The sequence below is a fragment of the Neolamprologus multifasciatus genome, chromosome 13 (genome assembly GCF_963576455.1).
Source record: "Neolamprologus multifasciatus chromosome 13, fNeoMul1.2, whole genome shotgun sequence".
Taxonomy (NCBI): Eukaryota; Metazoa; Chordata; class Actinopteri; order Cichliformes; family Cichlidae; genus Neolamprologus; species Neolamprologus multifasciatus.
In genome coordinates this window covers 32,003,030-32,147,208 of record NC_140451.1, presented here as the reverse complement: position 1 = coordinate 32,147,208, position 144,179 = coordinate 32,003,030, and the positions used below count along the sequence as shown (strand labels likewise).

Here is a 144,179-nt window from a genome sequence, read left to right as displayed (position 1 = left end):
ACCAGTAACACCTCTTCATTTTGGCCTTCGAAATTCTGGCACTCAAAACTAATTTCAAATTTGCAAACGCAAATTTATCAGAGAACATTTTTATGCTACGGCTGAACAGAGCTACAAATGCATTCTTCATCCAACAGAAAATATTTCTGCAGGCCACGTGCTCACGCTGGGTGTTTATCTGCAAACCATCTGCTTAATTAGACAAATAAACGAATAGATTTGTGTTCGCCGTCTTGTTTTTACCATTGCACTTGTGAGCCAGCGGTTCCGGGGCTTCTAGCTCAGCACCTTCCCGAGGCCCTGCTCGGCCTGGATCTACACTTCTCTGAGCGGCATCCGTGGATTTCTTTCCTCCCACCAGTTCAGAGGAGCAGGTGTTCAGAAATGTGTCCTGCAGGAAGAAAGAAACAGTTTAGTGGGCGCATCCTGGAAGTCCTATTTAATGTAGAGGTAATAACCCCACACATGCACATGTATACATATACCTCTAACAACATATAGCGTCCCTTATGCATGTTATGCCTGCAGTAACACAGTGAGGTCCACAGGTTGTTGGAGAATTCTCCCTGTTGGAGTTTAAATCAAACACTTCAGGCGACTGCACAGAAAGTTGTGATGATTTAGAGCATTTAAAGAAACTCGAGGTCGCCCCCTGCAGCTGGAAACCACAAACTCGTTTTCAACACTCGAGGAAAAAACAAAGAAACAAAAACTATCGAGTTGTGTTCGATTTTCACTCATTTACAACAGACAACCACTGAGGCTACTTCGGTGCTTATGATCATCACAAATGTGCTTGAAACGTGATGAATTTGGGCTTTGAGCGACCCCATCGGGGCGTGCATGTTTTTCATTGAAACACTGAGCTGTACACGTGGTGATGAAAACAGACTGAACAAACAGAGCTGCAGGCAGGACGCAAACAAAGAGCCGGGCACATGGCACCGTGTAGCATTATTTGAGGTATTCAGCTGACAGATTTCGCAGGTCTTTCCTCCCCACTGCTGTCAGACTCCACAGCAAAGACTTTTGCAGCTGATCAAACCCTCACATGTGCAATAAGACTGCGATATGTGCAATTCTTCTTCTGACGAAGTTGTACTTTTGTATTTTCTTACTCAGTTGTATATAGCATTTGTATTTCTATTTTATTCTATTGTATATTTTATTCTATTGTATATAGTATTCTATTCTATTTTATTCTATTGTATATATGATTCTATTCTATTTTATTCTATTGTATATAGTATTCTATTCTATTTTATTCTATTGTATATAGTATTCTATTCTATTTTATTCTATTGTATATAGTATTCTATTCTATTCTATTCTATATAGTATTCTATTCTATTCTATTGTATATATGATTCTATTCTATTTTATTCTATTGTATATATGATTCTATTCTATTTTATTCTATTGTATATAGTATTTTATTTTATTGTATATAGTATTCTATTTTATTCTATTGTATATAGTATTCTATTCTATTTTATTCTATTGTATATAGTATTTTATTTTATTCTATTGTATATAGTATTCTATTTTATTCTATTGTATATAGTATTCTATTCTATTTTATTCTATTGTATATATTATTCTATTCTATTTTATTCTATTGTATATAGTATTCTATTCTATTTTATTCTATTGTATATAGTATTCTATTCTATTCTATTCTATATAGTATTCTATTCTATTCTATTGTATATATGATTCTATTCTATTTTATTCTATTGTATATATGATTCTATTCTATTTTATTCTATTGTATATAGTATTTTATTTTATTGTATATAGTATTCTATTTTATTCTATTGTATATAGTATTCTATTCTATTTTATTCTATTGTATATAGTATTTTATTTTATTCTATTGTATATAGTATTCTATTTTATTCTATTGTATATAGTATTCTATTCTATTTTATTCTATTGTATATATTATTCTATTCTATTTTATTCTATTGTATATATTATTCTATTCTATTTTATTCTATTGTATATAGTATTCTATTCTATTTTATTCTATTGTATATATTATTCTATTCTATTTTATTCTATTGTATATATTATTCTATTCTATTTTATTCTATTGTATATAGTATTTTATTTTATTGCATTGCATTCCAGTATTTTCTCATTTCTGCAACATAACTTTGTACTTTTACTGTAACAAAACAAATTTCCCACCTGTGGGACTAATAAAGGTCATCTTATCTTATCCACCTACTGTACCATCACTAATCATAGTCAAGTGACTCGTTTACTGTCGTGTAAGGACGACGGCCTCCTGTTTGGCCCACGCTGTTTGCATTAAGGGGGTGGAGCGCAGCGATGTATCTGTTATTTACCCACCTGTAGTCTGCGATTTCTTTTTATCTCATTTATGTTTAAATCAAAAGTGAATCAGCAGGCACAGAACAAACTGGTAAAGACAACAATAACTGAAGGACAATAAATGAAAGTTTGTGTTACCACAGCTTCTGCCTCTCGACTGGGTCCAGCAGCCATTCTGTTGATGAGATTCTTGAAAATCTCCAGCCTCCTCTCAGCTCGTTCCTCCAGGATTTCTCTCTCCCTGGCCAGACGCTCACTGAGCCGAACACAAACATGTTCGCGTGACTTTGAGTTCAGACGTCAAAATAACCCCCCCCCCCCCCCCCCCCCCCCGGATCATTGTTAGGACAGCTCTAAAAGGGTCTCACTTGTAATCGTTCTGCATCTCGGAGAAAAGCTCCGAGAACTCTCTGCCGATGTCCTCTCGGACTCGGGACTCCATGAGCAGACTTTCAGCTCTGGCTTTCTTCAGCTGCACCTGCAGCTGTTTTAACAGCACCGCCTGCCTCTGAGGAACAAAACAGCAAAACACAACATGAGCTTTTGTACTTTTTTACTTCTTTAGACAAAACCTTTTCACACAGTTCAATAATCCTCTGTGGAGACATGCTCATGACTTCTTATTGCATTTGACTGAAGAGCAGAATTCTCTTCAGTCGTCCACTGCAGACATGCACATGAGGTGTAATAGGATTAAACAGTCACTGTTCAAAAAAACCCTTATTTCTCTCATATTGGGCTTCCGTTCATTCACCTTTTGGTGTGATTGGCTGCCCCTCTCAGACAGAAGATCAGCTGAGATCAGAGCTGTCTGCCTTCAGACCTCTGCAACAAACCATTTAAAGGAGTCTGATGAGGTTTAGGTACAGACTGTCCAAGTTTCACAGTTAAATTAAAAATGAGAACTTTGTCAAATTATGAAGCAACGTTTTTGCAGAGCGTTCATATCCAAAAATGTTCCGTGTCCTTCTGCACGTGATAGACAAATTCATTTGAGGCTGCAGAGTCACGTCCGAGAGCAAGTACAGGCAAAGCGACTGAAGTCACCCCAAACTGCCATAAAACAGTCGCACACATGCACTCACACTGACTCACACTTCCACATCTTTCAACACACATAAAGCATCCTATGAATGTTCAAACATTCTGTTACCCACATGTTTCTCACAATTTCACACAGCACCACAAACACACACCTGTGTCACCACAGACTCTGATGTTATCTTTCCATTTTAGAAAAACACCTGCGGCTCAGTCAAACGCACACTGCAGACCACATGAGGAACAGAACTGGCTGATAAATCTGCACTGCACAGTTCAAACAGAGCGCTGCACTGCTTTCTTTTCTCTGATGGTAAAAATCAAGTTTTATGTCTCAGTTATCCATACTGACAGAAACACGTTGGTATCTTCTACCAGGACCTTTTCTTATCGGTTATGTCTACAAAGCTATGGGTGTAAAATCTTCACACAACTGTTCAGTACCCGCTCACACGTTTCATCCAAATCACTGTGGCCCTGAGGAAAAAAAGGCTGGTGTCCATCCCTGCTGTGGACTCAGGTAGGAGGCGTGAACATAAACTGTATAAAATGCATTCACACACATATGGGACACATCCCATTCTTAATCCACACCGTTTAATTTGATGTCGGCCCACTCTTTGCCACTATGAGAGTTCCAGCTCTTCTGGGAAGCTTATCCACAAGGTTTAGGAGTTTTTATGGGAAGTTTTGAGCATTCTCCCAGGAGTCAGACACTGATGTTGGACGAGAAGGTCTGGCTCGCAGTCTCCGATCAAACTCATCCCAAAGGTGTTCTGTTGGGTTGGGGTCAGGACTCTGCTCAGGGTCAGTCAAGTTCTTCCACAGCAAAACTCACTCATCCATGTCTTTTCTGGCTTTGAGCACCAATGCACAGTCGTTTTGGAAGAGGAAGGAGCCATCCCCAAACTGTTCCCACAAAGTTGGGAGCATGAAAATGTCCAGAATGACTGTGTATGCTGAAGCATTAAGAGTTCTTTCCACCCCCACACTGTAATCCCCTCTCCACCAAACTTTCCACTTGGCACGATGTAGTCAAACAAGTTCTGTTCTCCTGGCAACCACCAACACAGACTCGTCCATCGGACTGTTAGATGGAGAGTGGTGATTTGTCCAGTGGCGGCGTGCTTCACAGCACTGCATTGAGCTAATCTGAAGGCCACGTAAAGTTTGGAGGGCTGTAGTCACTAAATGCAGAAAGGGTGGCAACATCTGAGCACTTCCACAGCATGTCTTTATCCTGTCTTCCTTCTCTCACCCCAACCAATCACAGCAGATGGCCCCGCCCCTCCCTGAGCCTGGTTCTGCTGGAGGTTTCTTCCTGTTAAAAGGGAGTTTTTCCTTCCCACTGTCGCCAAAGTGCTGCTCATAGGGGGTCATATGATTGTTGGGTTTTTCCTTGAGGCGACTGTTGCTGTGATTTGGCGCTGTGTAAATAAAATGGAATTGAATTAAATCATGTAGCTCAGCAACTGCTGACTCCGCTCTGTGTCGCTTCCACTTTGCTATAACACCACTAACATCTGACTCTACCGTCTCACAGTGATTCGAACTCTGCAGAGCCCAGTGGTCTACTTTAGTCCCAGGGCTCGACGTTTGACCCCCCGGGTTTTTCCACAGTGAGGGAAGGTGATACTCTGCCACCAGTTTGGCTCCACCCACGCAGCACAGCTACACCTCTTGAGGGCAGCGAATGCTTCCAGATCATTGATGAAATAAAAATGTGCTCACCTGATGCGTCTTCTTACAGACGAGAATTTTATCTTCATCGTTATCACCGTCTTCTTCGGCTTCGGTCTGATCCGTGGTGTCCATCATCATGCTCTCCTCTTCCTCACACTCATCATCCTCATCCTCCTGGATAAAAACATTTCATGGAGATTTATGTGACAATAAGTCAAGCCACTTAAAGATGTAAACGACATGAAATACTTTGTAAACCACGGCGAGGAAGTGATCTCTTCGTCCTACCTGTACGTCCTCCAGACTGCTTTCAAAGCCCATCAGGGAGCTCGTCCTGGTGCTCCGGAGAGCTTTGCTCTCCGTGCTGTTCATGATGAAGGACACCTCACCGACAGACCTCTGTGGCATGAAGGGAACGGGTTTGGAGGACAGAACTACAACCTGAAAACACACAAGAAGAAAAAGGCAAACTAAATGTATGATGTTTAATAGATGTGAAAACATTTGGGAACTTTACCAAGTGCCATAATCTGACATGGTAGGTTAGATATATAATAGGTTACAGTGACACACAGAGGAATACAACGACTGCATGGTTCTCTTGTAGGGCTGCCACAAACGATTATTTTGATAGTCGACTAGTCACCAATTATTTTTGCAATTAGTCAACTAATCAGATCATCATCCATTGGACGTAAAACGTACAGCTTTTTGCACCAGCAGCATCTGCTCTTATATAACTATCATTAGCTTACAGCTTTAAGTGTTTAAGGTATGTGCTAACTAAAAATAAAGACAAGATGATAGTTTATTAAATTTTAATGAAATTTGCAGATTGTTTCGGTGAAGTTTAATGAACTCCTTGCTAGGGATGGGTATCGTTTAGGTTTTATCCGATACCGGTGCCAAACCGGTACTTTTGAAACGGTGCCGGTGCTTAAACGGTGCCCAAACCGGTGCTTAAAGAATGGAAAACACAAAATTGGTCCAAAAACCTCTCATGTTCAGCTGTTTTTTTGTAAAAAGATAACAATGTTAGTCTTTTCTGCAGGTATAGGGCATATATGGTATCACTCTGGGCTGGAAGCAGTGCTTAAACAATGGAAAAAACACAAACTTTGTCCAAAAACCTCTCATGTTTAGCTGTTTTCCACTTTTTCTTCGGTCATTTTAGCCTTTTTGGCCAGGGTGAAGGGAGTATCTGCCATCAAACAAGAAGACAGCCGCATGTAGCTATGATGGTGTTTGCTAGTTCACCTTACATGCATTAATTTAATAACGCGGTTAGCTTACTCAACGTAAATTACACACGAACAACATTAAGCTACTCACGCAGAGAAGAACGGCTGCTGCTGCCATCATCATTTCTGCTACACTGGCAGGGCTAGGTTCAGCGGATTTAAAGTGTGACCTCCTTTGACAGTATCAGCTTAAAGCACTTGTTGCAGCTGCTGAGTTTGCAACTTTTGCTGTGAAGTACAGCCAGACTTTTGACCGCTTTGCCTTGGGCATTTTTAATCTGTAGCTCTGCTCTAAAAGAACGTACGTACCTGGACCCGCCTACTATCCTCGAAACGTAAAATGATTGGCTAGAATCTAAAGTGTATCATTCCATACCAGTTGGTGGCGGTAATGCACCTTTCAGTTGTTAGCCAACCGCCAATAGAAATGTAAGGAAGAAGAAAGTGTATCACAGCTCAGGAAAAAAAAGCACCGAAATAAAGCACCGAAATGCACGCTGCTTTTCGGTCTGGTTACTACCGTTTATGTCAGAACCGGTGCCATGATGGCACCGGATACCGGTACCCATCCCTACTCCTTGCTATCTAAAATATAACGGGACACCAGAGTATATTCTCGAGCATCTCACACTTCTGATAATCAGCTGTCTGCTTGAGTTTATTCAGCTGTGTAAAAACTATAACTTTAATCTCAGCCAAACCGATTTACTCAGGAACAAATAAAATACAAAAAAAGCCAAACAATAACATTTTTAAGTTATCTAAGTGACTTATATATGTTTAACCTGAGTAGCGAAAGATGGCGGTGGGTTTGAAAACGCTTTGCCGGGAGTCCGCTGTTCTCACGGCTATAGTTAGCCTAGCCCCCGGCTAGCTATCGAGCTAGTGGGTAACAGACGTCTCCGAAAACGTCGGAGCGCTTTTGAAAATATGTGGTGTCTTGATAAACTGAGCAGATATTTGAGGTTTACACAGCTACATTCTCGCCTGAAAATATGTTAAACGTTTATTTTGTGACCCAGAAAGAACAATAAGAGTAATATTAAAACTTACTAGCTGCCGCCATTGTTGTAAACTGAGCTGGGCTGCGCTATGAATTCTGGGACACAGCTTCTTCTTCTTCGGGGTTTAACGGCAGCTGGCATCCTTGTACATGCAGTGCTGCCATCTTCTGTTTCAGTCCGTTATTACACTCTTAAATCCTACTACTTATTCCTGCGTCTTTTGTGATCTTACAAAGCTTCAAACGACCCGTCGACTATTAAATCAGTCGCCGACGATTCTGATAGTCGACGTAATCGTGACTAGTCGACTAATCATGGCAGCCCTACTCTCTTGCTGCACAGATTGTCCACGTGGAAGATTTTTAACCGTTCAGCCTGTGGACTGTACTTCTCCACTTCTGGGTGTGTGTGTTGGCACAGTTCCCAAACAGAGGGATGACTTGCAGACTTAATGCGCACGAACAAACACAATGAAACATGTATGAACCTTCTGCGCCACAGCAGAGAACTTGAGGACGTTGAGCGTCTCGTCGTACATGGAGGCGCACTGGTTGATGTTGATGATCATGCAGGCTTTACCCCGACCACAGAAGAAGCTCTGCAGGTAGTGGGTCAGCTTGCTTTCTCTGAAGGGAACGTGCTGCAGCAGCCTGAAGGAGGGAACAGTACAGAACAGCTTCACTGTGAAACAGTAATGCATTTTTATAACACATTCATCAGCATTAGCACTTGTGTTTGTGTCCACTACCAATGCATTGTTCACACTTCTTTAAGTAGTGGCCTCCAGCATTCTCCAGAGAAGTTATAGTAAGCATTAAACCAGACTGCAAGAAGATTTAAAATCAGGCTAAAACAAGACGGGTTGCGGATGTCTGCAGTAATTCTGTCATATTTAACCGTGCAGCAGACTGGATCATTAATCCTGCAACATTTGAAAAAGATCTTTAAAGGCATCTGATGCTTTTGTTTGTTACACTTTGAAAAAAACGCAGGTCCAAAGCAGCCAGTATCCTGGCTTCACTTTTCTGAGATAAACACATGCACCATCTGCATTTAAACGTTAGTTTACTTTACTCTCTGCTCCTCCCTTCACCCTCAGCAGCAGCTGCTCCTCTCTGAGCAAAAGTTCTGATCGAGCTTTCTTCCTGTTCACAGGGAGCGTTTCTTTCCCACTGTCACCAAGCGCTCCCTCACATGATTGTTGGGGTTTCCCCTCTAACATTGTAGGGATATTTAGCCCGTGGCATAAAGCGTGGTGATAGGTGTTGTGATTTATGATATAAATAAAACTCAACATCAACCAAAGACAGAAGGAAAGAAGGATGGATAAAACTCTCACTTGGCCTGCTGATTGTGTCTCAGAGCATTGATGCATTTCCCCAGAATGAGCAGCGACGTGTTGATGTTTCCTGCTTCTTTCAGACGCTCTCCTTTGTTGTGAGTCTTCGCACAACGCTCAGAGCCAGCCAGGTCGCACAGACACAACCTGAAGACACAAACAACACAGTCTATGCTAGCAGCCACAGCGGCATTTACACGTGTGCACAGTGGGCTTGTGTTGCTGGGTTTGTCTTCCAGTTGATTCTTTCTATGCCAGCCTTTTGCAAAAAACAGTGACATATGTAGTAACCACAGATGCACTGGAGGAAATGACAGCACTGACACGCAGTTACATTTTTAGGAAAGTGCATATCACCTTACTGCTCACCCTTCCCAGAAGGATTTGTTGTTACAACATACATATGATGTAGATTTGACGAAGACGCTTAAATCCCACCTCACACAGTTATTTTTAACTATCTGAGAACACATCAAACACTCGTTTATGTGCTCAAACACTGGTTTTACTCACTCGCTGACAGTTTGGACCCTCGGTGTCCCGACGTCCTCAATCCTCAAAATTCGAATGGAGAAAACGCTGTGGCTGCACGAAGGAGAATCACAGCACACATTTCAATGAAAAAAGAAAAAAGCAGAACAATTCCTCGGTAACAGATCCGCCCTCTCGTGCAGTTCATGGGGTGACGGCCAGAGCAGGCGTTGCCTCATATTAAATACATAATTGTAGTGAGGTCTGTAAAATCTCTTCTCACTAGTCTATATCGCCTGAGACTGACCGCTATGACTGACTTTGTCATGTTTAATGATGTCAGAACCTGATCGATCTCGTGCTGTTTAAAAGTCTGAAGTAGGGATGCAACGATACCAATTTTTTCAAACCGATACGATACCGATACTTGGATCTGAGTACTTGCCGATACAGAGTACAAAAAACGATACTTCTACCACACACACACACAAATACAATTAATTGGAAGACAGGTTTTATTATATTCTCTGCCGAAAAAAAATAAAATCTTAATAAAAATGACCACAAAAAAATTTCAAGTGAAAAATAAGCACTTCTGTTAAATTATTGCAGAGTCTCCACATTGTAGTTTTACAAAATATCACTGAACTATTGGCACTGTCTCGAGCTTTCAGAATAATAAATAAACACTTCTGTTTGGAATAAAATAAATACAAATTAGGTTTGAGAATAAAATAAACTTTTCAATTGTTGCAGAGTGTCCATATTGTAAACAAACAAACAAAATAATTATTATTAAATAAATAATAAATAAAATAATAATTGTCCCCCTAGTGGCCAATCTAAAAAACTACAACAGAAATGACAAGCCACCCTCTGATTAATGAAATAAGTTGGTATCGGTTAACTTTTACGAGTATGAGTACACACACATTTTACAGTATTGGCCCCGATACCAGTCTGTGGAAATTCGCTGCTGCAAACACATATGACACCGAGAAACGTTCAGTGCATGTTGCATGCAGGAAAACACTACAAATTCAAGTTCACTGGACAAAACTGATGATTCCTCATTTTAACTTTGCATTCAGTTCTGTCACTTTTGAAAAACCTTGTTGGTCAAAGGGCTGAAATGATGTCAGACAGACAGAGACTAAAGTATTAGTGCCGCCTCCTTAAATGACTCAACTGTTCACCACTGATGAAGCCTTTAGGCTACATCCACACGTGCACGGGGATTTTTGAAAACGAGATTTTTCCTTTTTAAAAAAAAAAAAAACTGTCCACACGTGCAGTTTAAAAAAATATATATATCTCCGTCCACATGTAAACGCTAAAAACGAAATGCTGGCCAATCAGAAGCCTGGAGGGAAACAGTAAACAGGGATTTGTACCCTCACAAAACCTTTTTCTGAACAGGCAGATAACTGTGTTACTTTTCAAGTGCCTTCATCATTTCAAATGTTAATAACTAAAGACAGTATTTTGGTTGGTGTAGACTCACATCTTAGAAATGAATAAAATGCTTACAGGACACATAAATGTAATAAAAAAAAATTATTTAAAACCGATGTCAGGATTTGGGTCGTGAGTGCGTCTGTGTTGAACGTAGAATCTGACACCTCTGCTTTTCTAAATGGAGGGACAGTAACTGTGTGTATGTAAGCGTGTAAAACTGCAGATGGTCAGATCAACAGCATCGGTATTTTGTCTCCATCTGCCACTGTAGAAATTTATGTCATTTAAACAATAATGTGGCATCAAAAACGACGCACACCTTTGACGTTTCCTCGTCCACACATAAACCACACAGTCCTGAGCACTGGGCTGCCAGGACTTTCCCCATATACAACACATTCATTCACATTCTTAGAGCACCTACTCAAAGAGTCTCAGTGCGGCTGGTCCACACCTGAGTGGGATTACTGCGTTCACACAAACGAACCAGAGTTCATTCCACACGTCCACACGTCCACGGGTGTTTTTCCATGCGTTTGGGCCTTTCGTCCACATATAAACGCCGTTTTAAATCACTGAAAACTGAGATTTTTTAAAACGTAGTTTTTGCGTTTATGTGTGGAAAACAGATTTATTCAAAGCTGTGCGCCACGTTATTGTTTACATGAGATGAATTCCTACAATGACAGAAATACTGCTGCTGCTTTCACACAGAGTCACTGTGCCTGTACTTGCTTCTATGCGCCATCTTTGTTCACGCTTCCCCTCCCAGGCTTCTACACTTCTGATTGGCCAACATTTCTACACGGTTATTTGGTCACCTGTTGCTTTGGCGTGTTCTTGACAGTCTTTGACTTCGTTTACATGCAGATGGAGACATATTTCCAAAACTGCACGTGTGACGGGATTTGTTGACATCCACCGTTTATAAAAACACGCGTGTACGTGTGGACGCAGCCTCAGCCTGGGTCTAAATGCTGCAGCCTGTCGTCCTCACCTCCTGCTGGACAGGTGATTGAGTCGAGTGGAGGAGAAGCTCTGGTTCTTCTTTCCCAACTTCATCACCGTGTACGCCTCCTCGGCACTGTTGACCTGAACCCAGCGCAGATCTAGATGGAAACACACAAACGAGTCACTGAGAAAGCTCTCCTACATCCTTATAAGAAAACTTACAATAAAGCTGACATTAAGTTCTGCTTTTACTTAAAATTTCAGATTTGACCTTTGACAAACGTGTTTCCCTTGACATCCTGCGAGAGGCGCAGTGCGGTCCTCCTCAGGGCCCCACCGGGCGCCACTTCCAGGAGGTCGTGAATGTTCTCGTTGTAAATTTCACAGAAAGAAACCCAAACAGAGAACTTGGTGTTAGCGTCCACCTCCAGTGAGATTTCATCCTCTGCATCGGTCCACAGCATGGAGGCGCCTGCAGCAGACACACACATTTACACACACACTGAACCATCCCCACTGCTTGATCTGTAATGTTTGTCATAACTTCAACATTAACATTAACAGCACAGACGTGTTCAGTGTTGCATGCGCTACATTAAAATGTAAAACTTGCCTTCAATGACAGTCCTGTTGGTCGAGTTCAACAGACTGATGTTGTTCTTTGCACTCTAAAGCAAAAATAATAAAATATTATAAATACATAAAAAACATGTGTGGCTGATAAGCAAGAGCAGACAGAAACCTTTAGAGAAGAGTTCACCACATGACTGAGATTCACCAAAGACTCGTCACAAGCTTTAAAATGGTTTACAGGATGCAACAGTAAAATAAAACCACTGTGCAATGCTTTCTTTGAGCTGTATATTAACACCCTGTTAGAGCCCTGCTGAGTCCTGCGTTCTTGTGCACCCGTTTGTTTTCTCGCTCTCTGCTCACGAGGATCTTTGAGTGTCCGTCTGCACCTGGCTCCTCACATCCTACTGTTTAAAAGGTTCCTCCGGCGACCGACAGAAACAGCATCTCAGTCGTGTCCTCAGCCTCCCAAGTGTTTGAAATCGGAGCTGTTCTCTGTTTCTTATGCAAAGATGTGACTTTCGTTAGGTCTAGTTTGGTTTGTACTGCACGTTTATTTGTCATCGGAGGGGTGGAGGAGATGAGGTTCAGCGCATGTCCCTTGTTTGTTTGTTATTCTGGCCTCACTTCCCCCTAATGTGATGAAACTGTGCAGCAGACACTGCTCTACAGAAGGTTTTTAATGGTCCTCTGATGATCACGTGCTGTGTGAGGCGTAGCTGATACGTTTCTATATTTGACTGCAAATATGTGTATGAAAATATTGCCGACAAGCTCCCAAAAAACAAAAACAAACAAACAAACAAACAAACAAAGGTAAAACACAGCTTCAATTCTTTAAAACACAACAGAACAACGTTCAAAACCTTCCAGACGATCATCGTGTCTCCCTCTAATCAGTGTCACCCCCCCAAAAATGGCCTTGCAACATTGTTACTTCTTCACTGTCAGGAAATACTTCCTACAACACGTTTATGACTGCAGTCACACACACACACACACACACACACACACACGCGCCGCATGTGAAGGACTCAAAATGTGGTTTCGGTGTCAGGGTTACAGGTTGTGGTTTGGTTTAGACATTCATTTTTGATGGTTAAGGTTAGGGAAAGTATTATGTTACTTAAGTGTCCCCACAAAGATATGAAAACACAGTGTGTGTCTCTGCTTACACACACACACATTACCTCTTTCAGCTGTCTGAGGAGGCTTCGTTTGAACAACGCTTCCTCCGTCTGCTGCTCCACTGTGAGCCTCGTGAACTCTCGGCAGCGATGCGGCTTGATGCTCATTCCAGGGAAAACCTTTTCATTGATGCTGCTGAAGATGACATCGAGAGACCTGGGCAGGATGCCGGCGTCAGAATCCGGACCTTGAGTGACACAAGCATGATGATGAACTGTGACACGTCGACAGTCGTGTTTTATTAACTTTCAGTCAGTTATTAAGATAAAATAAAAGTCATAAAAGTATAAAGTGTTAAATCGTGACGTGAGAATCACATCAAGGGAAGAGATGAGAATCAAGAACTGGTTCCCAGTAGTTCAATTCCTTGGAACTGGCGGTCTGCTCGCACTGTGATTGGCTGATTTCGTGGAGTAGTATAATGAATGGCTTTCGCCTGGGAGTAATTAAGTAACTTGCTGCATCACTTTAGCAAAAAGTATCCTGTGCAATACTTTAAGTAACAACTCCAACACTGATCACAACAAAGAGCACAAACAGGCGACCACACAGCATCAATGTCTTTGAAATCCTGCAAAGACAGTCCTGGTGGCGACTTTTAACGTGGTGAAAACAAAAATCGATAATGAATCAGAAACCAGCTAAATTCTTGGCTACGTCCACACGCACACGGGTGTTTTTGAAAACGGAGATTTTCCGTTTTCGTTTTAAAAAATAATCCCGTCCACACGTAAAGGCAGAAATGAAGGGAAACGCTGCTAGGAACACACCAAAGCAGCAGGTGGCGCTATATTACTAACCGTGCAGAAATGTTGGCCAATCAGAAGTCTAGAAGCCTCGGTGGGAAAAAGTAAACAAAGCTGGGGCATAGAAGCAGAACAGAGTTGTATGTGTGGAGGGACAGTAACTGTGTGTGTATATGTAAGCATTTAAACACTGCAGAGAAGACAATTAACAGTAACAGTATTGTAGAAATTCATTTCACCAAAACAATAACGTGGCGCACAGTGTGACGTCAAAAATGCGCACACCTTTGACGCTGCGTTTCCTCCGTTTTCTCGTCCACACGTAAATGCAAAAACTGCGTTTTCAAAAATATCCACCCTGGCCGGAGTTTTTAAAAATCTCAGTTTTTGACCAAAAACGCCGTTTACGTGTGGACGAAAGGTGCAAACGCATAGAAAAATCTGCGTTTTCAAAAATACCCGGGTACGTGTGGACGTAGCCCTTATCGATTCTCATCCCTAATCGAGGGAATGAATGTACAATTAATTTCTTACAGTAAAACCCATCATCAACCAGCCAGCCCACACAAGTTTGTTAGCCTTTACAATAAAAACTCAAAACACTGATTCTGATCTCACTTCTACAGGCTGCTCCACAAGCATGAGTATGAAAGCCATACAGGTTGTTTAATGAGATCAAATACCTCCAAAGGAAAAGCAAAGACATTATTTTTTTAAAAGGAAAACTCAGCGACTCTGTTGAATAGTCCTGGCAGTCGTATATAAAAGTGAAGCTAGCCAAAGTTTGAATTGCGACTTGCTAAGTAAAGCTAGTAAGCTTTAATTCTTGCACATCAATTTTAGATGAGTTAAACAGCTCAACTATTATTTCTTTCCATGTTAGAGTACAGAGTTCATCAAAACGACGAGATCCAGTGTTGAAGACAGCGGACTCACAATCATGTGTGTTTGTTGCTGTTACACCGATCCACCACAAGATGGCATCAGTCATACAAAACTGCAAAGCAACTTTCCTTGACATAAAGTGATGCACTTCAGGACATGAGGGACTGCCACATACCGAGGAATGTGAAGGTCTTCCCAGCATTTGTGACTCCGTAAGTGAAAACCAGAGAGTTTCTGCCTTCGAGAACATCTTTCACCAAATCCTTCACTGTGCCTGCGAACAGCTCCCTCTGTGTTGTCTCAGGGCCATACACCTGTCCAAGGAAGCAAAAGGCACATCTGTACTGAGGGTAAACTTATCGTCTCATATTTAAATATGAGGAATTCTCCAACATTCTGGCCTGAGACTGAGCAAAAAAGACAGGAAACGGATCATTTATTTCTGTGGACGTCGATGATAAAAACACTTTGTGACGCCAGGAAACACCAACCTGAGAGAACTGGAAGTGCTGTCCAGTCTGTGGAAAACCTTTGTCGGTGCTCAGTCTTGCTGAGAGGGACGAACTGGGAGGCTTGAGCAGAACTGTGTCAGGGAGCTCGATGCTAACGCAGTCCTGTTAGTGAATGAATAACAGGAGGAACACAGACGGGGGTTATTCTGGTTCAGTTTACATTCACTTAACATGATCAGCAGACGCATCAGCAGAACCTCATCATTCTGACACTGTGGAAGAAGTTCTCCACCACAAAACAAAGCCTGTTCTGTTTATTCGATGGCCTTTGAATTCAGTGTCTGCACTTTGAACACAAATTCAGTTCCAATCAACATCCAGCACATTAATTACTCTCACGTCCACGACATCATTCTTTTTTTACCTGAGACTCTCCACTGTTTGTCTCTGCTGAGGTGAAAGGTCGGACTCGGAGGTAGACCTGAAGGTGCTCTTTCTCCTCGGTGCAGGAATCCTGCAGGAAACGTCAGATTTCGGTGAAAAATCACAAAGTGAAAGATGAGATTTTTGGTGTTACGTTCAGTTTGCACAACAGGATGGATATGTAGGTGTTTATACATAAGGTTCCATTAACACTTCATTATTGGTTCATAATCAGTTTCCTCGGTGGGAAATCGGGGGCCTGCACATGTTTTTAACATCAGCAAAACAGTTTCATTACCTCCAAGTCTGAACCTGAGGCCTGCACCAACACCAAGGCTGAAAGGTTAACATGTTCATTTGTGCTGTAAACTTTTCAACAAATCTGTACAAATACCTCTGAAAGAGGAGAGAGTGGATGTCTCCCATCAGTCTGCAGCAAAGTTTAAAAGGAATTCAACTAAACTAGTTCGTCTGCATTCTGACAGCTTTGGTTTTAACGTTGTCTTTCTTCGGGCACATGTGGAACCAAGAGGCGGGGGATGGGACCAGTGAAAAGATGCTTGTTGATCAGGTGGTTTGATAAAAGACTCTTGGTGGCTTTTTAATTGCAATCACAGTAAAAAAGCGCTGCTCTCGTCCACTTTAGAAAACTTTATTCTCTAACTCCACCCGGCTTCAGCTACTCAACATCTCCGTCACTCCCTGCAGGTCTCTAAGAACCAAGACTGTGGCTTCAACATAATATACAGCAGTAACTTTAACGTTTAACACTGCTTCTGAATAACAGTGCTCCCTGTGTTAACAAATAACACACTGAATGACTGATGAACTGTTTTAGTCTAAATTTGGACACCAACATTAAATTATTATTTATTTGACAGCAAATATATATCAGCTCCTTTATTACTACTAATAACAAGTATCAGTATCAGTCCAGGAAAAGTTACATCAATGAAATCCTAGTTTTATTTGTGACATATTTAATAAATTATCTATTTTCAGTCAGTTATATTCAGTCACTTTAATTTTAAAACTGTGTATATGATGTATATTCTGTGTATTTATTATCTCACTCTTATTGCCTGTTTATGCCCCGTCTTTATCTTCAACATCATGCTGCTCTGTTGTATCTTAATTGCCCCTTGGGGATAAATAGTCTTTCTGACTGTTATTGTGATTTATATTTTTTATGTAGAAGGTTTTGACTGCATGGAGACATTTGGGGTGCCGTTATTAAAGAATTGTGGATAGAAATGTTTAGAAAATGGCCCAAAATAGGCTGAATCTGTACACATTTCTGTTTAATAGAGTGTGCTTGGACCGATTCTTAGGCACGAAACCCCCAGGTGTACAGCCAAGTGTGCGCATGCTGCTGTAAACACTTCATAATGCTTTAAACATAGTAGGTATCACGTTATTTCTGTCACACAGTCACCCGTATGGTCAACACAAGCGTTTATGTCAGCACTGTATAAAAGACCTGGTTTACCTGTGAGTCTGGTAAGGTGCCAACTTCCTGTTCCTGCTTGTCAGCCTTGTCAGGGCATGATTCCATCATCCTGCAACAACAACAACAAAATGAGAAAGCAACTGTAGATTTAAAAATTAACTGTCAAAACAGCCCACAGGGCTAAATGATCACACATACACAAACTCGCTGTCAAAAACACGACATTTATCCATTTAGTATGGTCAACAAGTTGGTGCAAATCCCGCCCGTCAAAAAGCAGGCGTTTCGGAGGGTCGCTGTGAATTCGGCAAACAAATAAATAAACAAAAGAAGTCAGTCAGCTTCGTTAGCCAACGACTGATTAGCTCATTGCTACGATTTAACTGCTAAGTTAGCCAGCTAACAACAATGGTTAGCACTGCAGGGGAAAACACCGTAACAATAGATTTGTGAGCGTTTTTGCCAAGTCACAGCCAAACGTCATCACTGTATCATCGATGTCTATTCCACACACTCGTGCACTTTTCATTGATGTATCACAAATTTCTGATTAGTGCCACTCTTCACTTGACAAGGAGCCGCACCTGTCAGTTAAGAATCACAACACTTCTTAACAAATGTCCGGTATCCTTTCCGAAACAGGAGTCGGACAGTAACCGTTACGTTGGGATACTACTCGACAAACATACTCACGTTGCTGTTATATCTGGAACATCGGGCGCTAAAACAGAAGAATATTCTTTTGTATGCTAACCAACGTAGAGCTAAACAAAATAAAAAGACGGCGCTCTGAGTTTGAAACGGACCAATCGGCTTCGACAAGAAACTGCACATGCGTGCTTTGTGTTGCGTTCAAATGTAAGGCGTACAGGCGGATATTAGAACTCGTAAATAAACCAGCGGAGATCTCTACAAAGCATCTGTTATCAGGCTGTTATCAACCAGTTATCACATGAGTGGTTATAATACAAAGTAAACAATTAAATTGTTAAATTAGCTTATCTAAACAAAACATTTAATTTATTTTAGAGTCAAAATACATCAAAATCTCGCTAGTTCAGGATTCGTTTTTCAGTTTTATTTGTCATATGCAAGTTAGCACAGGGTCAACATTGCAATGAAATGTGTTTGACAAGCAGCAGTCACTCAGCAGCATGGTACAGTAGGAGAAAATATAATAAAATAAAATAAAATAAAATATAAAAATAGTAAGGAGCTAAATATTAGAGAGACATGGTAAAAGAGAAAAGATGACTAAATATATATGTATCTATAAATATAAATATATGTACACTAGTGATTAAATAAGAAAAACTTGAAAAGAAATATGACAGGAGGGCAGATGGGATATTGCACAGGAATGAGCAGCAGAAAATTAAATGACGTGATGAAGAGTTAGTTTTTGGTAGATGGTAAAGAGAGGACAAAAAGTGAATTTAACCATCTGTTGTGCTTGGGCTTAGTGAAATACGGGATTCACGATGTTCATAATCTGTAAACAAAAACTCTATGTCACAAAAGGGACCTAGTTTTAAGAGACCTGTTAGTGGTCATAATGTTAGGCCTGATCAGTCTAAGTTTCACATGATTGTGTACCCCAACAGGAAATGAATCTCTTTGTAATGCTGAAAATCCAGAGTTTCAGGAAGTTTACGTACTAATCCTCAATTCTTGAGTCACTGTAAAAGGCCTAAAGCTGAATTTAATGCACTGATGAACCTTAGCCAAAACAACAACTTGACCATGAGTTGGTGCACCACATAAAATCATTGGCTGTATCCCAATTCAGGGGCCGCATCCTTCTGAGGCGGCATTTGAAGGCCACGGTGACACAATGAAGGGTGTCCCAAATCAAAGGCTGCTCCAATGTGTCCTTCATTTCCCTGAATTTGAAGGATGGGTCGGTCTATCCTTTGCGGCCCAACCTTTCCCAGAATTCATAGCGCGGCGGTGGGTGTGGATAATGCCCCCCCCCCCCCCAAAAAAAAAAAAAAAAAAAAAAAAACAACGAAAAAACGGTGGATGACTGAAGTGGGGCGTCCGAAGAGTAAACTTTTAAAAGTACTGAATATTATGTTTTCTGCAAATTTTTAATAACGAAGAACATTAAAACATGTCGGCAAACGTATGTGACATTAGTGATGTGACCTAAAAATAAATGTCCATGTTTGTTTCAGTTATGAAGCTTTGAGTATTTTGGATCAGTAGTACTTTTGTGTTTGTTGTATCATCTTGCTGTAATTGTTTATATGCAGGGCTACTCATAAGAGGTCCGCAGGTGCGCATTCGCTGTCAATAATAAAAGACGCACACCAGATAAGAAGTTGCAACGCGTGTTTGTGTACATAAGATTTTCTGGAGGACGAACATTTGCTCAGAACTCTTAAAGATGTCGAAGAAATAAGCTCCGTAAGCAATTACTTTGGTGTTCCTCCACCGCAAAAGAAGCGCGTCCTCTAGTCATTTTTCGGAATTTCCGGAAATACGCGCTTTTTTTGCAATTGCCATAGTCAGACAGTGCATAGTGTTCAGCTTTCTGCTATATTCCTACAATCATCTCTGTAACAATTAGAAGAATTTCACCTGATCATGCCATATATCCTTTCCATCAACTCGACCCGAGTTTTTCTGTTCAGTCTTTTCATGGATTTGATTCTTCTTTCATTCAAAAAGGCTCCATTAACAAGCTGCTCATATTAAACACTGTGTATTAAGAATGAAATGTGATTTAAGTTTATATGTGTGTGTGCGAGGAAATACTTTTGGCAATAAGCTGTAAATCTGTATCCACCATTAGTGATGAGTTGACTTGATGCAAAGCTAATGATCTTTTTAAAACAGCTGTTATGTTTTCACTATTTTGTTTCTTGAATGTTTTAATTGGTCTCCTCTGTTCACCAGAGTAAATGTGGCGCTTTCCCAACTTTTACTGCCATCAATATCCATGTAGAATTACAATCAGCTAAGATTATCCACCTGGAAGTGAAATATCAGGTGGTACTAATGGTTTTAGTGCTTTACACCAGCGGTCCCCAACCCCCGGGCCTCGGACCGGTACCGGTCGGGGGGTCGTTTGGTACCGGGCCGCAAGAGTTGAGGCTCTGGTGTGAAATGTATAGTTTTCAGGGTTTTTATCAGTTTTCAGCGTTATTTTGTTATCATTTTTATTGTTAACTCTGTTTTCCTGGGTCTTTTCACGTGTGTTATGAATAAATCTTCTTTTTTTCGGTACCGGTACCAGTTTTATTTTGTTGTATTTATATTGTCGGGCATAAACCGGTCCGTGGCGCAAAAAAGGTTGGAGACTGCTGATTTACACCAACACAAATGTACAAAATTCCTCTTCTGTGTTTTTTTCAGAAGTAGCACAGAAAAACAAACAAGTCTCTAAACCAAGAATTAAATAAAGCCATACTAGTTCAAAACAAGTCAAAAGCTAGATTATCAAAATGAATATACCTAACTACACTGAGACTGGCATAAACAGCTAACAAAAGCAGAATAAAATGTCAGCGTTCTAGTTAATGTAACAGTGTTTATTTGGTATCATTCCACTTGCCTAAAATTCCTTGGAGTCAGCATCACTGAGGATCTGTCCTGGACCCTTCACACAGGCACTGCTATCAGGAAAGCTCGCAGTGACTCTGCTTTCTGAAGTGGCTGAGGAAGTTTGGCATAAATGCTGACTCAAATTTCTACACGTGTGTGATCAAAGGTTTGCTGACGAGCTGCATTACAGTCTGCCAGCAGCTGAAAATCACTACAGAGGGTGGTGAAGGCAGCAGAACACATCACTGGCATGAGGCTTCCTGCCATTCGGGACATTTATCTCCAGCTGTGCCTCCGTAAAGCGCACAGCATCACCAAGGACCACAGCCACCCAGCACGCCAGCTGTTCTCCTTGTTACCATCTGGCAGTTACAGGAGTCTGTCTGCTCGGAGTACAAGACTCAAAAAAACCTCAACTACAACACCTGAACACCACACTTCACAGGATGCACACAGAAGCTGTCCTCCAGTTTCTCAAGTGGATTCTACACTCTGCACTGTTCACTTCATTTTTATAAGTATTTAAATGAAAATCAAAACCCTTACTCCGTGCAATACTGTACTAACTGCCATTTTAAATCTTGCACTGCTCAGTTTGTACTGCTGCTCACTCCTGCTACTTTATCTCATGTGCAATACGTTGCCCCCCCCCGTCAAAAGATGTCAACGGTCACACTTCTATTTTAAGATTTCTTAAGATTTCTTTATTTATATATATATATATTTATATATATTTAGTCTGTTAATATTTTACTGTACTATAAATACTAGACATTTCATTGCAATGTTGACCCAGTGCGAACTTTCATATGACAAATAAAACTGAAACTTGCCTCAAATGTCAGTGTGATGGGGAAACAGCGCCCCCTGTCTTGGTTTGATCCTGGCTGCAGTGATCGCTTCCAGTCGCTGTTGAAGATACGCAATAGGTGAGTTGTATTGTTCACACACAATGTGCATAAAACCTGTTTTATCACCTGACGAGTGCTTAGTGGGCACGTGGCTGACACCAGTTGGATTTAAAACTCTGGTAAAGCGGAATAGTAACAAGATGTCCTGCTGTAGCTGTGTGGGGCGGGGTGTGGAGCCATCTGTTGTTATGTTCCCATTCAGGAAATAAACTAATCAACCAGAGCAGTGACGGGTTTTGATATGGGCGACATGGGCCGTTGCCCAGGGCGGCATCGTGGGCGGATCATTCATGGGATTGCATGGGCACCGATCGGTTTTCCATCGCCCATTTGTGTGGAGTAAGGACGTCCTTCTTTTGCGAGATGTGGCTGCTGCTTACCGCACAGAGAGGAGAGGGGCGGGGCCGCTGGAGCAGCATCTAATAACTGGCTCGCAAAATACAACATTGCAAGCAGTGTCTCTTGCAATAGGAAATGAAGCACCAGGGGACACAGAAACATGGTTTTCTCCATCAAATGGCAATTTTCTAAAAGAAGTTGAACTCATAGCAAGGCTTGATCCCATAATGCAAGAGCACATTAACCGTGTCCAGAAAGGCACTTACAGTCACATCAGCTATCTCTGTCACCATGTACAAAACAAACTCATTGATTTGTTGAGTAGCAAGTTCACTTGAACAATGGTTGATGATACCAAGCTGGCAAAGTTTTTCTCCATAATTCTAGATTGCACTCAGGATATTAGCCAGACTGAGCAGGAGTCAGTTGTGATTTGGATTGTGTCGTCACAAGAGAAGCAAGATTTAGTATTCTGAAAATGAATCCTAGAACTCTCTTTGTTCCCTGTGGAGCTCATACATTCAATTTGGTTGTGGCTGATGTTGTGAAGGGATCTATTGATGCTGCAAGTTACTTTGGGATTTTCCACAAATTTTACAATTTGTTTTCAGCCTCCATCCTAAAAAATTGTGAATTGTGAATTATTTGGAGGTGACCTTTTTGTTGTGGTTGATGCTGTGGTGTCTACCGTCCAATAGAGATTTACCACATTGGAAAATTTGGGAGAGAAATTTGGAGTACTGACGAATTTCCAAATCTCTCAAATGATGAGTTCACAGAACAGTGTAAGGCCTTTAGCGCTGCTTTGCTTTTTCAGGGCCAATCAGACTTGGATGCCAGAGAGCTTGCACAGGAGCTTAAGAATTCCCAAATGTGTGGACTGCTCTGAGAATTGCAGTTACTCTACCTGTAAGTGTGGCTTCAGCAGAAGCTATGCTGCTTTGTTCACTGTGGCTTTGCGGGCTAATGTTTGTTGCGTTTGGTAGGTGCGCCTAAATTTTTTTTCTTTGGCGCACACACACAAAAGTTAGGAGCACCAGTGCAACCGTGGCAAAAAGTCTACTGCCCTGACAGTACTGTATCTCTATCTATATATGTGTTTCTCTGGTTAAATTCAGTTTGGTTATGACAACAGTGTTTACAATAAAATATGTTAATGTACAATCCTTAATATGTTATATGTGTGTATATGTGTTTGTGTTGGGGCGGGGGGGGGGGGGGGGGGGGTCTGGACCGCCCCTGGGTACTCGTGTTCTCGCTAGTCCTGACTTCTTAAGTTCACACGGAAGTCTGGACTTCCCGAGAATGCAGCTCGTTCCTTCTACAATTGGAATGGGGTGTACTTGATGACACCTCCGCTCCAGAGTTTTGTATTAGTAAAAATACAACACAAGGCAAAGTCGAGGAGTTTATTTGGGCCGAAACCTGTTGCACTAACATACAGGATGCAGATGTTTTTGCCAGCTGTTCGAAGTTTGTACAGATAATACTCACTCGTGTTTCAGCCACAAGTGTTTTGTGCTCGGCTGTTTCTTCCCTTTGACTACAGTTTATTTAAACACAGTAATATAACAAATCCAGCACAAATACAAAGCTAGTGCTCTGAAACAGAAATATAAAAAGCTCAAACAATTACAAAAGCATGAGCTAAAGTTCGATATCATACTTAAAAGCAAAAATTAAAGCAACAAACTTCCATCAGCTGCTGCAGATCTCCATTCAGCAATCACAGGTAGCAGAGTGTGTCAGACACACTGTGGCTGTGCTGAGCGTGGACGAGTGTGTTCATCTGACAGAGGTGTGTGTGTGTCTGGGAAGTGCTAGATGTATGCAGACTTTTTAAGTCCACTTTATATCATTTTATATAGGGCCTGCAAAAAAAAAAAGTGGTGTTATTTTTGGATTCCTTCACTATAATAAGTTATATAAGACCAAAAAAATGTAAAGGTTTCTTACACCTACCAAAACACAATATAGGAATAAAATGATTCATATATTGATGTTCATCTGTGAAAGACAAAGACTTTAGATGGTCTTTAAACACTTCATACTATCTGCCCTGTGTGCTCGATGCTCCATATGATCTTCCAGGACAATAACGTAACATGCTCCAGAGGCACCTACTTAAGTATTGACAAGGTCACAGTTCGAGTCTGTGAGGTAGTGTTTGTAATTTTGGTTTAAGCTATATTCTTTATAACTTGTATTTAAAATTTCCTAGTTTCTGTGCCTCCCCTGTGTTCCTGGTGAGGTTTTCAAAACCTCACGATGTAACTACAGCCCAGCCCATGCATCAGTTTATTAATGACCAGAGGTGTGGACTCGAGTCACATGACTTGGACTCAAGTCATTAATTTTATGACTTTAGACTTGACTTGAAAAAATGTTCTAAGACTTGTGACTTGACTTGGACTTTTACACCAATGACCTGGGACTTGAATTGGACTTGAACCGGTTTACTTGAAAAGACTTGATATTTCACCCCAAATATAAAATTTAACACACATATTATATAGAAAGTGTGCACCATTAATTCAATTCATTGATTCATTTATTCAAACCACACTCCGTACGTATGTGTGCGTGAGCTGTAGCACAGCCAATCAAATTAACCAGATTTTTAAAAAAATCAACAACAACAAAAAAACGCTCAAAAATGCTGCAAGGAATTATTTTTTTCAGGTACATAAACTATGAAGTAGTCAACAAAAAACCGAAATGCAATATGCAAAACATGCAAGCAGAGAATCACAGACAGATGGAACAACTTCCAACTTTGTCCGACAGTTGAAGTTGCATAAAGAATGGTGGGTGGTGCTTCTCTTTTGCTACGATGAGATCATGACTTCATCTAACTAGCAAATCTTGTCCAGGCTCCGTTGCTGATACAGTTTTTTTTAATGTGTGTGATATTTTTGTCATGCGATTTTAAAGCCGGCCCTACAAGCGCATCCAAGAATAACATGCAGCCTATCTCAGAACTGTCGGTGAAAATTATTCTTGGAGCTAAGTTTAATTGAGCTGCATTTTATAAAGGTGCAATTTCACAATTTGTGTATATTTTCTAAATTCACTATTTCGTCATGTGTTGAGAAAAACACAGATTTTAAAATTACATGGTCTAATATTTACATTTAGCATAACTGCAACATGCTTTTTTCATTTTTTTTTAAAGACTCTTAAGAACTTGAAATTCAAAGTTTCAGACTTGTGACTTTACTCGGACTTTTACACCAGTGACTTGAGACTCGACTCTGACTTGCCTGACATTACTTGAGACTTGACTTGTGACTTGAGGATAAAGACTTGAGACTTACTTGAGACTTGCAAAACAATGACTTGGTCCCACCTCTGTTAATGACTAACCTTATATTACAGTTGTTGTCCTGACTGAAGTTTGGTCCATTTACAGCATCATGCCATGCAATTGCATTGTCCCTAACTATCGGGAACCGTCACGTTAAATTTATCGAGTGAAAAAAAGTTAGTGTTCATCCTCCAGCTTCACTGTGTTCATTTTATGCAGACGGCGCTGTCTGCCGCCCTTGCAGTTTTAATGCCCAGTGAAACGAGTCCACCAGTGCTCCGTAGTGGCCGACACTGCTGGCGATAAGGAAAGGCTGCACTTCATAAAGGACTCATGCTTGGGAGATGTTTTCTGGTTGACTCCGGCCCCAAGAAGAGCCTTGGGAACTCTTGTGTCGTCTTTGCATACCTCAAAAATGGTATATTATCTAATCTTAAAAATGTTTGGGGGGATTTCCCGCGTACCACCAGAGAAAGCCAAAGTACCACTAGTGGTATGCGTACCACATTTTGAGAAACACTGCTCTAAGCGATCGGCGTGAGAAATGGGTAGAACAATTACCTTCTCTTCCACTAGAGGGCAGTACAAATACCTGCTCTAATGAAATGGGCCAACTGCTAGTAAAACAGAAGCTGTGAGACGGCGCAGAGCGTAATAGCAATAGATAAATATTTGAAAAGGAAAAGCAGTGCTCTGACCTGGAACCTGGAGAAATGCCCACCCAGACGAAGGCCCAGCATGATTATTTGTCAGAAGAAAGCAAAAAAGGTATTGTGGAGACAAACCGAGCCAATTCCGCCAAAACTGGTGCACGGAGAATTATCTAAATGCTTTTTGTGATATTTTTGTTTGGTGGTGTGCTGTGTGATTTTCTAATGTGAAATATGTGCTGTGGCTCCAAAAGGTGTCAAGTCTTTTTTAAACGCTGCTACACTTGCTCAGAGGGGGTCACATGATTGCAGGGGTTTGTTATTGTGGAGTCTTTACCTTACATTATAGTTGCTGTTATTTGGCGCTATATTAAAAAAAAATCAACCATTCTTTTGTTTCAAAATAACAACAATGTTGATCTGCTCACCATTTTAACACCTCCTGTTGCAAACAGGCAAGTCTTTTGGCCAAGAGAAGAGAGTGGGTGGATCTTTCTACAGCAGCTCCATCATACAGAAAGTCTGCTACAGATGGAGAACTTTAATGATATCTATGTCATCATGCTGATAAACATCTATGCCTGCCTTCCTTTTACCATGGCAGTGAGCTGTTGGGTGTGTTTTGAGGTACGTAAATGAAGACTTTTAATACTTTCTATGTCTCACTCCTGCTGAATGAATTCACTTTTACAGTCTAGTTTTATAAAATCTTTTCACTTTGGTCACTTTAAAAGTTAATTTTATGAGTTACAAGTTCATAAAGTTTAGTTCTGAATTCATCCGTCCATTTTTTTTTTCTGCTTCTGAAGTGGAAGCTTATCCCAGCTGTCACAGTGTGAGAGGTGGAGTGAAACCTGCACTGGTCACCAATCTGTCACTCTTTTTAATTTCATCAAACCATTTTGCAGCTTTTACACATTTTTCAGTTTATCGTCTAAATCACAGGATAAACCACAGACAGGATAAATAAACTCATTTGCTGTAACAAATCTCTTTAATTCAAAAAGGCATGTTTATTACTGCATCAATGTGACTTGTTGCATTAATATTTTCTGCAGGTACAAAAGGAGCAGGACCCCATCACCTACTACGCAAACCTGTTGTTCTCCAATCTAGTCCAGTGCAGCATCATGATCCCTTTATTCCTCCCACTACCTAGCGTTTTTCAGTATTCTGATCAAATTTTTCACTGTACTGTGATTGCTAGTATTAGCTTCAAGATGTGCATTGCTACTGAAAGGTACCTGTCTGTTTTTCTCTGTCTGTATTGCATTAAATCAAATTCTCAAGCGTCCCTCTAAAGATAAATGTCCTCCTATAATGATCAGAATGTCTGTTTGTTTTGTGTTGCAGGTGTTTGGTCATCACCCGTCCACAGTGGAACTGCATCAGACAAACTAAATGTTCTGTGCCGCTCTCTGTTCTGGTCTGGCTCCTGTCTATTATCACTGTACTTCTTGTTGAAGTGTTCCCTGTGTTTCCATTCACTTTGTTTCCTTTTTTTCCCCTTTTTTTCCCCTTCGTCCCTTCTTTCCTGTTCATCCTCACTTTGGTTTGGACACTCAAAGCTCTGCCTGCTGCCACCTCAGTGCCCACAGGAGAAAAACGAAGAATTGTTGGAACCTTAGTTCTCTTGTTAATTAATTATCATCTGACGTCCTTTCCCCTAGTCTTTATTGCTTTCAGACTGGTTTTACTAAGAATGACAGTTAATATTCCCCTATGTTTACTTCCGCTCAGTCCCTTGACGGATTTTATTTTGTTTTTTCTCATGCTGAAAGTCCCCATCAACAAGCTGCTTGTATCTCTGTCCTGCTGCAATATGGACAACACTGTAGGAGAGGTAGTTGCAGATACAACGCTGGAGCTACAAAACTGCAGCTACGGCACCGCAGCAGACGTAGCTGCACGGGGTGGCTGTAGCTCAGGTCAGCCAGTTGTTAGTGCTGCATAGTTTTCACAGTGGCTTTGGAGAGAAGTCTTCAAATAAACCAGGGACGGAAAACCACTATAGTTACTATATAATCCCAAAAGTATTTGTAGCCCAGCTAGAAAAAAAGAGCAGTGGGAAGTCATTTTTCAGTGTATGATGTAAACAATTTAGTTCTTTCTTTCTTTTTTGGTTTAAAGGAAGATGTGGACAAATAAGATTATCTGTTGTTGTATTACTTGGCCAATCAGCAATGAGCTCCCAGCTACCCTTGCTGTTGACCTTGATCACATGACTTTCTGTAGTTGCCAGTTCGTTCCTGTTCATACAAAGCGATGTGCTTGAGAAACTAATGTTACCAAAGTCGGATTGCTAAGAGTTGCAAGCGATTCCGCTGCAGTTTTTTTGGGGTCGTTCAGAATTTTATCATGTCATCGGTGAGTAAGAAAAGTGGGGAAAACCGAATTTGATAAGGAGAAAAGGGCAGACGTAACGGGACGGAAAGTCCGCTAGCAGCTAAGCTAATAGCTAAGCTAATAACTAAGCTAACAGCTAAGCTAATAGCTAAGCTAACAGCTAGAGCTCACGCTAGCAGAATTTAATGTGTTTATGTGTGTGAAATGGCTAGCGACTGTTCTTTGAGTTGTTTATAAGGTGCAAGTCTGCTGAGCTACAGTGTTAACTCTAGAAGCTGTGTTTTTGTGAACATTGTCAATTATTATGTCTATTTTTTATGTTTTATGGACAACAGATGGAAACTAGCCCTTGGCTATAATCTAGTATGTTTACATTCATGTATTTTTTTTTTTTACATCCATGTTCATTAATATGCACTGTCCTAAATACAATAAAAATTAAAAATAAAACCCTTCAGGTTCATTAAAATTATAGCTCACCTAAGAGGATATGATGCTGCAGTGATATATTTTGTTGTACAACAGAGCTAGTTGAATTAAGATAAAAAGTTACACTGATACTCATTGTTCATTACAAGTAAGTGTGGCTGTTTCACAATGGTGTATGTGACTGTATGGACCTGTGACCTGTTTATAGGTCAGGTTTTTTTGTTATCTGGTAAAAGGATGACTCGACAGACGGACCCAGTCTGAAGCAAGCCCATCGAGGAGCAGCGATTCCACAGTTCCAGTTAACTGGATGGCGAGCCAACCCAAAAGTGATTAGGATTTGCTGAGGTTTTATTGAAGCTTCAGATACCTGCAGGACTACGAACTTTCTTCCTTCATCGGAGTGGGGTAGGACAAACGTTAAACAAACTGAACGGCCCCCAACGGTCCATCAGTTACCAGACATCATTCACTCATACATTTGACTCAGAAAGCTGTATGCACGCACTTTTATTTAGTTTGTTATTTTGGGGGAAATATTTTGTATTTTATTTTATTGCTTTAATTACATTTGTTTGCAGCTGCTGTGTGTGAAATATAACAAATTTGTGAACAGTCTACTCTGGTGTGGTCCCTCCTTATTGGTGTTTATACCTTGGGCTCCTGCCGATCCTAGATTTTCTGATACTGGCGAGTGGGAATTTGGTCATTTTGATAATAAATCGTAAGTTGGGTTACATATTCGTCTGTCTTCACACACATATTGCATAACTCACTGTTACGTTGCACTTTTCTATTGCACTGTTGTGTCTGGTGTTGCACTGTCTTTGTTTTGTTTTGCAATTTTTGCAACTTTATGTAGTCTTGGGTTGCTTGTCTGTTATATGTCATATGTAGCACCATGGTCTTGGAGGAACGTTGTCTCACTTCACTGTGTACTGTACCACTGCACATGGTTGAAATGTCAATAAAGCCACTCGACTTGAAATGAACTTGATTGACATCCCATTCTTAATTCACACTGTCTGACCCCATTTGCTGGTATAAGAGCTTCAACTATTCTGAGAAGGCTTTCCACAAGGTTTAGGAGTGCAGGCCAGTCAAGATCTTCCACATCAGTCTTGCTCATCCATGTCTTCATGGACCTGGCTTTGTGCACTGGTGCACAGTCATGTTGGAACACAAAGTTGAGAGCATGAATTACCAGACGGAGGAGCGTAATTTGTCTCTCCAGAGAACGCGTCTGCACTGCTCAGTGGTGTCGTGTTTCACAGTAATGTATCAGAAGCATTACATTTCACTTGGCGTAACGCTTGTGTGCAGCTGCTTCGCCTCATTCCATGAAGCTCTCTAAGCACCGTTGCTAATCTGACGGCTTGAAGTTTTGGAGGACTGTAATTATTCTTTCAGAAATATTTGTACAGCAGTGTGCCTGACTCGGGGCTTGATCTTATGTTCCTGTGTAAGTTATTGGAACTCTTGAATTCAGTAATTTGGATGAGTGAGTGAATATAGTGAAAATATAGTGTATACTAGTAGAACAGTGGATGTGTGGCAAATGGTGCCAGCTAACTGCAGCTTACAAAGCTGATGTGTGGACTTATTTTGGATTCAGGACAAAAGAACGCAGTAAAGACTATGACAAGAGCAATGCAGTCTATAAAATCTGCACTGCCAGAGTCAAATATTTCAGTAACACAACAAATGTACGAACACGTGTCTAGACACTATAGCAACGTAGCGTCCAATGCTAATTTTAAAGCTAAACGAGGTGATCCCGTTTAATGGCCAATTGAAGAAGTTCGAAACTATGAGCAACTTCAACTCGTGCAACAAAAATAACGCAGTCAGTACTTGTTTTTATTTGCAAGGACATGCGCCCTTTAAGTGTTGTGGAGAATAAAGCATTTGTTAATAGGATTAAAATGCTGGAGCCGCGTTACACCGTTATCTTCTGACAACACATCACGGACATCGCTCTGACAAAGTTGAACCAAGAAGCCAAAGCGACAGTGCCGGACTCTCTCAGCTCGGCAGAGACAGTTGCTTTGACATGCGATGCTTGGACTTCGAGAGCCACTGAATCGTACGTAACTGTTACAGCACATCACATCACTGACCAGTGGAAAAACACATAGCACTACAAATGCAGAGAGCCATGGAGACAGAACAGACAGACATGATCAGGGACAATATTGGGAAACAGGACATTGACATTGAAACTAACATCATGAGGAACAAAGGATCGATGTTAGAATTCAGCAAATAAACTCAAATGCATGAAGAAATAATATTATACTCGACACTAAAAATACAGACAGATTATAAATCATCTCTTAAATCCAAAAAGAATAAACAATAAAGTCAACGCAAAACTCAGACTGCTGGGTCGAAGACCAAGTACCATCATCATATCATACATTTAGTTTTTTAATTAAAAAACAACAATTAAAATGCAAATGTTATCCAAATGATATGTTAGTGAAGCTACGACCATGTAAAGAAAGGTTTTTGGTCACTAGATGGAGACAAAGGGGTTGAAATGGCAACACGTTTTAAAGATAGGAAGTCAAACACTAATCAGAGACTACTTCATATCTGATGTAAAGAAGTCTTTATCAGTTTTTATCATTCATAATTGAAGTCATTTTTTTGCAAGCCTAACTGGACGGGTAGATACTCATGTCACATTAATGAATGCTGGAGTTTGACTGTAATACTTTAACTGTTGCAGTGTTTGCACAAAACAAGCTTGTTCTGCTTCTAAAGACTTTCTACAGATGTACAATTCTCCAGGTCTTTATACATCTTATTAATAAGAATGATTCAATTTCAACATTTTAACTATTAATATGACATAATGACATCAAATGAAAGATGAAGTCTTAATCTGACCTGTTTAATATGGACTATTATTAATATTAATATTGATTCCCATTCATTTCCCATGGCAGTCTGACCAGGAACACCACGTAAGGTTGATAAAAACACTCAAAATTCAGTGAAAGGTGGTGCTCATCACTTTTATATGTGTGCATAGTGTGGAGTGTTGAAGCAATCAGATGTAAAGCTCAATATTTATGACTCTTTTAAGTTGTAAATCGGTCAGATTTGCACAGGGTTGCCATTTGTAAACTGAATCATGCTGAAATTAACGGCAACATTTTTTCATATTTAACTCAAAAGTCATTTTTTTGAAAACAAAGGAGTTGGTGGTGGACTTCCGGAGATGCAGACCCACCACACTGACACCGGTGAACATCCAGGGAGTGGACCTACCTACCTGCTGAGGCGGCTGAGGTCATTTGGAGTACAGGGAGCGCTTTTAAAGACCTTCTATGACTCTGTGGTGGCATCTGTCATTTTTTACAGTGTTGTATGTTGGAGCAGCAGTTTATCTGCAGCTGAGAGGAAGAGGTTGGACAAACTCATCAGGAAGGCCAGCTCTGTTCTGGGATGCACCCTGGACCCAGTGCAGGTGGTGGGAGACAGAAGGACTCTGGCCAAAGTAACATCTCTGATGGACAGAGTCTCCCAGCCCATGCATGTAGATGTTGCTGAACTGCAGAGCTGCTTCAGTGACAGACTGCTGCATCCTCGATGCACGAAGGAGCGTTTCTGCAGGTCCTTCCTCCCTGCAGCTGTCAGACTGTACAATCAGAACTGCTCCCAACAAACAGATGTTTACATCTGCACTGTAACTGCAATAAGTTAATTAACCGATTCGCACTACAACCTGCTTTGCCTCTTACCTGTAGTTATTTTTATTTAATTTAATAACTGTACAGTTCTCTCTGTTTATAGTAACCATCGTCCTTAATGTAAATATGTAAGAAAAATTGTGTATGTTTCTGTTCCGTGTCCTGTGTACTGTTTGTTTGTATATTTGTCTTTTTGGCTGCTGTTACAACCAAATTTCCCCTTTTGGGACTATTAAAGGATTATTCTATTCTATTCTATTCTATTCTATTCTATTCTATTCTATTCTTTACAACATTTAGTAAAATATTTGTAAATTTTTATATTTAAAACACAATTAATGTTAAAATAAATAAATGTTAAATCTAAATATTATATTTAAATGTAAATGTTACAGGAAAATAAAAATGTAGCTAACATGCAAATTTATTTTTTATTGTACAGGTCAACAGAAATACCAAAATAAAAGGTTTATGAAAACCTCTGGTGCTAATGTGTGCCGATAGTGGTCAGATTGTGTCTGCTCTTCACTGACGGTCACTTCTGCCACCATGAGCTGCTTCACTTCTTGCCTGCCAGCTGTGCTGCGGGAATTGCGACGTGGAGACTGCAGCTGCTGAGGTTGCTCTACTGCTGAACATTTGATTAGCCGACAAAATGGCTCTTCTCATGTTTTTAGCTAAATGGATTTAACATTTAGATTTAAATATAATATTTAGATTTAACATTTAACGTTTAGATTTAATATTTAACATTTTGTTTTAAATATAAAAAGTTATAAATATTTTACTAAATGTTGTAAAAAATGACTCAAAAAAACATGTTTTTGTAAGGTTTTAAGTTAAATGTGGAAAAATGTTATAATTTCAGCATGATTCAGTTTACAAATGGTGCCCCACTGATTTGACCCGAACATGACAGGAAGGTTGAAGGTCATCATGTGAATGAAGAGTAAAAACCACAGTTATTACTTATTTTTCCATTTTCAATAAAAGCCTCAAAATGTGTGTTTAAATTTCACATCAATCACCCGTCTACTGCAGTGTGTGGAAACTGAATTTATAAATCCAAAATGAAGACAAAGAAAAATTGTTCAACCATTTCCTGTATGAGGAGAAATGATCAACAGTAACATCACAGGAAAACATTTGTGGTTGAAATATGGGTCACCGTGGTTACTGTGACACCTTTCAGCTTGTGGGTAAAGCTCACTGTTGTCAAGCAAAGACACACTTTTTGCTGGGAAACAACGGTAAAGGTTTAAATGCAAGTATTTCACATAAGCATAATGAGTTATGTTTAAAACATGAATAAATTATATCCCAGACTGTTTTTTCTCCAGAGCAGAAGATATTATTGTATTGTTGCAGTGCGATAATCAATCCTAATTTAATAACCCCCCAAATCACACCTGTCTTTCCTCAAACACTCATCCTGGACTTTGATTGTGGCTTTAATCTGATAGATAGTATTACGAGGTCAGAGGACAAAGAGATGCAGACGGCTATGACAGCTGATGCTGCTGACATGAGTCTGCAGCATCACTATCCTGAAGATGGGCAACAAACAGTTGATCTCAGACACTTTGCATTGTTTCTTCTTATTCTGTTGTTTTTTTGGCATTTATACAAATGTGAACAGCTTGGTGAAATAAAAAAGTAATAACCCATTGTGGATTAACCCCCCCCCAAAAAAAAACAAAAAACAAAAAAAAACTCCATCTTATCTACACTCAGATGTCAGTGTTGGGGATGTACATGGTGGTAAAGATGTCTTCTTACCATGTGCAACCTGAAAGTCACCACAGTTAATATACTGATTCTTGTTTCAGCCACAGATGTTTCCCGTGTGGTTACTGCTGCTTGTTTCTCAGCATGCAGGAACTGTTAGAGTAAACTACTTACATTTAAAACCTCACCATCACAGTCTACTGTGTGTGTGCTAAACAAATATGAACATTACACATAAATTCAGGGGTCAGTAATTATTAGGGTTCAACTATGGGTTTATGGAATATGTTAACTGACAAACTGACTTATTTTCACTTATATTACTGTGATGATCTATGTCAGTGAGGACACTCTAAGGAAATGTGACTATTTGAACTTAACTCTTGTCATCAACTTGTCCAGACACGTGTCACACTATTTTTCCTTAAGAGACACAATCATTAAATGCTCGTGCAACATGTTGGTTACATATCATGTGTACATTGCATTGCAGCTATAGTCTGTACTGACGTTTGCATCTGAGGTGAAGTTTTCACCTCAATTGACGTTTTCACAAGGTGAATAAACCTAATATGAGAGATCTTTGTTCACACACTAAACCAACTTCCTGTCTGAAACACCTGCACTACAGGCACAAGTTCTGAAAAGGGTAAAGGAAGTAATTATCAAGTTTTTACACAGAACTGAGTTGAATAAAGTCTGTTAAAATAAAAATGGCGATTATGCAGGGTCATTGTTTCCTGTTGTGCTGGAAGACATGGTACTGCTAAGGACTGGCTGCAGGAATCCCTAAAATAAAAGTGCCACTTATCAGAGATATGAAGTGAAATTAATACATTAATAACTAGAATTGAGTAGAATTTTAAAACAGGCACTGGCTAACAGATCAACCAAAGTATTTACCATAGTCTGCACAAATCTGAAGGGACTTTTGCAGCTCAAAATGCAGATTTAGGTTTAAAGTTAGTTACGTTAAGGAGCTCGGGGAAAAAAATGTGTCAATCAGATGTCCTCACTATGATGTAAAAACATGTGTATGTGTGTGTGTGTGTAAATAGGGTGGAGCATGTAGTGTACCACAGACAAGTTCCTTGTTTTCACTCTGAAAAATCAATTCATTAATCAATCAGTAAATACAGCATGTTTTTTATTTATTTTTAATTTTTTTGGTAAATGGACTGGTTCTTGTATAGTGTTTTTCTACTCTACTACTTAGAGACAAAGAGAGTTTTGAGATGTGAGGGATTTGTGACGTTTAGTGTGTTTGGAGTATAAAGTTAGTGTGTTGTGTGGTAGACAGAGATGGGCAAGTAACGCGTTACTGTAATCCGATTACTTTTTTCAAGTAACGAGTAAAGTAAGGGATTACTATACTAATTAGATCACCGTTACTTTCCCGTAGGAACGCTGCGTTACTGCGTTACTAAAACCGTGATTTTTGCGAGAATGTCTCATGACAGTGACGTAAGCGAGTGCGACGTTCGTGACAACAGCTGTGTGCAGATCAACAATGGATCATATATCGAGTGCAGAGAGAGTATGAGCGTGCAGCGTTTAAAGCGTGGAAGTACTGACCTTACTTTGAGTTTGATTCCATAAAAAGTGACAAAAACATTAGTGTCCGTTGTGCGTGGGAAGAAAACTTCTTTTTACAGTGAAAAAACCCTAAACTTCCAAGCAAGCACCGAGTAGCTACGACGTAATGGGAAACACACAGAGAAACTCGCGGATTCTTCCACTGACCGCTGCACACCTGCACCAGGGTAACCCTCCGCCTACCCCACTCCTGCTTTACAGGTGAAAATAGAGCAACAGGACCGCTAGTCTTTGACTTAATTTATTTTCTGCTGTGTTTTACTTGCATCTATTTGAAAGACTGAGTGTAAACACAAAAATATATATTTTATGTGCTGGAATGTGCAGAAAAAAGGTTTAAATGTTAAACAAATTTCTTCCAGTCAGTGAATGTTGCAGATAATTAAATGTTTGCTTGATGCATAAAGTTAAAAGATTAAAACTAATAAAACAAGTTTTAAAAAGAGACTTTTCCATTTGATTACATTTTGTATGATGGATTATGTAGAAAAAGTAGAATTGGGCTGAAAGATCTATCACTTTATCACCTATTCAGGTTGTAAATCGTGTTTTTAAAAAGTAACTAAGTAACTAAGTAATTAATTACTTTTGAAAATAAGTAATCAGTAAAGTAACGGGATTACTTTTTTGGGGAAGTAATCAGTAATTAGTTACTGATTACTTTTTTCAAGTAACTTGACCAACACTGGTGGTAGATAGTTTTGTTGTGTGTGTCAGAACAATGAGGTGATGACTGAATGTCAAAATTTCTGCCAAAAAGCTACCAAAGGCATATTTAACTATAAATACTGTCTCCAGGTAGAAAACAGGATGAGCGATAAGGCCCCTGTTGTCAGGCCTGCAGGTATCAGGCTGTTGTTCTCCTTTATCTCATAGTGGACAGAAATTATTTTTTGGAGTGGCACAAATAATTTGTGTGGCATCTTATTTGATGCAGAACAGCTGATTGTTCTGTAAATAGTTTGAAATGTTGATTTTAAAAAACGCCTTGGCTACATTTTTGGATAAATAGCTGCAAAAAACTTGTGTTAACGTACTACGCAGGTCATGAACAAGATTTCTTTTCATTTTCATTGTAAGTGGGCTAAAGGACTTGCTCAGACACATGAAAGATTAGAGGGGACATTGATCGTGGGTCTGGGTCATTTTGACAAAGGTACAAACAAAGGGCAAACTGAAGCAAAATTAACACAAACCTAAACTGGGAAATCAAAACAAACAATAAGAAAAATGTAGACAAGAAACTTGGAAACATGGCGTGGACAACAGACGACCTGACCATGACACACTGAAAACAGAGGACTTAAATACACAGGAGGTGATTAGGGGAAGTGGGAACACATGGAGGAACAGCTGACTGACATGAGCCTAATGACAGGACAAGGGAAGTGAAATTAAATACAATGAACAAAGAACACACGACTCCTTCAAAATAAAACAGGAAACATGAGACAGACATGATAATACAAACTTGATAACATAAGACACGCAGCATGAAACACAAAGGGAAACTTAAATACAGGAAGAAAACACAAGGAGTCTAATAACCGAATGAACTTCGCTAATCTAATGAACTTAAACATAAACATCCAAATAAACTAAAACTTAAAACGCTGGGTCAACAGACCCAGGAACATGATATGTTCATTTTTAAAACTACAACTAAATAGAGCTCCACTGAAATCTACTGACTATTCTGTTTATAGTGTGTTTGTGTGCCCATGCGTGAGGGGTGGGGTATATAAAGTACCACAATTTCCCCGTTCAGATCGAAAAGTTAGACTGCTGATTTTACAAACTATCTCAACAGGAAGCCGTCCTGAGGTGAGTCTCATTCACATTATCTTTAGTTTTAAGGAAACTGCATGCTCATGTGTACAAATTAGAATTATGAGACAGGAAGTTACACAAAGAAGTTTTACTGATTTCTTAATTAATTAATTAATTTTCAATTTTTTTTAAATGTTTAATGCGTTTATATGAATGACATGGATGTTGTATAAATGAAAATCCAATGGAAATGTCTGTATTAACTTTAATTAACTGAAAGACCCTGATGATGATGATGATAGATTCCAGTGTTGAATCTAATATATGTAACAATGTATATGGACATACAGTTACCTTTTTATCAGGTAAACATCAGTAATTAAATTAAATCCCTCTTTCACTAAAATCATATTATTGCTGAAATTACAGAAATGCTTTTCTGTTATCGTTTCAAAACTACCAAAGATCTGTGTGTGTGTGTGTGTGTGTGTGTGTGTGTGTGTGTGTGTGTAAATAAAAAAGGTTACGTTGGTTAGCTTATATCATGTTAACTGTTGGAAATAAGTTCCAGATACTGGTGTGTTTCATTCAGGTCACAATTTACATTAATGACAAATTGTAAATAAAGTACTGCAGGTCTTTGCTCTCCAACCATCATTTGAATGTTTTCAATTTTAAGGTGGTCAAAATACAAGATATTTGCTATTATATACAAAAATCAGTGTTTATTTACATAATTTATTTACACCAAAACAGTTTGTGTATTGGCGATACGCAGTGAGAGGTTTTCGTAGCAGTAATGCTGATTGGTTTTAAGTACCAAATTCTACATTCAAAAATAATTTTATATTGTCTGGGAGATGGAAATGAACATGTGCATTTCAATAAAATCATCCTTTTTCTGAAAAAATGTATTTGAGTTCTACCGAGTTGGCTTTGAAATGCGCTGTGATGCATTTAAGTTCAGCAAACGTTTTACCTTCAGCCTTGTTTTCATCTTTAATTTCAAACTGATATAAGAGCAATGTTAACATGCTGCATATTCAACAAACTGTTTTTCTTTATTGCAGAAAAGAGTGAACGAATTTATTTCTGCAGCTCCGTCACACAGAGAGAAACCAGAGATGGATTTTTTCACTTTTATGATTTTGAGTAACATCTTTGTCTTCCCGCTTTTGACCATAATTGTCATCTGTTGTGTGGTATGTAAATTTTGACTATCATTAATCACTTTATACCAGTCTGACTGTGAATGATATGAAGAGTCGCCTGAACACATTTGGAGTGCTGCAGAGATGAAAACATTTAATCATTATTTTGACTATTTTGATGATTTTGATCATTATTTTGATTTTAGATATGACATTCCTGTTGCTCTATAACTTACAATAAATAAAGAGGTGAACAAACACAGTATGTAGCCGTGTAGCAGGCAGGTTAAGACCCAAAATGCAGGACTAGTAAACTCAGAAACAGCTTAATAGCTGGTTTAATGAGAATCAAGGTGCAGAACAAGGAAAGTAGGCTGGACATAAATTAAGAACTCTTTCACTAGTAAATAACACAGAACTCACTGGATGCACAGCTCGAAGGAATGAGGGGGGATGAGACAAAGAGAGACGGAGACAGGAAACTAACACTGAGACAAACCTGATAAGGACAAAAGGGAAAATAAAACATGGAGACACGACTGACCTGAGGAACCACAAAGGGGAACAAAGAGAGACCAAATACAGATGAGACTAAAGGACAGACAGAGAAACACAAGGGATGTTAGAATAATAAAGGGTCTCAAGGAACAAAATGAAACCAGGAAAACACTAAAATAAGATACCAGACCTGGAAAAATAAAGAAGAATAGAGTAAAAAGAGTTGAAACTTAAAAACACAGAGTCAATGACCTGGGATAAACGATGTGGGGTTCATAGATAATTGGCAAACCTTCTGAGGGAAACCTGGTCTTGTTCAATTCAATTCAATTCAATTCAATTTTATTTATATAGCGCCAAATCACAACAAAAGTCGCCTCAAGGCGCTTCATAGATACAGAGAAAAACCCAACAATCATATGACCCCCTATGAGCAAGCACTTTGGCGACAGTGGGAAGGAAAAACTCCCTTTTAACAGGAAGAAACCTCCAGCAGAACCAGGCTCAGGGAGGGGCGGGGCCATCTGCTGCGACCGGTTGGGGTGAGAGAAGGAAGACAGGATAAAAGACATGCTGTGGAAGAGAGACAGAGGTTAATAACAGATATGATTCAATGCAGAGAGGTCTGTTAATACATAGTGAGTGAGAAAGGTGACTGGAAAGGAAAAACTCAATGCATCATGGGAATCCCCCGTTAAGGGGAGAAGGCATCCATCCCACTTTGGATGGAGCAGCTCTCATTTCTAGAAATATCGACAAATTTATTAAACCCCTCAAAATATGACCATCCAGAGTTGGGACCAGGAAGCAGAGTTGCAGTCTTACATGCCTCTCTGCGGCTTCTCTCCTCCTGTTACCCCCCCCCCCCCCCCCAAAAAAAAACCCCATCTCCGTAGAGACTGTGTCAGCTCCCAAACAGACAAAAAACAAACTAAAAACCAGCAATAAACAACTTAAACATAAAAAATGGAAAGAAAGAACAATACAGTATCCACATCTGAACCAAAGAGTAAAACAGTAAAATGTGGATTATTAAACATTAGGTCTCTCTCCTCCAAGTCTCTGTTAGTAAATGACTTAATAATTGATCAACAAATTGATTTACTCTGCTTTACAGAAACCTGATTGCAGCAGGATGATTATGTTAGTTTAAATGAATCAACTACCAGAAATCACGAAGCACAGGCCAAGAGGGAGGTCTGGCAGCAATTTTTCACACCAGCCTATTAATCAACAAAAGACCATCCATCCGTCCATTTTCTTCTGCTTATCCGGGGCCAGGTCACAGGGGCAGCAGCCCAAGCAGAGAAGCCCAGACCTCCCTCTCCCCAGCCACCTCCTCCAGCTTATCCGGGGGGAACACCAAGGCGTTCCCAGGCCAGCCGAGAGATATAATCTCTCCAGCGTGTCCTGGGTCTGCCCCGGGGCCTCCTCCTGGTGGGACATGTCCGGAAAACCTCGTCCAGGAGGTGCCCAGGGGCATCCTTGCCAGCCACCATTCGGAGGCATCTCATTTCCACCGCTTGTATTTGCGATCTCGTTCTTTTGGTCACTATCCACAGCTCGTGACGATATGTAAGGGTAGGGGCATAGATTGACCGGTAAATTGAGAGCTTCGCTTCTACACTCAGCTCTCTCTTCACCACAACAGACTGGTACAGCATCCGTACCACTGCAGCCGCTGCACCAATCCGTCTGTCGATCTCCCGCTCCCTTCTCCCATCACTTGTGAACAAGACCCCAAGATACTTAAACTTCTCTACTTGGGGCAGGGTCTTGTCCCCGACCCGGAGTGGGAACTCCACCCTTTTCTGGCTGAGGACCATGGCCTCAGAATTGCAGGTGCTGATTCTCATTCCCACCACTTCACACTTGGCTGAAAACCATTTCAAGGCGAGCTGGAGGCCTTAACCTCTTAAGCCCCAAGCCTACCTGATCTCCTGCTTTTTGCCCCTGTATCAGGGGGCGTTGGGGCTTAAGAGGTTAATCTGATGAAGCCAACAGGACCACATCATCTGCAAAAAGTAGAGATGAGATCCTGAGACCACCGAAGTGAAAGCCTTGCGCCACTTGTCTACGCCTAGAAATTTTGTCCATAAAAATTACGAACAGTATCGGTGACAAAGGGCAGCCCTGGCAGAGCCCATCACCCACCAGGAAGAAGTTTGACTTATTGTCAGCTATGCGGACCAAGCTCTTGCAACGGTCGTAGAAGGACTGAATGGCTGTAGCAATGGGCCAGCCAGCCCATACTCCCGGAGCACCCCCAAAGGACCCCCCGAGGGACACAGTCGAATGCCTTCTCCAAGTCCCCAATGCACATGTAGACTGGTTGGGCAAACTCCCATGCACCCTCGAGTATCCTCGAGAGGCTAAAGAGCTGGTCCAGTGTTCCGCGACCAGGACGAAAACCGCATTGTTCCTCCTGTATCCGAGGTTCGACTAACCCGACTCCTCTCCAGCACCCTGGCATAGACTTTCCCAGGGAGGCTGGGGAGTGTGATTCCCCTGTAGTTGGAACACACCCTCCGGTCCCCTTTCTTAAAGATGGGAACCATCTGCCAGTCCAGGGGTACTGCCGCTGGTCTCCACCAAACATTGCAGAGACGTGTCAACGTGTTTACATTATACATGCTTCCCTTAGGCAGTATCATTAGAAGACATAGCATACATTTACACTGCTATGCAGATGACACCCAGCTCTATCTGTCCATGAAGCCAGATAACACACACCAATGAGTTAAACTGCAGGAATGTCTTAAAGACATAAAGACCTGGTTGGCCGCCAACTTTCTGCTTCTTAATTCAGATAAAACTGAGGTCATTGTACTCGGCCCTGAAAATCTTAGAAATACGGAGTAATTTTTGACCAGTTCTGTCCTTCAACGCACATAAACAAATATGTAAAACTGCTTTCTTCCATTTGTGCAACATCTCTAAAGTTAGAAATATCCTGTCTCAGAGTGACGCTGAAAAACTAGTTCATGCATCTATTACTTCCAGGCTGGACGACTGTAATTCATTATTATCAGGATGTCCTAAAAACTCGCTGAAAAGCCTTCAGCTAATCCAAAATGCTGCAGCAAGAGTCCTGACAGGGACTAGAAAGAGAGAGCATATTTCTCCTGTTTTGGCTTCCCTTCATTGGCTTCCTGTTAAATCCAGAATTGAATTCAAAATTCTGCTCCTCACATACAAGGTCTTAAATAATCAGGCCCCATCTTATCTTAATGACCTTGTAGTACCATATCACCCTATTAGAGCACTTCGCTCTCGCTCTGCAGGCCTACTTGTTGTTCCTAGAGTATTTAAAAGTAGAATGGGAGGCAGAGCCTTCAGTTTTCAGGCCCCTCTTCTGTGGAACCAGCTTCCAGTTTGGATTCAGGAGACAGACACTATCTCTACTTTTGAGATTAGGCTTCAAACTTTCCTTTTCGCTAAAGCATATAGTTAGGGCTGGACCAGGTGACCCTGAATCCTCCCTTAGTTATGCTGCAATAGACGTAGGCTGCCGGGGATTCCCATGGTGCATACCTGTTAATAATCTCTGTCTCTCTTCCACAGCATGTCTTTATACTGTTTTCCTTCTGTCACCCCAACCGGTCGCAGCAGATGGCTGCCCCTCCCTGAGCCTTTTCTGCTAAAAGGGAGTTTTTCCTTCCCACTGTCGCCAAAGTGCTTGCTCATAGGGGGTCATATGATTGTTGGGTTTTTCTCTGTATCTTTTATTATACAATCTACTGTACAATATAAAGCGCGTTGAGGCGACTGCTGTTGTGATTTGGCGCCATATAAATAAAATTGAATTGAATTGAAAATAAACAGCAAGTCAAATGTACTTCATCACTAAAACCTTTGATATTAACATCACTGTTTTTTTTTGTTCAAAACTTGTTTGGGATAATCTGAGATGCTTCTCTTGTATTTTTTGACTTTTATAAATATTTCTGCAGGTGCGAAGAGATCGGGCCCAGATCATTTATTACACAAACCTCCTCATCTCCAACGTAATCCAGTTCTGTGCAAGAGTCTATTTGATGCTCAGACCAGAAATATGTTATTATGACATCGATGTTGCTTTTTACTTCATTAGTGTGATGGCCAATGTTTACTTCCAAATGTGCCTTGCTGCTGAAAGGTAACAGTGTTTATTACTGTGTTTTTGTGTACTTGCATATATCTGGATACATATTCTGTGATATTTAGAGAAATCGTTTTCTGTTGCAGATATTCCCTCATCGGCTGCCCACTGCTGGCCTGCATCAGACAAATAAAGCGTTCTCTGCTGGTCTCTGCTCTGGTCTGGGCCTTTTGCATTATCACTGTAGTTCCTGCCACAGTCTTTGAGCAGTTTATAATCCCCCCTATTTTTGCTCTGCTCCCTGCTCCTCTGTTCATCGTCTGCTTAGCTGGAACCATCAAAGCCCTGCGTGCTGCCACCTCAGTGCCCACAGAGGAAAAACGGAGAACTGTAGGAACTCTTGTTCTGTTGCTGTTTAACTACTGTCTGATTGTGATTCAAATATGGATTGTTTGGCGTTTCCTTTCTTGGAGCTGTAGGCCATCTCCCTTTCACTGCTGTTCCATAGAAACTGTGGTGATTAGTTTGTTTCTGCTACATCCTTTTTTGGACTTGATTCTGTCTGTTTTCATGCAGAGAGGTTGCATTGACAAGCTGCTGGCATGTCTGTGCTGCTGCAGGATGGACAGCACTGCAGCAGCTGTCAGCACCACATCAGTGTGACTGATGGTAGCACAGAGAGGTGGACGGATGTAGTCAGAGTTCATTGGAGAGAGGAAAATAGAGAAAATGGTTTGTGAGATTGCTGATGAATTAAAAAGAGAAAATAAACTTATAAATATTGTTATAAGTGTCAGCTGACAATAGACATTTAGATTCTGGTTTTTAAAATTGTTTATAATATTAATTTCTTTATATCAATATTACTTTGCTTTTATATTCAGATAATATTTTCAGTGATATTCAGTTTTTATTTCTGGACATGTTTGTGTGCCCTCACAATATTTTCTTTTCCGCTAATTTGCTGAGGAAAGGTGAATAAAGTTTTAATTGTTATGCATAAATAGTAATGTTGTACTGTGTAAAAGTCTACCAGTATGTGAATTTCATATAGTTTTCTTGTTTTCTCACAGGAAGAGAAATTATTGCTTTGGTTTTGTTTTGTTATGATTATTTGATATAGTTTGTGTTGACTCGTTTGTCATTCTTACAAAAGTAATAAATCAATAAAAGGTAAAAAAAAAAAAAGATTTTCTGTTCCAGTTTACATCATTAAGATCATGTGGAGTGAATTGTCATGTCATCAGTTAATGCCATAGTGTCTCATTTATAGAACGTATACTTTTATGGTGGTGTGTTCACATTTTTGCGGAAAGATGGACGGCCTGCCCAACCAATCAGAAAACAAAGGTTCCAGTGTGTTTTGACCAATGGGAATGCAGCCTGCTGCTGTATGTCCCACCTACCTGCTCTGTGTTCCTGCTACCTGTGTGTGTAGTTGTGTGCTGGCAGGAGAAAAAGAGTGATGTGCTGCTACATTTACTTCACGAGAGGCTGCTGCACATACGTTTGCTGGTTATTAGCGATCTTCCAGAAGTAAGGTTACACTTGAAGCACAACTTATGTTTATTTTTATTCATGTTGATACATCATATTACTCTCATTAAAAAAAAAAAGCCCCGCATGTTCCGACCGAGAGACGCCATACCATTGTCTTCGGCCGTGATGCACCAAGATTGGTGAGCACATGTTGTATGTCTCAGTTAGTTTTAGTCTGTTTTGCACTTTATAGTTGAAAAACTGAATTCACATGAATTAATGATTAATAATTGTTGTATATGCAATAACTTTACTTATTGATTAGTAGGTTTCATATTGTATTTGGAAAAGTGTTTTGAAAATTATTGAAGTTATGCATAGTTTGCATCAGAGAGATGTTTTATTTTTATACATTTGAGTATTTCAATTACAAATTGATGTCAAATATGATGTCACAAAATCCTAAATGGTGGATTATAGCTAGAACAGCATAATTAATATTTTACCATATTGATCATGATGGCTGCTTTCTGCCTCTGCATGTTCTCTTGGAGATGAAGCTGAGAAAGTTCTAGAGTCAGACGCTCGACTTGAAGCTTGTGATACACTGTCCTCGGAGGAAACCTCTGTTTCCTGAGATTCAACAGTCTTACTCAGAGTCAACAGTGTTACTCCAGAGGGTGCAGGACATGTTTTCTGGATACCAAAAGTACAATTAGCTTTAGCTTTATTTACAGCTCAGTATGCGTCTCTAATTATCATCTGTGGCTGAGCCAATCAAATGAAGTTATTTTAAAATGATCTTGAACAATATGCCATCTTCTGAAATGGGACTAGATCATAACAGCAATGTGTTCAGCAGACATCACCAAGATGGCGCGAGCTCGCGAGCTAAAACAAAGTGAGCAGCTGCTCGGTGGAGCAGAAATGTCCCCGAACTTCTCACAGACAGTTTGCTCATCAACAAAGACTGTAGAGCAGATAGTTTAGTTCAAACATACACAAAAACTTCTTACAGTCTGGCTACTGATCACAATCACATTCACTTCTCTTCACAATAAAACAGGATACTTGTAAAAATGAACCATATATAATACAAGTGCTCTTTCAGACTTATTTAACACATTGTGCTGCTTTTAAAAGGAATACCTTTTGTTTTCTAAATACTTTTAGGATTATTGTTTTTCACATTTTAACATTTCAACACATTTTAATATTTCAACACATTTTAATAAATAACAGTTTTAACTTGGTTACAAACAAATAAGTTGATTAGTCAAAATAAATGAACCAGTTAAAGAAAAACAGGAAATATAAAATCCCCCAAAACCCACATGTACTGAATAAATCAATATGCTAACACAGAATGAATTGTGTTTGATTATAAACAATCTATATTCGTATGTGTTATGTTAATAACAAAAATGTTGATATTTGTAAATAAAAAATACAGCATTTATTATGGTGTAAATCTGCTGCACCTGTCCTACACGAGCCCATAGAGGCCTAGATTGGAGGCTATGAGGTCAAAGACACTGAAACCCTCTTATACACAATCATCTTTCTTGCTCCAGTCACATCTTTCAGGTAGCATCACCTGTATAACGTGACGGTTTGATATGTGGTTTGGAATCTTTCTGAACTATTAAAAACAGCAAGATGGAGAGAGATAACTTCCTTAGCAGCACCGTTACTCTCCGTACCCCTCAACAACAACAAAATACTTCCTGTGTACAGCCCTCATGATACTGGCCACTCAGAAGCCAGGAAAACCTATACAAGGAAAAATGCAATAAAAACAACTAGGAAGAGTCAACACATACTGATTACTGCTTTAAACGTGCATCGTAAACATCCAGATGTGTAAACATGTAAATATCAAATTATGTAACCACCAAATGGGTACATAACTAGCTCCATAACCCTTGTAAGTACCTCTTTGTGCATCAAGTGACATATAAATTTACTTCACACCTGCATTTGTCTCCTCTGAACAACAGTTTCAGCCACAAGCAGACAACATTGCTGCTGCTCATCAGAATGTGGAGCAGATGTGGTGTCATGGTTAAGTGAACAATGGCAGTGGTACACTCTAATGTCCTGTAGATATCTAAAAGTAGATGGTTATCTATCATCAGTCAGCATCAGTAGTTTGTGCTTCTATGAAGGAAAATAACGCGTCCTGTATGACAGGGAGGAGTCAGGAGCATCAGACAAAACTGCAAAATCTGATGACCCAGAAAAGGTGTGTGTGTGTGTGTGTGTGTGTGTGTGTGTGTGTGTGTGTGTGTGTGAAGTGAAACGGTTTTGTTTTAGTATCATAAGCTCTGACAGAAACCACAAAGACGAGGTTATTTGCTACTTCAATGCAAATTTTTTACCAAGTAAAAAAGAAAAAACTACAGCAAACGCTGCACATTATGATTCAGACTTGTTAACAGCTCCCTGATCATATTTTCTTTCTAATAAAGTTTGACTGGCCTCCACTGTAGGTGGGCAGCCAGCTAACAATAGAGAATATTGGGTAGTCATTTCAGCTAAAGCACGTTTTAAAAGAAGAATGCACAGCGTTAGGACAGAGTTTTGTTGAACCTGAGCATAAAAGACAACTTGAGATAAGCTGCTGTTCTCACTCATTATCTATGACTCATTGTCCACAAGCTGGTTTTCAGTTTGTCACATTTATTTTACATGAAGAAGAAGAACATCAAGTTAATTCAACAGAGTTTTGTTTCATCCTCCTAATAAGTTGACGCACCATGATTTCATAATAATGTCAAACAGGTTTCAATAAACCATCAAATGCATTATTGTGTTTGTTCATAATGTATTTTGAATATGTTACAATCACCTGGTACCATCTGGAGATGCAGAGACAATGAACAGCACAGCTTGAGCTACAACTCATGTTTGAAATGCCTGATTAATGAGAGCATGAGAACACACACAGAGCTGCTCACTTCCTACAAACAGTAAAACTATTTGAAATCAGCACCAACAAAAATATATCAAAATGTACCAAATTATATATGACTGGATACAGTATTTATATTCAAGTCCTATTGTTTTCACACTAACTAAGACCTACCGTAGAACCAAGGCCGCCAGAGCTTACTTTATATTTTTACATGCTGTAGAGCCATTTTAGGGAGCATTTCAAGTTGCTATACATCAATACAACTGTTATAGCCCACATTTTAATATTATGTATGCATTAAGTCCATAGTAACGACATAAATTGTAAAAAAGTGCAATAAACTACAAAAAATTGAAAATCGTTTTTGTTTTGTTTTTACATATATTTCTACTTGGAGAAATTTAAAAGGTTCATCCCTCAAAACTTTAGATACAAAAAAGTTGCAAAAAGTAGTTTACAACAACACGAAATTTATTTTGAGTGTCTTCATAGTTTAATTTTTTAGATACACCAATTTTTATATACTGCAGAAAAAACGAAAAACAATCTTATGATGCAAATTTGCAAAGAAACAAACTTGTGGTGAGCCAGTAGAAGAGTTCAGCTGTTTGGAGAAGCAGCCGTTTACTCTCACACACTGAGATCTGTCAGTTAAAAAGTCTAAAATCCAACCAACGAGATTAAAATCAAGTTTAAACTGGTTAAGAAGTTTATCAACTAAAAGATGTGGCTGGATAGTATTAAAAGCTGAAGAAAAATCAATAAATAAGAGCCGAGCATGAGCTTTGGCGCCACAATGATGGCGATAGAGGAAGTTCAACAGAGTGACCACTGCATCATCAACACCTCTACGAGGCCTGTATGCAAATTGTAGTGGGTCGATACGCTTCTCTGCTTGCTGCAGGATCTCCTTCCTGACAGGTTTTTCAAAGGACTTCATCACTAAAGATGTTAGAGCGACAGGCCTGAAATCATTTAATGATGTAGGTTTTGTGGTCTTAGCGACTGGAGAAATAATAGATTTTTTCCATACCTCTGGAACCTTCTGTTGCTGAACAGATAAAACAAAGATGTAATAAAAAATATTGCATAATTGCTCAGCGCATGTTCGAAGCACCTGACCACATATATTATCAGGACCTGGACTCTGCGTCTAGTTTCTTTGACATTTGCGACCGCGCCCCTGTGAACCGTTAACCTGCTTATTGTCAGCATGAGTATTGATCACAGTCCTGAAAGATCATGTGTGAACAGCAGATGATGTGAAATGTTGATCACCTACCCGACTTATTGAGCTGTGCTAATACTTTGAAATTCTTCAGCTCACAATCTCAACATGTTAACCAGACCAGGCTTCACATGATAGATTTTCTATCTGCCTCTCACCACATAAAGCTCCTCAGCTGCACAGGGAAGTTCTTCAGAGGGCAAAGAAAGTCCTTTATGCATTAGCGTCTCCTGAAGTGTTGGAAAAATGTTAGTGTTATGCAAAAACACTGAGTTATGATATTATTTGACAGATTTTTAGCAGCAGGACAGCAGTTTGTGTTGTCCAGCAGACAGAGGCCCTCTCAACACTTCACAATTCTCTAAAATAAAAAGACAATTTTCCAGAGAAGGGAACTGTTCACTTTTAAAACTACAACTAAATAGAGCTCCACTGAAATCTACTGACTATTCTGTTTATAGTGTGTTTGTGTGCCCATGCGTGAGGGGTGGGGTATATAAAGTACCACAATTTCCCCGTTCAGATTCTGTCGAAACGTTAGACTGCTGATTTTACAAACTATCTCAACAGGAAGCCGTCCTGAGGTGAGTCTCATTCACATTATCTTTAGTTTTAAGGAAACTGCATGCTCATGTGCACAAATTAGAATTATGAGACAGGAAGTTACACAAAAAAGTTTTATTAATTTATTAATTTATTTATTTTCTAAATGTTTTTTAAATGTTTAATGCTTTTATATGAATGACATGGATGTTGTATAAATGAAAAGCCAATGGAAATGTCTGTATTAACTTTAATTAACTGAAAGACCCTGATGATGATGATAGATTCCAGTGTTGAATCTAATATGTGTAACAGTGTATATGGACATACAGTTAGCTTTTTATCAGGTAAACATCAGTAATTAAATTAAATCCCTTTTTCACTAAAATCATATTATTGCTGAAATTACAGAAATGCTTTTCTGTTATTGTTTCAAAACTATGAAAGATCTGTGTGTGAGTGTGTGTGTGTGTGTGTGTGGGGCAAGGTGTTTCTGCGCAGTGTACCAGGGGCACGGAGAAAAGTTGTCGTACCATAGGCACGAGGAGTGTGTGTGTGTGTAGAGCATGACACCAACTTCTAACTCTGCCTTACCACCCAAACATATTGAAATATATTCATATGTCATTCGAAAGTTGCATAAAATGTTTAGTCCAGTTTAAACTGTGTATTGTGGTGAAGTTTGCAGGTACGGCTGGCTCAGAGCAGACTGTGGTGATAATGGCCCAACAAGGCTATGTTTAGATGCTGATCAGTTTTATTCACCACATTTTACATTTGATACAAATTTTAGATTATCTGGGAGATTAAAATCAGCCTTGATTTCTGGTTTAACATGTGCTAATATCTTGAATATCTTAAATTATTATGTGACTTATTTCATAACAATTCTGTTCCCCACACTTCACTCTTACACCCAACCTTCTCCTGATGAATCCCATTTTATCCGCTGGTTTTGAGTTCAGATAAAACTAAGTTGAAGTTTGTGAGTCAGAAGTTTTTTTTTTACTACTTTTGAGAAAAGAACGAAGATTTTAAGAAAATCATCTTTTTCTGAAAAACCAGGCTGGCTTTGAAATGCGCTGTGATGCATTGTTAGGTTACATTTCTGATGCCAGAATATTGTTAAATAATTCAGTTCAGCAGAAGTTTCATCTTCAGCCTTCTTTTCATCTTTAATTTCAAACTGATATAAGAGCAATGTTAACATGCTGCATATTCAACAACTGTTTTTCTTTTTTGCAGAAAAGAATGAACGATTTTATTTCAGCAGCTCTGTCACACAGAGAGAAACCAGAGATGGAGTTTTTCATTTTGGTGTTTCTGTGTAGCCTCTATGTCTGCCTGCCTTTGACCATAGTCTTCGCCTGTTGTGTGGTATGTAAATGTTGAATTTTATTAATCACTTTTATATCAGTCTGACTGTGAATGATATGAAGAATCATGCAAAAACATTTGTAGTGCTGCAGAGAGGAAAACATTTAATCATTATTTTGACTTTGATTCATTTATATATGACATTTGTTTTGCTCTATAAGTCACAATAAATACAGACACAGACAAACAGAGTATGTAGCTGTGCAGCAGGCAGGCTAAGAACTCACTTTCACTCACTGGATGCACAGCTTGAAGGAATGAGGGGGATATGAGACAAAGAAAGACTGAGACAGGAAACTAACACTGAGACGAACCTGATGAGGATAAAAGGAAAACAAACATGGAGACACGACGGACTGAGGAACCCACGAAGGGGAACAAAAAGAGACCAAATACAGATGAAACTAAAGGACAGACATGGAAACACAAGGGAGGTTAGAATAATAAAGGCCCTCAAGCAACAAAATCAAACCAGGAAAAGATTAAACTAAGATACCAGACCTGGAAAAATAAAGAAAAATAGACTAAAAAGCTAAAAACACTGAGTCAGCGACGTGGGAACCATGAGATCAACAGCAAGTCAAATGTACTTCATCACTTAAACCTCTGATATTACCATCACTGTGTTTTTGTTCGAAACTTGTTTGAGATAATTTGAGATGCTTCTCTTGTATTTTTTTACTTTTATAAATATTTCTGCAGGTGCGACGAGATCAGGCGCAGACCATTTATTACACAAACCTCCTCATCTCCAACGTAATCCAGATCTGTGCAAAGATTGTTTGGATTGTAACAACAGAAATATGTCATGATGACATCACCAGACCAGGAGGATGGCATCATGACATAACAGCCATTGCTTTTTACTTCATCAGTGTGATGGCCAATGTTTACTTCCAAATGTGCCTTGCTGCTGAAAGGTAACAGTGTTTATTACTGTGTTTTTGTGTACTTGCATATATCTGGATACATATTCTGTGATATTTAGAGAAATCATCTGTTTTCTGTTGCAGATATTCCCTCATCGGCTGCCCACTGCTGGCCTGCATCAGACAAATAAAGCGTTCTCTGCTGGTCTCTGCTCTGGTCTGGGCCTTTTGCATTATCACTGTAGTTCCTGCCACAGTCTTTGAGAAGTTTATAATCCCCCCTATTTTTGCTCTGCTCCCTGCTCCTCTGTTCATCGTCTGCTTAGCTGGAACCATCAAAGCCCTGCGTGCTGCCACCTCAGTGCCCACAGAGGAAAAACGGAGAACTGTAGGAACTCTTGTTCTGTTGCTGTTTAACTACTGTCTGATGATGGTTCAAATATGGATTGTTTTGTGGTTATTTCCTTTGGTCCATGGGCCATTTCCCTTTCACTGCTGTTCCATAGAAACTGTGGTGTTTAGATTGTTTCCGCTCAGTCCTTTTTTGGACTTGATTCTGTTTGTTTTCATTTAGAAAATTTGCATTGACAAGCTGCTGGCATGTCTTTGCTGCAGGATGGACAGCACTGCAGCAGCTGTCAGCACCACATCAGTGTGACTGATGGTAGCACAGAGAGGTGGACGGATGTAGTCAGATTCATTGGAGAGAGGAAAATAGAGAAAATGGTTTGTGAGATTGCTGATAAATTAAAAAGAGAAAATTGTTTTTAAATATAGAGAGTAGATTCAGTTTCTGGTTTTTAAAAAAGTTTTTTTTTCAATTTTACCTTTTATATTTAGATAATATTTTCAGTGATGTCCTTTTCTTCTTTGTGTGCCTTCACAATATTCTCTTTTCTGCTAATCTGCTGAGGAAAGGTGAATAAAGTTTTAATTGTTATGCATAAATAGTAATGTTGTACTGTGTAAAAATCTACCAGTATGTGAATTATTGTTCATTTAGCTTTGTTTTGTACACACGGAGAGATAATTATTTTTATTGCTTTTTTTGGATTGTACGATGGAGTTTTATTGACTTATTTTTCATTTTTATAAAAATATTACATTCATAAAAGGTAAAAAATGATTTCCTGTTCCAGTTTACATCAATTGTCATTGTGTCTGATTTATAGAACGTGTCCTTTTGCATATAAAACATCTCACAGTGGTTACTGACCACAACCACATTCACTTCTATTCACAATAAAACACAATACTTACACAAAAGAATCATATATAATGCAAATAAAAGAATTTCTAAATACTTTAAACTTTTTTTAATTTACACTTTAACATTTATTTCATCATTTTAACATTTCAACACATTTTAATAAATGGCAGTTTTAACTTGGTTACAAACAAATAAGTAGATTAACTGAAACAAACCAGTTACAGAAAAACAGGAAATATAAAATCCCCCAAAACCCACATGTACTGAATAAATCAACAGGCTAACACAGAATAAATTATCTTTGTTTATAAACAATCTGTATTCATATGCATCATGTTAATAACAATAATGCTGATATTTATAAATAAAAAAGCACAACATTTATTAATGATGTAAATCTCCTGCACGTGTCATAGACGAGCCCATAGAGGCCTAGATTGGAGGCTCTGAGGTCAAAGACTGTCTTCTTGCTCCAGTCACATCCTCCAGGTAGCATCACCGGCATTTATGAAGCAGACTCAAACAAAGAAATATTAGACACTGAAACCATTTATACATAATCACCTTTGGCTTCTACAACGTTGCTGCTGTAGTGTCATGGTTGAGATATCTATGAACAATGGCAGTGGTACACTCTACTGTCATGGTCGCTGTAGATATCTAAAAGTAGATGGTTATCTATCATCAGTCAGCATCAGTAGTTCGTGCTTCTATGAACCAATGAGATTAAAGATTTGTAAAACAGTGAGAAGCTGGCAGCATCAGACAAAACTGCAAAATATGATGACCCAGAAAATGTCTGTGTGTGTGCATGCGTGCATCAATTGAAACTGTTTTGTTGTAGTATCATCAGCTCTTGACAGAAACCGCAAAGACAAAACGAAGTTGAAGCTGAACATAAAAGCAAACCTGAGATGAGCTGCTGTGACTTCTCACTGACGATCGATGATTCATTGTGTTTGTCAGATTGATTTTACACGAAGAAGAAGAACATAAAGAGGAATTTTCCTTCACTCTCCTTCATTCATGCCTTTTAGTTTTGTATACTACTACTGCATGTCGTTAACTTTTGTCTGCTTTCTGCTGTTGCTTGTGGTTCATTTTAAAATGTTCTCTCCTCATTTCCCCCTGACACTTAAAACTAGCTGCAGAAGATGGCTGTCCTTTGCAATAAGCTGTAATCATAAAAATACTTCCAAGCTGAAAATCTCAACATGTTAAACAACCATCTGCCCCTCACCTCACCACATAGTTCTCCTCACCTGCATGGAGAAGTTTTTCTCTGCCGTGCAAATTAATAAATCGATTAGCATCTCCTGAAGTTTTGCAAAATTTACATACAGTGTGTCTTCAGAAGTCCCCAAAACTATAACAAAATAGACATTTTCATATCGGTATATTGTTGCTGGTCCTCTAGCTTCAACACTGCTGACTAACACATCGTGCATGATTAGCTGAGATACTGGGGGAGTGCTTCTTGTTCAGATTTGGAGATTTTCTCTTCATATCTGTCTGAATGATTTGCTCCATCTCCAAAACATCCAGACATCACTTTTAAAAGTGCAAATTAAATTCTTCTCAGTATTTAGACACCTCCCTGTCATATTCACCCCCAGACTGTTGAGGTGAGCGCTGCACTGCATGCTGTGGAGAGTCAGGGGAAATTGTGGTGCTCACGGCCTGATGACAGGATTTAGCAGGTGGCAAAGGTCAAAACAGGCTATCTTGAATTGTTTTAGTGTTAGAATATTTTTAATAATATTACAATATTTTAATTTTTATATTTTAATTTTATGATATTACATGACTAGAAGTCACAAGTGGAGTTTTAGATCAACTGTTTCATATAATATTTTATATATTCTATGTAAGATTAAAATGCACACATACATTTTCAGGCTTTTATCAAAAACATAGATTTTCATTTTGTTCACATTGAAGAATGTCCCTACTTTTCAGATTGCAGTGAACATACAAAACTTCTTTCTCTGGAACCTCTGCACGCTCATAGTCACAGTTTTAGGTTCCCTGACACATTTAAATTTGACTGAGCATCAAAGCAAAATGACTGTAAATATAAGTGAAGCATCTATACTCATTTCCACCACCAACGTATCCCTATCACTCGCTGAGGCGAGCACTGTACACCACTGTGCTGTTACAGTCACTGCAGCATTGTAGCTGTAGCTTTTTATCTGCTGCTACTTCTCCACCAGTGTAGCAGCACAGAGACAACAGCTGATTGTCGATGGGGTCTTTCCACATCAGAAAAACCAAAATCACATCCATGAAAGGATTGAATAGAAATATATTCATGCGGATTAGAAAGACAGGAATATAACCAGAAAAATAAAGTGAAATTGGTACAATATAAAAAATGATCGGAGGAAGGAACATCAGACAATGATTAACTAACAACAGAACTAAGGTTCCTACAATTCTCTGTTTTTCTTCAGTGGGCACTGAGGTGGCAGCAGGCAGAGTTTTGAGGGTCCAAACCAAAGTGAAGACGAACAGGAAAAAAGGGACGAGGGCAAAAAAAATAAGCACAGAGAAAATCATATAGAAGAATACAACAAGAGGTACAGTGATAATAGACAGGAGCCAGACCAGAACAGAGAGCAACACAGAACCTTTAGTTTGTCTGATGCAGTTCCACTGTGGACGGGTGATGACCAAACACCTGCAACACAAGACAGACATACGGGTCAATACAGGAGGACATTTATCTTCAGAGGGACGCTTGAGAATATGATTTAATGCAATACAGACAGAGAAAGACAGACAGGTACCTTTCAGTAGCAATGCACATCTTGAAGTCAAGATTAGCAAACACAGCACAGGAAAAAATTCCCTCAGAAATATAATCATAGAGAGCTAGTTCAGGGTTGAAGTGGAAAATCAAAAAGATGATCATCATGCTGAACTGGATCAGATTGGAGATAAGGAGGTTTGTGTAGTAGGTGATGGAGACCTGCTCCCTTCGTACCTGCAGAAAATATTAATGCAACAAGTCACATTGATGCAGTAATGAACATGCCTTTTTGAATTAAAGAGATTTGTTACAGCAAATGAGTTTATTTATCCTGTCTGTGGTTTATCCTGTGATTTAGACGAAAAACTGAAATATATGTAAAAGCTGCAAAATGGTCTGACGGATTTATTTATTAATTAATTAATTAACACATTAATGCAGTAATACAAATGACATTCAGAACTAAACATTTAAATGTTTACAGAAAATGATGTAGAGAGCTAGTTTTTTAATAACAACTGTATTAAGTGTCCAGAAAGTATTTTTAGTGTGATTTAGAAAAATAAGAAACTCAAAAATGTGTAAAAGCTGCAAAATGGTCTGATGGAATTAAAAAGAGTGACAGATTGGTGACCAGTGCAGGTTTCACTCCACCTCTCACCCTGTGACAAGGATAAGCTTCAACTTCAGAAGCAGAAAAAAATGGACGGATGAATTCAGAACTAAACTTAATGAACTATTAACTCAGAAAATGAACAATTAAAATGACAAAAGTGGAAAAATCTTGTAAAACTAGACTGTTTGTAAAAGTGAATTAGTTCAGCAGGAATGAGACATAGAAAGTAATGAAAGTCTTCATTTACGTACCACAAAAAACACCCAACAGCTCACTGCCATAGTTAAAGGAAGGCAGAAACAGACGCTTATTATCAGGAGCATTATATGGAAGATCTCCGTCTCCAGCCAACTTTCTGTATGATGGATCCGCTATTAAAGCTCTACCCACTCTCTTCTCTTTGCCAAAGGATCTGCCTGAGTGCAACAGGAGATGTTAAAATAGTGAGCAGATCAACATTGTTGTTATTTTGATATGAAATTATAGCTCAAGATATTAGAGAAAATTGTGCTGAAATAAAACAAAAGGGTAAAAAACAAAATACTGGTTGAATTAAACTGAATCTAATAAAGTTCTTTAAATTCTATTCAGTTTTCTTTACATAATGCCAAATCACAATAACAGTTGCCTCAAGGCTCTTTATATTGTAACATAAAGATCCTCCAATAACAATAACACAGAGAAAACAAAGAATCCCCAACAATCATCTGACCCTCGTCGAGCAAGCGCTTTGGCAACAGTGGGAAAGAAAAACACCCTTTGTTTTGTTAGTGAACATTTAAACAAAATGTAACAAAATCTGCTATTAAAACATCTAAAAATGTGTCCGATATTGACTCAAAGCCATCTGGACTAATGAATCAGTTTTCCCTTGATTTTGTTTTCTACGGATGAAAAAAAGCTAAACTATCAACTTCATTAACAAGCTGTACTTAATAAACTGGTACCCGACTACCTATAAGGAAGCCCTTTGTAGTTTGATCTGTTAACCTGGTTACAAAATTAAGCAGAAATAAAGCATAATCAATAAATATGTTTTCATTTGGTTTTCATTTAAGCAGCTTTCATGCTGTTTACAGGGAAGCACAAAAGAATAAAGTAACCACCTCCTGTATCTTCAATATATATACAAGTAAACATCAGCCTTACTTTCTTCAGCGCAGCTTCCAACTCAATAGTTAATTCAGCATTCTGACATTTAAGATATTTTTATCAGAGCGAATCAGAAAAAGGAAATTGTGGTGGGTTATAAACTCCACCCCAGCGCCCCTGTGGCAGCACATTCACACGCTTTGATGAGAATAGTCAAACCATTTTTATTTTCGTGTTCAGCTTTGTTTAGGATTAAGTATTAAATCCACTTCATGTCTCTGATAAATTAAACTTTAGTTTGAGCGAGTACAGCAGGCTGAGCAGATCTCTGTCTTTCAGCACAACACAAAACAGTGACTTGACTATGACGATTAACTTTGCTCACTGGCTACTAAATCTGTAAAATAATTGAAACACCCTCCTGACACCCTGTACATAAATATAAAGACATGATCTTCTTTAATTATAAAGAACGGGAAAATGTTGAAATTAAGTCAATGTTTAGAACATTTCATGATGTCATGTATATATTACTTTAGAAACCTGTTTTCTATCTTTACTACAGATAATATCAGTAAGGAAACTGACTAAATATTGACTGATCGCTTATGGCAGAGGGGTGGGATTAAATAAGTCTGTATTTCTTCCCACTCCTTTTCGATATGTAACTGAAACACAACAGAAGCAACATTGAAATGTAGCTTTATGTTGTATAGTGCTTTTTTTCTCTTCTTTTCTTTGCAAAATGTACCTGTATATTGTTTACATGATTGAAATAAATGAACAAACAATAACATTGCAAACACTGGCACATGTATAAAAATAAACACAATCAGTTTCTTTTTCTATATTAAACTCCAGTAACCAAATTTTTGAAACCAGTAGTTGGCAACTCTTTCATGAAACATAATTCTAATAAATTTAAGTTTCCTGTTCTCACCACATTAAATCCACACACATAAAATGAAAAGTAAGAGTAGCTTGAGGTTCTTACATCTGCTGAAAATCACTAGTGTAGACCTCAGCTTGACTATTAAAAAATTTGGCCTCAGAAAAATATCATATCATAAACTATTACAGAGTTATTGCCAAGAGGCTCACACTGTGGATTATTTTCTCTGATTCTTCAAATCTACACGAGGTGGAGAGCACCATGGCTCCATCTAGTGGTCAATTGTATATTTAAAAAGTCTGGAGATTTAAATAGTATTCTCAAAATTAAAACAATTATCATTATGAATTTTAAAATGTTTAAATATTTATTTTCATTGTGGACTTTAGTGAAATACAGCCACGGTGATGTGATTCATGAGTCCTCCTGGAAAAAGCACAACAGCATTACAAACAGCAATTCAAACCATAAAGTTCATAACATCATAAAGAAAAAACAAAGTTTCACAAGTTCAAATACATGTATTTGATAATATTTTTGAAGAATTATTTCTTATTTCTTGCATTTTTTCTATTTACCACTAGATGGAAGAAGCAGTTTCTTTGTGTTGTCTATCACTGCCTTCTTTGAGGTTAGTGTTTAACCTCATAACGCCAAGTTTATCACTTTTGATAAAAGAGATTTTGAGACTTTTACATCATCAGTGTGACTTTTCTTCCAGGAAACCTGAAGTACACAGTCAGACACATGGTGTGAGAAATAAGCTAAATCAAATGTAGCCAAAATGATAAAAACAAGGTGATGTTCATCTAGTCTTCCCGTGTTCCACGTTTCATGTTAAGTTACTCTTGTCTCTGTGCTCACTATTTGCTCTGTTCTCGCTGTCTCTCTGTTTGTGTGATTCCTGTTTTCCTTTGATACTCTCGTCTCCTTTGTTAATGTTTTCTGCTTCACTCCTTTTGGTCTCGTTTTGTCTGATTAATTACGGCTGTGTTCCCCTCCTGTTGGCCATTTTCCTCCTTTGCTCCCTGTCAGATCGTCTGTTCATCCTCCCTTGTGTATCTCCCCCTGTATTTCCAGGTTTCAGGTTTTTTAGTTCTACTTTTCCAGTTTCACGTTCAGCTGTTTCCAGTTTAGGTATTGTTAGTTCCCTTCCTGCTTTTCCTTTTGTAGTGTTTGTGTAGCCAACAATAAAGGCTCGCCTTTTGTTAAACATTCACCTCCGCTTCATGTGTCTGCATTCTTTCTCCTCTCCACACGGTTTGCTAGCTCAGACCGTGACACTGTTATTTAACCCCCCTTTAACCCATCATTATTTAACCCTAGGGTCAAGGGTTTTTAAAAAATAGTTTCCTTGCCTTCTTTGTCTGCCTTCCCGTGTTTATAGTTATATACAACTATTAACATTGTCTGTTGAAGGTTCTCAGTCATCCAGGTCATCGTAGTCTAGGATCTTGGAAAGAAAAGCGTCTGGACTTCTTTAAGTTGCTTGAAGATGTTTCACCTTCATCCGAGAAATTCTTCAGTTCTAAGGGTAAAATGGTGGAGAGTCCCAGATTTAAACCCTGTGGGAGTTTCCCCCCACAGAGGGACAAAAGGACCCCCTGATGATCCTCTAATCGCCTGAGCCAAGGTGTGAAACTGGGTGTGGGTCCCAATCAGCCAGAGTTTCAGGTGAGCTCATTGTGAAACCTGGCCCCACCCTATCATGTGATTTCCTGAGGTCAGATGGCCCAGGATGTGAGTGGGCGTTAAGGCGTCTGGGAAGGGGTCTCAGAGGGATTGAGATCCCTTCTCCGATGCCTTAACTGCTCTCTGTCTCGACAAAACAAGGTTCCCGTCTTTGTTTTGCTCTTTTTCTTGTTTTTCACAATGCTCGTACAATCGTGAGCTCCCCAAAATCAAGAGAAGAAAATCCATGAACTTTTCAATCACGAAAGAGCTACAAGTTACACTGAGGAACTGCAGACTGCTTCGGAGGCATCTACCATCAGCGACCCCCATCACTAGATCTCGCCCACAGTAGAAATGTCTCAGGCGGGAGGAAACAGAAGAGGGGTAAGCATAAAAAACACAGCATCCCTAGTCAGTAAAGCCCAACAGCAACTCTGCTTCCTCTGCAAACTGAGGAGAGCAAGAGCCTAAACTATGAGCACCTTCGACAGAGGCACCGTTGAGAGTATCATCACCAGCTGCGTCACTGTGTGGTGTGGCTCCTGCACTGAGTCCTGCTGGAAAAAGTTACAATGGGTAGTGAGAGCAGAGGGGAGGATTGGGGGTACCTCTCTTCCCTCCCTCCAGGACATCTACTGCACCCGCCTCACCCTAAAAGCCCGCTGCAGTTCAGGTGACCCCACTCATCCGTCCAACAGCTTCTTCAGTTTGCTGCCATCAGGAAGGAGACTGAAGAGCCTCCTGGCTAGAACCAACAGACAGAGAGACAGCTTCATCCATTCGGCTATCAGGATGCTGAATTCAGTCCCTCTCACACACGAACTCCAGACCTGCACTCACCTCTTCTCTCTGAACCCCCCAAACATAAAAAACTCTGAACCGCCACCACTGCCTTTTCACTGACTGCCCCACTCCCACTTGCACACGAACTTTCCCACAATAACTATGATTGTGTTGGACACTGCTGTTTATATAAGATTGTATAGCATTGTATTGTGTTGTACATATGACTCCTATTTTATTTTTATATTGTTTTAGTGTACACTGAGGGCCTCGGGAGCATTGCAATTTCAAATTCCTGTATATGGCAGCTTTATGGTGTTTGACAATAAAACTGACTTTGACTTTCACACAAAGCATGTTTAGTTTAAAAGCAGTACAAAAGAACAGCTGTATAATGCGGTGTCTTCTGTGTGAGCCGAAACAAACCGACATTTCAGCGAACAAAAACTCAGCACCTAACCTGAGGAAACATGTTGCGGTCACTGTGCTCTAAATTTAGTATTTGCTGTGGTTAGGTGGATGTCCGGCTTAAGTTCCAACAGCTGTGTTGAGCTCCGTTCCTTGAGGGTCGGTGTACTGCAACTTTTTGATGTGTCCCTAGTCAAACACAAACTCATCTCTGACACCTCACCCACTACACACCCTGGTCACTACTCCCCACCCCCAACCACAGTATTCAGTATAGGGTTTTGGAGTTGACGTCACGCCGCAATGCATTGTGGGAGCGCGGCACCATTTTAGCATGCCACGAATCAAAACAAACACACTGTGTTGGAAGGAAGATTGCTATGAACCATACTTAAAAGCAGTTCAAAAGAAAAAGGCTGCGTCCAGATGCAAAGAGACGGTACTTGCAAAAAATAGCGTGCATTGGAAATGTGGACCCGTATGAAATAACGGCAGTGGAGTAGAAACCCTGAAGACCAACTACTATTGACTTAGCCTGATATATTTTCCTACCTTGTCTGCGGACTCCACAAAAAACTCTGTGCTTTTTCTCAACATTTTGCTGCAACGTTTCAAAGAGCCGGAAAGTAAATAAACGTCAGACAGAAATGAGAAATCGTCTTGTTTCACTCATGCGCAGGACTGGAACGTAAGCATTTTCTGCCGTTTCAATGTGGACGCACAACTTTGTGAAAACGACTGAAAACTATAGTGTGGACGTGGAGTGTTTTCAGATGAAACCGACGTTTTCTAATTTATCCGGGCTAGTGTGGACATAGCCTCAGCCATCCAGGTTAGGAGGGAACTGAAGAGGATTAAAGCCAGGAAGTTAGTGGGTCCAGATGGCATCAGCTCAAGCGTTGTAAGGCCCAACTGTGTGGGGTTATGGAGCACATCTTCAACCTGAGCCTAAGGCTGGGGAGAGTCCCACAGCTCTGGAAAACCTCTTCCGTTATACCATTGCCAAAGACTCCATGTCTCAAGGAATTCCACAGCTACAGGCCGGTGGCCCTGACATCCCATATGATGAAGACCCTGGAGCGGCTGGTCCTGGGGCTCTGCTTCGGTCCCTGGTAAGCCCATCACTGGACCCACTTCAATTTGCCTAACAGCCTGGCATTGACTGTCATTCACCTCCTACATCGTTCCCTCTCTCACCTGGAGACCGCTGGGAGCACTGTGAGAATCATGTTCTTTGATTTCTCCAGTGCCTTTAACATCATTCCTCCCACAGTCCTGAAGGTCAAGCTGGAGAACTCAGGAGTGGACAATCACCTCACTACATGAATACTGGACTACCTCACCGATCACCCAGAGTGAGAACTCAGGGCTGTGTGTCGGACAGGGTCGTCTGCATTATGGGGCCCCGCAGGGAACAGTTCTGGCTCCGTTCCTCTTCACCATCTACACTGCAGACTTCTCCCACAACTCCACCCAGTACTTCCTGCAGAAGTTCTCTGATGACTTTGCAATAGTCGGCCTCATCACTGATGGGGATGACAGGAAGTACAGAGAACTGACACAAGGCTTTGTGGACTGGTGCCAGCAGAACTACCTCCAGATCAACACTAGTAAAACCAAGGAGCTGGTGGTAGACTTCGGCAGGCACAAACATCCTCCACTGCAACTACTGAACATCCAAGGCATGGACATTGAGACGGTAGACAGCTAAAGGTACCTTGGTGTTCATCTGAACAATAAACTAGACTGGACTCACAATTGAAATGCACTCTACAGAAAAGGGCAGAGCAGGCTGTACCTGCTGCAGAGAATCAGGTCTTTTGGAGTGAAGGGGCCACTCCTGAAGACCTTTTATGACGCTGTGATGGCCTCAGCTATCTTTTATGGTGTGGTCTGGGGACAGGAAGATACTGGTGTAGTCTGCTGGGGCGGCTGATCCGGAGGGCCAACTCTGTTCTAGGATGCCCTCTGGACCCAGTAGAGGTGGTGAGTGACAGGAGAATGGTGGCTAAGCTGTCATCCCCGTAGGATAACATCTCCCACCCCATGCAGGAGACTCTGACAGCACTGAGCAGCTCCTTCAGTGGCTGCGGCACCCACGGTGTGGGATGGAGAGATTTTGCAGGTGGTAATGTTCACCCTGTCTATTTGATGTGCAATATAACAGGAATGTAGAATGGGAGGGAGAACATCAGTTTTCAGGCCCCTCTTCTGTGGAACCAGCTACCAGTTAAAGATTAGGCTGAAAACTTTCCTTTTTGCTAAAGCATACAGTTAGGGCTGGATCAGCTGAGCCTGAATCCTCCCTTAGTTTTCCTGCAATGGGCGTAGGCTGCTGGGAGATTCCCATGTTGCACTGAGTGTTTCTTCTTCAGTCACCTTTCTCACTCACTGTGTGTTAATAGTATTTCTGATTTTGATATTACCAAGTGCAATTTTCCTGATACAACAAAGTATTTTATTCTATTTTGTATAGTATGCTATTCTATTTTTTCTTATTCTATATTGTTTGTTCTTAACTTTTAATGCTCTTAGCTTGGTTCTGGTAGATGGTGACTCTCAAGCACAACAATGTAGAAACACACAACATGTAAACGACACAATACACACACACACACGTACACACATGGTTAGTATACTGGTCGATCTGTTAACCAGTGCCTGTTTTAAAGTAACTCTAGCTTTAATGTATTAATTCCACTTCATAGCTGTAATAAATGGCACTTTTGTTTCAGGGATTCCTGCAGCCACTCCTGAGACCCCCCTGTCTTCCAGGACAACAGAAATTAATGACTTGACTATGATTATTTATTTTGTGGGTACAAACAACTGGTTGTTTCTGTAAAATCACTAAAACAGCCTGGAAAATTGCCATAGGCTTAGACATGAATTTCTACATTTAACTAATACTTTATTCAGTACTTAAGAATGACTTCATAGTTATACACAAACATAGAATCATTTCCTTTACCCTTTGCAGAACTTGTCCCTGTAGTGCAGGTGTTTCAGTCAGGCAGGAAGTTGGTTCAGTGTGTGAATAAAGATGTCACATATGTATATTTATCATTTAACCAGTGAAAGATTAGATGTAACCATGCACTACATGCTATTGGAGCCAAGTCAGAAATATGTGACAGCCAGTTACAAAAAATAAACTTTTTAGGCTATAGATTTAATTCACTGCACATATAGTATGTAATCAGCATGTTGCATGAGCATTTGATGATCATCTCTCTCAAAGAGTGTGACAAATGTCTGGAGTGAAAATAGCTCAAGTGCATGATTGAATGCTCCATGAAAATAATTACTGACTCCTCAATTCTTGTGTAATTTTCACATTTGTTTAGCACACACACAGTAGACTGTGATGGTAAAGTTTTAATGTAATAATAATAATAATAATAATAATAATATTAATTATTATTATTATTATTATTATTATTATTATTATTATTATTATTATTATAAGCCACAAGACAGGTATCAGAAAGTACACTATTCACCTTCACACATTGTGACCTGTTAGTCAAAAAAGTTTATCACCCAGCCGATCAGACTAGGATCAAGCTTAAAATGATTATAAAACCTATTAGCAAGTAAGGAGGGCTGAACTGTGTTGAATGCGAATGAAAAGTCCGCAAATAACAATCTTACATGTGTGTTGTGGCCCTCAAGATGCTTATACAAGAAATGCAGGTGTGTGACAACAGCACACCTCCACACCTTTTCCTGCTCTATAGGCGAACTGGAAGGGGTCAAGGTGATGTTCAACAGTGGGAACATCTACCTCATTAAAAGCAATTTTCCTTTTAATAATCACATCCTTGATGTCTTTAGAGTATGGAGCCCCGCAGGGGACATTTAGATGGACTTTTGCGAGATCTCGCAAAACTAACTCGGGATCTCGCAAAACAAACTCGGGATCTCGCAAAAGTTGAATTCCAACAATGGCGGCAGCTACTTAGTTGTAATATTCCTCTTTCTGGGTCACAAAATACACTTTTAAGATATTTTGAGGTGTGAATGTAGTTGTGTAAACGTCAGATAGCTGCTCGGTTTACAAGACATCACATATTTGCAAAAGTGCTCCGACGTTTTCGGAGATCTGACACCCACTAGCTCGAAGCTAACGGGAGGTCGAGACCTACTACAGCCGGGAGGAACACCGCTTTCCCGGCACATCGTGCCTCGACCTCCCGGTCGGCTTCGAGCTGGCGGCCTCCGAAGAATGTGGCTAAAACTTTTGAGAGATCCCGAGTTTGTTTTTGCGAGATCTTGCAAAAGTCCGTCGTAATTTTTTTTTCTCCCATGTCCCCTGCGGGGCTCCGTATTAGAGAGCCACGGCTTGTTATTGTGAAAAGTCTTAAATTCTCTAGATGGAATCACAGTCTTTACAAAAAGAGATGTAACTACACACCACATCAGTGAGTTCATCCAAGTCAAAAGAGCTCTCTTGAAACAAGGACCAATCGGTGCAATCAAAACACCCCTGAAGGGCAACAGAACTGTCTTTTGTCCAGACATTAGCTCACTTCACACAGGCATTCTCCCTCCTAATCAAAGTTCTATAAGCAGGGAGGAGGTAAACAATGTTGTGATCTGAAGAACCGAATGCAGGTCCACAGAGTTTACGAGGATTAGAAAGATAGGAATGAGAGTTATATGCCCCCTTAATTGGTCCATAACACAAATCCAGCGTTTTATTACGCCTTGTAGGACATACCCCATTTTATGGACCATAAGGCGCACATGATTATAAGGCACATAAGGCAAAACAAAACAGTCAGATAAGTCAAACTTTACTCATTCTTCTTGCTTCCGCCACTTCCGTACCATTGATTCATTAATGCTGAATGCTCTCGCAGCTGCTCTCTTCCCATGTTGTTGCAGTATTTTAATGACTAACTTTGTATTGTGGATGGATTATCTCAGTTGTTCTCCTGACTGAAGTTTGGTCCATTTACAGCATCCTACCATGCGATTGCATTTGTCCCTAACCATCGGGAACCCTCATGTTAACTTTTATCGAGTGCAAAAAAGTTAGCGTTCATCCTCCAGCTCCACTGCTAGCTACCACGTAGCACATCATTATATACCAGCTATTCCAACTTTAGTAACCCTTCAAACGTCACTGCTGTTTAGTTTTCTGTCTTCATTTATGTTGGAAGTGATAGCAGAGCTGTACGTTTTAATTTCTCAGAAATCTCTCAGAACATGCTATATCATGTTTAGGTGGAAGCTAGCGAGCTAACTTCCTGCTAACTTTTAACTGTTTTCATGGATGCCTGGATGTTAAACTTAATTGTTACACCTGGTAAAACAGCAACGCTGATCATTTTATTAAAGATGAAAGAATTTAGATAGTTTTTAACTCTTAGTGATGCCGCAGTGTTCGTTTGACTTTGGGACCTGAAATGGACAGAGTTTAGGACCCAGATTACCTTTTAAGACTCCTGAATACGGCAGCCGTAAATGCTCCGACAATCCGTCAAGCGGTGCGGCTTCGTAGCTTACAAAGTCGTACTAACTCTTTTGATAAACCACATAAAATCGGTTAAAGGTCAGTAAGCACAAGCAGAATTCATGCATAAACAACACTGGAGGCGCACTGTCAAATTTTGAGAAAATTAAAGGATGTGCCCTATAGTGAGGAAAATACGGTATTGAAAGAAATTGTTCAGTGATTTCTTAAGATTACAATTGTTAAATTCACCTAAAATGAAAAATAGGAGCATCTGGAGAGAGAGACCGCAGGTTGTGTATCACTTCAAAAATGGCGTCAGGCAGCTTTGACGTCAGATTTGGGATGAATGTAAACAACAGTGACAAAGATTTGAGGGAATTCTCTCAGTAAGTAAAATGGCCTGACTTATGATTGGAAAATGTTGATTGCAGCAGGGAATTTTCATCAGCATAAACTTAAGACAATAAGTTTTTCTTATTGTTGTTGTTTTGCCTCTTCCTGTGCTAGAACACCAGTGTTACACATCTTTTAGTGAGTGTCTGATGAGGGAAAGAGCTGAAGGTGCAGCAGGCCTTTCCAGGGTGTACACAGACTTTCACCCTGTGGCAGCTGGGACAGGGTCCAACCCCTCAAAAACCCTGAATTGGATAAGCGAAGAGAATGGTTGGGTGGAAGTTTCTGCACAAAATCTATTTTCGCATGACTGGAAGTCACAAGTGTTTTTTCAGATCAACCGTTTCATATAATATTTTATATATCCTATGTAAGATTAAAATGCACACATACATTTTCAGGCTTTTATCAAAAACATATAGCTTTTCATTTTGTTCACATTAAAGAATGTCCCTATTCCGGTTTTACTGCAGAGGAAAAAAACTTCCTCTGCACGTTCATAGTCACAGTTTTAGGTTCTCTGACACATTTAAATTTGACTGAGCTTGAATTGACAAAAATACTCCAATCTTAAGATAAAATGTTTTTATTCTGGATTTTAATTGAAAACTTTTTACAAAAACACACAAAACACTTTGTCAACACAGGTTGTCAACACAAACCAGGTGTTTTTCAAGACTAACCCTGTCACAGTCAAGCATAGACTTTTCAGTATAGCTCACAGGAAATGGAAATATCCACGCATAAGTTCAGAAGACAAAAGTGCAATTTTCAAATGGCATTTACAAAACAAATTAAACAGAAAATAATGAAATGTTTATTTAGAACTCAATATATTACTTGCAAATTAAAAATGTAAAATAATCTGAAGCAGCAAACAATATAAGCAATGTTCCAACATGACTGCTCACCACTGCACAAAGCAAGGTCCATAAAGACATGGAAGAGAAAGATTGGTGTGGAAGAGCTAGACTGGCCTGCACACAGTCCTGACAACCTAAAAGAACCTTTGGGATGAACTAGAACAGAGACTGTGAGCCAGGCTTTCATGTACCATACTCTTTCTTAGTATGTGTGAAGAAATACAAATTACAGAGAAGCAGAATAGTACACTCATTAAGTAGGTCTTCAGAGTTTTTTTCTCTCTCGTGATTCATAGCATCTGATCAATAAACAAAACATGCTTATTGCTTCCCTTTCTCAAGATAAATCTCAGATGTCCACTTCACTACATTTATTAAGGTTGATGTTTGCTTAATTTATCTACTTCTTCCACAGAATCTTCCCCTTTTGTCTCTCTATGCTACATTAAACCACCTGTCTGATTATGTGCAGCTACATCTGCTGCAGTGCTGTGTACACCACTGTACTGTTACAGTCACTGCAGCATTGTAGCTGTAGCTTTTTATCTGCAGCTACTTCTCCACCAGTGTAGCAGCACAGAGACAACAGCTGATTGTCGATGGGGTCTTTCCGCATCAGAAAAACCAAAATCACATCCATGAAAGGATTGAACAGAAATAAATTTACGAGGATTAGAAGGAGAGGAATGAGAAAATAAACTAAAATTGGTACAATATAAAAGATGATCAGGGGAAGGTATATCAGACAATAATTAACTAACAACAGAACTAAGGTTCCTACAATTCTCTGTTTTTCTTCAGTGGGCACTGAGGTGGCAGCAGGCAGAGTTTTGAGGGTCCAAACCAAAGTGAAGACGAACAGGAAAAAAGGGACGAGGGCAAAAAAAAGAAGCACAGAGAAAATCATATAGAAGAATGCAACAAGAACTCCAGTGATAATAGACAGGAACCAGACCAGAACAGAGAGCAGCACAGAACCTTTAGTTTGTCTGATGCAGTTCCACTGTGGACGGGTGATGACCAAACACCTGCAACACAAGACAGACATACGGGTCAATACAGGAGGACATTTATCTTTAGAGGGACGCTTGAGAATATGATTGAATGCAATACAGACAGAGAAAGACAGACAGGTACCTTTCAGTAGCAATGCACATCTTGAAGTCAAGATTAGCAAACACGGCACAGTACAAAATGCCAAGAGAAATATAACGATAGAGAACTAGTTCATGGTTTTCTTTGACGATCAAAATGAAGATCATCATGCTGAACTGGATCAGATTGGAGATTAAGAGGTTTGTGTAGTAGGTGATGGAGACCTGCTCCCTTCGTACCTGCAGAAAATATTAATGCAACAAGTCACATTAATGCAGTAATAAATATGACATTCAGAACTAAACATTTAAATGTTTACAGAAAATGATGTAGAGAGCTAGTTTTTTAATAACAACTGTATTAAGTGTCCAGAAAGTATTTTTAGTGTGATTTAGAAAAATAAGAAACTCAAAAATGTGTAAAAGCTGCAAAATTTTCTGATGGAATTAAAAAAAGTGACAGATTGGTGACCAGTGCAGGTTTCACTCCACCTCTCACACTGTGACAAGGATAAGCTTCAACTTCAGAAGCAGAAAAAAAATGGACGGATGAATTCAGAACTAAACTTTATGAACTATTAACTCAGAAAATGAACAATTAAAGTGACAAAAGTGGAAAAATCTTATAAAACTAGACTGTTTGTAAAAGTGAATTAGTTCAGCAGGAGTGAGACATAGAAAGTAATGAAAGTCTCTCATTTACGTACCACAAAAAACACCCAACAGCTCGCTGCCATAGTTAAAGGAAGGCAGAAACAGACGCTTATCAGGAGCATTATATGGAAGATATCCATCTCCAGCCAACTTTCTGTATGATGGATCCGCTATAAAAGCTCTACCCACTCTCTTCTCTTTGCCAAAGGATCTGCCTGAGTGCAACAGGAGATGTTAAAATAGTGAGCAGATCAACATTGTTGTTATTTTGATATGAAAGTATAGCTAAAGATATTAGAGAAAATTGTGCCAAAATAAAACAAAAGGGGAAAAAACAAAATACTGGTTGAATTAAATTGAACGTGTCCTATATTGAGTCAAAAACATCTGGACTAATAAATCAATTTTCCTCTGATTTTGTTTTCTACAGATGAAAAAAAAAGCTAAACTTTTGAACCTAACTGAATTAGCAAGCTGTACTTAATAAACTGGTACCCGACTACCTATAAGGAAGCCCTTAGTAGTTTGATCTGTCCACAAGCCAGTTAACCAGAGTACGAAATTAAGCAGAAATAAAGCATAATCAATAAATATGTTTTCATTTGGTTTTCATTTAAGCAGCTTTCATGCTGTTTACAGGGAAGCACAAAAGAATAAAGTAACCGCCTCCTGTATCTTCAATATATATACACAAGTAAACATCAGCCTTACTTTCTTCAGCGCAGCTTCCAACTCAATAGTTAATTCAGCATTCTGACTTTTAAGATATTTTTATCAGAGTGAATCAGAAAAAGGAAATTGTGGTGGGTTATAAACTCCACCCCACAGCCCCTGTGGCAGCACATTCACACGCTATGATGAGAATAGTCAAACCATTTTTATTTTCGTGTTCAGCTTTGTTTAGGATTAAGTATTAAATCCACTTCATGTCTCTGATAAATTAAACTTTAGTTTGAGCGAGTACAGCAGGCTGAGCAGACGGCGAAGGTGGTTGCACTTTTCTCCTCTCCTCCTTCCCCTTATCTTCCCTGCTTAGCCTCTTGTGTCTTTGTCCTGTCTCATGTGTATTACCTCGAACAGTCTCTCACTGTCGTTCTCTGAAACCTAAAAGAGAATTATGGATTTGATCAACTGGTCTCTGAATGCTATTGACACCCTTTTCTCAATGAGAAGTCTGGGCTCGGGAGAGCCTGAGTGCCCTGGAGGTACTTTCCCTACCGGATACACGATGGACGGGTGGCAGAAATGGAGGATCATGTGCCTGGCGGGACTGTCGATCGAGGACGCTGAAGATATCTACATGATAACAGGGTTCTTGCTGATCGGAGCTAGCTTGGCCCTGGCTTATCGGAGAATTAAGAGAGCGGAACCGGCTGTTCAAACCCCCACAAGGCTGCCCGCTGGGATTGAAACGATGGGACGAGGCGCGACGAAAGCAGCATGGCTAATACCTTGGCTTACAGCTGCCGTGAAGACTCAAAATAACACCATTGAGCGTATGTTGGGATGCATCAAAGAGAGGCCTGCTCAAAATGACAACCTTGAGCGAAAGTTGGATCACATCGCAGAACGGATCACTGCAGTTGTGGGGTCTCAGAATCACAAGAATGACAACACCACGGAACAGAAGTTTGATACCATCATGGGGAGGCTCGCGGTTCTCCAACGGGAGATTGAGAGACCAGTGTCGGAGTGTTAAAGAACAGCTTTGAAATTCTCCTGAGCTGCTCGCATAAAAGACAAATCAACAACATCAACATGCGGATACCTCGGCGCCAGCTGTGGGGTCAAGGCTGGAGCCGAACAAAAACTCCCTGATAACGACTGTGTGATGACTATTCTTCCCATCCCATGCAAGGCCACCTGGGTTGGCTAGCAGACTGTTTACTTAGCCTGATAGGGCGAAGGACACTGTCTCAGCTGAACTATGGACACGCACACACATACACTTAAACTGATAAGCACTCACACATCCCCCCTCCCCTTCCAATGCCTTCGATGCTTGTTACCTCCTGGGAACACGAGGCGGGTCTGGGCTCACGCTGGAGAGTCGGCGCAGTGGCAGGATGGCTGCTGTGTTGCCTGGGATTACTCCTCATCCCCTACCCAACCCTGTTGCTGGTCACGTGCTCTATAATGTTGTACTGTGGACATTTATGTGCTTTCTGTGCAGAGGAGTTTTTTTGTTTCCTGTTCTCATGCTGTCCTCCTGGAGCCCAGCATGAGTAGAGGTCTCTTTTTTCCTCTTGTATTTTCCCATTGTAGTGTACATTTCAGTGGTTTTTCTGTAATGCAACCGTTCTCTGAGTTGTATCCCCATGTGATGTCTGTGTCGTGTGTGTAAGGTCGGGGGGCGGGTTCATTCCACTGCAGGGTAACCTGCCACTGCATGCGGCGAATAAAATTTGAACTTGAACCTCTGTCTTCCAGCACAACACAAATCAGTGACTTGACTATGATGATTAACTTTGCTCACTGGCTGACTACTAAATCGGTAAAATAATTGAAACACCCTCCTGACACCCTGTACATAAATATAAACATTTAAAATCATAGTTTAGCTAATAGTGTACCATGATCTCAGTCGTTTCCTTTGCCTGTTGCAGAACGTCTCTGCATTGGAGTTGCTTCTATGTGGAGACGTGAGAAGCTGGAAGGTGATACACCAAGAGATGGCGCTTTCTTCAAAAAAAAAAAAAAAAAAATTGACTAGGATAGTTAGCTATAGATGATTATTGAAGGTTCTTTATCTTATCATATCAACCACATCAAGGCCACTGCTTTGATTTCATTTATATAAATACAACTGAATTGTATTTCATATTGTTTTCTTAGCTTGTGTTGTAAACTTCTTCATCCATTAAATATAAAAACTTAGAGTTAAGTTTTTAAAATGTCAAATAAATGCATAAAAGTTCAGTCAGGTGGACCATTCAGATATTTTACACCATTCTTCATCAGTAAACCATTCTTCATTCATCCATTTCATTCTAATCTAATAAATAGATACAATTTCAAAGAAAATTATTCTATCCTGCTTTCTCCTGTAACACAAACCAGATGTGGAGATTATTTCTGAGACTTGTAAACAAACTAGCCTATTGTTTGTTGGGTTTCTCCCACTCCCCATCACTGACCTCCAGGACTGACACCTTGGTGCATGTACGCACGCATGCAACGTTTATGCACGCGCGCGCACAGAACTGATACTTCCGTCCGTGCTGGGAATGACTTCATTTTTCTTACTGTGTTTGAAAACAGGGAGAGTGTAATTGCTGACAGGGGCCGTGGAAACTGGAGGGTAAACCCATACCCCCTCACCTTTGAAAAAAGTTTGTTGTTATTTAACCCTTTCATGCATGAATTATGACAACCTCAATCAGGATTTTTTTTCCTGATGAATAACTTTTATGACTTCAGGAACCATGCAAGTATGATCCTCATAGTGATAGAGAGTATCAAAATCTTTGAAATAGCATATCATTAGTCAGTATGGAAATACACTGAGAATCTGAAACTCCCCAGAAAAATGGACCTGAAGAAGGGGCTGCTAATTGTCTTCAACCATTGCTCCATTGAAAGTGTGCTGACTGCATCTGTGTATGGTTCTCCAGCTGCACCATGGCACACAAAAAGGCACTTTACATTATTAATATTGCCCCAAAATCATTGCCCATCATCTTCCCTACATGAAGGACCTGCACAGCACTCAATGTCTCAAGACAGCACGAAGCATCCTATGGGACTGCACACCCAGGACACCGGGTGTTTAAGCTGCTGCCATCTGGCAGGAGGTTCAGGCTGCTGAGGTCCCAGACAAACAGACTAAAGGACAGCTTTTACAACAGGGCAACAGCCCTAATCAATGCTAACAGCTGACCTGATTGGCTACCTCCTGAACAACAACAATAAGAATTAGGGATGCAACGATACCAATTTTTTCAAACCGATACGATACCGATACTTGGATCAGAGTACTTGCCGATACTGAGTACAAAAACCGATACTTCTACCACACACACACACACACACACACAAATGCAATGAATTGGAAGACAGGTTTTATTTCATTCTCTGCCGATAATAAATAAAATCTTAATAAAAATGACCACAAAAAAATTTCAAGTGAAAAACAAGCACTTCTGTTAAATTATTGCAGAGTCTCCACATTGTAATTTAACAAAATATCACTGAACTATTGGCACTGTCTCTAGGGGCTGTCCCCCTAGTGGCCAATCTAAAAAACTACAACAAAAATGACAAGCCACCCTCTGATTAATGAAATAAGTTGGTATCGGTTCATGGTATCGGTTAACTTTTACGAGTATGAGTACACGCACATTGTACAGTATCGGCCCCGATACCCGATACCAGTATCGGTATCGGTGCATCCCTAATAATAATAATAATAATAATAACGTGCCATAACCATACACTCATTATTTTTATTTACTAAGTTAAGTTACTGTGTTGCGTTGGACAGCTTCCAATCGTTGTACTGTTGTACTAGGTATGACTGTGCAATGACAATAAAGAGTTGTCTTATCTTACAACTGCAGTGAGAGAAAGTCATTAAAGCTGTAGGATAATTGAGATTTGCATAACTGATCTAGTTTCCTGATAAATACAGAAGAACTGCACATGTGATGTCACTAGGTTCTCTGGAGAAACAGGAATGGAAAATAATTTGCAAACTTTGTACGGCTGATAGCTTAGGATTATATGAGCTTCTGTTTGGTTCAGATCTATTTTCTCCCAAATCAAAATTGGCACATCATCACATTCAGATCATAATTTGATTTGCAAAAACTGCTGGAATGGAGGGATTAGCTTCTGGATGACATTAAGCTCTATATCAGGAATGACTGAAACATTGATTTACTGATCCACACCACCAGGCTCTACAGCACCGACATTAATCCTGCACAGCATGTACCACTGTCAGATAAAAAACTGGACTAAAAGACAGCATAGAGGCGCTCATCATGGCAGCACAGGAACAAGCTCTAGTGCTGTGTTGAAGGTAAATTGTGAGTAAATATAATTCTAGTTAAAGATGGGAAATTTAAAGAGTGAAGAGACTTTTGTTACCACACTACTGACTGCAGCTTTCAACACTAACCAGAACAATATGGGTTGTTTCTATCAGATTTGACTGAGGGGAAAGCTGTTCCACAGTTTGGGGGCGCAGAAAACGCTCGATCTCCTCTGCATTTAAATTAAGAGTGAGACACAGTCAGAAGCATCTGATCAGTTGACCTGGAAGCTGAATAAAGAGGTCAGAGATGTAGAAAGCAGAAAGGAGCTAAACCATGAAGTGAGCAGCAGCATTTTGGACAAGCTGAAGACGGGAAACAGAGAACTGACTGAGACCAACGTAAAGTGAACTGCAGTACACTATGCTGTATGCTGTCGTCTGCTTACCCTCCAAATATTATTAGAGGGGTTTTTTGAATATAAAAAGGGTAAAAAAAAAAAAATCAAGTCCATTAAAGGACTGAATAGAAACAAGATAAAAACAACATCTCTGACAGTGTCATGTGGTTAACTCCTGGTTTGCGTCATAAAGTCCATCAGTGTTGGTCAAGGTACTTGAAAAAAGTAATCAGTAACTAATTACTGATTACTTCCCCAAAAAAGTAATCCTGTTACTTTACTGATTACTTATTTTCAAAAGTAATTAGTTACTTAGTTACTTTTAAAAAACATGATTTACAACCTGAATAGGTAATAAAGCGATAGATTTTTCAGACCAATTCTAGTTTCTCTGCATAATGCATCATATAAAACAAATGAAAAAGTCTCTTTTTAAAACTTGTTTTATTATTTTTAATCTTTTAACTTTATGCATCAAGCAAAAATTAAATTATAGCAACATTCACTGACTGGAAGACATTTGTTTAACATTTAAACCTATTTTCTGCACATTCGAGCACATAAAATAAAATTGTTTTTGCTGCTTAAATCTGTAGTACAACAGCCGTTTGCTTTTTCCTCACAATGATCAGCTGCTGCTACACCTACTGCAGCAGCACGAACCAGCCAGCCGCTTGTCAGTGGGCATTTTCTGCATGAGAAAAAACAAAATCAGGTCCATAAAAGGACTGAGTAGAAACAAGATAAAAACAACATCTCTGATAGTGTCATGTGGGTGAAATTCAAAGGTTAACTCAGTAATTGCAGGTAGGATCATCAGAAAGTAATTAAGCTGCAACAGAACCAAAGTTCCAACAATTCTTCGCTTTTCCTCGGTGCTCACTGTGGAGGCAGCACGCAGGGCTTTGAGGGTCGCAGCAAAACAGATGATGAACAGAAAGGCAGGGACTAGGATCAAAATAAGGACTCGCAGAAAATTACGCAAGACTATGGCGACAGGTACACTGACAACACAAAGGGCCCAGACCAGAATGCAGACCAGCACAGAACTCCTGGTTTGCCTCATAAAGTCCATCAGTGGGCGGGTGATGAAAAAACACCTGCAACACAAGACAGACAGATAATTTAATTTTCACAGTAGAGAATATATTATTTCTAAAAATATGGATGGTTCACAGTACAATAGTACTCAAGCACGTGCAAGTACACACACTGAAAGTTAGACAGGTACCTTTCCAGAGCAATGCACAACTTGAAGTAAAGACTGGCCTGGACACCGAAATAGTAAATAACAAAAGACATCATGTAGGTTTCATGATCATCTGGTTTTGCCACGATAATGATGACAGTGCACATCTGGATTAGATTGGAGATCAGGAGGTTTGTGTAATAGATGACAGGGACCTGATCCCGTCGCACCTGCAGGACATACAATTATTAGTCAGAATATGAAGTAATAACACGATGTGTTCAACGCCATCATAGAGCAGTCTATGAGGTCAGACTAAACAGACAATGTTTTGTCATGTGCGGTATTATAATGTTGCACTTGTTATCTGATGGGATGTGTATTATATGTCAGAGAGTACCTCACTTCCAAATATTTTCACTGTGAAGTATATTAACGTTTCCTCCTTTAGTGAAATATTCTGATTAAGCTATGAGACCCAGGTGTTGTGCATACTGGATGATGGAAAGGCTAACCTTGAAATTGTGCAGGCACTTTGTCAGCATTATTTAGCTTTTACATATTAACTCACACAAAGATTTGATGTGAACAGAGAAGTTACAGGAACACCGATTAATATAGAAACTAACAGATGTAATATTTTGATGCCATCTCTATTCATTTTAATCTGTTAACTACCCACAGGTCACCAGTGCGCCACTTAGCAGCAGGGTTTTAACTACATGCTAAACAACCATAGTTTTAGAAAGTAAAACATCATTCAGATTCACTCTCTTACACACATTTGACCTGGTGATTTGAAATAATCCCCCACACTGTGCTGCAACCGTCTCCTCTTATTTTTCCCTGTTGTTTTATTCGTAACTATTCATAACTATTTTTTATTATGATTTTTTTCTTGCCTTACCATCGTTACCCCATAAAGTTTTTTTTTTAGCAGATTTCTATTAAAAAAGTGGTCGTTGCCATCAGTGGGGGTTAAAATTTGACAGATGTGGAAACATAGTGTAAGTTGTGGTACAGCAGGCAGTGTGTGGGCAGTGGTTGTACACTCAGTGTTGTGGATCAGCAGTTACTCCTTTGTAGTAAGTCTGGAGCAGTTTTCCAAAAGGTTTGAGTTTCCAATTCCAAGAGGTAGACCCAACCAAGCAATGCAGGCAGCTTCAATTGCCTACGTCCAGATGTTAACTGCACTAACTTCAGATGAAACACTGCCACTGAGTGGCCAGTGCTCATAGTCACAGACAGTCCTCTGCAGACTGCACCCAATGAAGTCCAAACGAGGGAGCAGTGACTCATTAAGTCCTCCAGCTCCTTTCAGACTTTAATCCAACAAAGCAAAGTGTGTAGAGAAAAATGCAAAATTATCTTTAAAATTCTTAAGTCCACATTGGGTGAGTAACGATTAATCCTCTTACTGAAATTATTCAATGTGAACTCTAAAATCCCTTCAGATGTTACATACTCATACACAGGAAGCTTTATTTATATAGCACCAAATCTCAAGACTCTCAATTTGCCTCAGTGACCCTAAAATAATAAAGGAACAACCCTGAAACATCTCCCATCCCACCCACCCCCATCTCTGTCATAATCATGCTTTGTGACACACCCACACACACTTCCTTGTCATTGCAAAATGTTCCCATAAATTCACATTGCCATATATCACTCTTATAGTGTCCCTGCTATTACTCAGCACCCAACCAGTCACCATGAATATCACAGTCTTGCCTGCACCAACATAGTAATTCACTGCAAACCTGCACATTAACCTGGACTTACTGTCCAATATAAACTCTAACAAACATGAAATTACGATCATTACACTTAACCACACCCTAAGGATCAAACTTCTCTTTTTTATATTGATTCATTTTTCACTTCTTTGTCACTTGACCCCAAATGAGTGACCGTGACCTACTTTTTAAGGTCATAGCTGCAAGTGTGAAAGCTTTTCTGGGTATACTGTAACGTGTAAACTATAACTATAACCCTTAGAAGCCTAAGCACAGCCCCATCCAGTGTGACAGGTACCCATTCAGGATAATTGGTGTTCGCGTTTCCCAATAAACCACAGAAGTAATTTTAAAGATCTCGATAGGATTCAATGGTGTGCGGGACCCATCCAGTCTATATGGGCGATACTGCCCATGTTAGTGTCGCAGTGAAATGTTCAATTCTCCCTAACTAGTATAGCGCAGTTGGGGTAAAACGAAGGTTTATATTCCTCTGATCAGGTCTTGCAGGTCTTAAAGCTGAACAACAGAGCACAACATATTACACCATTTTAATTTTTATTTAACAAAAACTAATAGTGCTATAGTGCTAGTTCAATGTTTAAGTACTGAATAAGCATCTATACCGGCATCTGTGCATGTGGCCGCAAGAAGGAAAAGGACGTTCAGTGCACAGGTGGACAGTATGGAGACATTTTGGTCTCCTGGCATCAGCTAAAAGGATCAGGCTTTGGACCATGAAAAAAAATAGCTTGCTGGACAATATTTTGTATTAAACTGTCTATCACAGTTTTTAAATTACACATTAAGATTGCTGGAATCAGTTCAAAATTATTCCCATCCATTTTTTCTCCTAACGGAAACGTATTTCTTATTTTAATTATATTTATTTTGAAAACTCTTCTTTTTGTTACGGAGCCCCGCAGGGGACATGGGAGAAAAAAAAATTAAGACGGACTTTTGCGAGATCTCGCAAAACTAACTCGGGATCTCGCAAAACTTTTGCGAGATCTCGCCAAAGTTGAATTCCAACAATGGCGGCAGCTACTTAGTTGTAATATTACTCTTTCTGGGTCACAAAATACACTTTTAAGATATTTTGAGGCGTGAATGTAGTTGTGTAAACGTCAGATACCTGCTCGGTTTACAAGACATCACATATTTGCAAAAGTGCTCCGACGTTTTCGGAGATCTGACACCCACTAGCTCGAAGCTAACGGGAGGTCGAGACCTACTACAGCTGGGAGGAACACCGCTTTCCCGCCACATCGTGCCTCGACCTCCCGGTCGGCTTCGAGCTGGCGGCCTCCGAAGAATGCGGCTAAAACTTTTGAAAGATCTCGCAAAAGTCCGTTTTAATTTTTTTTTCTCCCATGTCCCCTGCGGGGCTCCGTATTTTGTTCATATACTGACAGACATAAAATGCACAATATTTAGTGATTATCTACATACCACACAACACAAACAGCAGATGACCAGTATGGTCAAAGGAAGGCAGACACCAATATTGATCCACATCATCACATGGATGGGCCCCATCTCTATCTGCCATTCAGGGATGGAGCTCTGGTAAAAGATGCACTGTTCACCTGTCGGTGGAAAAAGGAGATTTCATGTAGTTACAGTGATGAAAAAATTCAATAAAAAGTACATGTAGAAAACTGGTAACAAATAATATAGACGGCTGTGTTATTATATTGTATTCATCAGGTTCATAAACATATTTACTGCTACTTTGAAGCAAATATGTGAAAATAAATCAGGATTCTGTTATCAGGTCTCTGACAAGTAATATGATCTTAAACAAGTGCAGTTAGTGCAGTACCAGTACAGATATTTACATTCACAACATTCATAGATAAGCACACTTCAAACACAACAGAACATGTGACTAATTGCAAGTGTTGCCTTCACTTGCCTCGAGACCGCCCACACATGAAATATAATGCAGATAATACTGGTGAAAACTGAAGGAGGAAGTTGTGGTAGTCAACTTTAAAAATACCAACCCCCATTCACTGGAATTCACCGTCAGCATGCATTAAACTCGTGAAAACTAAATATTTGATTTTCTCTGATCAAGTTTTAATCAAGTAATCTAAGTATAATCAAGTACAGTCAATAACAGTTACCAGTACACACATTTCTGTTCTCTGCATTTATACAAAAGCATCCTGCAAGCACAAAAGAAAAGAGCATAGTAGTCTATCTCATAATGCTTTATTACTAAATGCCAGTTTTCTTGTGACTATGCTGTTCTTCAAGTAGAAGCAGTGTGATAAGTGTAAACATCGCCCTTACTTGCCTCAGGAATGTTCCAACGGTCTCAGTCATCAAACTCTGAAGCATGATATCTGTCCCCGTCTGTCTTGAACAGAGACGTCGTCGTTGCCAACTTTAAACACTCCATACTCCACTCAGAGTCAAATACAAACCAGAGTAGTGATTTTTAGAGTAGAGCCAGTTTTATATTTCCATGCTTCTAGTTGCCTTCACTTTGTCTTGAAAGGGGAAGTTGCAAAACATGAAACTCCGCCCACTACCCGCATGCAGTCATTTTTGGTAATATTTAAGATTTACAGTGAAAAGACAGTTTTTTATTTTTAGTTTGCACCCCAATTCACTTGAGTTTAGAAACTAATAATTTCAATTTGCCCTTCTAGTAAATGAACCCCTGCAGTCACTCTTAACAGGATCTCTCTATGCATGTAAGAAAACAGAGTTATTAATGCAGCAATGGCTTTTGTTTGGGTTTTTTTTAGAACACACAAATGCCTGACTCACAACTAAATCATTAAAATGCATTGCAAATATTACATCAGCTTGAAAATTATCGCAGCAACAGTAAAAATGCATTTTAGCTCAAGGTTCCTGCACAAAAGACACACTGTCAACATTACGCTCTGCTTTTTGTGTCATCTTGATCAATAGTCATACAACTATAGATATTTGAAAAGAAAAAAAAAAAAAAAAAAAAAAAAATCACTGAAAGTTAAGTTGAACCTCATCTGAAACTAACAAACACTGTAAAAACTCAAAATCCTACCAAGTATATTTGTCTTATTTCTAGTCAAAATAATCTCATCACACTTAAAATACGACACAATCAGCTACAGCATAGGTGTCAAACTCTGGCCCGCAGCCTAATTACATTTTGCCCGCGAAGCCATACCAAATTACTATTAGAGCTGGCCTACTGGTATTACACAGCTTATATATATATATATATATATATATATATATATATATACATACATACATACAGTGGGGCAAAAAAGTATTTAGTCAGCCACCGATTGTGCAAGTTCCCCCACTTAAAATGATGACAGAGGTCAGTAATTTACACCAGAGGTACACTTCAACTGTGAGAGACAGAATGTGAAAAAAAAATCCATGAATTCACATGGTAGGATTTGTAAAGAATTTATTCGTAAATCAGGGTGGAAAATAAGTATTTGGTCAATAACAAAAATACAACTCAATACTTTGTAACATAACCTTTGTTGGCAATAACAGAGGTCAAACGTTTACTATAGGTCTTTACCAGGTTTGCACACACAGTAGCTGGTATTTTGGCCCATTCTTCCATGCAGATCTTCTCAAGAGCAGTGATGTTTTGGGGCTGTCGCCGAGCAACACGGACTTTCAACTCCCGCCACAGATTTTCTATGGGGTTGAGGTCTGGAGACTGGCTAGGCCACTCCAGGACTTTCAAATGCTTCTTACGGAGCCATTCCTTTGTTGCCCGGGCGGTGTGTTTTGGATCATTGTCATGTTGGAAGACCCAGCCTCGTTTCATCTTCAAAGTTCTCACTGATGGAAGGAGGTTTTGGCTCAAAATCTCACGATACTTGGCCCCATTCATTCTGTCCTTAACACGGATCAGTCGTCCTGTCCCCTTGGCAGAAAAACAGCCCCATAGCATGATGTTTCCACCCCCATGCTTCACAGTAGGTATGGTGTTCTTGGGATGCAACTCAGTATTCTTCTTCCTCCAAACACGACGAGTTGAGTTTATACCAAAAAGTTCTACTTTGGTTTCATCTGACCACATGACATTCTCCCAATCCTCTGCTGTATCATCCATGTGCTCTCTGGCAAACTTCAGACGGGCCTGGATATGCACTGGCTTCAGCAGCGGAACACGTCTGGCAATGCGGGATTTGATTCGCTGCCGTTGTAGTGTGTTACTGATGGTGACCTTTGTTACTTTGGTCCCAGCTCTCTGCAGGTCATTCACCAGGTCCCCCCGTGTGGTTCTGGGGTCTTTGCTCACCGTTCTCATGATCATTTTGACCCCACGGGATGAGATCTTGCGTGGAGCCCCAGATCGAGGGAGATTATCAGTGGTCTTGTATGTCTTCCATTTTCTGATGATTGCTCCCACAGTTGATTTTTTCACACCAAGCTGCTTGCCTATTGTAGATTCACTCTTCCCAGTCTGGTGCAGGTCTACAATTCTTTTCCTGGTGTCCTTCGAAAGCTCTTTGGTCTTGGCCATGGCGGAGTTTGGAGTCTGACTGGTTGAGGCTGTGGACAGGTGTCTTTTATACAGATGATGAGGTCAAACAGGTGCCATTCATACAGGTAACGAGTGGGGGACAGAAAAGCTTCTTACAGAAGACGTTACAGGTCTGTGAGAGCCAGGGATTTTCCTTGTTTGAGGTGACCAAATACTTATTTTCCACCCTGATTTACGAATAAATTCTTTACAAATCCTACCATGTGAATTCATGGATTTTTTTTTCACATTCTGTCTCTCACAGTTGAAGTGTACCTCGGGTGCAAATTACTGACCTCTGTCATCATTTTAAGTGGGGGAACTTGCACAATCGGTGGCTGACTAAATACTTTTTTGCCCCACTGTATATATATATATATATAGTTTAGTATTAAGCTTTGCTTGTTCCATATTCAGTTTTTCAGCAAAACATGTATGAAGAAAATATTCATTCTTATATCTGGAGGAATAAATATATTTCAATAAATATTAACGTTAGCCCGCGACTTTGTTCCAGTTTTGAATTTTGGCCCACTGTGTATTCGAGTTTGACACCCCTGAGCTACAGAGTAACATTTCAGATAAGATAGAACTGTCACGGGGCCGAGTGGCCTGTACTGAACAGGACTCAGGTGCAGAAACCCAGAGCAGAGACAGCAGATGATGTAACAATTTATTAGGCGCAAGTGCAAAAAACATAGCAAAGACAAAATACAATAAGACGTGGAGTTTGACGAGGCGTGGCCTGGGAAACGTGGCTAGGGTGAGGGAATGAGGCCTGAGATGTAGAGTGGAGCTGAGCAGGGAACAGTCACACTGAAGAGAGAAGATAGTGGAGTTAGGGAGGTAGTGGAGGCAGCTCTGAAGTGGCAAGTTGTAAGGGTGGCAATTCTTACTTGCAGTAGGGGACATGGAGTGTTGAGAGGGGGGGTGAGAGAATCCAGGGGGGGCTGAGTGGCGTAGAAAGGCTGACCTGAGATCCGAGGCTTCAGATGGAGTGTGATGGCAGGAGGGCAGGCAGGTGAGGCACAGAGGGATTTTCAAAATGATTGCTTGGTATCCTGAGTCCGGAGGTGGAGCGTGAGCCAAGGTGAATACAGCAACTGCAGCACAAGAGAGTCTGGTTAACAAGATAGATCACAGCAAGAACCTGAAGTATAAGGCCTGTTACCAACATGTGTTGATGACGAACTGGCAGTGAATGAACATCAACGTGTGGCTTAAATCCCTCTGGCTTGATTGCCTGCAATAGGCTCCAGGTGTGCAGGAGCTGGAGGAGTTGGCCCTGCCCAGGGGCGGATCCCAGGTAGGTTCAGGAGCCTTATGGAAATTCCAGCCACCCACTGCAGACCATGACAAGAACTTTATTAATCCCTCGGGTGGGTTCCTCTGGGAAATTCGGTAAGATACAGGAACTAGTTTTTAGACAGTGCATCTTGGAACTGGAGAATTTTCACTTATTCCAGGCAAAAACATGTTGTATTAAATGCAAAATCTGCCAGGAGGAAAACATGTAAACAGCAAAGGGAGACACCTCGACCAGAAAACATGGACACAAATATAATTAAACATACAGCAAATACCAAGAATAACCTAATACGAAATAATAGAAAACTAATAGATTACCACACAAAGAACTTAAAAAAAAGACCTTCCATGATGGTTCCTCCTCTCCCTCCTCTTTCTTGGGTTTCTGCTGCCTGAGGTATTCACTGAGCACGCGGTCAGTTGGGGCCATCTTCCTGATGTATTCTTGGATGTTCATTGTCTCATCCTGGAGTGTGGTGCTGACACTCACCAGTCCCCGGCCTCCATCCTTCCACTTAGCGTCCAGCCTCAGGGTGCTGGACTTGGGGTGAAACCCTCCATGCATGGTCAGGAGCTTCCTTGTCTTTATGTCAGTGGCTTCTTTCTCCTCCTTTGGCCAGCTTATTATCCCAGCAGGGTACCTGATCACGGGCAGGGCGTAGGTGTTGATAGTCCGGATGTTGTTCTTACCGTTCAGCTGACTCATTCGGACTTGCCTGACCCTCTGCAGGTACTTGGTGGTTGCAGCTTTCCTAGCGGCCTCTTCATGGTTCCCATTTGCCTGTGGGATCCCCAGGTACTTGTAGCTGTCCTCTGTGTCTGCAATGTTGCCTTCTGGTAGTTCAGGCCCCTCAGTTCTGACTACCTTCCCTCTCTTTGTTATGTCCGAACGACATTACAATATCATTGCTGTATATCCTGGTGGTGTGGATCACTGAATCAATGTCTCGTTCACTCTTGGCCAGTGTTGGGAAGGTTACTTTTAAAATGTATCCCATTACAGATTACAGATTACATGCCCCAAAATGTATTCTGTAACGTATTCCGTTACGTTACTCAATGAGAGTAACGTATTCTGAATACTTTGGATTACTTAATATATTATCATGCTGTTTACAACTACATGAATGTACTATTGCTGGGATTTATTACTGTTACTGAAGGTCCGCGGCTCCAAACCGTAATAAAGGGACCTCTGGCTAATACGGTGGGTTCGTGTCGGCTCGTAGCTGAAAACTAGCTTTACTTTGTTGTCTGGGTCAACCTTGCTAGCGAGAGACAGAGAGAGGCGTTGAAAGGCTGCTCCAACAGAACTTATTGTTTTTGGAGGAAAACACGAACACAGCGTACAGTCGAGTCTTAATAGCTTACTTACAACTGGGCTCGTCAGGCTCTCTTCTTGGCTGCAGTGGTTATTATTATATTTACATGCTTCCAGCTCCCGTTTTTGCTCGATGACAGCTCGTACTTTTCCTTTTTCTCCCTCCCTCGCTCACAGACACATAACGTGTATGGCAGTCCATTCTCCCTGCAGCACGGACTACACAGCCTATGATGCTACATTAGAGCTATACCTGTAGCATTCTGCCTATTAGCTTAGCACAACAACAACAACAGGCGCTCTCTCACCCAGGAAACACGCAGAAAGAGAGCGTCACCCTGTAACCATGGCAACCGTAACGCTGCCGCCTGGAACAACAGAACGTAGCTGTCAAACAAAACCCAAACAGGCCTGACCCGCGACAATATGAAACAGGGAAGTACCGCCGTGTAATCCATTTATTTCAACAAAGTAACTGTATTCTAAATACCACCTTTTTAAACGGTAACTGTAACGGAATACAGTTACTCATATTTTGTATTTTAAATACGTAACGGCGGTACATGTATTCCGTTACTCCCCAACACTGCTCTTGGCATACAGCTTGATGTCATCCATGTACAGGAGGTGGCTGACAACTGCTCCATTTCGTAGTCGGTATCCGTAGCCAGTCTTGTTAATGATCTCACTGAGGGGGTTCAGGCCTATGCAGAACAGCAGTGGGGACAGAGCATCTCCTTGGTAGATCCGCACTTGATGGTAACTTGTGCTATGGGCTTGAGGTTGGTGCTGCATTAGCGTCATCTAGCAGACGTTAGAGGGTACTTCACACAGTCTATATAGTCCATATATATATATATATATATATATATATATATATATATACATATATATATATATAGGGAGAGAGAGAGAGACGTTCATTTTAACCTATTATCACTACAGTATTTTCTTGAAACTAACCAAGTATATTTGGGGCCAAATAGATGCCAAAGAAAAACTACAAAACTAGATTTGTTTGTTTGTTTGTTTTAAACTTAAAGATACTTTTACATGTGTAATAACAACAATTGTAGAAATAATAATAATAATAAAAAGAAGAAGAAAGACATCAGGTGCAAAAATCTGCCAAATCAAATCTTGGAACCTCTCCAGCTAAACCAAAATATGTTCTTCTAAGTACGTTATTCTTATTCATGAAACATTTGTACTAAAACTTAATTTTATTTAAGTAATAGAGACACATTCTGACCCATGGCGCCATCTAGAGGACAAAAAAACATTTTTACAGTCTTATATGGAATATTTGGCACTGAGAGATTTAAACTCTCAGTGCTCTCCAGCCCAAAACCACGATAAATGTGAATGTACAAATGTTTAAAAATGTAAATCCTCTACAAGAGTCAAATGGTGCCACTTTGTTCTAACCTGGAGAATGATTCTCAACATCCTGGAAAGAGCAGCACAACAGCATTAACAACAGAACAAAATCCAACCAAAAATCAGTTTAATTCATAAAATGTAAACAGACAAATACATAACATCTTAAGAGAAAACAAGAATAAACTTTAATGGATACATTTCCATTACTTTTTGTTACACATTACAGAACTATAGGTACCATTGTTTAAGCTCTGTTAAGTCAGAAACATCTGGAAAAAATATGAAGAGAAATGATTCTGTCAGAAATTTTGCCTTTTAATTTCAAGCCACAAAGAATATTGCACTGTAGAGACTCAAGTTCTCACTGGGAAACTGGGAAAAGAACCGATCAACCAGTTTCTCTGCATTTCTGACGCTATTTGGCTGCAATTTTTCACTCTCCCTTTGTCCCTGACTATTCACTCACCACGTCAGTCTGTTCTATAATCATTCACCCTGACCACCTCCTGCTTCATCTGCTGCAGTGTTGTCTCTATTACAGCAGCACAGAAGTGCCAGCAGTCTGTCAATGGGTCCTTTCCACATGAAAACAAACAGAATCAAGTCCACAAATGGACTGAGAAAGAAGGAGATTACAAACATAACATGGATTTGTGTGGGGTCAATCAAGCTTGAGTTTATTAAATTATGAATGATGATTGTGGGAAGCATGAAAAAGTAGTTAAGCAGCAAAACAACCAACATTCCAATGATTCTTTGTTTTTCCTCAGTGGGCACTGAAGGGGCAGCAGGCAGAGCTTTGATGGTCCCAGCTAAAGAGAAGATGAAGAGAGGAGTGGGGAGGAGGGCATAAATAATGAACCGTACAAATTCTTGCAACACTACACCCAGAGGGACACTGACAATACAAAAGACCCAGACCAGAACACAGACCAGCACAGAAGCCTTAGTTTGTCTGAGCCAGTCTAACCACGGACAGGCGATGAAACAAAACCTGCAATGCAAAACAGACAGAGACGCTCATGATCACACTGACTATAAAGATGCTTCACAGAACAATATAATGTTTAAACACATGCAAGTGCACACACACTAAAAGACAGATAGGTACCTTTCCAGAGCAATGCAACACTTGAAGTAAAGACTGGCCATCGCACCACAGTAGAGAATGATCTCAAAAACCTGGTTATGAGGTTTTTTCATGAATGCCATTGTTATGCAGAGCTGGAGTAGATTGGAGACGAGGAGGTTTGTGTAATAGATGAAAGGGGCCTGACACCGTTGCACCTGCAGGAAATATTTAATGAATTCACATTAATGCAGTAAAAAAAAAAAAAAAAACATGACATGTTGTAATGACTCCATTGTTTGAGCATTAATGTCATATAAGAATGTTATTGTTTATTTATTTGTTATAAACAAATAAATAAATAATACTGTCAATTTCTCTCGATACTGACAAGACATATTATCAGTCTCTGCATGTGAGCATGTCTACTTTTAAAATGAATCTACTTATATACCAGGTTTTCTGGAGACTGTAGTGTGGACAGTGAAGTCTGTTCTCAGTAAAGGCAGTGTTGGGCAAGTTACTTTGAAAAAGTAATTAATTATAGTTACTAGTTACTTCTTTAAAAAAAAGTAACTGAGTTACAATATTCTAAAAGTAATTAATTACTTGAAAAGTAACTATTGCGTTACTATATAATAAAATATATTTAACCCTCTGGGGTCCAGGGTATATTTGGCCATTTTTAACTACTTTTGATTTTCCCTCCACATTTTACCTTTAAAAACTATTTACTTTGCCATGTTTGGTCTCATCCTTTTCAGCACAACCTCACGTGTCTGAATTTACAGTTATGTTTTCATTTTGACAAACTGTATTAACACAATTGATCTAAAATCAGACAAAAAACATAAAATTAGAGTAGAAAAAGTTATTTTTTTTACTGTAACAACCACAAACATGTTTAATGATCATATTTCATAACTTTAAATACAAATATAAACTGTCAATTTTAAAATCATATGCACAAGTTTTGCAAACAACAAAGTTATTTGCACCCATTTACCTTTTACCTTGATTTTTTAAATAACCATTTCAAACTATTTACAGAACAATCAGCTGTTCTTCAATAAGATGCCACAAATTATTTGTGCCACTCCAAAAACATAATTTCTGTCCACTATAAAGGAAACATCACAGCCTGTTACCTGCAGGTCTGACAGCAGCAGGTGTATCACTCCTGTTTCTACCTGGAGACAGCAGTCGCCTCATTGTTCTGACACACAACTCAAAACTATCCACAACACCACACATTAACTACACACTCCAAACACGCTAAACGTCACAAATCTCTCACATCTCAAAACTCGCTCTCTCTCCTAAAACTTCCCGTTTTGTTTTTTGTTCATAAGCAGAGCGTGCTCGCTGAGCTGTCCTTAGACAGGAAACGTGACGAAACTATTGATGAAAAAACGCAACATATATATTGTTTATGACTCTGGTTTTAGGTGGCCTATCAACACAATTTATAAACTGGTATATATCACCTTGTTGCTTTGTCTTTACGTGGTCAGGTTACAGTTAGGCTACAGCTGGATCTGACCCCGCACTATACTTTATTTTAGTTGCTAGGTTCCGCCTTCAAAGGGACTTCCCATAATGCACTGAGCATTGTCATTGCACATCTTTTCACTCCTCGTGTTATTTATGTCACTATCTTGTCTTTATCTCTCTACGCTCTCGTTATCTCTCGTTGCTTTCCCTCACCCTCTAACTGCAAGTATTAATAAACAAGATACTTTTACAGTTAGAGGAAGTAAGACTATAGCTAGAATAACTTTTTAAGTCAGACCTTTAAATTGATGTGAAACTAACAATCTAATTTTAACAATCACTTTTTTACACTTCCCCTGTTCCGTTAGTCGAACAGCAGCTCTACTTTTTAAATAATTTAATACATATTCAGATCTCAGACTGATGGATACACAAGCACATATATGTAAATTATTTACATACCATGCAAAATACACAACAGATGATCACGATAGTCAAAGGAAGGCAGACATAGGTGTTGATCCACGTCATTATCAGGATAGACTCCATCTCTGACTGACTCTTTTGTAGTCGAGTTGCTGGAAAATGTTTGACCAAATTTTCTTGAGAAGACAAAAACTGTTGGAAAAGCTAGTGGCAGAAAAAAAATTACCATTATGATCACATGAAATTATAGGTTAGAAAGGTTTAGGAGAAAAGTCGGTTGAACTAACAATAAAATAGTTTTTATTTTAACTTCGATACCTGGATGATTTCACATTTTTTCTTCTGAATTCAGTTTTTGTACTCAGTCCTACATATCCTTTCAACCAGGACATACCTTGGTCAAAAAAACCCACTTCAATATTCCTCACAGTGTTACGGGAAACCACAGTAATGACACCCAGAGTAAGCATCTGGTTAGATATCATATTTCTATGATTTTTAGGACTGCTGTCTTCCAATATCTCAAAAAGTACAAATATCGTGTCTCAGAGTGACGCTGAAAAACTGGTTCATGCATTTATTACTTCTAAGCTGGACGACTGTAATTTATTATTAGCAGGAAAAGCCTTCAGCTGAACCAAAATGCCACATCAAGAGTACTGACAGGGTTACAAAGAGAGAGTATATAGTATATTTCTCGTACACTGACTTCTCCGCACTGGAGCATTTTGATAAAGAATATATTTAGGTCTGGATCAGGTGACCCTGAATCCTCCCTTTGTTATACTGCTGTGGCCTCAGTCTGGTTGGGGCTGGTAATGAACTTTGATCTAAAACATGGAGGACGCTGGCCCTCGAGGCCCGGAATTGGACACCCCTGATTGGTGCATTGTCAGTAGACACATTTAGATTCAATGCATTCATACAGTGTCTTCAAAAAGTTTTTTTTCCCTATCTTGATTTATAATCTTTTTTATATTTGTCACACTCAAAATTTTAAGATCATCAAACAACTTTGATGTTGGACAAATATAACCCAAGTAAATACAAAATGCCATTATTAAATTGACCTCATTCGTTAAGGGAAAAATACTATCCATTAGGGATGCAACGATACCAATTTTTTCAAACCGATACGATACCGATACTTGGATCTGAGTACTTGCCGATACAGAGTACAAAAAACGATACTTCTACCAAACACACACACAAATGCAATGAATTGGAAGACAGGTTTTATTATATTCCCTGCCGATAAAAAATAAAATCTTAATAAAAATGACCACAAAAAAATTTCAAGTGAAAAATAAGCACTTTTGTTAAATTATTGCAGAGCCTCCACATTGTAATTTTACAAAATATCACTGAACTATTGGCACTGTCTCGAGCTTTCAGAATAATAAATAAACACTTCTGTTTGGAATAAAATAAATACAAATTAGGTTTGAGAATAAAATAAACTTTTAAATTATTGCAGAGTGTCCATATTGTACACAAACAAACAAAATAATTATTATAAAATAAATAATAAATAAAATAATAATTGCCCCCCTAGTGGCCAATCTAAAAAACTACAACAGAAATGACAATCCACCCTCTGATTAATAAAATAAGTTGGTATCGGTTCATGGTATCGGTTAACTTTTACGAGTATGAGTACGCACACATTTTACAGTATCGGCCCCGATAGCTGATACCAGTATCGGTATCGGTGCATCCCTACTATCCAAAGCATTCTGCCCCTGATGAAAAAGTAATTTCCACCCTTGTTAAATCATGAATTAATTGTGATGAACCAAACACAGACCTGATCAGACCTGTTGAATCAAGAAATCACATTAAGAGCTCTTGTATGACAAAGTAAAATACGCTAAAGAATTTCCAAACACGACACTTAATGCCACGATCTAAAGAACAGATGAGAATCAAAGTCACATCTTTCAGTCTGGAAATAGCAACAATGACATTTCTAAGGATTTGAGACTCTGGTGAACCATTAGAAGAGATGTTTTTTCACAAATGGAGAAAACTTGGTGGTGAACCTTCCAATAAAGGTTCACCACTAAGATAAAATTAAAATTATCGTTACTGCAAGAGTGGATCAAGGACTCATCCAGGAGGTCACAAAAGGATCCAGAACAGCATCTACAGAACTGCAGGCCTCACGCGTGTCAGTTACAGTCAGTGTTCATGATTTAACAATAATCTCATCTCACACAAAAAAATATTTTGAAGATCCCACAATGGGCCAACATGTATTTGCTGTGATAATAAAGACTCATAAAATAACCAGTTTTTGGTTTTATTATTTTTTGAATAGTCTTTTCCTTAATAAGTGAACTCATTATTTAAAAACTGCATTTTTTCTTTTTGTCTAATAATAAAACGTTGATGATTTTATACATTTAAGTGTGACAAATATGCAAACAGTCAACAAATCAGGCAGCAAGTACTTATTCGCAACACTATGAGGAAGCACACTGCAGGCACAAAAGAAAAGAACAGAGCTTCATGCCTTCAGTAGATTTGGTTTGACCTAATTATGGCAGTGTCTTCATAATTACACTGTTACTTTACAAGTAGAAAAACACTGTTCATACTTGCCTTGCTTCAGGGCTTCGAGCTGAACCAGTCAGAAAATCTGCAATATGGTAAATGACCTGTATTTACATACATACTACTCGTCCCTAAGGACCCCAAAGCGCTTTACATATCCGGTCATCCACCCATTCACGCACACATTCACACACTGGTGATGGCAGCTACATTGTAGCCACAGCCACCCTGGGGCGCACTGACAGAGGCGAGTTTCTATGACAAATTTGTCTTCAAAGGGGAAGTTGCAGTGACAACCGCATCCTACACCCAGTTCACACTCACAGCACATAGTCATTATTGTGTTTTTTTAACAGGTTTTAACAGGTTGTCGCTCACTTCATGCAGCCTCTAACTTCACCATATCAGTGAGAAATCTATTAACTCTGTCTGTATGGCGCAGTTCTTTGGCACCTGAAGTCCTGTAAGTGCAGATGTCGCTGAGATAAGTTGTCTCTGGTCTCCAGTACGCTTGCGGATGGCTCGGTCCTCCTGGATCCATCCGCCTCTCGCTCCTGGTGAGCATTATTGCAGCGTCCCACCCTCATTATCAAGAATCTGTGAAGTTCTGTGACAAAAAAACATACACTCTCACACATATACACACCGCAGGAAGATTGTTTATCCATGTGAGCATTTTAACATTTTTGAAACTGTATGAATATGTTTCTCTGTGTTATTTAGCTCTCTGTGTTTTTCCTGTCCGTTATTATTGTCTTGTCTCAGTTCTTTTGTGGCCTCTCCCTCATTCTCAATGATTTAAGCCCAGCCCTAGCTGGGCCTGTTGTGATTGTGCCTCAGTGGTTGTGTTCTGCTTTGTCTTTCCAGCTTTAGCAGCTTTTCTGTTAAAACCAGAAACAAACAAACAAACAAAAATCTTAATTACATTTTTTATTTTTTACTTATACATACATTTACAGATTAAACTGCCAGCTTTGTATTAATGTTGATCATTTGTTTCCCTTTTCTTGTATTAATCTCTATCCGGTCTTTAAGTGATGACCTGATAAATCCTGCTTCCTGGCCCAAACTACCTTGCGTTTAATAAGGCTTTTGTGTTTTTAACATGTTAATCTCAAAAAGCCCCTAAAAACAGTCAGTGATCACAGTGGGCCTCTCTCAGTTTTTATTACCGCTATTCATTTTCAAGCTCAGTACGATGTAACTACAGCCCAGCCCAGCAGCAGTATATTAATGTCTAACCTCGTATTGTGGATGAATAATCTCAGTTGTTCTCCTGACTGAAGTTTAGTCCGTTTACAGCATCCTGCCATGCGATTACATTTGTCCCTAACCATTGGGAACCCTCAGGTTAACTTTTATCGAGGGGAAAAAAGTTAGCGTTCATCCTCCAGCTTCACTGTTTATGTTATGCTAACATAGCTGTGTCGCTAGCGATCACGTAGCACATCATTATACAGCAGCTAGCCCAACTTCAGTAGCCCTACAAACGTCACTGCTGTTTAGTTTTCTGTCTTTATGTATGTTGGATGTGAGCAGAGTTGTATGTTTTAATTTGTTTCAGAAATCCCTCAGTCAGGACATGCCATATTATATTTAGATGGAAGCTAACTTCCTGCTAACTTCTAACTCGCTTAAATGTCATAAATTCCATTTTTACGGATGCCTGGATGTTAAACTTAACTGTTACACCTGGTAGAGCAGCCACACTGATCATTTTATTGCAGATAAAAGAATTTAGACAGTTTGTAACTCTCAGTGATCCTACAGTGATCGTTTGACTTATGGATCCGCTAGTGATGTGTCGGTCACGAACGAAACGGCTCTTAGAGCCAGATCATTGACGTGAATGACAGGTGCAGTGTTGCCAACTCCTCAGTAAGGAAAATCGCTATTGGCTGTCCTAGAAGTCGCTAAATGACGTCATCGCCTAATTTGCATAATTGGTCATGCTAATGTAATTGTAACCTACGTTGTTGGAGAGAGAAGTAACATCGTGGAAGAGACATAAAGTGAGTAAAAAACGTCCTAAATGCATTTAGAGTTTATTTAGAACTACAAATTAAATTTATTTTAGCAATTATTGTTTTTTTTTAATGTCACAATTCCAACCCTGCTCCTTTACCCGGGCTTGGACCGGCAAAAGTGACCTGAAATAGGCACTCTGGTGGAGTTACTTTGTGTGTGTGTGTTTATAAGTAGTTTTAAACCTGATCCACAAAACAGCATCACAGTAAAAGAAGAACTGACTGCGTTACAGCACCCACTGCTTGTTGAGAGTAAAAGCAATATGCGCTTTCACGTCTTTTTTTTAGCGACTTTTTAAAAGTCGCTAGGGGGTCTAAAAACTCGCTAAATATAGCGACAAAGTCGCTAAGTTGGCAACACTGGACAGGTGTCAGCTCCTTATTAGGATCGTGTTTCTTTTTTTCTTTCTCTCACTCTCTCTCTCTCTCACTCACACTTTTCGCTTCATGCAGCACGTTTGCAGAGCAGAAGGGGGAGGGGCAGTAGTTGCACTCGCAATTGCACAAGAACAGAGCAGGAGGGAGGGCAACAACAAGAGACAAGATAGTCACATTAGAAAGGCCTAGAAATGAAAATAAGTGACACCAAGAAAAGAAACAAAATCTGGAACCATTTTAATTTTAATGACAAAACATAACTTAAGGACAAGAAAAGGATATCACATGGAGCCGGCTCCACAAACAACCTGCACAGGCACCTGAGAACTGTCCACCCATCAGGGCAATGGGAAGATAAAACACAGTCAGTTGAGTGTGATATTAATGAAGATGCCAATGTGTCTACTGCAACTGTTGCTGCTGCTGCATCTACAACATCATGCAGTAGACCACCACAACCACATAAACCAACCCAGAGCTGTATTAGACAGTTTTTGCAGAAGCCTGTGACCCCAGCAAGAACTCAATTTATAAAGACCTGAAAATGATTGCACTTGATTTCCAACTATTCTTAGTTGTGGATGATAAAGGAATCATAAAGTTTATTCATGCACTGAATCCCATGTATGCAATTCCAAGCAGGAAAAAAACTCCTTGTTTTGCATATTAATTTATATTTTATTGTGTTGTGGTTTGTGTTGTTTCACTTTAAATTTGTTTAAAAGGAGAAAGCTTTTTTTTTTAATAGTTAAAAATAGAATTGTAAATAGTTAGTTTTTGTATTTTATAATTTATTTTTTAAATGTTATGTGGAGTGAATAAATAAAAGCATATTTAGGAGCCGGTTCTCTAAAAAGAGCCAGAATTGCCATCACCTGCAGCAGAGTTTGGGCCCACACGGCTAATGACATCAGACTTAAAGACCAGATTTCACAGTCAGTGTTTACACTTTCCTTTACCTCTGGATTTAAACCTCTTAATGCTAAAAAAATCTAAAGTTGTCTCAGAATTGATGTTTTTCATGTCTTCCTTTAGTGTTAGTACAGACAATTTGTCATGGTCCATGTGAGCAGCTGTGTGCGTCCTGTGGGGATGATTGTCTGCCATCCTCTCACCTGGGCAGCTCACCTGGAGTTAATTCATGGCAATCAACAGACAGTATTTATGGCCAGCTTCACCGTCATCTCATGACACAATTAGAAGATGATTGCATGTTTTTAACATCAACAAGAGTTTCACTAAAGAAAAACACTAAAAAAGAACAAAAAGGCACATATTTTTTAATGTCTAAAAAATAAAAACTTGCATAAAAATAATAAAAAGCTTTGAATTGATGGCTTATTTACATTTTCCTGCTTACTCTCTAGTATGTATTATAAAGCTGTCTATGAAAGAAGAAATGCCATAATTATAATCAGGACATATAAATACATACAAACATGAGAAATATGTGGGAAACTAAATTCTCTTTATTTTCTGCACTTCTGCTTCTCCTTTTTTTCTCCACTTGTCTCTGCTGAAGTAAACCCACATCTCTGCACCCATCAGCCACTCTGATGGTGTGATTCTACGTCAGCTGCAGGGCTGTCAATACTGCAGCAGCACAGACAGGCCAGCAGCTTGTCGATGGGCCCTTTCCGCATGAAAAAAACCAGAGTCAAATCTACAAAAGGACTGAGCAGAGACAAAGTCAAAACGATATCTGGGGTATCAGTATCGAAGTGATAATGAAGTGAGATGATTAAAATATAAAAAATGGTGGTGGGAAGTACGATCAGAAAGTAGTTAAGCAACAGCAGAACTAAAGTTCCTGCAATTCTTCTTTTTTCCTCAGTGGGTACTGCGGTGGCAGCGGGCAGCGCTTGTAGGATCCCAATTAGACAGTAGATGAACGGAAGACCCGGCAGGAGGGTGAAACAACTTAAACGGAAATATTGTTGTAAGACTGTGGCAGGAGGAATACTGACAATACAAAAAGCCCAGACCAGAACACAGAGCAGCGCAGAACTCTTAGTTTGCCTGATGCAGTCCAACAGTGGGCAGGCGATGAACAAATACCTGCAATACAAGACGAGCAGCTGTACAGATTATCACAATACAGAATATCATATTTATGACCATAAAGATGCTGCACAGTGAAATCCAATGCTCAGAGGCAGTACAGTCACTGAAAGACAGATAGATACCTTTCCAGGGCAATGCACACCTTGAAGTAAAGATTAGCCATCACAGCACAGTAGAAAACAAGAGAAGAAGTGTTGGAGATTTTCCTGTCATCAGGCTTTGACACCATCATCATGATAGTGCAAATCTGGATAACTGTGGCAATGAGGAGGTTTGTGTAATAGATAATAGGAGTTTTATTCTTTTGCACCTACAGGAAAAGTAAATGAAAGTTACATTGATGTGGTAATAAACATAACAGTCTGTCTTAAACCGAGTCTCTAAAAAGACATAATGGCGCTTAAGTAAAATGTTTCAGGGATGTGGTGATGAAGTCTTGTTTCTGTCTTTGTTGGTACTTTATTCAGGATAAGATCGAGTTTAGGGTGTCAAATCTAAGAAAACAAAAGTTAAAAAAGAAATAAATAATAATGCCTCTTAAATAAAAAGTGTGTAAAGTAATTTTGCATGTCATACACTTTAGTACAGTTAAGTGCAGGAAAACTGTCTGAAGACCTGAGAATATAGCTTTACTGTTCTGAGAGTACCAAGTTAGAAATATGTAACATGGATTTTATTTTGAACTGATGATAAATTTGCTGTTTCCACTCTTAGCCCCGTATCTCCTTTGTTACACTGAGAGATTGGAAGATGGCAAACAGAGATAAAAACATGATGCACGTATAAAAGAAAAGGCAACATTTTATACCACAGGATACAACAGAAGCTCTCGCTGCCATCCTTCTGTCACACATCTTATCTTCACCTGCTCCACCCTGCCTACGCTCTGTTTTTCAGCTCTTTTGCACCGTCTGCTGTTTGTTGACCCCAGGTATTTAAACTCATCTATCTCTGACCCTTACCCTTTGTTGTCACAGCCGTCTTCAACCCCCCTCCTCTAATTGTGTATGGTTCAGGTGGTTGGGAAGCTCATCTGTAACCGGAAGGTTGCTGGTTCAATCCCCCAGCTCTCTCTGTCCCTGTCGTTGTATCCTTGGGCAAGACACTTCACCTACCGCCTACTGGTGTTGGGAGGGGCCGATGGCGCGATATGGCAGCCTCGCCTCTGTCAGTCTGCCCCAGGGCAGCTGTGGCTACACCTGTAGCTGCCTCCACCAGTGTGTGAATGTGAGAGTGAATGAATAGTGTAATTGTACAGCGCTTTGGGTGCCTTGAAAACTGCTATATAAATGCAATCCATTATTATTATTAATTCACACACATTTTTTTCCATCTCGCGTCTGTTGACCTTTTTCATCTCTCCAGGATCTCTTCCACCTGCACAGCCCATGGAAACTTCTGCCTGACCTCATCTGTCAGCCTGTCCATCACCATTGTAATTAAAAAAGGAGTTAAGAGGCGATCCCCAATGTAATCCTCCCCCCACCTCACCACCACCAGCCACACTGTCCTCATACCTGTCCTGCACCAGTGCTTTCAAAACCAGTATGCTTTCTCTGGATTCACAAAGACACAGTGCTACTCTTTCTGCACATTGAAGTCATCACTCATCACAATTTTGATGATTAATATTTCAATTCCATGTCTTGATTTTGGGGCATTTTGGGGCTGTGTTTGTCTTTTGTAGTAAACCTTTAAATCGTTTCCACAACGACAAATATAAAAAGATTGCTACATACCAAACAACACACACAAAAGATGACCAGTATGGTCAAAGAAAGGCAGACACATAAGCTGCTCCACAGCACCACACGGGCAGGCTCCATCTCTGTCTGATTTTCTGTAGTGGTGTTGTTGGTGTCCACGCTTTTGTTTCTTAAACCAATCAAAATGAGAGAATTTCAGCTTAGCAGAGATACAGAGCAGCAGTTACACCATTACTTTAACTTGTATATTTATGTTAGTTCATGAATGATTGGTGTGGAAAGCACATCACATCAGTCGTATACACCGTAACTGCCCTGGAAGCGACATCTCTTTCTCTTTCTTTCACTTTCTCTCTCTCTCACAAACACACACACACACACACAGGCCATTTTGTAATACTGTCACGGTCTGCAGAGACAGGCCGTGTGGTGGTGTGTGTGATGAACCCAGGTGCGTACACAAGTGAGTAGACGGGAGGGAACTTAACAGAAAGCGAGCCTTTATTATGGCCGAAGACAAAGTGTACAAACACAGCAGGGATAGCGTGACTAAACTAGACTATAACTAAACTGGGAAAACTAACACTGTGACAAACTAAGAAGACTCAGAGACTATGGTGATAACTGCAAAGACTGACCGTGAAAACATGGAGGTGAGAACACAGACGACGCGACACAGGCTGTATCCCAATTCAGGGTCTGCAGCCTTAAAGGCCGCATTTTAAGGCCGATTACGTCACAGCGACGCGACAAAGGCTGTCCCAATTCGAAGGCTGCTTGAAATGCGGCCCTCAAATGCGTCCTTCATTTCCCTGAATTTTAAGGACGTGGCGGTGTAGACTTCGTGGCCCAACATATCCCAGAATGCATAGCGCGGCGGTGGGTGTGGATAATTTTGCTGAAAAAAAACAGCGGATGAGGGGCGCCCGAAGAGTAAACTTTAAGTAAGTACTGAATATTATGTCACTTATTTATGTGCAAATGTTTAATAACGAAGAACATGAAAATATTACTTATATATAAAGTCATGTGACATTAGTGACGTTTGTACTAACTTGGTTTTAAAGCCTTTACTTTAAAATATACGCCGTTCAGTAGCTGAGCTTAATCAGAGAATGATCAAAGCTCATGTAGAAACAAACAAACAGATGAACAAAAGATTTTCTCCTTCATTTCTGTCAAACAAAGCTGTATGAAACGTTTCCAGCTGTTAGTATCATGGTTGCTAGGCAACCTGGGCAGCGCTAGACCGTCCCATTTCACAAGCCTCGCACTTCCGGCCTTAGCGGTCTTTGAGTACGCGGCCCTTGAGGATCGTTGAGGCTGCGTACTTTAAGGCTGCAGACCCTGAATTGGGATACAGCCACAGACTGCATGAAACACAGAGACTAAATACACATGAGGGATGATCAGAGGAAGTGGCCACACATGGGAGCACAGCTGACACACATGAACCTAAAGACAGGACAGGAGAATTGAAACTAAATACACTGACATTGAATACAGACTTTCAAAGTAAAACAGGAAACATGGAGATTAGACATGACATGAACTAAACATAACCACGCAGACATGACTCATGACAGGTAGACGCACGAACCAGGGAGACTGAGTACAGGGGAAGATGACAGAAACGACAACATGAACTTGGCAACATAAGACACACAGACATAAACACATGAAGGGCAAGGGAGACTTAACACAAGGGTAATATAATTACAAATGAGCTAGAATAACTTAATGAACCTAAACAAACAAACATCAAAATAGACTAAAACTCAAAACACTGGGTCGCATGACCCAGGACCATGACAAATACAGCCTCATAAGGGAGTTTCCTCATAGCTTTTCTAATCTTCAAGTAGAAAAATTAAGTGAAAAGCTAATATCGTCTTTACTTACCTCACGACTGCTCCCAGCTTAACTTCTCAGTAAACTCTGTAATATGTTTATCAAAGATCTTGAAAGGGGAAGTTCATTGCCTTATTTACACCCCATTTCATCACATTAAGCAATTCACAGTCACGTGTTTCAAAATCAAAGGAGGCCACAGCATGAAAATCAACCAGCTAGCATTCCTCTCTTTCTGACAAGGTTTTACTTTATGAAAGCATCTGACTGGTTTAATACGAACAACTAAATATGTAACATCAATCAATCGATCAATCAATAAAAACAGTGCAGAAGCATTTTCTCTATCAACATTAGCAAAACACAATAAGACATTTCAGTGTCTGTGCAAACTGAAAGATAAACCTGTTTGTCTTATTGTATTTCTAGTCTTCCTGACAAACTGCTGTGTATAAAGTTCTTGTAGACACAGCACTTTAGAAACTCTCTAAGCTACATCCTCTTTTCTCTGCTTCTTATCTCGCGTGCACTGACACATGTTGGACAGATGAATGTGCAATAAATACATTTAGCTATTAGTGGCTGCTTTGGGTGTCTGATAACCTCAGTCAGTAACGTTCTGTGTTTTTAAAGTTTCAACCTGTGTTACAGAGAAATGAGCTTCCTGCAGTAAAATGAGTAGTTTAAGTATATTTTTTACTAGTTCTGTGGACTAGTAATCATCCCTGTGCCGAAGAAGTCGGCTGTGGCTGATTTTAGACAGGATGGGATGGCTGCTTGATCTAGTGAGAGGTTGAAGATTCTGGTGAGGATGAGGGTGAGCTGGTAGGCACATGCTCTGAGCACCTTGCCAGGTACTGCATCTGGATGGGCAGCCTTCATGGGGTTCACTTTAGATTTAACACAAGATAAATGTGATCACTCTCGTAAATCTTCTATATACAGGGTTTTTTGGTCATAAAAGGTTTTTTTCTGTAATTTTTCACTCATCTGTGTTGCTCCAGCAGAAAAAGGAAAACACTGACACCTGCTGTTCACTGTTTGTAACTGCTTCTGGTAATCTTCCAGTCTATTCTGCCTCTGACCTTCTAAACACTGGAGATCGAATTTTACTTACTTATTGTAGTTGAAATAAAAATATTAACTCTCTCCCAGAGATGACAGTTTAGCACTGTCACTTCACAGCAAGAAGGTGCTGGGTAACCCATATCAGCCTGGTTCAAATCTCCCTTTGTTCTCCCTGTTTCTGTTGGACATTCATGTGAGATTAATTTGATATTAGCCATAGTGGAAAATTCATCTTTAATTTATGGTGTATATATATTAATCTACACCTGCAATGTGTGCAATATGTCAAATTTCTTACTGCATTAATATGGTTTCAATTATTAATATTTCCTTCAGGGTCAACGATATCAGGTTCCTGTCATCTATTACAGCAGTCTCCAACCTTTTTTGCGCCACGGACCGGTTTATGCCCGACAATATTTTCACGGACCGGCCTTTAAGGTGTCGCGGATAAATACAACAAAATAAAACTAGTACCGGTACCGCAAAAAAAGAAGATTTATTCATAACACACGTGAAAAGACCCAGGAAAACCGAGTAAACGATAAAAACGATAACAAAATAACACTGAAAACCGCTGAAAACCGATAAAAACCTTGAAAACCATACATTTCAAACCTGAGCCTCAACTCTCGCGGCCCGGTACCAAACGACTCACGGACCGGTACCAGCCCGAGGCCCGGGGACCGCTGAACTATTACACAAACCTCATCATCTCCGTTCTGATCCATCACAGCATGACGTTCTTTTGGGGGATAATAATGTATGATGTCATTGCATGTTTCTTTTACTATTTTGCTGTGACGGCCAATCTTTACTTCAAATCCTGCATTGCTCTGAAAAGGTATCTCTCTGTGTTTCAGTGTGCTCACTTTCATGACTCTGAACATTATCTTTTACTCTGAAGCATCATTTGTTTCTCTTTTGTGTTGCAGGTATTGTTTCATCGCCTGCCCACTGTTGGACTGCCTCAGACAAACTAGGAGTTCTGTGCTGGTCTGAGCTTTTTGTATCTTGTTTCTGCTTTGTCCTTTTCTGGACTTGGTCCTTTTTATTTTCATGTGGAAAAGATGCATAGAAACGCTGCTGGCCTGTGTGTGCTGCTGAAGTATGGACAACACTGTGTGATCATTATTGTGACTGTTGGGAATACTGAGAGGAAGGCTTTTAGACAATCAGATGGAGAGAGAACTGGGGAAGAGTATAGTATAGTCCAGTGTATGTATATATATATATATATATATATATATATATATATATATATATATATATATATATTTGTGTTCATTCACAATTTAATTTTCATTTGTATCTGTTGAGCTAAGATACAATATTATGTATTAATTATGTTATATTTATAATACGTATATTGTATAAAATTGTATATTGTATATGAAACAATGTCAGTACTGAGGTTGTGCTTCCTGGCTGATTATAATTAAATCAGTAACAAAGTTTCTTCACCACCACTTTGTTCAAACATTATTGTTAATAACTGGACTGAACAAACACAGCAGGTGGCCACATGGATGAAAGTTTTGTACAGATGAATTACTTACATAAGTGAAACATTATGATCAGGTTCAAGTGTCAGAAGACGTAACAGAAGAGTAAATTAAATTATGATAATCCCAATCAGAATACTTTATTAATCCATAAGGAAATTATGGAAAGAATATAAATATAGTGAATATTTATATTTAAGTTATTTTTTTTACTGGTGGTATTAAACATTGCAAGAAGTTAACCATCTAAAGTTGAGCTTTATGTGTGTTTTATTTCATTCTTAAGAATTAAATAAAGGTACAAAAAATAATTGCTGCTGAGCAGTAAAATTTTCTGGGTTTAAAGCCAGGACTATATTTTTCACTTGTAGCTAAACTTCCCATCATTGTACCATATATCATAAGGAAGCTCAGAAAGAAGCATGAGACTTACGGTGTGTTCACACCGAACGCGATGGACACGAATAGAGCATCAGGTTTACATGTAAAGTCAATGGAAAAGCGCGATGACGCGCGATTGTGGGTCCCGCGAAAATTCGGAAGCAGATTTGCGTCGCCAAAACGCGTGAAACGCGCGTCAGTGTAGCGCGTCTGGCGCGTTTGACTCGCGAATAAAACCACGCGCGTGAGTTTTTGTGTTGCATTTTGTGCATACGCGCGTTTCGCGTCTACCGCTCGAGTTGGAAAAATCTGAACTCCAGCGTCAAATCGCGCCGCGACAACCAATCAGGAGCCTGGTGACGTGGCTCTGACCTAGGTCAAAGGGGCAGATCCAGCCAAAGCCGTTCATTCTTCATTCAGTATGGAGGAAAAGCTAATCAGTGCCGTGGCTAATCACCCGGAGCTATATGATGCTAGCTACTACTTCTACCGAGACAGGAATAAAAAGGACCTAGCTTGGAGACACATAAGTGAGGAGATCGGGCAACCTGGTAAGTTCATTCCTTCTTCTTTTTAATTTTCAGACTGACCCGATGAACCCGCGCAAAAGCTAGCAAGCCCGCCTACTGTCCCGCTATTTTCCCACTGATGTACAAATACCTTTCCGCTAACAAGATAATGCGTTTATTCAGAGGACATCTGCAGGAGAAAGTGGAAGAGCCTCAGGGACACTTATAATAAGGAGAAGAAGACAGAGAAGGAGAAGAGGAGTGGGTCTGCAGCAGGATCGGGGAGAAAATGGAAGTTCTTCGCGGTCATGGGGTTTCTGGACCCCTTCCTCACCCCGCGGGAGACTAGCGGTAATATGGTGCGGACCGTGGAGAACTTCTCCCCCAGGACCAGGGACAGCCCGAAGAGGCAGCAGGGGAGTGTCAGTCAGAAGGTATGTTTACATTGAGTTAATGTAGGCAGTTAATTTATGTGTGTTGTCATACAGGAACATATTTTGTTTATTAATAAACAGTATACAGTAGTCCCGCTGTTCATCCGTCACTGCCTCGCCTTTTCGCTGATTTTTTTTATTGCACCGTACAGCTTTCAACAATGCGCATTGCATTCTGCAGCCCAAATGACAAATCTCCTCCGTGTCGTGTCTCCTGCGCTTGCCAAACTTATCATGTTTGGTTTTGATAACCATCACGTCCAATAGAAAAAAACAGCACAAAAACACTCATAACTATGACCCTCATTCGGAAATAGACACCTGCACCGGGAGCAAAAAAGGCGCACAAAAGTGGCGCCGCAGACGGAGAAAAAGCGCGGCATAATACTTTTACGTTTTAAAATCGACAAAGGTTTTCACTTTGAGAATCAACTTGTGAGAACTGTGACTACTGTTCATGTGCTGCAATAAATGAGAGACCACTGTATATAATAATAAGTATATAAGTATATAATAATATAATATTCTCTATGACTATTGTCTTCAACCTGTTAACATTTAATATTGTCTTCATAGAGTCAAGTAATCATGCAGCAGAGTCCTCCCCTGTCTCTTCTCCTGGCTCCCCAGTCCCTGGTCCCTCAGCTCCTGCTGCTGCACCCACAGGTATGAACATCAAGCACTGACAGCTTTTTACTTGCTTGGATTCCCTTGTGATCACCTTTACTAAATATCTACAACCAATCTGTTTATATCATGTTTTTTTCAATTTTGAAAATGAAAATCTAGTAGCAGCCTTCTCATTACTTTGTGTTGTTTTGTGCTGTGTTTTACAGGCCCACAGAGGAGGACAGCTCGAAGGCGGGCGAGGGACGGGTCCCAGGACGGTCCATCGGCGGTGGAGCTGGCCATCCTGGAGTCCCTAAAGAGGCCACGCCCGTCTCCAACAGAACATTTCCTCCTCGGCCTTGTTCCTGTTCTGGAGAGCATGCCGCCTCAGACACGAGAATTCGTGAAATTTCAAATTTATAAATTAGCTTTTGAAAACAGCACAGCTGTGTTAAATTTGGAAACATTGGACCCTAATGATCAGTAGTTTTCTGATAAGGCAGCAGCTCTCCAGGGCAGAAACAATGTTCTTATTTTTCTCCTCCTTCTCCCTGAGGCTCTTCCACTCCAAGCTGGGTCCTTTTTATTCCTGTCTCTCTGTAAATAGTTAAATTTCATATATTTATGTTTAATGTTTTTGTTAATGAATTTATATATTTTCAAATAAACATTTATAATGACAAAATGTCTCTGTTCTACTACACAGCAAATATTGGCACCCGACTTGACACAAGTAGAATTTATTTCATATTATACTAATGACAAAACATACTAATACAGTGGGATGCAAAAGTTTGGGCAACATTGTGAAAAGTAATTATTTTCTTGTACAAATCATTGGTTGTCACAATAAAAATAGTCAAATATATCATATAGGAGACATACACAGTGATATTTGAGAAGTGAAATGCAGTTTACAGAAAGTGTGCAATAACTGTTTAAATCAAGCAGGTGCATAAATTGGCAACACAAAAAAAGAGAAATGAAATAAATATTTAGTGTATATCAATGTGTGTGTCTCCTATATGATATATGTAAGTGACATTTTTCATTGTAACAGTGATTCATACAGGAAAATAATGACTATTAATAAGGTTGCCCAAACTTTTGCACCACACTGTATATAGGAACATAGTGAAGACAAGTTACTTAAGAGAGTAAAAAGAGGTTAGTTTATTTTGGAGTAGAGCTCCATTTATTAAGAAAAATTTAAAAAGACAGGAACACTCTTTAGAGGTTTGTGGGTGGCTCTTAAAAGAGCCGTTGTGGGGAAGTCACTCGGACTTCAAACAGGCTACTCCTTTGGTTGCCAAGACACAGCTCCCTCCACCGAGAAGTGAGCCATGAATTTCTCCCTCACCAGGACAGCCTCTCTGGAGGAGTTGTTTGCTGGCAAGGAACCTGGACAAAATTGTTTAAAATGAGTATTATGTGTACTGCAGTTACAAAATACATTATTGAAATTCCAAAATTACAAATTGCAAAACATAAATCTTACATAAAACATTTTGTAATTATAAGGATAATTACATGATATATATTAGATATAATCTAAAACAGTCTGCGGGGATTATATACAAATATTCAACTATCCCAGAATTAAACCAGGTCTAAATAAAAAGGAGTGAGCATCACTACAAAGGTTAACTCAGTGGTCCTAATGCTACAGTTTGATATCAGCAAACACCGAGCGCATACATTGATATGACACCACAGCCATGCTATCATTCAAACACTGATAACAGCATAAATCGAATTAAATCGGGACTTGATGAGACCTTCTGAGTATCACTAGAAATATTATAAACAGTCGTCTCCGCACCACAGTTTGCTATCAGTAAACACCGAGAGCGTTCACTGTTAGCATAGCACGTCCATGTTAGCAGTGTATAAATGGATGGTTTAGCATGTATTAGCACAGGTATCAATAAAGGACTACTGTATTAAATACTTTTACTAACCTCAGGCAGATGGACAGGCGCTCTGCAGGTGGGATTGAGCGCCTGTAGTTGGTGTCTAGGCGGGCGATTCTGGGACCGACGTGGGAAAGCAGGTCCTCAAACTGGCCGAGTGAAAGACGGTGATATCGCTGGAATCGGCCGTCATCCAGGCGCAGCTCCTGGAGCAAATGGTGAAACTGCTCACGCCTCTGGAGGACCTGATGGACCCAGGTATGGCGAGGACGTCTTTTACGCCGCTGCTCTGCTCTCCACAGTACATAGAGAAGGGAGACTCTCTCTTCAAGCGCTAGCTCGACAGCTGCCATCTTGCAAAGATACCGTCTGGCACATCTTCCTCCCACATTCCTTCCACATTTCCGGTTCACGCGCGTCAAAACATGATATTTTGAGGCGCGATGGATTTTTCTTGGACACGCGTTGAGGTGCGAATGTTCACTTATTGCATTTATTACTTCCAGGCTGGACGACTGTATTATCAGGATGTCCTAAAAACTCCCTGAAAAGCCTTCAGCTAATCCAAAATGCTTATCTTAGAGGTTGCTTTAGGTGGTTGATAACCCCAGAGATGAGCAATCCTTATCTCACATTCTCAAAGAGAGGTGAACTGCATATCATATAATTTGAAGTTTGGGTACATTTTGCACAAGTTCAATAAAGTTCATATTTGTCATATTTGTATACATTTGTGCAATAAATACGGCTTTTTTTCCTTCTATGTATTTATTTTACTGATGCTTCTTTGACCACCATTAATGCCCACCCCACTCTTAGTTAGGGATTGAAAGTTTCTACAGTCTTAAGTACAAGTACCAAAGTTTCTACAGTCACCGGATTAATATTTCTAAAATTGCTTGTGCTGAGAAAAAAATTAGTTATATTATTTAAGAAAAAGGACAGTACAAGTTCATATGGTAGAGACTTGATGGGACAGCTAAAAACTTCAAACTATCACACTGTAAAAAAATTGTAATATAAAGTATTTTACAGTGTATTTTAGAGTTTTGTACTGTTCTTCTAGAATATCATTAAATTCACATAAATAGACGGCGATTTTACTTTTCAAATGTAAATTAACGTAAAATCACTGTAAATGTAATAAAACATAATTTTCTTGCTTTTTAAATGTATCTGTCTGTACATATGCATATTTAGATTGTTAAAATACATTCACAAATGCATCATAATTCCACAAATATTTGTCCGTCATTTGAAAGATTGATCTGATAAATTCAAATGTAATGCCATGGAAAAATATATAAAATGATTCATATAAACTTTTTGTACATCAAATAATAATAATAATTATTGTTATTTAGGGCCTTGTAATCAGAAGGTTGTCGGTTCGAGCCCCGGCTCGGACACTCTCGGTCGTTGTGTCCTTGGGCAGGACACTTCACCTACCACCTACTGGTGATGGCCAGAGGGGAATTAGAAATTATAAGTGGAATTGCAAAGCGCTTTGAGGGTCTCATAAAGCGCTATATGAATGCAATCCATTATTATTATTTAAACCAACTGTTAACTGTATATTTCTGTACATTTAAGTATTATTATTCATATTGACGCATTCATTGACCTCGTTTATAGGTCATTTCATTGTTTAATCACATTAAATTGTTCCTAATTTAATGTTTAAAAGCACGTGAAAAAGGCAAAATCCCATGTAAAATTAGGGCAAGAAACTGTATTGTCATTACTGAAAATAACCGTATATTCATGGGAAAGTTATTTTCTGGTATTATTTGGGCACCCCAGCTGCCGGGATATTACTGTTTTTTTAGGATTTCTTTTTTTTTTACGATGCATGTAAGTGTCATGGTCCCTGTGCCTGCTCAGCTGACTCGGTATGGCTTCAAGTGTTTTTGTTTACTTTTGCTCCCCTCGCTCCCCTCCCGCGCCCTGCTCCTTACCGGGGCGGAGTCATGGTAACTCCCGCCTCTGGCTCCGGCACCTGCAAACGATCATCTAATAAACGCTCTCACTACTTAAGGCGGCCGCTGGGAATTCTTCGTCGCTGGATTATTGTGTAAACACTCGTCAGTGTCATCACTAACGCAACACAAAGCACGCATGTGCAGTTTCTTGTCGAAGCCGATTGGTCAGTTTCAAACTCAGAGCGCCGTCTTTTTATTTTGTTTAGCTCTACGTTGGTTAGCATACAAAAGAATATTCTTCTTTTTTAGCGCCCGATGTTCCAGATATAACAGCAACGTGAGTATGTTTGTCGAGTAGTATCCCAACGTAACGGTTACTGTCCGACTCCTGTTTCGGAAAGGATACCGGACATTTGTTAAGAAGTGTTGTGATTCTTAACTGACAGGTGCGGCTCGTTGTCAAGTGAAGAGTGGCACTAATCAGAAATTTGTGATACATCAATGAAAAGTGCACGAGTGTCTGGAATAGACATCGATGATACAGTGATGACGTTTGACTGTGACTTGGCAAAAACGCTCACAAATCTATTGTTAGGGTGTTTTCCCCTGCAGTGCTAACCATTGTTGTTAGCTGGCTAACTTAGCAGTTAAATCGTAGCAATGAGCTAATCAGTCGTTGGCTAACGAAGCTGACTGACTTCTTTTGTTTATTTATTTGTTTGCCGAATTCACAGCGACCCTCCGAAACGCCTGCTTTTTGACGGGCGGGATTTGCACCAACTTGTTGACCATACTAAATTTATAAATGTCATGTTTTTGACAGCGAGTTTGTGTATGTGTGATCATTTAGCCCTGTTGGCTGTTTTGACAGTTAATTTTTAAATCTACAGTTGCTTTCTCATTTTGTTGTTGTTGTTGCAGGATGATGGAATCATGCCCTGACAAGGCTGATAAGCAGGAACAGGTAGCAGCTGACGTTTTGAAAGGGGCGCACTTATCAGAAGTTGGCACCTTACCAGACTCACAGGTAAACCAGGTCTTTTATACAGAGCTGACATAAACGCTTGTGTTGACCATACGGGTGACTGTGTGACAGAAATAACGTGATACCTACTATGTTTAAAACATTATGAAGTGTTTACAGCAGCATGCGCACACTTGGCTGTACACCTGGGGGTTTCGTGCCTAAGAATCGGTCCAAGCACACTCTATTAAACAGAAATGTGTACAGATTCAGCCTATTTTGGGCCATTTTCTAAACATTTCTATCCACAATTCTTCAATAACTGCACCCCAAATGTCTCCATGCAGTCAAAACCTTCTACATAAAAAATATAAATCACAATCACAGTCAGAAAGACTATTTATCCCCAAGGGGGCAATTAAGATACAACAGAGCAGCATGATGTTGAAGATAAAGACGGGGCATAAACAGGCAATAAGAGTGAGATAATAAATACACAGAATATACATCATATACACAGTTTTAAAATTAAAGTGAGTGAATATAACTGACTGAAAATAGATAATTTATTAAATATGTCACAAATAAAACTAGGATTTCATTGATGTAACTTTTCCTGGACTGATACTGACTTGTTATTAGTAGTAATAAAGGAGCTGATATATATATTTGCTGTCAAATAAATAATAATTTAATGTTGGTGTCCAAATTTAGACTAAAACAGTTCATCAGTCATTCAGTGTGTTATTTGTTAACACAGGGAGCACTGTTATTCAGAAGCAGTGTTAAACGTTAAAGTTACTGCTGTATATTATGTTGAAGCCACAGTCTTGGTTCTTAGAGACCTGCAGGGAGTGACGGAGATGTTGAGTAGCTGAAGCCGGGTGGAGTTGGAGAATAAAGTTTTCTAAAGTGGACGAGAGCAGCGCTTTTTACTGTGATTGCAATTAAAAAGCCACCAAGAGTCTTTTATCAAACCACCTGATCAACAAGCATCTTTTCACTGGTCCCATCCCCCGCCTCTTGGTTCCACATGTGCCCGAAGAAAGACAACGTTAAAACCAAAGCTGTCAGAATGCAGACGAACTAGCTTAGTTTAGTTGAATTCCTTTTAAACTTTGCTGCAGACTGATGGGAGACATCCACTCTCTCCTCTTTCAGAGGTATTTGTACAGATTTGTTGAAAAGTTTACAGCACAAATGAACATGTTAACCTTTCAGCCTTGGTGTTGGTGCAGGCCTCAGGTTCAGACTTGGAGGTAATGAAACTGTTTTGCTGATGTTAAAAACATGTGCAGGCCCCCGATTTCCCACCGAGGAAACTGATTATGAACCAATAATGAAGTGTTAATGGAACCTTATGCATAAACACCTACATATCCATCCTGTTGTGCAAACTGAACGTAACACCAAAAATCTCATCTTTCACTTTGTGATTTTTTTTCACTGAAATCTGACGTTTCCTGCAGGATTCGTGCACCGAGGAGAAAGAGCACCTTCAGGTCTACCTCCGAGTCCGACCTTTCACCTCAGCAGAGACAAACAGTGGAGAGTCTCAGGTAAAAAAAAAAGAATGAAGTCGTGGACGTGAGAGTAATTAATGTGCTGGATATTGATTGGAACTGAATTTGTGTTCAAAGTGCAGACACCGAATTCAAAGGCCATCGAATAAACAGAACAGGCTTTGTTTTGTGGTGGAGAACTTCTTCCACAGTGTCAGAATGATGAGGTTCTGCTGATGCTTCTGCAGATCATGTTAAGTGAATGTAAACTGAACCCGAATAACCCCCGTCTGTGTTCCTCCTGTTATTCATTCACTAACAGGACTGCGTTAGCATCGAGCTCCCTGACACAGTTCTGCTCAAGCCTCCCAGTTCGTCCCTCTGCCACAGTGTCTTTGTGTGATCTCGTGCACAAGGGAGGTGACCAAGACCAAGCCTGTTCCAACCACTTGAACCCCGTCACTCTCGGTCAGCCCCTCCATAGCACTGCTCTTTATTGTGGTTACATGAATAGGCATAGCTCTCATTAACATGTGACATCTTAAACAGCCATGTGTGTGAACAAAGAGTGCCTGTCTGTGTGTGAAATCCTGTGACCAGCAGAAGGTCATCAGCTGGGACTTTAAAGATGAAATTGCTAAACCGCTAACAACAAAAAGAAACACAGTCATAGCTATCACTGATGGGGAGAGTGTGACCAAGGTCACAATTTTTGAAGAATTTGCCATAAAGGTCCAGCGGGGGGGCGGGGCTATGAACTCAGAGGCACAGCGCCCCCTTTCTACATTAATGTAACAAGTAAAACCCAGTTTTTTAGGGCTCCCACAGTCAATGTAAAGGAAGACCTTTACAGGCAAGCAGATGATCTCCTCTATCCTCCTGCCCCTATCACTCCTCTGAAGATGATTTCAGCCAATGGCGGGCTCATCACAGCACAAGGGGAGGTGGGGGAGGTAAGTATTTGTGGTTGCATTAGAATTTACATAGCTGTGGGTTTTCAAATAACTCATTACTGCTTGTATTGTTTATACTTAAAATGATCATTTTTGTTTTTGCTGTCAAACAGACACTTAATTCTGTTGTTATTAACCACAATTTAGAAAAATAAATATTTTCCTCAAACCGTTTCTGGTATTTATGCAGCCCATTTGCATTGTGTCTACATGCACTTGTATTGTAAATGCTAGATTCTAATGAACAGTCTCTACAAATATAGCAAATATAATTTGTATATCTGAAACTGGCAAATTTTTCATTGCTAAAGCATGCGTACAAAATGTACGGTTTACAGAAGGATTTTCTACAAGCTGTTTCATAATCACAGTATATGAGAAGCATCATAATAACCGATACAGATAAAACAGCTTTTGAGAAGATCAATGCCATGTGCAGAATACTTAATAATAACATAATCTAAACAGATGGCTGGAAAAATAAAAACCTATCACAGATCACTACACTGACTATTACTGACATTACATTTAAATTTACTTTTCAGTTTCCTGCTGTAAAGAAAGTGAAGTCAGGGAAACAACATGTTACCCTTAAAAATCTCCAGCTAAAGGAGGTAATAGTGAAATTTAAGTTTTATATTGAAAATAGTTAAACTAACGTGACAAATTTGACATTGCTGTTACAGAATATACGAGGCTGTGGGCTCCCCGCTATTTACTGGACTTGATATCATTTAATTAATAAATCTTTAATTCTGTCATGTTTGTGATTTCAGGATGGTTATACCATGACAGTCTGCCTCTGGAGGGAACTTGAACGTGGGAGACCACATCAGCCTCTCCCACATGAAGTGGAGCCAGTCCTCGTATGGCTTACAGCTGCACAGCACAGCATTTACAAGGATTGTAAACAAATGTTTAGAAATAGGTTTTCAGATTTGACATAATATTATATATCATCATTCTTGTGGCCACAACAGAAATGCCAAGCCAGCTGGAGGTTTTGCTGGAGAATGGACAAAGCCTGTACATTCAAAGTGAGCTGTGGAGTCCCTTTGATAAGTAACTAGAGGAGGCAATAATCAAAGTTACTGTTAAAATAAAGGGGAAGCAAATTGTACAGATTCAAAAAAAATCAGTGTGAATAATTTGAACAAAATGTACAGTTCCTATGTTCAGTTTCTTCAAAAATATGACAGATTGTATTTTATAAATTAAAAAGAATGACTTTTTTTTTTTATCAGTATTTATAGTTTTTAATGACATTTTGTTAAGTTCTGTACCATAGTTAACAGTTATAGTATTTTCCAATGTTAAGTATTTATATTTTAAAAATTCTAATAATCTTATATTTGTGTTTGTTTTTATTTTAGAACACTGGAAGGCTAGAAATGTTTTTCTTTTGAAAAGAAGAATAACAGAACAGATCAAGGCTTAATGTTTTATTTTGTAGATAATAAAGGGGGCAGGTCTGTCAACAATATTTTATTTGTACCTTTTGAAAAAGCCAACAAATTCCTTTTATTATTAATTTTAACATTCCTGCTCTTTTAATTTTTAATTCAAATGATTGTGGAAGGGCAAAATGATGAACTCGAGATTTCTGGGTGGATATGATATCAATTAGAAGAGAAAAGAATAGAACAGAATAGAATAATTCTTTAATTGTCCCACAAGGAGAAATTTGGTTGTATCAGCAGTACAAAACAAAAAAACACACACACACATATATACAAACAGAACAGAAACATGATTTTTACATCATGGACAATAGTTACCAAAGCAGAGTACAGTACAGTTGTTAAAATTAGAGTACAAACAGTGCAGGATACTGAAAAATGTTTAAATAGTTAGGAATATTTAGAATAATTAGCAAAATGCCGACTTTGTATCGTACCTGTGCATTAAAAAGTAGACATGTCTGGTTTAGTGATGGGATTTCCAGCTCTTTTTACAGAACCGCTCCGAACCGGCTTTTCAGGTTGTTTTGTTGCTTTAATTAATTTATCATTAGCAATAATATAAAATTATGCACAAAAGGAATTACTAATGTACAAAAAAAAAAAAAAGTGGTTTTATTTATATATGTTTATATATAAATATATGCAGTGGGCCCCTAGAGACAAAACACGTACAAACTCCAAAACACATTTCTAGCATAAACTGAACTTCCAAAACAGAGCTACCTAGATCACTTAAATTACACAATTGAAAGCATATGTGTATTGTTTATGTATTTATACACAAGCACTATATTCATATATAGTCAAATAATTGAATTTTTTTTTTTTTTTTTTTTTTTAAATGTTCATTTACTTGTTACTACGACACACCAAATCCGGTCGTTGGTACTTGCTAGCTTGTGTAGCCACTTGGTAACAAAAGCTCAACACTGCGCCCTAGCATCTTGGAGCACTTCTGTTGTGTTTTGGACACGTTTTGAGGTTTTATGTGCTTCGGAGTTTGTACGTGCTTCGGAGCTTGTACGTGCTTCGGAGTTTGTACGTGCTTCGGAGTTTGTACGTGCTTCGGAGTTTGTACGTGCTTTGTCTGTAGGGGCCACCGTAAATATACTTTTATTTATTCACTCCACATAAAATGTAATAAATAAATCATATAATACAAAAACCAACTATTCACATTTCAACTTTTAACTATTTAAATTTTCAGCTTTTTGCTTTTACAAATTTAAAGTGAAAAAACACAAAACACTGCAAACTACAACACAATTAAATATAAATTAAAATATGAAAACAAAAAGAACATGCATATTCTCTGTCATATGGGCCCGCATGAATAAACTTTCTGAATCCTTTATCATCTGCAACTGAAAATAGTTGTGGATGATTACTATGCCTTTCTAATCATATATATATATATATATATATATATATATATATATATATAGTATATCTTTTGTATATAAACGATAAACTTTCATCTTCAGACAAAAATGATATGACTTAAATTACTTAAAAGTTCTGCCTGGTCTTGTGTCTCTTTGTTTCTGTAACATAAATAACGAGCCAACATTTTCCTCACGACACCACCGATCAGCTCTATGGACCCTCAGTTTACCTGTACACATCCATCTCACCTGTCAGCTGTTTAACACCTGCTGATGATTCAGGAAGCACGTCCACGTGTCCTGGTGATAGTCTCCTGTTTATTGCAGCTGCTGTTCAATATAATGTAATGTCGACACGAAATTGTGCACAAAATAAGTAAATGCAGTTTGTTTCCTGAGCGCAGACCTGCTGTTTCCCTCAGAGTGACTGATCTGGGTTAAAAATGACAGACTTTAAAAGGAGGCGAGATGGACACTGAGAAAACTACACAGCACTTTATCAGTGGCTGATATCCAGTCACCAGCTTTAGCAAACACCAGACTGTCAGGTGACGTTTACGTCACTGTTGTATTTGTTTCTTAGAAAATCATTTTTGCTCAGATTAAAATCAAGTTTTATAACTGTACAGTTTTAATTAAGTTCAATGTTTTACTGCAGAATATGTGTTAGACTGAACCATTCGCTTTTCTTTATTATCTGCTGTTCATATGTACAGGATTTTTTTAACCATGAATTTTGAAATAAAACTAACATGAAAAATCTTTTTTATACAAGGAGAAAAGAGAAAGCGCTATCGACCAGGAGAAGTGTCTGAACCAGCATGCTGTTTGTGGATACTGAAAGACTCCAGTCTGTCTAGAAATAATTACATTAATAAATATTAAAAAACAGATAAACTGTATTCTAAGCAAAATTATCTGTTAGAAGTTTTGAGGTTTACTAAATTAAGAAAAAAATCAGATTACTGTATTTTCCGCACTATAAGGAACAGTTAAAATCCTTTAATTTTCTCAAAAAAAATGTATGACTTCTGGTTGAATTCTCACTGACTACAAACCTATTTTATGTGATTTTATGTTTCAAAAAAACTGCCCAAAACTGTTTTAGTACGACTTTGGGAAGCTACAAAGCTGAGCATTACCGCTACCGTAGTCACGAGCGTCACAGAGTAATCTGGGTCCAAAATGCCGTCCTTTAAGGTCCCAAAGTCATACAAACGCTGCGGCATCACTGAGAGTTAAAAACTGTCTAATTTATTTCATCTGTAATAAAATGATCAGCATTGCTGCTTTACGGTGTAACAATTAAGTTTAACATCCGGGCATCCATGAAAATAGAATTTATTCAATTTAATTGAGTTAGAAGTTAGCAGGGAGTTAGCTCGCTAGTTTCCACCTAAACATGATACAGCATGTTCTGACTGAGAGATTTCTAAAAAGAAAAATAAAATAATACATTTCTTTTATCTCTTCCAAAATGATTGAAGACAGAAAACTAATCAGCAGTAACATTTGTAGGGTTACGGAAGTTGGACTAGCTGGTATATAATGATTTGCTACGTGATCACTAGCAGCACAGCTATGTCAGCATAACATAAACAGTGAAGCTGGAGGATGAATGTTAACTTTTGTTCAGAAGAATTACGGAGATAATCCATCCACAATACGAGGTTAGTCATTAATATACTGCAACCACACCGGAATAGAGCAGTAGCGAGAGAATTCTAGTGATGTGTTGGTCACAAATGAAATGGCTCTTAGAGCCCGATCTTTGACGTGAACAACAGGAGCCAAGGGGCCGTGGTTTTTCTCTCACCCTCTCTCTCTCGCACTTTTTCCCGCTTCACTCCGCACGCGAGCCTTGTGCTCGCCCCTCCCCCCTCTGCCCAGCGCGAACGCTGGGCAGAGGGGGGAGGGGCGGTAGTTACACTCGCGGGAGGGAGAGAGAGAGAAAGCGAGCCAGGGATAACAACATCACATTAGAAAGGTATAGTGATCATCCACAACTATTTTCAGTTGCAGATGATAAAGGATTCAGAAAGGTTTATTCATGCGGGTCCATATGACAGAGAATATGCATCTTTTTTTTTGTTTTCATATTTTAATTTATATTTAATTGGGTTGTGGTTTGCAGTATTTCAATTTTCAGCTTTTTCCTTTTACATATTAAAATGAAACAACACAAAACAGTCAAAAGTTGAAGTGTGAATAGTTGGTTTTTGTATTATGATTTATTTATTACATTTTATGTGTAGTGAATAAATAAAAGTATATTTACGGTGGCCCCTAGAGACAAAGCACGTTCAAACTTCAAAACACGTATTAACTCTGAAGCATGTACAAACCCTGAAGCACGTACAAACTCCAAAACACGTACAAACTCCAAAACACGTAAAAACTCCAAAACACGTATGAACTCTGAAGCACGTAAAAACTCCATAGGACATACAAACTCCAAAGCACGTACAAACTCCAAAACACGTAAAAACTCAGAAGCACATAAAAACTCAAAACACGTACAAAACACAACAGAAGTGCTCCAGGACACTAGGGCGCAGTGTTGAGCTTTTGTTACCTAGTGGCTACACAAGCCAGCAAGTACCAACGATTTGACATAAATGAATTATGGTGTGTGGTAGTAACAAGTAAATGAACATTTTTTAAAAATAATCTGAATATATATAAGCGCTTGTGTATAAATACACAAACAATACACATATGCTTTCAATTGTGTAATTTAAGTGATCTAGGTAGCTCTGTTTTGGAAGTTCAGTTCATGCTAGAAATGTTTTGGAGTTTGTACGTGTTTTGTCTCTAGGGGCCACCGCATATATTTATATATAAACATATATAAATAAAACCACTTTTTTTATATTAGTAATTCCTTTTGTGCATAATTTTATATTATCGTTAATAATAAATTAATGAAAGCAACAAAACAACCTGGAGAGCCGGTTCGGAGCCGAAAGAGCCGGCTCTTTGTAGTGAGCCAAACCGAAAGCGCCGGTTTTCTAAAAAGAGCCGGAAATCCCATCACTAGAGAATTCAGCATCAATGAATCAATGGTACGGAAGTGGAGGAAGCAAGAAGAATGAGTTGAGTAAAGTTTTACTTATTGACTGTTTTGTTTCGCTTAATGAGCCTTATTATTTAGTGCACCTTATGGTCCGAAAAAATACGGTAACATCTGATTTGTGTGAGTTTTTCGTTTTTTGGTGGGGGGTTCAATAAGCAGATGTTTCATTTATGTCACGTTTAACTGTAAAATGCTTGTTAGAAACTATGAAACACATTGTGCAGACTTCTGGATGTTAGAAGACAACTAATAATGCTCATGAATAAGACTAAAGGCAGGAAAGTCTCCTTTACAGCACTTCCAGATTTGTATCATAGTTTTAATATAGCACGCGTATTTCAGTAAGAGCTCATATATTTCAGTATCGTGATTTACAGTTCTTATCAGTTTGTCCTTGTAAAGTCCACAACAAGCATGACACAGGAAATAAACACCCGATAGATATTATCTCAGTAAATGAAGTTGGTGTTCAGCCTCTGAGAGGTAACAGTCAGCGGGGGTTATGCAAGTTGTGTGTGTTAGCTGAACAAGAGCTTGACCTCTTGCAAGGCAAGCGGGTCTGTCACACCCTTTACTGAGATACTGGGCTGGGCAGACATCTCCAAAATCATCAAAGATTTTGGCAAATAGGCTCTATCTTGGCAAACTGACCGGATATCTAACATGAAACCACAAATATCCAAAGTGTATTTGGTGACACACAAACAGGGCTTTTCATAATGTTTAGTTTAGTTAGTTTCCACATGTCCGTTGTTGTGCTGGGAAAATGCTCACCGAAAGCATAGCCACATGAAAATGTTAATTAAGTATTCAATAGCGCATTTAAGTAATTTGTTTAATTTTAGCACGCCTGGCCCTCCATACTCACTGAGTATCTTTATTCCTAATGTTACTTGTGTCTTTGGGAATTCTAATCCTCAACTCTCTCTTGGTTTTAACCACATAACAGAGTCAACAAAGAAACTTTAAGAGTTATTGGGACTGGGGCTCCTGGTGCACTATTTTGACAGTTCAGAGCCTCCACTGCATTAACATTGTTATTTTTTCAATACCTAATTTATGGAAATATGCCTACTTTTTCCCCTAATACCAAAGACAGCATGTCTAACAGGAAGCATTTTGAAATGGAAAACTAAAAACACATTTACAAGAGACAGTTTGTTTATTGATTATTGATTTTGGTTTTTATTAGTTAACCCTATATATTTGGATTAATTGGATTAAACCGGCAATATTAATAAAAGGCAAAAAACAAAACATGAAAGAAAAACAAAAGAAAAAAAGAAACAAAGACAAATAAAACAGAAAAACAGAAACAAAGACAAATAAAACAAAAAAAGAAAAAAAAATTGAAACAAAGACAAAAAGAAAAAAAAAAAACCCAACAATCAAATGATCCCCTGTGAGCAAGCACTTGGCAACAGTGGGGAGGAAAAACTCCCTTTGAGCAGGAAGACACCTCCGGCAGAACCAGGCTCATCTAGGGGCAGCCATCCGCCTCGACTGGTTAGGTTTTGTTTAACTGTAATTTGGATAAAGTGCCAGTTTAATATTATTTTTGAGATTAGAGCTGAAATAAGGCCCCTGGAGTAAAGCCAGTTCAACACCATAAAGTCAGACTTCACACAGTGGTCGACTCACATTCTAACCTTCTTGTTTGAAGTTTTAAATTTAAACCATCTTCTCCAAACTGACAATGTGGTGCTTTCTGTGACTGAACTTTCAAAGTCTGACCTTGTTGAGTCTGTGAAATCGCTGAGTCCTGTTTTTAGAGCGTCTCGTTGTCTGCATACATTCTCTTTTTTCGCTCTCATTGCTGTGACTTTCTCTTGCAGAGCCTTTTCTCTTTTAGCTTATCCACTTCTTTTTGCAGGACCTTGTTTAGCTCAGTAATGCTCTTTGTTTCCATTTTCAGGGAATTGTACTCAAGGTTAAAAACTCTTTTCTCTTGGAGGTTTTTCCAGAGCTCTGCAATTTCAGCTTGGAGAGCAGGAGTTGAAATCGCGAGGTTGTCAATCTCTGCTCTAAGTTCACTATTCTGCTGACGCAAAGCCTGTTCCTTAACCAGCTTTGACTGCAGCCCCTCAAGCTCTTTCTGCAGAGTGGTACCTTGGCTGGTAAGACACTTTTTCTCTGCTTTCAGAGTCTTATAATTTGCATTAATAGTCTTTCGACTGTCTATTTCTCCATTCAGTCTTTCAATTTCTGTAGTTGTCTCGTTATTGTCTTGCTTCAAGACTTCTACCTGTTCCTTTAGTATGCTATATTTTTTACTCCAGTCTTCTTCAGTAAACACCTGTTTGGAGACATCAGCACGCCTTTTAAAAAGACTTTTTTTGTGCCCCTGGAGGGCTTTTTCTTCCTTTTCTAGTTTTCTAAACGCTTTTCTCATTTCTACACTATCATTTAGCTCACTTATTTGAGCTTTTAATTCCTTCTTTTCTTTTTTCAGTTTGCTCATTTGTGCCAGTTTTTCTCCATTTTCAGAGAACAGTTTCCTGAGATCATGGTCATTTTTGTAAGTTTCTTTGAGGGATGATCTGGCCTTTAGAACGTCTGTAAGTATTTTCTCGATGTCTTTCATCAACTTCTGATTTTCCCTTTTAACAGCGACATGTTGTTGTTTTTCAGACTCGTAGACCTGACCCAAATTGCTTATGTGCTCGCGTACCTCGCTTTTGGAGCCAGGGCACATATTTCACATTCAAAAGATCACACGGCACACCACCACACAAAAATGTCACAAAAAGCATATTGATAGTTTTGCAGGGATAAATGCAGGGAGAGTAATGCGGCCAGAATACACAGGAAAATGGAGGGGAATAACAAAGACGAACCAGCAACTACTAAGACGACTAAAATACACTCAGAGAACACAGGGAGATTACACACAGGTGGGGGACACAGCTGGGAGTGATTAACTTGACGAGACAAGGGAGGCAAACTGAAACACTCACATAAGACGCAGACCTTCACAATAAAACAGGAAACACATACACACAATGACACAACACACAGACTTCACACAGACTGGGGAACACAGAACATAGGAACATGAAACGTTAACAGGGAATGTACAAGAACCCCAAAACCACAGAATAATAATAACATAAACACGGAGTCGCAGACTCCGGATCATGACAGTTTCTTCCTGTTAAAAGGGAGTTTTTCCTTCCCACTGTCGCCAAAGTGCTTGCTCACAGGGGGTCATATGATTGTTGGGTTTTTCTCTGTATCTATGAAACGCCTTGAGGCGACTTTTGTTGTGATTTGGCGCTATATAAATAAAATTTAATTGAATTGAATTATTTGTTTCATGTATGAAATATGTTTGAGCTGTATTTTTATTTTTTGAAGCCTACAATGGCTGTTTTACTGCAAGTACACTGTTTATTTTAATGATACGAAGCCTAAATGATCCACTTTAACAGCTCTACTCTACAACCTTAGCTGACTAAATCTAGGCCAACTGAACTGATGTGAGGTGATCTCAGGGAGCACACGTATTACTTCAAGCTAAACTCATAAAGCTTTTTATTGTAGCATGTATTTCATTCTTTATATTCATTAATTTGAACGAATGGCTTTTAATGATGCGGGGAAATCCTGCTTTTTAAACATAAACACAAAAACCTAAGCCTTTATAAAATTCTGTCTGTCTGCCTGCAACACCAAAGGACTCTGCGAGTGATGTTCGTCTCATCCTAGCAGCACCTGTCTCTCACCTCTTCAGTTCGCCTCATCATCATATTCTGTGTTATGATTTACTTTTGTTTGCGTCTGACAAGGTTTGGGGCCTCACCACATGTGTCACAAACTGCATCATGGCTGTTTGTGGAGCTGAAATAGCTCCACACATGACTCCACTTACAATCAGCCATTATTGTCAAATAACTGAGTGAGCACCTGTGAGTCAAACACAAGAGTAGATCTTCTGCCCTCGTGGATCCCAGCGAAGTTTTGAATTCTTTTGTGTGTGTTTTGGTTAATAAAGTTTGTAGGAAAAAAACTGAAGTGTCTGTGAATTCAGTTTTCTCACAACCTTTACTGTTATATCAGTGAAAGAAAAGATTTTGTAAAAAATCAAAACCCCATCACACCACAACATCTTACAGTTGTAAGTGTTAAGTTTAAAATGATTGTGAATGAACACATTTCAGAGGAGGTGTTGGACCAAGAGCTTAAATTGGACATGAAATACTGCATGTTTAAAGGCTAATTTACACTATGGAGCAAGGGCGTAGATTTGTTGTGTGGGGCATGTAGTCCATGTCTGTTGCTGTAACAGTAGTTCATGTTTAGAATAAAAAATCCCAGCTCACTGAGTTGATCGGGGCAATAGTGCCTAAAATGTTGCATAATCTTGCTGAGAGATCTTTTACTTTGTGGTAATCTTACATGAGTAGTTTTATGGACAAAACCCAGCAGGTCATTCAGTGTTCCCTTAGTGCCAAAGTATAACAGATGTTGGTGTACTATAACTGAAGTAATGTTGTTAAGTCCTTAAAGTCATATTCTTTTATTGTCATGACTGTATTTGAAGCTATTTTTATTTTTGTATGATACCTGATTTATATGGATTATGGCTGAAGTAAACTAAAGCCTAAAATACTTAGTCAGTCATTTGTTTAATAGTAATTTAACATTATATAATTCACATATAAAACTATGAATTGTGATTTTAAATGGTTTAAAAGCAGGTAGAATAGCATAAGTAGGCAAGTATGTTTCTCCTCTTTTTATCAAGAAGCAAAAAGAAAAAGAAACAGGGCAGGGTTCGGTCCCCACCAACGCCAAAACCAAATCTACACCCTTGCTGCACTCGGATACTAAACAGCGTCTATTTGTCAAAGTCACACATTCAAAAACTGATCCCAGCATAACTGATCAACGTGACAGATCGAAGCCACGCGTTTTATTCCTGCAACACTTCAGAACTTCCCCGGACCTCCAACCAAGATGTCACAGTTTCCTTCCATCTCTTCCTGTCTTTATATCGAATAAAATTGACGCCTGAAGCTGAAGCCTGATTTTTACTTTCTAACTGTTGCTGATGTCAGAAAACTCTCAGGTGACATGTTTTTATGATACGATTTATTTTTAAATGAAGATCTTTAGCAGATATGCGTTTGTCCCTATTGTTATACTCCAGGATCAAGTCATGTTTCTGCACGTCTGATTATTCCAGCAACAGACCTGCTTTATATGATCTAGAGTCCAAAAACAATCCCTGTTCATGTTGTACTGACAGCCTGCAGATGTTCAGTTTATCAAAAACAAGTTTAGCTCCTGTCCCTTAAAAACCCGCCTCTCTTTTACTATTCAGCCATTTTCTGGAAGCCTGCCGAGGGGCAGCACCCATTGGTTTCAAAGTTTTAAAAGGCTCCTGGTGCCTCGCTGGTTATCAAAAGCTCCAGCTGCTAACTCAGAAAGAACTGTTGAAAACCACCTTAGAAGAAATTTTTATCTAAAAATAAATCTGTTCTGTCACACAAAGAAACAACTTGATCAACAGCTGATAAACAAAGTGACCTTGAGAGCTTCAGTACTGCCTCATGTTTATAAGATTGCACGCCTAACTTGACCTTTTTATACATCGCAAAAGCAAACAGAAGATAAAATTCAGTGAGTTTCATTATTTAGCCTGTTGAATATAAAGACAGAAAATAAAAAGAGACACAAATACAAGTTAAAATTTGGAATTTGTTTTATTGATTTTGAATTTTAAAAAAAAATTCTAATCAATTGTATTTAAATAGGGCCCAATAACAAAAGCTGATTGAAAGTGCTTTATATTATAAAGACCCTACAATGCAAGAGAGAAAACCCCAACAATCTGATGATCCCCTATGAGCAAGCACTTGGCGACAGTGGGCAGGAAAAACCCCCTTTCAACGGGAGGAAACCTGCGGCAGAACCAGGCTCAGGGAGGGGCGGCCATCTGCCGAGACCGGTCGGGGGACTCGAATCCACTTCTTATCAAATTTCTCTCTTGCTACGACATTTTTGATGTTATGTATTTAGGTATTGGTCTGAAAGAAAAAGACACGAATACCGAGTTGGTGTTCAAAGCCACCATTTCAAGTTGTGCGTTTAAACGGCTTGGTGATGGCTTTGGCCAGTGCAGTGAAAAACCTGACAATGGCAGACGGCTTTTTCGCTTTTGACAGATGTTCAGTCAAGCTAGTTGCAATGAGTCTTACAGCTTTGGATTTCTGTAACTCCAGAGCTACTTGAACATCTTCTACACTCCCAAAGACATCGCGCAGGTCTTTGAGAATGTGCTTTTCAAGGTTTTTAAGGTTTTGGGGAGTTATAATAAGCTCTTTATCCTGCAGTTGGTCCCATACTTCTTCCAGCACCCAACTGTGGATGTTCTGAGAGCAGCCACAAGTGCATATGATGTTTAATTTTTTAGCTATACGGCTAAATAATTTGTAAAGGATTATTTTGATATAAACTTTACGGTGAGAAGCGTCTGGCACAGTTTGGTCAGGTTCTGGCTGGGATGTTGGGACGCTCGTCTGTGATTCTGTCACTGACGCTGCACCACGTAATGCGAGCATCACGCGCTGACTCTGGCTCTCAGCCTGGGTCTGAAACCACCACCTCATGAGTGCCATGAAAACTCTGACCTTTCTGTTGATGTATGTTCTTCTGAAACGATCAGGGAAAATTTCAGGTGCCATGCCGGGGGAAGCGTGGTGGGCGAGCATTTCTGTGAGCTGCTTGGTGAACTCCAGACTTTTGCCCGTAGAAATGTTTTTAAAGAGTTCGAGCTCACAGGTTTCATCGTCGCTCCGATCTTTTACGGTCTGAAGCGGAAAATCATCAACAAGCTTCTCCACTGACTCACTGCTTTCGTCCTTCCCCGTGCTCTTAAATGTTGCCCTGATGTTTTTGACCGCGCGAAGAATCGTTGCTTTGGCGAACTGCTTCGCAAAGAACGCTTTAATCTTAGCTGAGGTGTTTTTTAGTGGCTGCTCCAACTTACTTTTAAACGATGCAGGAGTGATAACTTCATCGCTCTCTGAGGAACTCTGAATCTCTGCCTCGACTGAACGAGTGAGCTCTTTTGCAAACTGCTCGCTCTCTTTGATCATTGCTGATTTCAGCTTTTTCGACTCAGGATCTTCAGTTTGATCCACAGCTGGGAAAAGCTCAGCGACAGCCTTTTGGAGGACAAACTCCACAGTTTTCTGAGTTGCCGTATTTAAGCTGTCCTTTGAGCCTATCACGAGTCTCTCCTGTTGGCCATCCAGCTGTTCTTCTGGGACATCTTGGAAGTCTAAAATGTCAGAGTCCACCTCTGAATCAGTGAGGCTAACGGTGTCAGCGCTCCTGCCGACAGACTTCATCATCGAGATGAAAGCTCGAATCATTCTCCCACCAAAATTGATCATTTTGTTCAGTTGATTTGGAGGAATGATGTGCTGGTTTTCTAAACTTAAGCCTGTTTGACTGTCAGCAGACTGAGCAGATTGAACACTCAGCAGAACCTCTTTAACAAAGAGCTGCTCTAAGTTTTTGGTGCTATCCTCGTGGCCGTGATGGTCTGCTTTCAAAGCTTCCACCAAAGGCTCGGGAAGTATGTTGCCCATGTTTTCCAAAACAGCCTCCTCCGAGACTTCAATGTTGGCATTCTGGGCGAGCGTTTGAAAATGCTTCGACGCTATTTCAATGATCTCTATAATGGCCTCAGCCAGAAGAGTCTTAGTGGCGATGTCAGGCTTTCCTGCTTTAATGGAACGCCACTGCTCAGCTGTCATATTTGCAAAAAAGGAATCGATGACAGGACGAAGACGAGCAGCTGTCAGTTCCTTAATGTTCTCAGTATTTGGGTTTGCCATTTCTACTACTTGTATGTTAGAATGGGTTAAATGACTATCTGTTAGGTTTTGAGTTGATCGCGTCTGAAATGGACCTTCCAGGTTGAAAGCGTGTAAAATGCAAGTTGCAAGTTTGTGTTTCAGAGACAGTTCCTGCTCCTATTTATGGCTTTTTTGGCTGATGACGTCAAACAGAAGTTCAAAGGTTCAAAGGCAAGCCGATTACATCACAGTAAATGACTGTTCAATTGTCCCCGCCCCTAGCGACTGCTTAGCAACCGTTACTATGTACCCTCCGGTAGAGAGTTGTTGTTGATATCGCGATAAAAGTTCCAAGCCACAGAAAAGCCGCTGGATTATTTGAGAGTTTTTCACTTCAATTGCTGAATGAAACTTTACCTGTGGCGCGTTAACAGGTGAGAGTAGCCAGCCAATCAGCCTTCAGTTTGCTGCGGAAAAACTCCTTTTAACGGCGTTAGTAACGGAGTCTTCCTCAGCACGTCCTCCATTTAAACGGGATCCTTTTTTAGCTTTTTCACGACATCACGGTAAACTTCAAATCAAGGGCGTAGATTTGGCATGGACGGAAGGGACATGTCCCCACCAATAATTTGATCTCTTAGAGTAAAGAAAAACAAACCCGATAGAAAGGGAAAAAAAACGATCTGTCAGCGTCTCATTCACCCAGCGGAGCAGAAAGAGTTAAATTACGTCCTCTACTGGAGTCCTAGTCATATGACAAATATGGCCAATGTGATTGGCTGAGCCTTTCAGGGAGCTCTGTTTAGTTTTAGCAGCAGCAAACCTGCGCTGCGAGGAGGAGAGGAGGACGGCAGCAAAGAGGAAGAAGCTGGATATAAGAAAGTGTTTTTCAAAGAAACCTGTAAGTCACTTAAAGCCAAATTAACTCATAAAATGTGTCATAATAACGTTACAGGCTATGCTAGGCTTTGGCCCACATCCGTCTAAAACTGTATGTACCCATTAATAACGTGTTTGGGAAACTAACTGCACAACAGCAGCACTATTAGTTCTCTCAGTCTCAGAGCAGCATTTCTAATTTTGATTGAAACTGTCAGAGAAAACGGCAGCCTCGAGCAGGCCAGGATATTAGTTTACAGAGGCTGTTAAAATTATATGTCTAACATTAAAATCTTGGTGACACAATAATTTCATCCTAATGACACTGACATATTCATAGGGTTAATGTTTGAGACAAAATGTCATGAGGTAGTCATGATTTTGCAAATATTCCACCTTGTTGTGCAGTTTGCACAAATTGTTTTAAAAATGCACTCAGCCTACAAACATTACTGACGAGTCAAGATCTGCACAAAGTGACAGAAACACTGAAGCAGCTCCACATTTTATTCTTATTGTCATGTTTGTCCTGTTTGTCAGGTGACAGAAGAACCAACACAAAGCTCAGAGAGTAATGGTGACACAAGATCACAGGTGAAACTGGATGATGACTTGTTGGTTCATGACTGTATTTGAAGCACATGTGTGACTGCATGTATGTGAATGTCTCACTGTTATTGATCAGGTGACAGAGGCAGCTCTGCCATGTTGTAGCTCAGAGGTGAAGAGGTGAGGTCACAGGTGACTGACTGATGATTTGGTGCTATAGATTAACTAGTATTTATTATCATGACAGTTGTTAGGCGTGTATTTCCTTCTTTATATTCATTAATTTGAACGAATGGCTTTTAATGATGCGGGAAAATCCCGCTTTTTAAACATAAACACAAAAACCTAAGCCTTTATAAAATTCAGCTGCAGTGCTACACCAGGGTTTTAATAGTTTTGCAATTTTCATTAGTTTTTACTTTTATTTAGTTTTGACTTCAGATTTTCAATTTTATATCAGTTTTAATTAGTTTTTACCAATTGTTTGCTAGTTTAGTTTAGTTTTTATTTTTTTGAAAATCCTTAGTTTCAGTTTAGTTTTGATTAGTTTCAGTTATAGTTTTAGTTGTGTTTGCAATAATTAAGTGTAACAAAATCCCAGTTTCATCATATCAGTCATTCTGCTCATCCTTGGGTATGTTGCTATTCCAGCTACCATACTGCACCCTGGACAGGTCGCCTGTCTGTCGCAGGGCTAACACGCAGAGACAGACAACTCACATTCCCACCTATGGGTTCTTTAAATAAATAAATAAAGGCAGATGAACAACCATTGATACCAGGCAACTATAAAATGTATATCTTGGCCCCAATGAGACTATTAACTCTTGCAGCACCGGGTGTTCGTAATTTTGGTTCAAGTGAATTGATAAACTTTTTGAAGGTAATTGACTCACACAGTTGTGTAGATATCCCCGTCCTGTTGTCTCGGGATGCATCACGCTGCCTTGCCTGGGGTTTGCTTCTGTTTTCTGGGGATGAGGGTTGAGTGTGCTCCCTTACCTTCTCGAGGTAAGCTAGGTTAGCCTTCTTGTGTGAGCTTTTCAAGTGCACTTTAAGGTTTGTGGGATTTTTTTCCCTTTAGAAATGTCCCTCATAATTTGTCTGTTTCCACTACAAGACACTTGCTTTATCCAAAACACAGTCATATTCAAAGTAATCCCAAATTGGACTCTGGCGCTTTCTTCCGACTTTTCCTGACATGATTCTGCGCGTGGACGGAGCAGCAACACAGACGACTCGACTAACGTACTGCCACCTGCTGGCATAATGAGACACAGCAAGAAAAAAATCTGTAAACTAAACTTCATTTTCACCCTTGACTCTTGTATGACACGCACACATCAATGAAAACTAAACACATTTTTGCTATAAATTCAGTTAATTTTAGTTAGTTTTGTGAACACTCATTATAGTTTTAGTTAGTTTTCCTTTTTTTGTTTTTATTTTTATTTCCGTTAACGAAAATGTTTTTTCACTTCTAGTTTTCGTTATTTCGTTAGTTTTCGTTAACGATAATAACCTTGTGCTACACGTCGCCAGCAGCTCCACATTTTCTCTGAGTGAGTACTGAGTGAGCACCTGTGAGTCAAACACAGGAGTAGATCTTCTGCCCTCGTGGATCCCAGCGAAGTTTTGAATTCTTTTGTGTGTGTGTTTTGGTTAATAAAGTTTGTAGGAAAAAATCTGAAGTGTCTGTGAATTCAGTTTTCTCACAACCTTTACTGTTATATCAGTGAAAAGAAAGATTTTGTAAAAAAACAAAACCCCATCACACCACAACATCCTACAGGTGTAAGTGTTCATTTTAAAATGATTGTGAATGAACACATTTCAGAGGAGGTGTTGGACCAAGAGCTTAAATTGGACATGAAATACTGCATGTTTAAAGGCTAATTTACACTATGGAGCAAGGGCGTAGATTTGTTGTGTGGGGCATGTAGTCCATGTCTGTTGCTGTAACAGTAGTTCATGTTGAGAATAAAATATCCCAGCTCACTGAGTTGATCGGGGCAATAGTGCCTAAAATGTTGCATAATCTTGCTGAGAGATCTTTTACTTTGTGGTAATCTTACATGAGTAGTTTTATGGACAAAACCCACCAGGCCATTCAGTGTTCCCTTAGTGCCAAAGTATAACAGATGTTGGTGTACTATAACTGAAGTAATGTTGTTAAGTCCTTAAAGTCATATTCTTTTATTGTCATGACTGTATTTGAAGCTATTTTTATTTTTGTATGATACCTGATTTATATGGATTATGGCTGAAGTAAACTAAAGCCTAAAATACTTAGTCAGTCATTTGTTTAATAGTAATTTAACATTATATAATTCACATATAAAACTATGAATTGTGATTTTAAATGGTTTAAAAGCAGGTAGAATAGCATAAGTAGGCAAGTATGTTTCTCCTCTTTTTATTAAGAAGCAAAAAGAAAAAGAAACAGGGCAGGGTTCGGTCCCCACCAACGCCAAAACCAAATCTACACCCTTGCTGCACTCGGATACTAAACAGCGTCTATTTGTCAAAGTCACCCATTCAAAAACTGATCCCAGCATAACTGATCAACGTGACAGATCGAAGCCACGCGTTTTATTCCTGCAACACTTCAGAACTTCCCTGGACCTCCGACCAAGATGTCACAGTTTCCTTCCATCTCTTCCTGTCTTTATATGGAATAAAATTGACGCCTGAAGCTGAAGCCTGATTTTTACTTTCTAACTGTTGCTGATGTCAGAAAACTCTCAGGTGACATGTTTTTATGATACGATTTATTTTTAAATGAAGATCTTTTGCAGATATGCGTTTGTCCCTATTGTTATACTCCAGGATCAAGTCATGTTTCTGCACGTCTGATTATTCCAGCAACAGACCTGCTTTATATGATCTAGAGTCCAAAAACAATCCCTGTTCATGTTGTACTGACAGCCTGCAGATGTTCAGTTTATCAAAAACAAGTTTAGCTCCTGTCCCTTAAAAACCCGCCTCTCTTTTACTATTCAGCCATTTTCTGGAAGCCTGCCGAGGGGCAGCACCCATTGGTTTCAAAGTTTTAAAAGGCTCCTGGTGCCTCGCTGGTTATCAAAAGCTCCAGCTGCTAACTCAGAAAGAACTGTTGAAAACCACCTTAGAAGAAATTTTTATCTAAAAATAAATCTGTTCTGTCACACAAAGAAACAACTTGATCAACAGCTGATAAACAAAGTGACCTTGAGAGCTTCAGTACTGCCTCATGTTTATAAGATTGCACGCCTAACTTGACCTTTTTATACATCGCAAAAGCAAACAGAAGATAAAATTCAGTGAGTTTCATTATTTAGCCTGTTGAATATAAAGACAGAAAATCAAAAGAGACACAAATACAAGTTAAAATTTGGAATTTGTTTTATTGATTTTGAATTTTAAAAAAAAATTCTAATCAATTGTATTTAAATAGGGCCCAATAACAAAAGCTGATTGAAAGTGCTTTATATTATAAAGACCCTACAATGCAAGAGAGAAAACCCCAACAATCTGATGATCCCCTATGAGCAAGCACTTGGCGACAGTGGGCAGGAAAAAACCCCTTTCAACGGGAGGAAACCTGCGGCAGAACCAGGCTCAGGGAGGGGCGGCCATCTGCCGAGACCGGTCGGGTGACTCGAATCCACTTCTTATCAAATTTCTCTCTTGCTACGACATTTTTGATGTTATGTATTTAGGTATTGGTCTGAAAGAAAAAGACACGAATACCGAGTTGGTGTTCAAAGCCACCATTTCAAGTTGTGCGTTTAAACGGCTTGGTGATGGCTTTGGCCAGTGCAGTGAAAAACCTGACAATGGCAGACGGCTTTTTCGCTTTTGACAGATGTTCAGTCAAGCTAGTTGCAATTAGCTTTACAGCTTTGGATTTCTGTAACTCCAGAGCTACTTGAACATCTTCTACACTCCCAAAGACATCGCGCAGGTCTTTGAGAATGTGCTTTTCAAGGTTTTTAAGGTTTTGGGGAGTTATAATAAGCTCTTTATCCTGCAGTTGGTCCCATACTTCTTCCAGCACCCAACTGTGGATGTTCTGAGAGCAGCCACAAGTGCATATGATGTTTAATTTTTTAGCTATACGGCTAAATAATTTGTAAAGGATTATTTTGATATAAGCTTTACGGTGAGAAGCGTCTGGCACAGTTTGGTCAGGTTCTGGCTGGGATGTTGGGACGCTCGTCTGTGATTCTGTCACTGACGCTGCACCACGTAATGCGAGCATCACGCGCTGACTCTGGCTCTCAGCCTGGGTCTGAAACCACCACCTCATGAGTGCCATGAAAACTCTGACCTTTCTGTTGATGTATGTTCTTCTGAAACGATCAGGGAAAATTTCAGGTGCCATGCCGGGGGAAGCGTGGTGGGCGAGCATTTCTGTGAGCTGCTTGGTGAACTCCAGACTTTTGCCCGTAGAAATGTTTTTAAAGAGTTCGAGCTCACAGGTTTCATCGTCGCTCCGATCTTTTACGGTCTGAAGCGGAAAATCATCAACAAGCTTCTCCACTGACTCACTGCTTTCGTCCTTCCCCATGCTCTTAAATGTTGCCCTGATGTTTTTGACCGCGCGAAGAATCGTTGCTTTGGCGAACTGCTTCGCAAAGAACGCTTTAATCTTAGCTGAGGTGTTTTTTAGTGGCTGCTCCAACTTACTTTTAAACGATGCAGGAGTGATAACTTCATCGCTCTCTGAGGAACTCTGAATCTCTGCCTCGACTGAACGAGTGAGCTCTTTTGCAAACTGCTCGCTCTCTTTGATCATTGCTGATTTCAGCTTTTTCGACTCAGGATCTTCAGTTTGATCCACAGCTGGGAAAAGCTCAGCGACAGCCTTTTGGAGGACAAACTCCACAGTTTTCTGAGTTGCCGTATTTAAGCTGTCCTTTGAGCCTATCACGAGTCTCTCCTGTTGGCCATCCAGCTGTTCTTCTGGGACATCTTGGAAGTCTAAAATGTCAGAGTCCACCTCTGAATCAGTGAGGCTAACGGTGTCAGCGCTCCTGCCGACAGACTTCATCATCGAGATGAAAGCTCGAATCATTCTCCCACCAAAATTGATCATTTTGTTCAGTTGATTTGGAGGAATGATGTGCTGGTTTTCTAAACTTAAGCCTGTTTGACTGTCAGCAGACTGAGCAGATTGAACACTCAGCAGAACCTCTTTAACAAAGAGCTGCTCGAAGTTTTTGGTGCTATCCTCGTGGCCGTGATGGTCTGCTTTCAAAGCTTCCACCAAAGGCTCGGGAAGTATGTTGCCCATGTTTTCCAAAACAGCCTCCTCCGAGACTTCAATGTTGGCATTCTGGGCGAGCGTTTGAAAATGCTTCGACGCTATTTCAATGATCTCTATAATGGCCTCAGCCAGAAGAGTCTTAGTGGCAATGTCAGGCTTTCCTGCTTTAATGGAACGCCACTGCTCAGCTGTCATATTTGCAAAAAAGGAATCGATGACAGGACGAAGACGAGCAGCTGTCAGTTCCTTAATGTTCTCAGTATTTGGGTTTGCCATTTCTACTACTTGTATGTTAGAATGGGTTAAATGACTATCTGTTAGGTTTTGAGTTGATCGCGTCTGAAATGGACCTTCCAGGTTGAAAGCGTGTAAAATGCAAGTTGCAAGTTTGTGTTTCAGAGACAGTTCCTGCTCCTATTTATGGCTTTTTTGGCTGATGACGTCAAACAGAAGTTCAAAGGTTCAAAGGCAAGCCGATTACATCACAGTAAATGACTGTTCAATTGTCCCCGCCCCTAGCGACTGCTTAGCAACCGTTACTATGCACCCTCCGGTAGAGAGTTGTTGTTGATATCGCGATAAAAGTTCCAAGCCACAGAAAAGGCGCTGGATTATTTGAGAGTTTTTCACTTCAATTGCTGAATGAAACTTTACCTGTGGCGCGTTAACAGGTGAGAGTAGCCAGCCAATCAGCCTTCAGTTTGCTGCGGAAAAACTCCTTTTAACGGCGTTAGTAACGGAGTCTTCCTCAGCACGTCCTCCATTTAAACGGGATCCTTTTTTAGCTTTTTCACGACATCACGGTAAACTTCAAATCAAGGGCGTAGATTTGGCATGGACGGAAGGGACATGTCCCCACCAATAATTTGATCTATTCGAGTAAAGAAAATCAAACCCGATAGAAAGAAAAAAAAACGATCTGTCAGCGTCTCATTCACCCAGCGGAGCAGAAAGAGTTAAATTACGTCCTCTACTGGAGTCCTAGTCATGTGACAAATATGGCCAATGTGATTGGCTGAGCCTTTCAGGGAGCTCTGTTTAGTTTTAGCAGCGGCAAACCTGCGCTGCGAGGAGGAGAGGAGGACGGCAGCAAAGAGGAAGAAGCTGGATATAAGAAAGTATTTTTCAAAGAAACCTGTAAGTCACTTAAAGCCAAATTAACTCATAAAATGTGTCATAATAACGTTACAGGCTATGCTAGGCTTTGGCCCACATCCGTCTAAAACTGTATGTACCCATTAATAACGTGTTTGGGAAACTAACTGCACAACAGCAGCACTATTAGTTCTCTCAGTCTCAGAGCAGCATTTCTAATTTTGATTGAAGCTGTCAGAGAAAACGGCCTCAAGCAGGCCAGGATATTAGTTTACAGAGGTTGTTAAAATTATATGTCTAACATTAAAATGTTGGTGACACAATAATTTCATCCTAATGACACTGACATATTCATAGGGTTAATTTTTGAGACAAAATGTCATGAGGTAGTCGTGATTTTGCAAATATTCCACCTTGTTGTGCAGTTTTCACAAATTGTTTTAAAAATGCACTCAGCCTACAAACATTACTGATGAGTCAAGATCTGCACAAAGTGACAGAAACACTGAAGCAGCTCCACATTTTATTCTTATTGTCATGTTTGTCCTGTTTGTCAGGTAACAGAAGAACCAACACAAAGCTCAGAGAGTAATGGTGACACAAGATCACAGGTGAAACTGGATGATGACTTGTTGGTTCATGACTGTATTTGAAGCACATGTGTGACTGCATGTATGTGAATGTCTCACTGTTATTGATCAGGTGACAGAGGCAGCTCTGCCATGTTGTAGCTCAGACAGAGGTGAAGAGGTGAGGTCACAGGTGACTGACTGATGATTTGGTGCTATAGATTAACTAGTATTTATTATCATGACAATTGTTAGGCTGCTGATGTAAATTGATTCATTAGTGTATATTTGACAAAGAATCTGAATTGTCTCACTTTTTATATGGCACGAATCAATGTGTTATTTTATCAGGTGGCAATATGTCCTAGTCCAGTAGTGATGGGATTTCCGGCTCTTTTTAGAGATCCGGCTCTTTCGGCTCTGAACCGGCTCTTCAGGTTGTTTTGTTGCTTTAATTAATTTATTATTAACAATAATATAAAATTATGCACAAAAGGAATTACTAGCGTAAAAAAAAAGTGGTTTTATTTACATATGTTTATATATAAATATATGCGGTGGCCCCTAGAGACAAAACACATACAAACTCCAAAAAACATTTCTAGCATGAACTGAACTTCCAAAGCAGAGCTACGAGATCAGTTAAATTACACAATTGAAAGCATGTGTGTATTGTTTATGTATTTATACACAGGCACTCATATATATTCAAATAATTTAAAAAAAAGTTCATTTACCTGTTACTACCACACACCAAATCCGGTCGTTGGTACTTGCTGGCTTGTGTAGCCGCTAGGTAACAAAAGCTCAACACTGTGCCCAGCATCCTGGAGCACTTCTGTTGTCTTTTGTACGTGTTTTGAGTTTTTACGTGCTTCGGAGTTTTTACGTGCTTCGGAGTTAGTACGTGCTTCGGAGTTTGTATGTCCCACAGCAGCGTGTGCAGTAACCATGGTAACCACGTACAGTGAGTGGAGGGATCAATGCAGGTCAGACTTTGGGAAATATTCAATTCAATTCAATTCAATTTTATTTATATAGCGCCAAATCACAACAAATGTCGCCTCAAGGCACTTCATAGATACAGAGAAAATATCCCTTATGTCTCTGAAACTAAAAAACGGTCGTTCATCAGCTGTGCTGATAGTTTTCCAGCAGGACAGCTGAGAGCAGAAAAACTCAAACTGTCGGAGCAGGTTTGATCGTTCAGGTTTAAAATCAGCTGGAAGGTCCACGTTTTCACAGCAAGCGGCTCTGTTCAGGAGAAAAATGTTTTATATGTGCACCGTGTGAAGCCTGCTGTACTAAAATCACTGAATGAATATGGCGTTATTTTTGTGCCACTATTCTGAGCGCACGTAAAAAAAAATTGCAGGCGCAAGTGTTGCATTTTGAGGAGAAATTTATTTTGAGCGAAGAAAAACTGAATTTGAGTGAACAGAATTTATTGCTGCGTGCAAAAAATGTATTTCAGTGTTTGCTATTATTCACACACACGCACAACAGCAGCCCCTCTCGCTCAGTTTTTACATTTGCGCTCACTCGCCATGTGTTGCTCGCGCTCTCAACATTTCTGCCCGTGCGCGCTCAACTCTTTCTCTACACCGTTATATTTGTGCCACAAAACCAGCCAATCACAGACTTGGATGCAAAAAAAATCTGATTGGCTGTTTTGGTCTCCAATCAGCTCGAAATGACGAAATGCAATATCCCAGAAACCATTTCGTCCAAAACTCAAACGAGGCAGTGGCGGAGGAACACAGAGTGGCGGAGTTTGAAATATTACTCTGTCTGGGTCACAAAATAAACTTTTAAGATATTTTCATGCAAGAATGGTGCTGTGTAAACTTCTAATATCTGCTCGATTTATCAAGACATCACATATTTGCATAAGTGCTCTAATGTTTTCGGAGATTCCTGTTACCCACCAGCTGACCGCATAGCTGGACTGGCCATTGGGCATACCGGACATTTGCCCCGTGGGTCGATGGTGATTTTTCATGTTTATGTTTGTTTGTTTTTGTAATGGTATACACAATGAAAGGTGGTGGATTAGCCAATTGGTCATGATCAACTCTGGGCTGGAACAATTACAATACATCCGTATTGAGGGGAAAAGGAACGCGATTCGTCCCAAACCAGTGGATGGGCTAATCAACAGCAGCTTGTTTTTTAATATTACTTTCTAGTATCAGGTGATGTTTGCTAGAGCCACAGCTGTAAATGCTGCTCATGATATCGGTTTCGGTGACCTCCTGACCCAGTATGAACCTTCCAGATCCCTCAGGTCATCTGGATCCGGTCTTTTATCAGCTCCCAGAGTCAGAACCAGACACGGAGAAGCTGCATTCAGCTTTTATGCTCCTTATATCTGGAACAAACTCCCAGAAAGCCTCAGATCAGCTGAAACACTCAGTTTATTTAAATCCAGGTTGAAGACTCACCTGTTCTCAGCTGCATTTGAATAAAACACCAAATCCACACTTTAAGCTTAAATTTCAAAACTTACATTTTAACTACTGATTTTATCTACTGTTCTGATTTTATCTGTTTTGATTTTATATACTGTTTTGTTTGTTTGCTAATTAGTTAGTTAGTTAGTTTGCTTGTTTTAATCAATTTTAAATCATGCTTTTTATTTGTTTTTGTTTCTAATGTCTCTGTAAAGCACTTTGAATCACCTTGTTGTTGAATTGTGCTATACAAATAAACTTGCCTTGCCTTTTGATATGTGGTGAGAGGAAAACATTAAGGTGATACAAATCATACATATATACCAACAAGACAGTGTACGTCACTGTCACAACAGTGTTTGTTTTAGTTCAGAGGCTTTATGGTTTTCCTATAATACCTGGTGGTGTAGTTGGTGATTTTTTTATCAGTTCAGCCTTATATATTATGTTTAACCCGAGTGACCACCCGGTCAGCTGGTGGGTAACAGGCATCTCCGAAAACATTAGAGCACTTATGCAAATATGTGATGTCTTGATAAATCGAGCAGATATTAGAAGTTTACACAGAAACATTCTGGCATGAAAATATCGTAAAAGTTTATTTTGTGTCCCAGAAAGAGAAATATTTCAAACTCCGCCACTCTGTGTTCCTCCGCCACTGCCTCGTTTGAGTTTTGGACGAAATGCATTCTGGGATATTGCATTTCGTCATTTTGAGCTGATTGGAGACCAAAACAGCCAATCAGATGTTTTTGCATCCAAGTCTGTGATTGGCTGGTTTTGTGGCACAAATATAACGGTGTAGAGAAAGAGTTGAGCGCGCACGGGCAGAAATGTTGAGAGCGCGAGCAACACGTGGCGAGTGAGCGCAAATGCAAAAACTGAGCGAGAGGGGCTGCTGTTGTGTGTGTGTGGATAATAGCAAACACTGAAATACATTTTCTGCACGCAGCAATGAATTCTGTTCACTCAAATTCAGTTTTTCTTCGCTCAAAATAAATTTCTCCTCAAAATGCAACACTTGCGCCTGCAATTTTTTTTTTTTACGTGCGCTCAGAATAGTGGCACAAAAATAACGCCATAAATGAAGAGCAAACAGTACGTTGTCGTGGGAACATGCGTGTATTTATTAAATGTATAAATGTTATGATACTTGATTCTAATCTGCTGCTGAGTCTCTGACGCTGATAGAAATACAACAAACACAGAGCAACAACACCTGTTCAACCAATCACATTCATTCCACTTTGTGACAAACTGAAGCGCTCACCTCTCATCATCGGGTTTTTTCCTTCAGTTTAACCTCCTAAGACCCGAACTCTTTCATGGCATGCATTTTTAAATTCTCTTTGCTATTTGGGCTGTTTGGGACCTGATGAATATAAAAACAAAGAATTTACAGATTTTTTTTTTTTTTTTTTTTTTACCTGATTTTATCTCTGACAAAAATAAGATCAACATATGAGGACATTTGTTTTAAATTTCAATAGAACATTTGCAGTATAATGTCCTTATAAGTGGTTATCAGGCCCTTGTAGAGTAAAATTTTGTATTTTGGTCTAGACATCCCAAAATGTGATGTCTACATATGTGGACGCCAGGTCCTAGGAGGTTAAGTGCCCGTGTGAAGAAATATTTAGGTCTAAAAACTAAGGTCAGTAATGTGTTAGGAAATTACGTTCTATAAATCATTAATACTGCTCTTTGTAAAATGTGTAATTCTTTAACTATTGACAAAAAGTCACAAAATCACTTCAAGGAAATATCACAGTTCTTCATAATTTTCTGAACCAAAATACAAAATGATTGTGTATGAAATGTGTATGAAACGTCTCATATATTTTAACTAAGGGACCTAGGAACTAGAGTACCTGTTTTTTTTGCATAATTTGATTTCTGCTTTGTATCACTTTTTTCTACTGCTGGTGAGAAGCAGTCATCTGCTTAGACGTGAGAAAACTGGTGTAATTTTTAGGCTTTCATATCCTATCTCTGTTTCACATCTCAGAAGCCACACTTTCCTACTGAAGATAACAATCTTTAAAAAAAACTATGTCATCAATCAGGCATTTGCTGCCACTTCAGCTACTGCTGTGTCTGTGGCTTTTAATGTGGTGTAAACAGGAAGAATAGGTTTGTAAGGAGCTCGTGAAGTTACAAACATGACTTCAAAAAGTTAGGCTAAATCTGTATATGCTCCATTTGTTTCAGATTATTTCCATTTGTGGATCAATTCAATTCACAACTGTAAAAGAGAGAAAAAAGGACATTCTGTCCCATGTTTTCTTCCTCCAACCCTGGCAGCAAACTCTGTTCAGTATACAAGGAAATATGAGATGTGGAAGATAAAAATGCTTTAGTGCTAATAATTACAGCTATCAGTTTTCTATAGCTATGTTACTTTTAGCAACAGCAGTACTGGAGAATGTTCACAACAAAATCATGATTTGTTTTTATTACACTGTCAGTAATGCTAATCACATCTTACAGAACTGAAACTTAACAGAAAGCAAAGAAGATTTTAGAAAAAGAAAAACGTATGAGGTTCATTTACAGCCAGTCGCTTTGAGACGGGTAACCATTAACCAAACAAACAGGAAATATATTTTTCACTGTGTAGAAAGTTTGGCTGACTGCTGCTGGCTTCATGTTTGTGGGCTGCTGTGAGTACGAGGTTTGTAAAGTAGGTTACCACAGCTTCCTAGTTTAAGACAAACTCATCACATTACAGATTTTACCCACTGGTTCAGCTGGAAGCAGCCCTGAGACAAGTAAGGCCAAAGTTTACACTTATTCATATTTTCTCTACATGAAAACGAGGATACTTATGAAGAGTTAGTTAGTCGTGCACTTCTGTTTCAGTGTAGCTAATGTAAATGTGTGTGCTGGTAATGTATTAAGTTTATATTAAATTATTTGATGGAGACCTGACGACAGATCAGTAATTTGTGTTCACATCTTTATATAAAATAGCAGTAAATACAACAGGTGATCCTGGTGAACACAAAATAACAAAATTTTTACCCATATAATGCATCCAGATCATTCAGTACACATACATATTAGACTCCAATGAATGTTCAAAGTTAAGCCTTTAAGGAGGTTACAAAAATTAATAAAAACCTGCAGAGAATTGTTGTTATTTTTTTTACTGTTTTTGGTGCGTTGGAACATTTTTTGAGGAATTTCTGAATCAATTTTATTCACAAGCATAGATTTAATAACATAACAACATGTTTAAATTTAAATTTGTGCAAATACGATTTTTCTGATCTGTACATCCAACAAAATCTGACCAAAATCAGTTAAGTTTCAATCAAGTGCTATCAAACTGGTTTTAAGCCGGTTTTTCTTCATCTCAGCTTTATTTTACAGACGTGTCCCTGTCGGCACAAGTTGAGGCTCTTTCCTGTTTTTACTTTCAGCTCAGCAGGAGTTGCTTCTTCTTAACTAATGTCATCAATAATTTCATGTCTAAATAATTACACTAATACTCTGCTGTGTTTTCCTTTACTTGCTTTGCTATAAAGTGTTTTACAGAGGAAGAGAGCCTCATAGATTCATATACAACAACCCCATCATAGAAAATGATCGAGAAGAGAGTTATGTCCTTGAAGTGATGATGTGGATCAACATGTGTGTCTGCCTTCCTTTGACCATACTGATCATCAACTGTGTGTTTTATGCAGTAAGTAAATAATAATTTATATTTATATATTTTTTATGAGTCTGTGAGTATTTTAATGATTTTAAGATTTAGAAGAAAGAAAGAAAAACACTGGTAGCGTTTCTAATTATTTGAATTCATCATCATGAAAATGAAATCATTAGCTCAATCCTCACGCATAAATTAAATTGCTCTTAATCAAGCTTACCGAATGATTTAAAAGGTGTTTCAGTTACACCATATGGGTTCTTCTTACTTCAAAAGTATTAAGTATTAGGAGAATGAGTATATATACTAGCAAGAATGGCCAACTTTATATATATATATATATATATATATATATATATATTAAAAAGAAAGTAAAAAAAGAAAGATATAACAGATGTGTGTGAAGGAGAGGAAATAAAGTGGAAATTTAATTTTAACATGTATTTCCTACAGGTGCGAAGAGTTAAGGTCCCCATCATCTCTTACACAAACCTCCTCATCTCCAATCTAATCCAGATGTGTATAATGATTGCTTGGGTGGTAAGAGTGGAAAGAAGCATCTGTGTTATGATTCACGTCTCATGTGCTATGGCCAGTCTTTACTTCAAGATGTGCATCGCTTTGGAAAGGTACCCATCTGTGTACTTAGATGTCTATGAATATTGTTTTCTACTGGAAAGCATCATTATTGTCAGAAATATACCCTTCTGTACTGTGATAATCATAATATGTTTGCATCCTGTGTTACAGATGTTTCTTCTTCGCCTACCCACTGTTGGACTGCCTCAGACAAACTAGGAGTTCTGTGCTGGTCTGTGTCCTGGTCTGGGCTTTTTGTATTGTCAGTGTTCCTCTTGCCATAATCTTAAAAGAATTTGTACGTTTAATTATTTATGCCCTCCTTCCTGCCCCTCTGTCCATCTTCTGCTTAGCCTGGACTTTCACAGCCCTGCCTGCTGCCACCTCAGTGCCCACTGAAGACAAACGAAGAAGTCTGGGAACTTTAGTTCTGTTGTTCTTTAACTACTTTGTCATGATTCTTCCCACAGTGATTTTTCCAATTTTAGATTTTTTAGCAGATATAAATTTATTCTGTTATTTCATTCCAGTTTCAATCTTGTTTCTGCTTTGTCCTTTTGTGGACTTGATTTTGTTCCTTTTCATGCAAAAAGGATGCATAGACAAGCTGCTAGTCTGTCTGTGCTGCTGTAGTATGAACAACGCTGTGTCAGATGTAGCAGCTGATTATCACTGTGACTGATAGTAACACGGAAAGGACAGCTGATGCAGTCAGAGTGAGTCAAATGTAGAGAGAACAGAGAGAATAATCAAACAGCATCCTTTACAAATATTATTTGGTGTTGCCATCAAACAACAGATAAATACCAAGAATCTGAGCAGTACTGCTCTCAGCTGAAGTGGCTCTGGTTTTAAATTTCCAATTAATGTTGTATTTACTATATATATATATATATATATATATGTATATATATATATATATATGTATATGTTTATATATATATATATATATATATATATATATATATATGTATATATGTGCCAGCCCGAGGAAAAACAACAAGACACTTACCTCTCCCCAGAGAGGCAAGTGACGGAAGTGAGTTTGTTTCTACAGCATGTCCAAATAATATATTCAGTTCTCTGTAACTTGAATTTATGTGATTTTTGTTTCTTATGGAATCATTTAAGGGTAACATATAGATTATATATATATATTTATATAGATTATATAGATTATAATCAGATATATATATGATTATAAATATATAGTATATTTGTGTTTGTTCACAATAACATTTCCATTTCCTCTGATCTACTGAGTTTTAGAAATAATATTGTACTATTTATTATGTATATGATATTTATACATAGCCATGACAATCCTGCAAATGTAGCTGATTACAGTGATTTTAATAACGAAGCTGCTTTACCAGGACAACTACTTCATGTCATCATCTCTCCTTTATTGTTAATAACTGGACTGAAGAGGCAGCAAGAATACTTGTGATGTGGATAAGAGTTTTGTACAAATGTTGAAATACATAAAGTTTTTGTATCTTCAATGTTTTTAAAGATGTAAAAGAAGACTTTCCTGTAAATAATATTCATTTAGTTCAGTTTACTGCACTGGTGATATGAGTCATTGTACTATGTTTTCTTCAATTTTTCTTCAGGGCTTTATTGGTGAAATAAAATAATATATATATATAGCTTGCCTAACTTTTTGGAGTTACAAAGTGTTAATCCAGTATTGGGCCTACATTTAACCAAAAGACCAACAGGTGGCAGTTCTCTGCTTTCATAAGATGCAAAATTAGATGAAAGTCTATGAGAAAAGTACTTGTTGTTGCTGTCATCTATGATCACAGTAAACTCGTCACCAATACGTTTATGTTGTTAGTTGATAATTTGAATCTTAAGCAGATCTACTTTATCTCAATCATCTGTCATCTATGCAGGACCCTATCAATGTAGAAATATTTCTATTTCTACCTAGCATCACCACAAATTTTGACATCATAAAGACTGCTGATCACTGGATTTACAAACAACGTAGACAGTCACTGAGCATTAAAAGTATTTGTAAGAAGAATACATGGGAACACAGATTATATGAAAAAGACGACTGAAAATTTATATTTTGGGTAGTTTAACAATGACAGATATCAATAAATAACTGTTAACAATTTAGATTTTTTAAAAAGCAAAAAAATGAAAAAGTATCACAGATAAAAGCTTTACTTTTCCTTTACTTTGTATTATTAGTTTCATGTAGCCACTATGTTAGGTATAGAAAACACCACAGATCAACTGATTAGTGTATACGAAACTTGAATGTGGTAATCTTGGGGGAAAAAAAGTGTTTCTATGCAGAAAATAAACCATCTGTACTTTGAGTGTGACCACATGTCAGTGGGGGTGGGGTGTAAATTAGGCCACCACAACTTGCATGTTCAAGACAAACTCATCATATTAAAGATTTTACAACTGAAAGCAGCCCTCAGGTAAGTAAAGACAATGTTTACAATTATTGTTAGTATTTATACGTGAAGAGGAGCATAATTATGAAGAAAAACTTTATAAATAGTGCAATTAAGTACACTGAGATTGTCTGCAGTGAGTTGCTCTTAATGTGAGTGGATATAAATGTGATCACTGGTTATGGACTATTTAATTTTGTTTTGACTAAATGATGATTTGATCAATGTGTTTAGCTGCTGACATGATCAGTTACTAGTTTGTTGGGTATACATTACTAGTCTAATGAATTAATTCTAAAGTTAAACTTCCTTAAATTAGGCTAGTTTTAAATTCTTGGGTAAACAGAATGTCAAATATAACAGTTGCTGAAATTTAAAAAGTGACAAGTGGTTGTTTTTTAAATTTTTTAACAGAGCTTAAATTAATATTTTCAGCCCCAAATTTATCAGAGATCTAAAATACCATAAAAAACATGAAAATTGCAGTTTAAATGTACATTGGAGGCCTGCAACTCTTTGAAGTTTCACACAAAGTAATATTTTGCATGTCTTTAATTTAAATGCTATACTATATATACTACTTAAAAAAAAATAGAATAACACTTTTTAAATGTTTTTAATCAGCGTAAGGTGAGTGCCATGGGGTGTTATTAATCAATGTTAATGAAATTAACAACAGGTGCATTAGAGGCAGACAACCCCAAAACAAAAATGGTGTATGTTGTATGTTGAAGTCACTTGTATTTTATCCGTCCTCATCTTTTCAGCGGATTGGTGCAGCGGCTGCAGTGATGTGGACGCTGTACTGGTCTGTTGTGGTTAAGAGAGAGCTGAGGTGGTTCGGGCATCTGACAAGGATGCCTCCTGGGCGCCTCCTGGGAGAGTTTTTCCGGGCATGTCCCACCGGGAGGAGGCCCCGGGGCAGACCCAGGACACGCTGGAGAGATTATATCTCTCGGCTGGCCTGGGAACGCCTTGGTGTTCCCCCGGATAAGCTGGAGGAGGTGGCTGGGGAGAGGGAGGTCTGGGCTTCTCTGCTTGGGCTGCTGCCCCCGCGACCCGGCCTCGGATAAAGCGGAAGAAAATGGATGGATAGATGGATCTTTTCAGTATTTTTTCAGTTTTGCATTTGGGTAGGGTCCGTGTCACTACTGGTTTCATGAGGAAATATCTGGACCCTACAGAGGTTACACAGTTAGTCTGACAATGGCACGTATTGATGTGCCATGCT

General features: G+C 39.4%; 10 protein-coding genes across 14 annotated transcripts in view; 3 read left to right on the top strand and 7 right to left on the bottom strand.

The window, feature by feature from the left end:
- LOC146505834 (uncharacterized) overlaps nt 1-18,183 on the bottom strand; it is a 72,273-nt gene extending 54,090 nt beyond the window's left edge. The window contains exons 1-17 of the mRNA XM_085182401.1: nt 17,939-18,183; nt 17,285-17,354; nt 15,797-15,886; nt 15,412-15,534; nt 15,096-15,234; nt 13,292-13,476; nt 12,142-12,196; nt 11,800-12,000; nt 11,575-11,686; nt 9,162-9,233; nt 8,649-8,795; nt 7,797-7,959; nt 5,353-5,505; nt 5,113-5,238; nt 2,709-2,848; nt 2,479-2,596; nt 244-391 (exon numbers count right to left, since the gene is read on the bottom strand). Coding sequence (XP_085038527.1) covers nt 244-391; nt 2,479-2,596; nt 2,709-2,848; nt 5,113-5,238; nt 5,353-5,505; nt 7,797-7,959; nt 8,649-8,795; nt 9,162-9,233; nt 11,575-11,686; nt 11,800-12,000; nt 12,142-12,196; nt 13,292-13,476; nt 15,096-15,234; nt 15,412-15,534; nt 15,797-15,886; nt 17,285-17,353 — 2,041 coding nt within the window. The 5' untranslated portion in view covers nt 17,354; nt 17,939-18,183. The remainder of the gene's footprint in view (nt 1-243; nt 392-2,478; nt 2,597-2,708; nt 2,849-5,112; nt 5,239-5,352; nt 5,506-7,796; nt 7,960-8,648; nt 8,796-9,161; nt 9,234-11,574; nt 11,687-11,799; nt 12,001-12,141; nt 12,197-13,291; nt 13,477-15,095; nt 15,235-15,411; nt 15,535-15,796; nt 15,887-17,284; nt 17,355-17,938) is intronic.
- A 3,283-nt stretch (nt 18,184-21,466) lies between these two features.
- Nucleotides 21,467-29,768, top strand: LOC146505833 (uncharacterized). The gene is made up of 4 exons (XM_085182426.1): nt 21,467-21,723; nt 26,457-26,628; nt 27,060-27,241; nt 27,355-29,768. The coding sequence occupies exons 1-4, from the start codon at nt 21,644-21,646 to the stop codon at nt 27,953-27,955; spliced, it is 1,035 nt and encodes a 344-aa protein (XP_085038552.1). The 5' UTR covers nt 21,467-21,643; the 3' UTR covers nt 27,956-29,768.
- A 25,029-nt stretch (nt 29,769-54,797) lies between these two features.
- LOC146505832 (uncharacterized) lies at nt 54,798-58,822 on the bottom strand. The gene is made up of 3 exons (XM_085182354.1): nt 56,547-58,822; nt 55,717-55,913; nt 54,798-55,607 (listed from the first exon to the last, which is right to left on the bottom strand). The coding sequence occupies exons 1-3, from the start codon at nt 56,616-56,618 to the stop codon at nt 55,046-55,048; spliced, it is 831 nt and encodes a 276-aa protein (XP_085038480.1). The 5' UTR covers nt 56,619-58,822; the 3' UTR covers nt 54,798-55,045.
- Nucleotides 58,823-74,694: 15,872 nt separating this feature from the next.
- LOC146505831 (uncharacterized) lies at nt 74,695-81,127 on the bottom strand. Its single transcript, XM_085183121.1, has 3 exons — nt 79,369-81,127; nt 76,220-76,407; nt 74,695-76,088 (listed from the first exon to the last, which is right to left on the bottom strand). Exons 1-3 carry the CDS (start codon nt 79,453-79,455, stop codon nt 75,617-75,619), a joined length of 747 nt encoding a protein of 248 aa, XP_085039247.1. The 5' UTR covers nt 79,456-81,127; the 3' UTR covers nt 74,695-75,616.
- A 5,008-nt stretch (nt 81,128-86,135) lies between these two features.
- Nucleotides 86,136-87,743, bottom strand: LOC146505830 (uncharacterized; the record flags this gene model as incomplete). The annotated part of the gene is made up of 2 exons (XM_085183549.1): nt 86,136-87,423; nt 87,541-87,743. Coding segments are annotated over 2 exons (711 nt in total), but the record flags the coding sequence as incomplete, so codon positions are not given.
- Nucleotides 87,744-92,725: 4,982 nt separating this feature from the next.
- Nucleotides 92,726-102,247, bottom strand: LOC146505829 (uncharacterized). The gene is made up of 3 exons (XM_085183334.1): nt 98,183-102,247; nt 96,566-96,753; nt 92,726-96,437 (listed from the first exon to the last, which is right to left on the bottom strand). The coding sequence occupies exons 1-3, from the start codon at nt 98,267-98,269 to the stop codon at nt 95,924-95,926; spliced, it is 789 nt and encodes a 262-aa protein (XP_085039460.1). The 5' UTR covers nt 98,270-102,247; the 3' UTR covers nt 92,726-95,923.
- Nucleotides 102,248-103,031: 784 nt separating this feature from the next.
- LOC146505827 (uncharacterized) lies at nt 103,032-114,044 on the top strand. Of its 5 annotated transcripts, XM_085182793.1 has the most exons (9): nt 103,032-103,505; nt 103,647-103,897; nt 104,474-104,563; nt 104,734-108,678; nt 109,263-109,368; nt 110,775-110,864; nt 111,130-111,760; nt 112,306-112,374; nt 112,537-114,044. In XM_085182793.1, exons 1-4 carry the CDS (start codon nt 103,376-103,378, stop codon nt 104,821-104,823), a joined length of 561 nt encoding a protein of 186 aa, XP_085038919.1. In that variant the 5' UTR covers nt 103,032-103,375; the 3' UTR covers nt 104,824-108,678; nt 109,263-109,368; nt 110,775-110,864; nt 111,130-111,760; nt 112,306-112,374; nt 112,537-114,044. The 5 variants fall into 5 exon arrangements, with proteins under 5 accessions (XP_085038919.1, XP_085038918.1, XP_085038916.1 ...); XM_085182792.1 differs by having other exon boundaries at nt 112,306-114,044; XM_085182790.1 differs by having other exon boundaries at nt 111,130-112,374.
- Nucleotides 105,600-106,772, bottom strand: LOC146505828 (uncharacterized). The gene is made up of 2 exons (XM_085182795.1): nt 106,468-106,772; nt 105,600-105,907 (listed from the first exon to the last, which is right to left on the bottom strand). The coding sequence occupies exons 1-2, from the start codon at nt 106,770-106,772 to the stop codon at nt 105,781-105,783; spliced, it is 432 nt and encodes a 143-aa protein (XP_085038921.1). The 3' UTR covers nt 105,600-105,780.
- A 1,755-nt stretch (nt 114,045-115,799) lies between the features above and the next one.
- On the bottom strand, nt 115,800-122,794 carry LOC146505826 (uncharacterized). Its single transcript, XM_085182788.1, has one exon. It carries the CDS (start codon nt 120,377-120,379, stop codon nt 119,495-119,497), a length of 885 nt encoding a protein of 294 aa, XP_085038914.1. The 5' UTR covers nt 120,380-122,794; the 3' UTR covers nt 115,800-119,494.
- Nucleotides 122,795-134,934: 12,140 nt separating this feature from the next.
- On the top strand, nt 134,935-141,403 carry LOC146505825 (uncharacterized). Its single transcript, XM_085182787.1, has 3 exons — nt 134,935-139,979; nt 140,400-140,575; nt 140,697-141,403. Exons 1-3 carry the CDS (start codon nt 139,911-139,913, stop codon nt 141,205-141,207), a joined length of 756 nt encoding a protein of 251 aa, XP_085038913.1. The 5' UTR covers nt 134,935-139,910; the 3' UTR covers nt 141,208-141,403.
- The last annotated feature ends 2,776 nt before the right edge of the window (nt 141,404-144,179 follow it).

Excerpts from the sequence above, each read along its gene's own strand:
- LOC146505831 (XM_085183121.1), bottom strand. The coding sequence starts at position 79,455 with ATGGGGCCCATCCATGTGATGATGTGGATCAATATTGGTGTCTGCCTT. Across the intron at positions 76,408-79,368 it reads TCTGCTGTTTGTGTTGTGTG|GTGCGACGGGATCAGGTCCC; the intron begins GTATGTAGATAA and ends TATGTCCTGCAG. Across the intron at positions 76,089-76,219 it reads TTGTGCATTGCTCTGGAAAG|GTGTTTTTTCATCACCCGCC; the intron begins GTACCTGTCTAA and ends CTTGTGTTGCAG.
- LOC146505832 (XM_085182354.1), bottom strand. The coding sequence starts at position 56,618 with ATGCTCCTGATAATAAGCGTCTGTTTCTGCCTTCCTTTAACTATGGCA. Across the intron at positions 55,914-56,546 it reads GCTGTTGGGTGTTTTTTGTG|GTACGAAGGGAGCAGGTCTC; the intron begins GTACGTAAATGA and ends TATTTTCTGCAG. Across the intron at positions 55,608-55,716 it reads ATGTGCATTGCTACTGAAAG|GTGTTTGGTCATCACCCGTC; the intron begins GTACCTGTCTGT and ends CTTGTGTTGCAG.
- LOC146505829 (XM_085183334.1), bottom strand. The coding sequence starts at position 98,269 with ATGGAGCCTGCCCGTGTGGTGCTGTGGAGCAGCTTATGTGTCTGCCTT. Across the intron at positions 96,754-98,182 it reads TCTTTTGTGTGTGTTGTTTG|GTGCAAAAGAATAAAACTCC; the intron begins GTATGTAGCAAT and ends CTTTTCCTGTAG. Across the intron at positions 96,438-96,565 it reads GTGTGCATTGCCCTGGAAAG|GTATTTGTTCATCGCCTGCC; the intron begins GTATCTATCTGT and ends CTTGTATTGCAG.
- LOC146505827 (XM_085182794.1), top strand. The coding sequence starts at position 103,376 with ATGGAGGAAAAGCTAATCAGTGCCGTGGCTAATCACCCGGAGCTATAT. Across the intron at positions 103,506-103,646 it reads TGAGGAGATCGGGCAACCTG|AGGACATCTGCAGGAGAAAG; the intron begins GTAAGTTCATTC and ends GCGTTTATTCAG. Across the intron at positions 103,898-104,473 it reads AGGGGAGTGTCAGTCAGAAG|AGTCAAGTAATCATGCAGCA; the intron begins GTATGTTTACAT and ends TTGTCTTCATAG.
- LOC146505826 (XM_085182788.1), bottom strand. The coding sequence starts at position 120,379 with ATGTGCCCTGGCTCCAAAAGCGAGGTACGCGAGCACATAAGCAATTTG.
- LOC146505833 (XM_085182426.1), top strand. The coding sequence starts at position 21,644 with ATGGGGAAACAGCGCCCCCTGTCTTGGTTTGATCCTGGCTGCAGTGAT. Across the intron at positions 26,629-27,059 it reads GCTGTTGGGTGTGTTTTGAG|GTACAAAAGGAGCAGGACCC; the intron begins GTACGTAAATGA and ends TATTTTCTGCAG. Across the intron at positions 27,242-27,354 it reads ATGTGCATTGCTACTGAAAG|GTGTTTGGTCATCACCCGTC; the intron begins GTACCTGTCTGT and ends TTTGTGTTGCAG.
- LOC146505825 (XM_085182787.1), top strand. The coding sequence starts at position 139,911 with ATGATGTGGATCAACATGTGTGTCTGCCTTCCTTTGACCATACTGATC. Across the intron at positions 139,980-140,399 it reads TCAACTGTGTGTTTTATGCA|GTGCGAAGAGTTAAGGTCCC; the intron begins GTAAGTAAATAA and ends TATTTCCTACAG. Across the intron at positions 140,576-140,696 it reads ATGTGCATCGCTTTGGAAAG|ATGTTTCTTCTTCGCCTACC; the intron begins GTACCCATCTGT and ends CCTGTGTTACAG.
- LOC146505828 (XM_085182795.1), bottom strand. The coding sequence starts at position 106,772 with ATGGCAGCTGTCGAGCTAGCGCTTGAAGAGAGAGTCTCCCTTCTCTAT. Across the intron at positions 105,908-106,467 it reads CGCCTGTCCATCTGCCTGAG|GTTCCTTGCCAGCAAACAAC; the intron begins GTTAGTAAAAGT and ends AATTTTGTCCAG.